The 108,225-nt window shown below is 43.2% G+C and overlaps 1 protein-coding gene and 1 long non-coding RNA gene across 3 annotated transcripts; both read left to right on the forward strand.

Moving 5' to 3' along the window:
• The first annotated feature begins 583 nt into the window (after positions 1-583).
• GOLGA5 (golgin A5) lies at positions 584-38,851 on the forward strand. Of its 2 annotated transcripts, none has more exons than XM_064375178.1 (13): positions 584-732; positions 3,320-3,896; positions 10,295-10,525; positions 12,204-12,423; positions 13,034-13,157; positions 14,342-14,545; positions 18,964-19,134; positions 21,425-21,553; positions 27,013-27,111; positions 32,479-32,704; positions 34,452-34,557; positions 36,291-36,354; positions 38,267-38,851. In XM_064375178.1, the coding sequence occupies exons 2-13, from the start codon at positions 3,350-3,352 to the stop codon at positions 38,345-38,347; spliced, it is 2,202 nt and encodes a 733-aa protein (XP_064231248.1). In that variant the 5' UTR covers positions 584-732; positions 3,320-3,349; the 3' UTR covers positions 38,348-38,851. The 2 variants fall into 2 exon arrangements, with proteins under 2 accessions (XP_064231248.1, XP_064231247.1); XM_064375177.1 differs by having other exon boundaries at positions 594-732; positions 12,183-12,423.
• A 7,486-nt stretch (positions 38,852-46,337) lies between these two features.
• Positions 46,338-65,990, forward strand: LOC105717781 (uncharacterized). The gene is made up of 4 exons (XR_001107595.2): positions 46,338-46,842; positions 47,088-47,189; positions 56,161-56,354; positions 65,905-65,990. It is a non-coding gene; the product is annotated as an uncharacterized LOC105717781 (long non-coding RNA).
• The last annotated feature ends 42,235 nt before the right edge of the window (positions 65,991-108,225 follow it).

The raw sequence follows: 108,225 nt of genomic DNA on the forward strand, positions 1-108,225 counted from the left end.
AGTACCTCTCCTGCCTCCAGTCACTTTTCTCTGTTTCTTGTCGTTACAGCTCTTGTAACGCTCTGAAATTGTCTTGTCCACTCACTGTTATGCAATATCTGTCTCTGCCACTAGAAAGTGCAACGAAATCAGGATCATGTTTTCTTATTTCCACCTTCTGCCGTGGGCCTCTGGCATCCTCATCCGTAAAATTAGGGGGAGATGGTGAGGAAAGCGAGAAACATGAAGTCTAGCCAGTTCACCGGGGTCTCACGCCCCTTCCAACTCAGGCCTTGCATTCCTTCCAGGCTGGGCACCGCCTTCGGTCACCCACATGGCCCGCAGTGAGGCCCCGCCCTTTGTGGGTGTGGCCTTCAATGTTGTGCCGGCCGCGTGCGGGCCGCCCAACGCGGAAGGTGAGTCGCGTCACACGCACGCAGGCCCAGCGCCGCGCCAGATTTCGCTACGGGCGGAAAAGGGGCGTGGCCATGCGCGAGGACCCCGTAGCTGCCGGCGCCACCGCCTGAGTTGCCTGCAGGTGGCTGTTCTCGGCTCCCTGCCATTCAGGCAGATCGAAAGCCACTCTGTTTTGGGGGCCTCGCGCCCGTTCCACGTCTCCCGGAAGCGGTAGCAGGGCCCTGGCGGGTAGGGTAGGAGGTCTACTCAGTTTGGGCACCCTCCGGGCCCGCTGCTGAGGGGGCGCGGCCCAGGACGGCGATTAGGCCGTGGGTACAGCTTCTCCGGAGTCCTCAGGTGAGGCGGAGGTGAGGGCCCACTGGACGAGACGGGGGTGTTAACGATCCTAGGAGCGGGTCTGCCGTCCCTTCAGCGGAGACCCTGGTCTGTCCGCCTTCTTTCGGGTCGCGCTCGTCTTCGCCCTGTTAGGGGCTGAGGAGGGTGGCTGGAGAGACCCCTTGGGCTTCAGCCAACGTTGTTTACTGCCCTCCTCTGTCTTCCTTCCACCCGACCCCTGCCTGGCCTGGCTGTTCTCGCACGGAACGAGATAGGTGGGGAGCGTAGTGGGGGTGTCTACTCTAACTGAGATCTACAGACTGACAGACCCCAGGGCTGTACCGACTAAGCCTGACCGACTGACCTCCGGTCTCATTCCCTCTGTGCTGACGCCTGGCCTTTGAAGCAGGCCCTGCCACCGCCCTCTGCACACCCATCCCCATCCCACGCACCCTCTCTGCCCCTGGGCAGTGCCGGGGGAATTGATGGCTTTGTGTCTCTGAAGTCCTTTGTGCCTGTGAGATGTTTTTGTCAGTGGGGCAAGTGCCCAGGGCCCATCTAAGTCTTTATTTAATTAGGTAATCAACATTCATTGCAACATTAACAGCAATTGCATGCTGTGTTTTAAAGCCCAATTAATTTTAAAATGGGAGGCAAGATATAAAGAATTAATGAGTGCGTGTTGATTTTTTATTACTATTTTTGTAGAGGCAGGGTCTTGCTACTTTGCTCAGGCTAGTCTCAAAATCCTGGCCTCAAGTGGTCCTCCCCACTTGGCCTCTCAATGTGTTGGGATTGCAGGCATGAGCCACAGCGCCTGGCCTATATGGTGTTCTCTATGTTACAGAGATTTCATCTCCATTTTCATTTGATTTTTTATAAACTCCGAAATACATAGGCATGTAATAGTCACATGTGTAAAGAAGGAGTTTTTTGAGTGTAAAGGATAAGTTTCTTGAGGTTTTTTTAGATTTTGAGCGATATGGTATAGGGAGGCAAGGGTTAAAACGTGGGTTTGGCTCTAGGCTGACTTAGACTTGAGTATCTGAGCTGCTGTCTAAACTCTGTGATCTTTCTAAACCCTTTCCACGTTTGTTTTGAAAAAAGGATGTTGCTGTTTACCACATAATGTGGCTGTGAAAATTATATATGATAAAAGATACATGGGTACCTGTGCACAGCCTCTGTCATATAAAAATTCCATTCAGCAGTATGTATGAGTGCTTACTGTGTGCTAGACTGTGGGAATTCATTGGTGAGCAAAATAGACATAGTCTCTATCTAGCCACTGCGCCCCTTGCCCCAGGAACAAGAGACATGTTAAAAAAAAATACGTAATTATAAAATATGAAGGGCTGTGAGGCAAAAGAATAGGGTATGTACAGATAATGATTGACCTAACTTAGGTGGAAAGGAGAACTCTGATGCAGATGACATTTGTGTGAAGACCAAGAACAAGAAAGTTAACCATGAAAGAGTTCTTGGCAAAAGGAACAGTGTGCATATTCTAGAAATGGTTGTGGACTTTTTATAGAGCTCTTCTGTATCTGTACCTTCATCATTACATTGATTTATTGCGGCACACAGTAAGTACTCAAATATATGTGTGGAATGAGTGGTTATGCAATGTTGTTTTTTATTCTGAACTAAATGTGCACATGGTAGATGTTGAGTATTTGAATTATTGAAGACATGCCTTAGACAAATTATATGCACATCTAAATTATATTTAATAGTACCACAGTTTAACATTAAAATAGCTTTTGTATTTAATGGAAAAGTTTTTTCAAGTTTTAGCACTTTAAAACAAACTTCAGTGAATTTTATTTTTATTTGGTTGTACTGGGATTTTGCCATATGGGTTATTTGCTGTTTGAATACTGTATTAATTTTGCTTTAACCAAGTACCACAGACTGACTGGCTGGGCCGACAGAAATTTATTTTCCCTCACTTCTGAAGGCTTGAAGTCCAAGATCAAGGTATTGTCAGAGTTGGTTTCTCCTGAGGCCTACTTCTTTTGCTTGTAGATGTCTGCCTTCTCCCTGTGTCTTTTCTGTATGCCTGTTTATGTTGAAATTTCCTCCTCTTTGAAGAACATGCCAGTTATATTTGATTAGGGCCCACCCTAATGATTCATTTCAGTTTTCCCTTTGGAGACCCCATCTTTAAAAACAGTCACATTTTGAGGTCTGGGGGTTAGGCCTTAAAGGAATTTGGAGGGATGCAATCAGCCCATAACAGATGCTTTTGTTACATTAAGATTGCCCTTCATGAAATAGTAATAATAAAAACAGAAGGACTGGTTGTAATAATGGTAATAGCAGCCACTAAAATGAGTGCTTATTATGTGCCAAGCATTTTGCAAAGTGTTTTTTATATATTATTTCATCATAAAACCATCTGTAAGGTAAGTACATTTCCCCCCCTCCCCCCCATTTTCTAGATAAGATTTCTCAGCCTCATTTAAGTAGTTTGCTTAAGGTTACTTAGGTAGGATTAGAAGGGTTAGGATTTCAACCCAGGACTACCTGACTCCAGAGTCTGGTCTTAACCATTTATTATACTCTGCCATTATGCCACACTGATCATTTTATGTCCTTTTTACAGGTTTGTCAATAGGATTATTCTGCTGCCATCATGTCTTGGTTTGTTGATCTTGCTGGAAAGGCAGAAGATCTTTTAAACCGAGTCGATCAAGGCGCCGCAACAGCTCTCAGTAGGAAAGACAATACCAGCAACATCATACATAGCAAAAATTCTGGCTATACTGACCTTCACCAGCAAAATACAGATTTGACATACGAGACTGGACCTAAAGCTACCTACATTTCATCAGCAGCTGATAACATTCGAAATCAAAAAGCCACCATCTTAGCTGGTACTGCAAATGTGAAAGTAGGATCTCGGACACCAGTGGAGGCCTCTCATCCTGTTGAAAATGCATCCGTTCCTAGGCCTTCATCCCAGTTTGTGCGAAGAAAAAAGTCAGAACCTGATGATGAGCTGCTGTTTGATTTTCTTAATAGTTCACAGAAGGAGCCTACCGGGAGGGTGGAAATCAAAAAGGAAAAAGGCAAGACACCTGTCTTTCAGAGTTCTCGGACATCAAGTGTCAGTTCTGTGAACCCCAGTGTAACCACCATCAAAACCACTGAAGAAAATTCTTTTGGGAGCCAAACCCACGGTAGTTAATCAGTCCTCTATTTCTTTTAGAGTTAAGCAAATTGAATATGTCATCATATGATCCGATGGTGTTTCTCATCCACTGTTATGGGATCTGTCCCCACTGGTATAAGGGCAGACAGTCTGCAAATGTGTGGGGTCAACAAGGGAGACATCATTGAGTACTGTTAGTCAGTAGACAGTTGTAGCAGGGACTTTTGAATGTTGTCTGCAGGGTAACTTTACCCACTCAGCATCTAATAAAGTATTTCAAATTTGATTCTCTAAGACATTTTAAGATTAAAAAAATTAAATTTTGTAATCTGAAAGAAAGCACGTAAGTTTGGATTGGGGATGATCCCACTTGATATCTTTTTGTTACTAGAATTATAAAAATGACAGCAGACTGTACTTCACATATTTTCTGAGTTGTGTTTTTTTGTGTGTGGTTTTCCCCCTACATCCTCCACAAATAAAGCTGAGAGACTGAACTTTGATCCAAGTTGAAGAGTGGAAGGCATTGACCTAGTAGTGAAGCAAGAGCTTAGAATTCTTGTTTTCAGTTGTTTAATTCCCTGTGAGATTACCTCTACAGGTACACCTTCTCACCTGTGAAATGAGATTAACATGGTAAATGTGGCTAATTCAAGTACCTACTAAGTGTTTTAAAATACCAATAGGCCGAGCATCGTGGCTCACACCTCTAATCCCGGTACTTTGGAACCCCAAGGCAGGCAGATCACTTGTGCCCAGGAGTTCGAGACCAGCCTGGACAACATAGCCAAAACCCCATCTCTACAAAAAATACAAAAAATTAGCCAGGCGCAGTGCTGCATGCCTGTAGTCTCAGCTACTTGGGAGGCTGAGGCGGGAGAATTGCTTGAGCCCAGGAGGTCGAGGTTGCAGTGAGCCAAGATCATACCACTTCACTCCAGCCTGGGTGACAGAATGAGACCCTGTCTCCAAAAATAAAAATTAAAAAAGGCAAGAAACATGATAGTAGGTGCTTGTAGGGTTTCTTTCGTTGGTTTGAGATAGGATCTCGCTCTGTTGCCCAGGCTGGAGTGCCGTGGAGCTATCACAGCTCGCAGTAGCCTTGACCTGGGCTCAAGTGATCCTCCTGCTTCAGCCTCCCAAGTAGCTGGAACTATAGGTGCACACCACTGTGCCCAGCTAATTTTTAAAACTTATTTTTAATAGAGACAGTGTCTGACTGTATTGCTCTAGCAGGTCTTGAGCTCAAATGATTCTTCCACAGCATTGAGATTATAGACATGAGCTACCATGACCCTACCACAGGGATTCTTTCTTTTTTTTTGAGGTGGTCTTACTGTTACCCAGGCTGAAGTACCCTGGCACAATCTCAGCTCACTGAAACCTCTACCTCCTGGGTTCAGGCTATTCTACCTCAGTCTCCTGAGTAACTGGGACTATAAGTGCACCACCATGGTTTGCTAATTTTTGTATGTTGTCTGGGAAGGCACTCAATTCATTTTTAAATTAACGACACAAGTGATTCTAAAGCCAGTTGTTCAGGGATCAATCTTTAACAGTGATCTATAGGAGTAATGGGTTTAATTGCATATACAATGCGACACAAGGGCCTTCACAAACAGGTCCCAACTTTGTTTGCTAGCTGCATTTTCTTCATCATTGTCCAGTTCACACTCATGTTTCCAAAACTTTCTTACAACGTTTTCTACTCACCTAACTCCTTAAAGAGTTTGTTTTCTCTGCATGGAATGCTGTTTCTAACTTATTTTTTTACCTGGCAAATTCCTGTTCATCTTTAAGACCCAGCTAAAAATACAGACCCTCTGTGAATCTTTTCTGAATACCTTACGCAATTAGTTACCTCCTCTTCATGCTTCCACAACTGTCCGACCATACTTCAACTGCTGCGTTTACTAGACCACATGTAAATTACCTGTTTACATGTCTACTTCACCCACTTCAGTCTGTCTTTCAGTCTGAATCACATTTTCTGGGGATGGAGCCAGGGCATCTGATTTTGTTGTTCTGTAGGTGGTTGTTAGCCAATAGTTGAAAGTGACTGCCATAGGCAGTGTGTTGCTAGTAGAGGTCTTTAAGTCGAGTAGGCATGGCTTATTTTTGTACTTTCAAAGAAAACAACTTGAATTTAATTATAAAGAATGGACCTAAAGGGAACCTAGTTGTCAGGGAAATGAATTAGAACAGGTTATAATACACAGGAGTTATAAAAATTGTTTCTCTTGGTTAGGACCTCTCAACCTTGAGATTATTGGTGTTTTGGGCCAAATAATTCATTAGTGTGGGAAGCTCTCCTGTTCTTTGTAGGATGTTTAGCAGCATCTCTGGCCTCTTAACCCTTTAGATGGTAGGAGCACCCTCAATTGTGACAACCAACAATGTCTCCACAAATTGCCAAATGTCCCTTGCAGGGCAAAATCACCCCAGGTTGAGAACCAATGTCCTGAGATGCCTAGAAATGTGTAGAAATATAATTGCTGAGCTGTAGGGTTTGACAGTGTTCAGCTACACTAGTAATGCTGAAGTGGCTTTCTGCAGAGGTTGTACCAATTTATATTCTAACCAGCTGTGGTTAAGAACTTCTTTTGCTCCACATTCTCACCAACATTTTTTTTTTTTTTGAGACGGAGTTTCACTCTTGTTACCCAGGCTGGAGTGCAATGGCGCGATGTCGGCTCACTGCAACCTCCGCCTCCTGGGTTCAGGCAATTCTCCTGCCTCAGCCTCCTGAGTAGCTGGGATTACAGGCACGCGCCACCATGCCCAGCTAATTTTTTGTCTTTTTAGTAGAGACGGGGTTTCACCATCTTGACCAGGATGGTCTTGATCTCTTGACCTCATGATCCACCCACCTTGGCCTCCCAAAGTGCTGGGATTACAGGCGTGAGCCACCGCGCCCGGCCTTTCACCAACATTTTTTATTTTCAATTTGACTTTTTATTTTTTGCTGATCAGGTTTGTTGTTGATACTCTTTATTTCCTTTATTACTCGTATGGTTGAAGATCTTTTCAGATATTTGACTGTTCAGGTTTCATCTTCTGGGAAGTATCTACTCAAGTCTTTTTTAATAAATTTTTTTCTGTTAGATTATTTGTCTTTTTTCTTGATTCATAGACATTGTTTACATATTCTAAATTCCAATTCTTTCTTTTCCTCCTCCAGTTTTACTTTGGTTTTCCGTTCCTCCCCTCTCTCTGTAGTATCTCAATGAATAGAAGTTCTTAATGTAGATGACCGATGGCTTGTGTTTGTTGTGTCTTGGAAAATCTTTCCTTACACTGAGGTCATGAAGATATTTTTTGTATTGTCTTCTATAGTGTGAGACAGGCATTCCATTCCATTTTTTTGCCATAGGGAAACTGGCTATTCTAGCTTCATTTATTGAAAAGAGTCTCTTGTCCTTACCAATTTGCAGTACCACCTCTCTTATATATCAAGTATTCATTAGTGTGTTTCTGGACCCTAATTCTATTTCATTGGTTTGTTTGTGTATCCTTGTGCCAGTGCCGCCCTGTTCTAATTAATGTAGTTTTATATGTCTTGATAACTGATAGGGCAGCTTCTTTCACCTTGTGGTCTTTCTTCAGAAATGCTGTGTCTGTTCTTGGACTTTCCACTCCCATATGCATTTTAGGATTTGCTTATCAAGTTTCACAAAATTTCTGTTGGTCTTTTTATTGGGAATTCATTGCTTCTATATAGACAGTTTGGTGAGAATCGGCACTTTTGCTATATTGAATTTTCTTATCCACTAATGGGGTATAATTTCAACATATTTTGTAATGTCTTTCATTAAGATTTTATTTTCTTCTCCATCAAGATCTTATATACTTTATGTTAGTTTTATTCCTAAGTGGTTTATATTTTTTGAAACAATTATATGTGGTATTTCTTAAAAATTTTTGCTGTGTTGCTGTTGTACTTCTTGTTGTTTTTTGTGTATACATACACAGCAATCTAGATAGCTCTTAATCTTCATGTTTTTCTGGACATAAATTTAGGTTTTCAACAGCACAGTTATCTGTGTATGAGGATAGTTTGTATCTTCCTAGCCCTTCTATCTTTTAAAAATTTTTTTCTTCATTGGCTAGGACTCAACAACCAAATTTGTATCTTGTTCTTTCTTTGTCTTTGTTTCATTAAGTATGATTTTACATTATGCTTTTCATAGATATTTTTTATTAGGTTAAGGAAATTTCTATAAATATCTAGTTTGAATTTTTATTATGTTGAATTTTAGCAATTTTTTTCTCTACCACTGGAGATAATAATATAGTTTTTCTTCTTTAATATTAATATAGTATACAAATCAATTGATTTTTTGAATTAATTTTTATTTTCATTTATTTATTTATTTATTTTGAGACAGGAGTCTCACACTGTCACCCAGGCTGAAGTGCAGTGGCATGATCTTGGCTCACTATAACCTCTGCCTCCCGGGATCACACGATTCTCCTGCCTCAGCCTCCCTAGTAGCTGGGATTACAGGTGTACATCACTGCACCTGGCTAATTTTTCATATTTTTAGTAGAGATGGGGTTTCATTATGTTGGCCAGACTGGTCTCGAACTTCTGACCTCATGATCCACCTGCCTTGGCCTCCCAAAGTGTTGGGATTACAGGCGTGAGCCACCGTGTCTGGCCAACAGTCCCATTTTAAAATCATGGGTTAGGTACCCCCCCTATTCCCTACCCCACTTGATTATTAGCTTTTTGTGGTTATTTTTTCTTTTAGGTAAAATGTACATATATTAAGATGCACAAAAATCTTATTTATGTGATGAATGGCTATGCCTGTGTAACCCATACCTTTACCATGATATAGATTTCTTTTGCCCCAGAAAGTTCCTCATGTTCCTTTTCAGTTAATCTCCCAACCCCATCTCTAGAAGCACTCATTGCTCTGATTTTTCTCTCCTTAGTTTTGCTTGTTCTAAAACTTCATATAAATTAATTATATAGTATGTATACTTTCTAATATGGCTTCTTTTACTGAACTGTTAGATTCATCCATGTTACTGTTCTTTTTTTTTATTCTGTTTTATTTTGTTACATAGCATTATATGGCTGTACCACAGTTTATCCATTCTCTTTTATGGACATTGAGTTTGTTTCCAGTTTTGGGTTATTGTGAATAAAACTGCTATACACATTTTTGTACTTGCTTTTTTGTGGCAAATGTTTTCATTTCTCTTGAAGAAATACTTAGGAGTGGAATTGCTGGGTGAAACGGTAGCTGCATGTTTAATTTCTTAAGAAATTATAAAACCTTTTTCCACAGTGGTTGTACCATGTTATAGTCCCACCAACAGTGAGAGGTCTAGTTGCTCTGCAGTCTCACCAGGATTTGGTGTTTTTCATTTTAGCCATTCTAGGGGGTGTCTATTGGTTCTCATTGTGATTTTAATTTGCGTTTCCTTGATAACTAAAGATGTTCAGAACTTTTTCATTTGATTATTGATGTTTGTTTATATAACCTTAGAAAGTATCTTTTACCCATGTATTTGTTGTTTTAGTCAGTTTTGTTATTTAGATAGTTCATTTTCATCACATAATATTTAGAGTAATTTAAAAGTATACTTGCATTATATTTAGTAACAAAAACAAGATTAATCTGAATTCATGAGCCTCTGTCTCTTTGGGTAAGACATTTTAGATTCCAGTTTGTTAAAACAAAAAAAAATTGCAGTGACCTGTTACTACTCTTCTTGCCTTGAAACCTACAGCTGTTCTGTTGTGCCTTCTCAATTTTTCAGTGTTTGAGACTTGTCCTGGTTATTTTTCCAAAAACATTTTGGAGACAAAAGGAAATCCAAAACTATTTACCTGAACCCAACCACTCAAGTGATCTCTGGTGTTCTCCCCAGAACTGTGTTGTACTCTCTGTTGCCATTCATTCAGTGTATCCAGACTTGAGGATCCTCAGAGGTCCATATGCTCCATTTATGAGAATGAAATGTCATCAGAGGGAAGCTATTAAGAATTTACTTTTTTTTGGCACCGCGTCTTGCTCTGTCACCCAAGCTGGAGTGCTGAGGCGCAATCTTGGCTCACTGCAACAACTTTGGCCTCCCAGGTTCAAGCAATTCTCCTGCCTCAGCCTCCTAAGTAGCTGGCACTACAGGTGCATGCCACCATGCCTGGCTAATTTTTGTATTTTTGGTAGAGATGGGGTTTCACCATGTTGGCTAGGCTGGTCTCAAACTCCTGACCTCAGGTGATCTGCCTGCCTCGGCTTCCCAAAGTGCTGGGATGACAGGCATGAGCCACCACACTGAGCTGAGAATTTGTTTACTTTTTATGGTATTTTAGCTATAGCAGTCAACTTGAGCATCCTACGAAAGCAAGTTATTAATGCATATGTGGTGAACATGCCAATGTAACAAAAACATGTTCTTTTTTAACAGAAGCTGCCAATAACTCAGATTCTAGTCATGAAGGTCAAGAGGAACCTTCAAAGGAAAATGCATCATCAAATGCTACCTGCACTGAGCACACCCCAGCACCTAATGATGATGGTGGTAAATCACATGAACTATCTAACCTTCGACTGGAGAATCAGCTGCTGAGGAATGAAGTTCAGTCTTTGAATCAAGAAATGGCCTCGTTACTGCAAAGATCCAAAGAAACGCAAGAAGGTAGAAGCTTATTTAAATTGTACAGGATTAGGAATTTAACTTTTAAAAAACTTTAAACTATTAGCAGTATTTACATTTAAACTGTGAGAAATTGGATGAGACTTGTAAAATGATATTTTCATAGAAATACAGGGCCCAGATTTGGAAATGGGATCAGTCATCCTCCCACCAACCCAAAACGTAGGAGTATTGGATTCTTTGGTTATTCTTTAAGAACCATGACATTTAAGAACTGAGAGGAACAAACAGTAGTAGTAGTCTAGTTCATTCATTTATTCTGAACTTTCAAGGGAAACTGTTCCATTAAACAAAATAGTAGACACTAATAGGGTTGCAGTATTGCTGCTCTAGGGCGCATAAAATGTAGATGGAATTCAGTACAGTGCTCTTGAGAAATGTGCAGTGAGGTGGCCCTGGAGTAGAAAACCTCAGGTTCCTCAGAAATAGATAATTAAGAAGGAAATAATCTCATTACTGAGGTGGCGACTGAGAAAAGTGTGAATGTTATTGTGACTGTGGCTGAGAAGAAAATAAGAAATTGCTGCCTTGGTTTCTGGGGCTAATTAGAAAGGAGTTGGGGGATGGTGGGAAAAGTTTTGCCAAGCTATGGATAGAAGCTCAGAAGAGAGGAATAGGTAGATAGTTTAAGACTCACTAGTCAGGCTGACTTTAGAAAAAGTTTTGCTTTACCCAGACTAATTTAGACATAGAAATAGAGCTGTCTGACCAGGCACAGTGTCTCATGCCTGTAATCCCAGCACTTTGGAAGGCTGAGATTGGAAAGTTGGTTGAGGTCAGGAGTTCATTAACAGCATGGGCAACAGAGTGAGACCCCCTTGCCGCAAAAAACAATTTTTTTTTTTAATTAGCTGGGTGGTGGTATGCACCTGTAGTCTGAGCTACTTTGGAGACTGCGGTGGGCGGATTGCTTGAGCCCAGGAGTTGGAAGTTGTAGTGAGTCATGGGTCATGATCATGCTATTGCACTCCAGCCTAGGCAACAGAGTGAGGCTCTCTCTCTCTCTCTCTCTCTCTCTTTTTTCGTTAAAAAAGGTCTGTCTCACTGAAAAAAAAAAAGCTTTGAGATCCTATAAAGTTTGATTCAGTATTTTAAAAAAGTTTTTGGTGACTAAACTGCAATTGCATATGGTATGTGAAGGTGTGGAAATGCCATTGGATTCTGAAATAGAGTACTACTTTGCTCTTTTTGCATTGATTTCTTAGGTCAAAAGAATAACATCTTTTTGTAACATAATTGAAAGAAATAGATTCTTTTCTGTGTTTATCTTTAGGTTTTGTTTTGTTTGTTTTGTTCTTACTGGGGTATCCCTTTGATTTGGATTTGCATTCCTTCCCCTATTACTAACAGAACTTTCCAAAATATACTCTGCTATCTATTAATACTAGTTTTGGCTCCCAGATGCTTTATGATATACAAACAGCATTGTAGAAGAGCAGCCAGCTTGATGCCCCTTTATAATCTATTAACTGTAATCTAAGTGTGAATATTGGCCTTGAAAAATGGATGACCCACTGGGGCAAAGAAAATTGAAGATATGTGTAAGCTCCTAATTTTGGCAATAAGGAAAGTACTAATGGCACTCATAGTAGAAACTATATGTGCTCCGAGAAAAATGTGTTTGGTTTTGCTTGTATAGAGAAATTTAAATTTTTTATAGAATTAAACAAAGCAAGAGCAAGAGTTGAAAAGTGGAATGCCGACCATTCAAAGAGTGATCGAATAACTCGAGAACTTCGAGCCCAAGTCGATGACCTGACTGAAGCTGTGGCTGCAAAGGATTCCCAGCTGGCTGTACTGAAAGTGAGACTCCAGGAAGCTGACCAGCTGCTGAGTACTCGCACAGAAGCATTAGAAGCCTTACAGAGTGAAAAATCACGGTACGTGAGTCTATGAATAATGAAAAAAATGAGATAGAATGATTCTCTTTTTCCAGTGCAAATAATGGTAAACATTGTAGTGTATCTATCGTCTTATGAAACTTAGCTTTCTTGGAAATTTGCAAGAGGGACTATTTCTTTTGGTAGTGTTAGAAATGTGTATGATCAAAATGGATTCATTGTTGAACCTTGAGATGCATTGTTAGCAAATTCTGAATTTATATTGTCATAAATCTTATTTTATTTTATTTTTATTTATTTATTTTATTTTTAATTTTTTTGTTTTAGAGACGGGGTTTCACCATGTTGGCCAGGCTGGTCTTGAGCTCCTGACTTCAGGTGATCTGCCCGTCTTGGCCTCCCAAAGTGCTGGGATTATAGGCATGAGCCACCGTGCCTGGCCATTTTTTATTATACAATGTGTACTTATATTTGGATGCCTAAAAATATTAGATTACATTTCATTAGAAAGGAAAGACTTGCCTAAGAATGTTTCAGTCACATCATCTTTTTTGTGCTTGACTAACAAGGTGATGCTCCAAAAATTATTCTGCCTTATCACTTGTACACTATAGACATGAGTTTTTTCACATGATGCATTTTCCTTTAGAATAATACAGGATCAAAGTGAAGGTAATAGCCTGCAGAATCAAGCTCTGCAAACTCTTCAGGAGAGACTGCATGAAGCTGATGCCACTCTGAAGAGAGAGCAGGAGAGTTATAAACAGATGCAGGTTAGAATGGGTGATAATGGATTCCTATTGTTATTTGGACAAGGAAGAAATGACTTTATGCTGTTTCATAGCACATTTACTCTTTCATACAATTCTGTAATACATTTCTGAAAATTCTGTTTCTGTGACAAAAATCAGATATTTGAAAATTTAGCTTGATCCTTGCTAAGTTTATTTAATTTTATGTGTTGAGAGACAATTAATATAGTTAATATGCATGGGAGGTATACATCTTTCACTTAATTTTTGCAACAATCATTGCCATTATTTGATTAAATGCTAATGTTTGGGGGATCGTATTTTATCGTTTTTATTAATTTAAGCTTTTTCTGATTCCAGATTAATCTGGCTCATTTATTTCAAGAGAAAATTATATGTAATATGTAAAGAGTTTTACTTTCAGATGAATTTTTGTGTCTAGTTCAGTCCCAGGCCTGTCTACACATGGGAATCACCTGTGTGGTACCGCCTGGTCTCCATACGCAGATAGTCACATTCCATTGTATGAGGTAGGGCCTAGGTATTGGCACTTTGGTTTTACAAGATTCACAGGTGTGTTTAATGAGCAGTCAGGGTTGCAAACCACTGGTCTGGGCTAGGTTTTCAACAGGTGAAAGTAGTTCAGTCCTGAAAGTAAATATCAGGTAGTGTGTGTTTCTTAATTTTAATGATATATTTTATCTAACACAGTATATCCAAAGTAGTAATCATTTCAACATATAGTCAAATTAAAAGTTATTAATGAGATATTTTACATTTTTTTTTGATACTGATTATTTAAAATGTGGTGTAATTTACACTTATTTATCTACTTATTAAATTGGAAGCAGTTGATCAGCTAGTATCAGAGCAGACCTAGTATCCAAGTGACCATATTCACCTGGGAAATTTCTTAACAGATTCCCAAGCCCATCTTGAAAATTCCAATTTAGTAAGCTTGGGAAAGGCCTTGGATGGCTGTATTTTTAACAAACTTCCTAGTTGATTTTGATGCATTGCCATGTTTGGGAGCCACAACCTTTGATTTCCTATTCTTTAGCTCCTAACAAATTAAGAATTTTTTCCCCTCCCTGTTATGTTGTTGGGCTTAGCTAATAAATCCCATAAGATATCTGAATGGATGGTTGTAAAATATGTTTCAAAGCTCAATGATATAATAATTATGACATAAAAATTTGTCACAGAGTGAGTTTGCTGCACGCCTTAATAAAGTGGAAGTGGAACGTCAGAATTTAGCAGAAGCAATTACTCTGGCAGAAAGAAAATATTTAGATGAGAAGAAGAGAGTTGATGAACTGCAGCAGCAAGTCAAGCTATATAAGTTGAACTTGGAGTCCTCTAAGCAGGAATTAATTGACTACAAGCAAAAAGCTACTAGAATACTCCAGGTAAGCATGAAATGGACACTTTTGGATGTTAAGATGAGCGAGTTAACTGAAAGACGCTTTGAGACCTGTAGATACTGTGTGAGATGCTTTGTTCATGTTTGGCTGGTTGGCTAGCTTTAGGTGTCTTGCTCTACTTGAGAAATTTGATTAAAAGGATACAGTGTCTCTTGTTCCTACCAATTTTTTTTTTTTTAAATTCCTTCTCCCACTGTCTAGTTCAGGTCTTCAACCTGTCACCTTACTCACTGTGATGATATTAGTGCTTGTTGTTGAGCAGCTGTTTATTCTTCCTTGTTAATCTCCTATTGAATTTTTGCAGCAACTGCTTTAGGACTCATCCAGTTCTCAGAATTGCTTCATCCAGCTCTTCTTTCCCTCCTTCAGATCTAAGGCAACCTTACCCTCTACTTAGAAGACCTGCAGTCATCTAATGTCGTTTTCAAGTTCTCTTTCCTTTGCCCCTCATTTCAGAGGGAAAACATGTCCTTTCATTTTGTTTCTAGGATCATTTCCCTGCCTGTGCACTGATTCCATCTCCTTCCACCTCATGTAAGCCCTTTATCTATTCCCTTGCTTCCTATGTGTGCCTCTCTCTGCTGCTGCCACCTTCTGGCTCAGCTTATTCAAGAGCACATGGTTACTTAGTGGAAAAATGAAGACTAGATCCCAGACTCCTAAGAGAAAAACAGTCTCTTTTAGCTTTGCACCCACTTTGCATGGACTTAGCAGAATTGTTGTATATATGCCATCTTCATTTCTGTAGACTTTGTTAACTTTATCTCCTTCTTTTCCTACTACATGTCTGACATTTCTTCTCAAAAGTATTTAATGACCAAAATAAATATTCTCTGTTCTTTTTTTAGTCTCCATACCTTTTATTTTGGTACAACATTTGGCCCCGTTAACTCTCCCACTTTCTTGGAACTCCTGCCTTCTATGCTGTTCACATCTTCTTGGCTCTCTTTTTGTCCTCTTCTACTGCTGTTTCTGTCTCCCTTAGGCCTTCTTCCCAATCTCCAAAGAGTCAGAGTCCTCCTAAGCTCTGTTGTGAACCCTCTTTCATTGCCTTTTCTTACCTTGCATTGCCATATGCTCACTCTGCTTCCAGTAGCCACCTGCATATGACTTCAAGCATGTTTCCAACCCTGACCTCCTGACTTCAATGTCCTACTGTGGAGGCATGGGGTATTCAGCTCCCAGACCAGCTTCTCTCTCATTCTCCTGTTTTGGTCAGTGTTACTGCCATCTGGCAGTAAAGCTTGAAACCTCATTTTTGACTTTACCTTTTTCCTTTAGTCTCAAACTCCTAATGGCTATGAATACCTTTTTCTAATGCTACTTCTATGGATTATCATATTCATCTCCTCCCCAAACCCTTCTTCCTAAGTACTTTTTTATATCACCCTAATTTGTTAATTTGTTGAAAAGTTACTTATTGAGCACCTAACTACTCACTAGGCACTGAGGATACAAAGCTCAAAAGATGTGTCCTCTTCCTTTAAGAAAACATTGATTTTAATGGAAAGAAGCTGAGGTAATTGATATGATAAAGTTATTGGTGCAGTACAATGGAAACTGGAGAGAAGAATCTCTTAAAACTTGCCTGGGGCTGTCACTGCACTGAGGAGATGTGGTATAAAGAGAAACTTGAAAGATGAATAGGAAGACTCATGATAGGGAAGAGATTTCCTGTGCCAGAGCAAGGGGGCTGGAGAGAACATGGCGTCTCTAAGGGACTGCAGCTAGTTCTCTATTGCTGCAGCATAAGTATTCAGAGATGGGAGGCAAAAGACTCATAAAGCTCAATGACAGGCAGAAGCCATGATCAGGTTTGAGTGTTGGAACTGTGGCAGCTTGATGAAAAGGTTCGGGGAGATTTGGACCTCTGTCTTGTTCATCGTTGTACCCTAGCACGGTGCCTGGTACTCAGTAAATTACTGAATGCATGGAAGTGATAAGGGGTGGCATAGTGACATCAGTGGCATGTAGATGGTGAAGAGGTGATTATAAGAAATAATGAGGACCTGATCAAAATTTGTGGCAGTGAGGATGACAGGCAGGGGACAGCTAAGAGATATGTCGGAGGTAGAATATATATGATATGTGGAGATTTAATTGGAAGGATGGGAAAAAGGCAAATGGAATCTAGGATGACTCCAGGTTTTTGGTTTGAGTGTATGAATGATGTTTCCTTGTGTTAATAAAAGGAGAAACAGGAAAGAGCAGGTTAGGATTAAAAGAGAGTATGAGAAATTATGATGAGTATGCAAAATTGATGCGACATTGAGGTGAAAATGTTAGAAAGGTAATTAGAAGTAAGTTGGGAGTGTAGGTAAGGTTAGCCAAGAGCGATGTGTAGCCTAAGTGGGAGAAAGGCTGAGGTCTAAAAACAGTCTTAAATATATCAGCAGTTACAAGTTGAGCAAAGGGAGATCACCTGCAACAGAAAAAGCACTGAGAAGGTGAGGGGTCAGAGATTAGAGAGAACCAGGAGGAGACTGATGCCATCCAGTAAAGCCAAGCAGGGGGAGAGTTTCAAGTGGGGCATGATTGCCAGCTACGGCAGGCGGCTCTGATGTGACGAGTACCGAGCTGAGTTCTCAGATTTGGCAACTAGGACAGGGGACCTCTCAACGGAGAGTTCCAGGGTGGCTGGGAGCTGGAGACATGAAGGCAGCATGTTTGACCATGGTCATGAGGACAGTACCTAGGTGGGGGAATGAGGTTGGGAGGTTTCTGAGTTTTTTATTTAATAAAATCTTAAAGTGTTATAAATGATCATGTTTATCATAGAAAATTTGAAGACTACAAAAAAAGTTTGAAGAAGGAAATGGAAATAACCCATAATCCTACTCTCCAGAAAAGGAAAAATTATTTTTGATGGAGGAGAATGACCTTATAATATTTGAATTTAAGGTGAAAGCTGTTGGTCCTTATTGTTCCTAGTCTAGAATTAGGACTTTATAAACTGGTCCTTGCACGTCAAATCTCTTCTTCCATCTCCTCTTTTATCCTAGGGGTCAGAAAACGTTTATAGGGTCAAACAGTAAATATTGTAGGCTATGTGGGCTACCTGTAGTCTCCATCACATATTCTTTGTTTTTATTTTTTATGATCCTTTTAAAATGTTAAAAAAAACATTTAGCTTACAGGCTGCACAAAAACAGGCCCATGGACCATCGTTTGTGAGCACCTTCTTCATAGCCCTGCAAGGTTAGCCTTCTAAAACGCTTCTCTGGTTATGTCACTCCTCTATCTACTTTCCTGTAATTTGTTTTAGCCTGTCAAATATTAACACAGTTAGCCTGGGATCTGGAGCCCCTCCAAATTGGTCTTAAAATACTATCTGAGCTGCATCTCACAATATTTTCTTATAGACTTTCTGTGCTTTTGCATTTTTATGCTTTGCCCTCTGTTTTTCTCTGCACTTAAAAAAAGGTCTACCCATATTTCCAGGCTTAGAGTTAAAGCCTCCTTTTATCCAGAAGTGGTTTTTCCTCTCAGAACTCTGCAAGTAATCCCACCATATCCCTCTCTCCACTTGTGTTTATTGCCTTCTGCTGGATACTTGTAACTTCTCTTTTAATTTGTAAGGCAGAGGGTACTGTCTGAGAGAGAGACATTATCTTTATTGCACAGAACACCTAGCACCATGCCAAATAAATACTTGTTGAGTAGAATGTGATGGAAAATAAAAAGTACGAGAAGAAAATGTGAGAAAAATCTTGTTTGGCCGGGTGTGGTGGCTCACTCCTATGATCCCAGCACTTTGGGAGGCTGAGATAGGAGGATTGCTGGAGGCCAGGAGTTCAAGACCTGCCTGGGAAATATAGCAAGATCTTGTCTCAAATAAATAAATAAAAATTAAAAAAATTTTTTTTTCTTTTGAGACAGAGTCTCGCTCTGTTGCCCAGGCTGGAATGCAGTGGCACTATTTCAGTTTACTGCAAACTCTGTCTCCCAGGTTCAGGCAATTCTCCTGCCTCAGCCTCCCAAATTTCTGGGATTACAGGCATGCACCACCATGCCCAGCTAGTTTTTGTAATTTTAGTAGAGACGGGGATTCACCGTCTTGGGTAGGCTGGTCTCAAACTCATGATCTTAGGTGATCCGCCCACCTCAGCCTCCCAAAGTGCTGGGATGACAGGCGTAAGTCACCACGACCAACCGGAAAAAAAAAAAATCTTATTTATAACAAGTTTTCAACTTTACCATGATTGTGGGGGCTAAAATCCAAGGACATCATACAACAAGGCTCTATTTCGTTTTTTTATCCTTATGAATTTAAGAAAACCTGTGGACTTTTTGATGGAGATAATGGAATGTTTCTATAGTAGGTTATTTTCTGAATGGTAGATATTCAGTATACAAACTAATTTCTACTTTGCTTAAGCATATTTCTTTTTTTTTTATAATAGTCTAAGGAAAAATTGATTAACAGCTTGAAGGAAGGCTCTGGTTTTGAAGGCCTAGATAGCAGCACTGCCAATAGCATGGAGCTGGAAGAACTTAGGCATGAGAAAGAGATGCAGAGGGAGGAAATACAGAAGCTGATGGGTCAGATACATCAGCTCAGATCCGAATTACAGGTAAGATTCATCATGGTTCAGCTTAGTAGACAACATTTACCCTCAGATGTTACCAGTTCGAGAGGCGATGGATTCTGTATTTTAGAGAAGCAGCGTTACTAACGCAATAGGTTTTGTTTGTTTGTTTGTTTTTGTATTTTAAGGAGACAGGATCTTGCTCTGTCTCCCAGCCTAGAGTGGTATGATCATAGCTTACTGCAGCCTCAAACTCCTGGGCTCAAGCAATCTTCCCTTCTCAGGCTCCCAAGTATGTGGGACTACAGGCACACTCCATCATGCCCAGCTAATTTTTTTATTTTTAGAGACAGGGTATCCCTATGTTGTCCAAGCTGGTCCCAAACTTCTGGCCTCAAGTGATCCTCTCTCCTCAGCCTCCCAGAGTGCTGGAATTGTAGGGCTATTGCAGCCCATGCTGGGCTAAAGCAGTAGGTTTTTCTTTTTTCTTTTTGAGATGGAGTCTTGCTCTGTTGCCCAGGCTAGAGTGCAGTGGCATGATCTTGGCTGACTGCAGCCTCTGTTCCACCTCCCAGGTTCTAGCAATTCTCTTGCCTCAGCCTCCTGAGTAGCTGGGATTACAGGCAAGTGCCACCATGCCCGGTTACTTTTTGTATTCTTAGTAGAGACAGGGTTTCACCATGTTGGCCAGACAGGTCTTGAACTCCTGACCTGAAGTGATCCACCCGCCTCAGCCTCCCAAGTACTAGGATTAGAGGCATGAGCCACCATGCCTGACCAGGTTTCTAATCCATAAGTTGACCATAAAATTATGGGGATAAGAAACAGATTCATTCATTCAAAAAATAGTTACCAAGTGCCTGCTGTGTGCCTTGGTTTGGAGTTAGAACAGAATCTTCATAATTATAAATCTTATTCTAGTGGTTAAAAGCAAACCAGATTTGAGCTTATATGTGAAGCTGAGATGTTTTCTGATATGAGTATGGGCTCAGGGATGGTCTTCTAATTATAGTTTTGTCTCTACTTTTATAATTTATAGTTTATGTATAATTACTGTATTTAATCTAAAAGTAAAAATGGGTCATTTATTTTGCTTAAACTTGGAGGTCTTTGACATAAATATCGTAGGAAGGAATCTCTGAGGGTGAGAGAAGATAAAGTGCAGCATAATGATCCTCCTTTTCTTAAAAGAAAGAAACTTTTTGTAAAGAATGTTCATGGATGCATTAACTCGGCATATTGTGAGACTTGTGAACTACAGAAGAAAGCATGGAAGTTGTGAGAATAGGACACCTTGTCTAGAGCATAGACTTGAATAGCAGACAGACCTGGATAGGTTCCATCTTTGGTACTCAGCAGATGCTCTTTGCATAAGACACTTCATCTTGCGGAGCTTTAGTTTTCTCATCTATAGAATGTAGGTAAACAAAGGTTCTACTGACAGTAAAGGAAAACATGTAAAGAGTGTAGCATTGTTTCTGACATGTAATAGACCCTCAATAAATAATAGCTGCTGTTATTTCTGGGTTTATTGTTATTCGTTAAGGTAGGGTTTTGTTTTTTTTTTTAATCTGTGAATTTGAATTCCAAAGAATTTGGTCCTGCGAACCTAGAAATTGGGTAGATGCTAAACTTACTCTTATCTGTTCCATGTCTTTTTGGTGAGATTATGAAAAATATTTGTTTTATTTAATAGCTCAGCATCATTAATGACATTGACCTATTTTCTTACTCTTGTAAAAATTTATGTAATATATAATAAGTATTAGGTCTAACAAAATGGAAGAATTGTAAATAATTACAGTAGCTATTGTTTACTGCAGCAGCTGTAGCCCCCAGTTCATTCCACTCACTGTTAGCCATAGTAGACAATGAAGGTGTCAGGTTGTATACTCCCTATAGGCTAAAAGCATGTCTTACTCATCTTTATTCCTCAGTGCTTCCTGAGCCCAGTTCACAGCACATAGTAATTGCACGGTAGGCAGATAGTGGTGGCTCACACCTGTAATCCCAGCACTGTAGGAGGATTGTTTGAGGCCAGGAGTTTGTGACCAGCCTAGGCAATAAAGCAATACCCCATCTCTTAAAAAAAAAATTAAATTAAATTAAGCCAGGCCTGGTGACATGTGCTTATAGTCTCACTACTCGGGAGGCTGAGGTGGGAGGATCTCTTGAGCCCAGGAGTTTGAGGCTGCCGTGAACCATGATTGTGCCACTGCATTCCAGCCTGGGTGACAGTGAGACTCCGACTTTTTAAAAAAAAAATAATAATTGCTCAATAAATGTTGAACTGAATATTAATTATTGCTTTTACATGTAAGCTTTTTCTCTTTAGGATATGGAGGCACAGCAAGTTAATGAAGCAGAATCAGCAAGAGAACAGTTACAAGAACTGCATGACCAAATAGCTGGGCAGAAAGCATCTAAACAAGAACTAGAGACAGAACTGGAGCGACTGAAGCAGGTCAGGATTTTAGACTGAGGGCTACTGAAACTGTGTCCTCTAGTGGTCATATGAGGAGACCTCCCAGGAAAACAGCTTAGTGAAATCTTAGAGTATAGGCTCAGGGTTACCCCGCAGGTTCCTCCTGCTTTCCCATCCCATCCTCCTTGATTTTTGTTTTTTATTATTTTTTTAAACTTTATTTTTTTTTTTACTCTATTTTAAGTTCTGGGGTACATGTACAGATCATGCAGGATTGTTACATAGGTATACACATGCCATGGCGGTTTGCTGCATCCATCCCCCCATCATCTACATTAGAATCTACATTAGATATTTCTCCTAATGTTATCCCTCCCCAATCCCCCGACCCCCTGACAGGCCCTGGTGTGTGGTGTTCCCCTCCCTGTGTCCATGTGTTCTCATTGTTCAACACTCACTTATGAGTGAGAACATGTGGTGTTGGTTTTCTGTTCTTGTGTCAGTTTGCTGAGAATAATGGTTTCCAGCCTCATCCATTTCCCTGCAAAGGACATGAACTCATCCTTTTTTATGGTTGCATAGTATTCCATGGTGTATATGTGCCATATTTTCTTTTTCCAGTCTATCATTGATGGGCATTTGGGTTGGTTCCAAGTCTTTGCTATTGTAAACAGTGCCACAATGAACATGCATGTGCATGTGTCTTTATAATAGAATGATTTATAATTCTTTGGGTATATATGCAGTAATGGGATTACTGGGTCAAATGATATTTCTATTTCTGAATCCTTCAGGAATTACCACACTGTCTTCCACAACAGTTGAACTAATTTACACTCCCACCAACAGTGTAAAAGCATTTCTATTTCTCCACATCCTCTCTAGCATCTCTTGTCTCCAGATTTTTTAATGATTGCCATTCTAACTGGCATGAGATAGTATCTCAGTGTGGTTTTGATTTGCATTTCTCTAATGACCAGTGATGATGAGCTTTTTTTCATATGTTTGCTGGCTGTGTGTCTTCTTTTAAAAAGTGTCTATTCATATCCTTTGCCCACTTTTTGATGGGGTTGTTTTTTTCTTGTAAATTTGTTTAAATTCTTTGTAGATTCTGAATATTAGCCCTTTGTCAGATGGGTAGATTGCAAAATTTTTTTCCCATTCTGTTGGTTGCCGGTTCACTTTAATGATAGTGTCTTTTGCTGTGCCAAAACTCTTAAGTTTAATTAGATCCCATTTGTCTATTTTGGTTTTCGTTGCCATTGCTTTTGGTGTTTTAGTCATGAAGTCCTTGCCTACGCCTGTGTCCTGAATGGTATTGCCCAGGTTTTCTTCTAGGGTTTTTATAGTGTTAGGTCTTATGTTTAAATCTTTAATCCATCTGGAGTTAATTTTTGTATAAGGTGTAAGGAAGAGGTCCAGTTTCAGCTTTCTGCATATGGCTAGCCAGTTTTCCTAACACCATTTATTAAATAGGGGATCCTTTCCCGATTGTTTGTTTTTGTTAGGTTTGTCAAAGATCAGATGGTTGTAGATGGGTGGTGTTAATTCTGAGGCCTCTGTTCTGTTCTTTTGGTCCATATCTCTGTTTTGGTATCAGTACCTGCTGTTTTGATTACTGTAGCCTTGTTTTTTAACAGATGAAAATTGGAGACACAGAATGGTGATTTGACTTGCCTAATATTGTACAACTAATTAAAGATGGAATAGAACCAAGGATTCCTGTTTCTGAGCCCAGAATGCTTTCTATTACCCTGTCTGTATTTTGTTATATCTCCTAGTATAGAAAACTTAAAAACAAATATTCATCAGTTGGTTTTCATAGTTTATTGCATTTTTGCTTTCTAGGAACGACAGTAAATATTAATAAAAATACAGATACAATATTAGTGCCATGTTAACGGCTCTTTCTTCTTGAGACAAAAGGCTTATTACAGACTCTTCTTACAAATCATGTTTAAAATTAGATTTCGTTGTTCAATTAGCAGTTGTATTCTCCCAAACCAAATTATTTTACTTTAATGTACTCATATAATAATTTCAATATTAACACAAACATAGCCACATTTTCAGAATGAGATTCTATATCTAACGTTAATAACATCACCAGTTTACTGACAACATTGTTATAGGCATTTAGTACATATTATTTCATACTCACAAGTAAATCACTATTATTCTCTTTTATTTTACAAAGGAGAAAACTATTCTTATAATTTACTGTTAGCATTTCCATCTTTGTGTATTTAAATTCTTTAAAGATGTTTTTCATTAGGATTTATTACTTCTGAAACTGGTTCTCTTCTCAGAGAAATTTTTTTTTAATTATGAAAATTATACTTCCAATCTGTTTCCTGAGTACTCAGAGAAAAACTCACCAAGTAGCCACCTGCAGGGTATGTCATGGGCTGTTTTAGATAATTTAGTTATGAGGTTAGCTGTCCTTTCAGAAATTGCATTTTAACTTATTCAAGGCACTATTATATATTGAAAGGCAACAATTTAATGTTCTTAATGGTTAATGAGATAATTTTCATTTTATTATGGCAGATGGTTTTACCGAACCTCTTCCCAGTGCCCTTTTTAAAATGAGGGAGTTAAGTAGAAGAAAATGGAGCTTAATGTAGCTATGGCTATTTATTTAGTAATCAGATGTTCCAGATGGAAAGCATTTAATCTTGCAATTGAAGAGTCCTTTAGTGCTTATTAATTAAGTAATATCAACCTTCAGTTTTGTACTAGCCTAGAGCTTAAATCAGACAAACCTTGTAAAGTGTGATTCTCCTACCCTAATTGCCTTTCTCATGATCTCTCTTTTCACCTATCTTGATTTGTTTCCCTTTGTGAGATGAACAACTTGAGCTAAATATCTAACGGAGTCTCTAGCAGTGTGCTGCCATATCACCTTTACTTTTTCAGACAGCTTTGGAACTGCTGCTTTACTCTTTTACTGTCTTCACAGTTAAGCATAAAGCTTTTGGAAGTACTTAATAACTCCATCTTCTCTATTCTACATTGTATTTCAGTGATTTGGACACATTTTTGGATTGGCATGTGCTTTACTCTTAGATTCTAAGCTGATTCTGGGTGATCCATTGTACAAACGAACAATGCATTAGTACAGTTGTTAATGAGTTTGGAAGTTTTAACCTTTTTGGGGAGATTAGCCTTTTTTCTGTAATATAAATTACAAATAATTTTTCCCAGTTTGTCATTTGTCTTTTAGTTTGAAGGGTTTTCATTTTGTTTTGTTGCTATGCAGAAGTTGATTTTATTTTTTATTTTTTTGAGACGGAGTCTCGCTCTGTTGCCCAGGCTGGAGTACAGTGGTGTAATCTTGGCTCACTGCAACCTTTACCTCCTGAGTTCAAGCGATTCTCCTGCCTCAGCCTCCCAAGTAGCTGGGATTACAGACATTCACCACTACGCCCAGCTAATTTTTGTATTTTTAGTAGAGACCAGGTTTCACCATGTTGGCCAGGCTAGTCTTGAACTCCTGACCTCAGGTGATCTGCCCGTCTCGGCCTCCCAAAGTGCTGGGATTACATGAGTGAGTGACCTCGCCTGGCCAGAAGTTGATTTTTATGTAGTCAACTTTATCATTCTTTTCTACCAAGGTTTCTGGATTTTCAGTCATGGCGTTCTTTCTGAAATTATAAAGAAATTTGCCCTTGTAGTTTTCTTCTAGTACTTTTTTGGATTCATTTTGTATATAAATCTTTACTTTATTAGGAGTTTACTCTGATGTGTAAGGTGAGCTACAGATCCAATTTAATTTTCTTCCATATGGCTACTTAGTGTCCTAGTATCATTTTTAAAAAATAGTTTATCTTTTCTTTATTGATTTGAGATGCCACCTCATGTCCTAAAATTTTCAAGGTATCTAAATCTGTTTCTGGACTTTTGTTCTCTCCCATTAGTCAGTTTGTCTGTTTATTCGTCAGTACTACATTGCTTTTAATTTCTGAGATTTTATGTGTTTTAATGTCTTTATGACCCATTCTCCTTTTCAGAGTTTCTGCATTTTCTTCTTTTTCCTTTTTTTTTGAGCCAGGGTCTCACTCTGTCATCCAGGCTGGAATGCAGTGGTGTAATCACAGCTCTCTGCAGCTGCCTCGACCTCCTTAGGCTCAGGTAATCCTCCCACCTCAACCTCCTGAGTAGCTGGGATTACAGGCATACACCACCAAGCCTGGCTAATTATTTTATATTTTGTAGAGATGAGGTCTCACTATGTTGCTGTGGCTGGTCTTGAACTCCTGGGCTCAAGCAATTCACCCACTTCAGCCTCCCCAAGTTCTAGAATTACAGATATGAGCTACCGTGCCTAGCCTGGCTTTTCTTTCTTACAGTTTTCCATATGAATAGTAGGATTACCTTATGTAATTAAAAAAAAAACAGCTTTTGTTTTTATTGAGATCATGTCCAACTTATGAGCTAATTAGAGGAGAATTGACATCTTTATGATGTTGTATTCCTAAGAATATGGTATGACATTTTGTATGTTCCAGTATTTTTTGTACCCTTTAGAAATGTTTTAAAGTATTCTTTATATGTGTTTTACACATCTGTTAAATTTATTTGTTTTTGTTGCTATTATTTATTGGGGCCTTTTTCTCATATCTCTAACTGCTTTATATAAAACTATTGATTTTTGGCTGGGCACAGTGGCCCATGCCTGTAATCCCAGCACTTTGGGAGGCCGAGGCGGGCGGATCACAAGGTCAGGAGTTGGAGACCATCCTGGCCAACATGGTGAAACCCCATCTCTACTAAAAATACAAAAAAAATTAGTTGGGTGTGGTGGTGCATGCCTGTAGTCCCAGCTACTCGGGAGGCTGAGGCAGGAGAATTGCTTAAACCCAGGAGGCAGACATTGCAGTGAGTCGAGATCATGCCACTGCACTACTGCCTGGGTGACAGTGCAAAACTCCATTTCAAAAATTTATATATTTATAAAATAATATATAAAAATTAAATTTTATATATTATTTTATATTCTGCCACCTTACTGAATTATTGTTTTTCTTTGTCTCATGTACTTTGCCTATTTTTTAAATGTTCCTGGTTTGTGGTTTTAGTCTATTTTATGAACATTATATTGTTATTAATCTTTATCACATATTTTATATTTTTTCCAGTTTGTTGTCATTATTATTAATGTTATATACCCAAGATTCTTGAAGAGATGACCATTCTTCCTCATTACTATAAGATAAACTTTTTTTGTTTTCTGATTATTTACACTGCTAATAATTATTTATTATGGGCCTTTGTTTACAATATATGCTAAAGTGCTAACTTTTCATCAGACCCATCCAAGTCTGTTCATCTATTCACTCAGTTATATACTCATTATATAATACACTCAGTTAAACACTCAGTTATACACTCAACACATACTGATTGTCTGCTATGTGCCCGGCATGGTTTTTGTTGCTGAGGATGGATAGGGAACACTTATTTAGCTTTTGTTTTATTTGTGCCTTACTTTGTAGGAGTTCCACTATATAGAAGAAGATCTTTATCGAACAAAGAATACATTGCAAAGCAGAATTAAAGATCGAGAAGAAGAAATTCAAAAACTCAGGAATCAGGTCTGAATCACTATTCACAACTTGTGAGAAGATGCCACTGAAAAGCTACATTTTTTTAAAAAAAGGATGCAGTAAGACCTTTCCCATGTTTTCACCTGAATTCTGTTGTAACAGTGGTGACATAAGTTACTTTCAACCTGGTGTAGAAATTTCATCTAATGCCATTTGAGTCTACATTTCCTCTGTTCTATAATTTGCTTCTTATAGAAGTATCTTGTAGCCAAAGTCACCAAGTAGATGAGAATTACTCTGAAATTTCAGACCTTTTGACATCAGTGTGGTTGCACCGATTGCCAGTTTTATAATTGTGGTTTCATTTTCCTAAGAAAAATCTAATGACAGGTCTTCCTGTTAATGATTGATGAGTCTTTCATAAAGTCACCCAGATCTTTTTTTAACCTTGCAAGTGTAAAACATACAGAAAATAATGACACTCATGTGCCTACCACCCAGATTTATCAAAGCCTTTATCATTAACTGATAGATTCATGCATTCACGTTACCTGTAATTGTAGTTGTCCGTTCCTTCCTTATATTTAGATGATTGACTTAATAGACAACTAATCATTTGAATAATTTACATAAAGATTTATTCTTTTTTTTAGTTAATGACTTAGTTTGAACTATGAAAAGTCAATTTTTTTGACTTTTCAGTCAAAAAAATTATAAAAAAGCCAAAAAAAACTTTTTGAAACTTATGAAAAGTCAACTTTTCATAAGTTTCAAAAAGTTTTTTTGGCTTTTTTATAAGTTTCGAAAAACTTAAAATGGTTTTTTAAGTTTCCAGACTTGGAAACCAGTAGTCCATAATTTTAAATGTTTTGAAATATTTTGTCTTAATTTTTATAAGAATTGAGAACAGCTTACTGATTTGAGCATTCCCTTCTCCTTCCCTTGCCTATTCGTGAAATACTTATAAATGGTAACATGATGTGCTAGCAGAAACTCAAAGAAAAGAAGGAGCAAAAACCACCAATTGGTTTAATCCTTAAACATTTCTATACTTACTAATTATTTATTGAGTACCTACTGTGTCTGAAGTATTGTACTATTTTTGTTAATCAAAACTTAGACCAGGTGAGGTAGTTCATGCTTGAAATCCCAGCACTTTGGGAGATTGAGGCAGGAAGACCTCTTGAACTCAGAAGTTTGAGACCAGCCTGGGCAATATAGTGAGACCTTACAAAAAATTAGTCAGCCATGGTGGCACACACCTGCAGTCCCAGCTACTCAGAGGCTGATGTGGGAAGGATCACTTGAGCCTGGGAGGTTAAGGCTGCAGTGAGCCATGAGTGCACCACTATACTCCAGCTTGAGTGACAGAGTAAGACCCTGTCTTAAAAAAAAAAAAAAAACCATAGGGTGGCTCTCGACTGTAGTCCTAACTACTTGGGAGGCTGAGGCAGGGAGGGAAATCATTTGTGATCAGGAATTCAAGACCAGCCTGGGCAACATAGCGAGACCCTCATCTCTAAAAAAATTTTTTTTAATTAGCTGGGCATGGTGGCACGTACCTGTAAGTCCCAGCCACTTTGGAGGCTAAGACATGAGGATTACTTGAGCCCAGGAGTTAAGGCTGCAATGAGCTATGATCACCCCACTGTACTGTAGCCTGGGCAACAGAGAGAGACATTGTTTCTTAAAAAGAAAGAATTAACCATAGGAGGAATTCTCTTCAAGGTTTTTCATCAAATTAGAAGAGAGCAAAACCTTTGTCCCATAGAATTAAGTTGACTTGTACAATTTGAAAAGAGATCAGCATCTTAATAAATTGCCAAAAAAAGAAATCACACAATTAGAGTTAAGATTGATTCCAGATGGACAATAAATAATTATGTTTATCTTACTACTTTTGGGTTTTCTCCATGTAGGTTAAAAAAAATAGGTTGCCAGTTTGAGTATTTTTTTTATTTTTCATACCTGTAATCCCAGCACTTTGGAAGGCCAAGGTGGGCAGATCACTTGAGGCCAGGAATTCAAGACCAGCCAGGCCAACGTAGCAAAACCCTGTTTCTATTGAAAATACAAAAAAATGAGCTGGGCATGGTGGTGCGCACCTGTAATCCCAGCTACTTGTGAGGCTGAGGCAGGAGAATCACAGCCTGGGTCACAGAGCCAAACTCTGTCTCAGAAAAAAAAAGAAAGAAAGAAAATTGTTGCATGGGAGTAGATGAAAACATACAGAGAAAAAAATGAACCTTTATTCTTATCCCCTAATGAGACTTGTAAAGTTAGCAAAAATTAATTTGGGATGAAGCTAAGCCTAAGCTATAAAGCTTCTATGAGAAAGTATTGGAGAATCTTTTTGCAGTTTTGAGGACGACAGATTTCTTAGAAAAGACACAAAAAGCACTAACTGTAGAAGAAAATGATAAGTTGCTATTCATCGAAATTAAAATTTTCTTCTCATCAAAAGATATCATTACAAAAATGAAAACAGGTAAGCCACAGACTGGGAGATAATATTTACTTGTCTCTCTCTCTCTATATATCTGATAAAGGATTTATAACCAGGATAAGAACTCTTTTTAAATTTTTTTTTTTTTTGAGACGGAGTTTCACTCCTGTTACCCAGGCTGGAGTGCAATGGTGCGATCTCGGCTCACCGGAACCTCTGCCTCCGGGGTTCAAGCAATTCTCCTGCCTCAGCCTCCCGAGTAGCTGGGACCACAGGCGTGCACCACCATACCCAGCTAATTTTTTGTATTTTTAGTAGAGATGGGGTTTCACCATGTTGACCAGGATGGTCTTGATCTCTTGACCTCATGATCCACCCACCTCAGCCTCCCAAAGTGCTGAGATTACAGGCGTGAGCCACCACGCCCGGCCAAGAACTCTTAATAATAAGATGTATAGCCATTTCTTTTAAATAGGTAAAGACTTGAATAGACCCTTCCAAAAAAAAGATAAAAGCACACCTTATTTTATTGCACTTCTCTTTATTGCAGTTTGCAGATATTGCATTTTTAACAAATTGAAAGTTTGTGGCAACCCTGCATCAATCAAGTCTATCCACACCATTTTTCCAACAGCATGTGCTCACTTCATGTCTGTGTCACATTTTGATAATTCTCACAATATTTCAGATTTTTTATTATATCTGTTGTGGTGATCTGTGATCAGTGACTTTTTATGTAACTATTGTAATTGCTTTTGGGGCACCACGAATTGCACCCATGTAAGACAGTGAACTTAATCCATAAATGTGTGTGTTTTGACAGCTCCATCAACTGGCCATTCCCACATCTCTCTCCCTCTCCTCAGGCTTCCTATTCTTTGAGACACAGCAATGTTGAATTAGGCAAGTAATAAACCTACAGTGACCTCTAAGTGTTCAAGTAAAAGGAAGAGTCACATGTCTCTCACATTAAGTCAAAAGCTAGAAATGATTAAGCTTAGTGAGGAAGGCATGTCAAAAGGCAAGATAGGCTGAAAACTAGGCCTGTTACACCAGTCAGCCAAGTTTTAAATGCAAAGGAAAAGTTCTTGGAGGAAATTAAAAGTGCTGCTCTAGTGAACACACGAATGATAAGAAAGCCAAACAGCCTTATTGCTGACAAGGAGAAACTTTGTGGTATGGAAAGATCAAACCAGCTACAACATTGCTTTAAGCCAAAGCCTAATCTGGATCAAGGCCCTAACTCTCTTCAATTCTGTGAAGGCTGAGAGAGTTGAGGAAGCTGGAAAAGAGAAATTTGAAGCTAGCAGAGGTTGGGTTTATGAGGTATAAGGAAAGAAGCCATCTCCCAAATGTAAAAGTGCAAAGTGAAGCAGCAATGAAGAAACTGCTGCAAGTTATCTGGAAGATCTAGCTAAGATCATTGATGAAAATGGCCCCACCAGCCAGGCGTGGTGGCCCACACCTGTAATCCCAGCACTTTGGGAGGACAACACAGACAGATTACGAAGTCCAGAGATTGAGACCATCCTAGCCAACATGGTGAAACTCTGTCTCTACTAAAAATACAAAAATTAGCTGGGTGTGGTGGCGTGCACCTGTAATCCCAGCTACTCGGGAGGCTGAGGCAGGAGAACTGCTTGAAGCAGGGAAGCGGAGGTTGCAGTGAGCCGAGATCACTGCATTCCAGCCTGGCGACAGAGTGAGACTTGGTATCAAAAAAAAAAAAAAAAAGAAAGAAAGAAAGAAAGAAAATGGCTGCACTAAGCAACAGGTTTTTATGTAGATGAAACAGCCTTCTATTAGAAGAAAATGTTATCTAGGACTTTCATACCTGGTGAGGAGAAGTCAGTGCCTGGATTCAAGCTTCAAAAGACAGACTGACTCTCTTGTTAGGGGCTAATGCTGCTGGTGACTTTAAGTTAAAGCCAGTGCTTGTTTACAATTCTGAAAATCCTAAGAGCCTTAAGGATGATGCTAAATCTGTGCTGCCTGTGTTTTGTAAAGGGAACAGCAAAGCCTGGATGACAGCACATCTGTTCATAGCATGGTTTACTGAGTGTTTTAAGCTCACTGTTGAGACCTGCTGCTCAGAATAAAAGATTCGTTTTAAAATGTTACTACTTATTGACAATACTCCTGGTCACCCAAGAGCTCTAATAGAGCTATACAAGGAGATTAATATTGTTTTCATACCTGCTGATACAATATCCATTTGACAGCCCAAGGTATAATTTTGACTTTCAAATCTCAATTAAATTAATTAATTATTTTTATTTTTTGAGGCAGAGTCTCCTTCTGTTGCCCAGGCTGAAGTATAGTGGCCTGATCTCAGCTCACTGCAACATCTGCCTCCTGGGTTCAAGCAATTTAATATCACTTAATACCATGTGCAACAGGTGCTGTTACCTTCACTTACAGATGAGGAAACAGATTCAGAGAGGTGTAGCAATTTATCCAAAGTCAAATGTCAAGTAGCTTGAAAATTACAGAGCAGAGATGAAAACCTCAGGCTGTGATCTTTGCACTGCAGTGTAACTGTTGAATTATGGAGGCTTTTGAATCCCTGCTGAAAAGTGTGGACTGTGTCCTCTAAACGCATGCTTTGAAATATTTTCACCATGATGCCTCAGTGAGAAATACAGTTTACATCATGTCTCAATACTCACATGCACTTACATGTACAAAACCAAAACAGGAGTTTCATAAAATTGTACCCTCACATACTATGTGTTATATAAATATCAGAATATGTCCCATTCTATTCTATCTTTTCAATGCTGATTTTGACCTACCAAATTGATTTTGTGAACCCACTGTTTTTAAAAATCACTTCTGTAGACATTGAGTCAGTATATTTTGAGAAATCAATTAATGCCACAATTTACCTATGAAAATATAGTAGTATGATTTCTGTATTATATGACTTTCGTTTTATGTAATAATTTTGTGAACACTTTCTCTTTCAGCTTACCAATAAAACTTTAAGCAATAGCAGTCAGTCTGAGTTAGAAAATCGACTTCATCAGCTAACAGAGACTCTCATCCAGAAGCAGACCATGCTGGAGAGCCTCAGCACAGAAAAGAACTCACTAGTCTTTCAACTGGAGCGCCTTGAGCAGCAGATGAACTCTGCCTCTGGAAATAGTAGTAATGGGTCTTCGATTAATATGTCTGGAATTGACAATGGTGAAGGTAACTAACCAAAAAAAGGAATCTCAAAAGAACATTTCATTCAAACATAGTTTTGAAAAATTACAGAAAGATCATTTTTATTTGAAAGAAACTTCATCCAATGAAGGACTCAGTTTTTTGATATGAGTCCTGGGCCATGTACTATTTGGTATTGTCATTAGTGAACCGGATAATGGTATTCCTCACTGGTATTAGACTTGGGGAAAATAGTCTGAGGACTGATAATCATATTGAAATGTGTAAGATACTTAAGATAATGCTGGCAAGGTGAGAAGTTCAGTACAGAGGAACTTTCAGGACACTTGAAGCAATATTTGCTTTAATAATCTTCCAGCAAATAGGAGTATTAGAGCTAATACATAGTTCACATAATTGTATCTGTGCACTATCATTTTAATAAAGAAATGTATAGATTCCCAACATACATAATAAAAAATAATTGTAAGATAGTATAAACATCAACAGGTCAGATTTTTAATCTTAGAACTTCATAAAGTCTACAAATTGTCACTCAGCAAATTTCTGTTCTTTGGCTTTAAATTATTTCTTTTAATAAAAAAATGTTTAAGACATACTGGGTGCCAGGTATGGGGATGGCATTGTAATTTAAATAGGGTGGTCAAGGAAGACCTCATTGAAAAGTATAACCTATATTGAAAAGTCCCAGAGAAGGTTAGATAGTGAACAATGAGGAGGCATAGAAGAAAAGTGTTCCAGGCAGAAAGAAGAGCAGGCACAAAGGCCCTGAGGCAGGCATGTTCCTGGCATGTTTCAGGAACAGCAAGAAGGCCAGGGCCTGTGGAGTAGACTAAGTGAAAAAGACACTTGTGTAAGATGAATCCAGAGAGCTTGGAGTAGGCTGTTGAGGCCTGTATGGGGACTTTTACTCTGAATGAGGTAGGAAGCCACTGAAGGATCTTGAGACAGGGGACTGATCTGACTTGCATTTTAATAGGCTGCCTGTAACTGCTGTATCAAGAATAGACTGCAAAGGGCTAAAAGTGGAAGCAGGGAGACAGGGTGAGAGGGGGCCAGAGGTGGGTGGGTAACCATTGCATTAAACATGTGAGAGATGGTGGTCTAGAACTGAGTGGGATTGTGAGGGTAGACTGAGAATTTATTTTAAAGGTGAGCTGACAGAATATGCTGGCAGATTGAATATGGAGTTTGCGAGAAAGGAGTCAAGGATTTTGGCCTGAGCAGATGGAAAGATTGGAATTGTGACGTCCTGGAGACAAGGCAATGGCAGCTGACACAGGTTGACAGCGAAGGCAAGAACTCAGAATTGTAGTGTTAGATAGGCTTTGGGGTGCCCATTAGACATCCAGATGGAAGCGAATAGGCAGTTGGATGAATCTGGCAGGGGATGAAGCCTCTGGGCTGGAATACAAGTTTGGGAGTCCTCAGCTTCATAGAAAGGCCACCTGCCTCACTCTTCCTCACACAGGAACAGAGAGCCCATTAATATCGACTCTTGTCAATGCGCAGTATTTGTAAACTTCTTAATTATTGCTAAAATCATTTTCTTAGGTTAAAATTTTTTCTTGTTATGGATATGGACATTTGAACATTTAGGTAATCAAATTTACCTGTCCTTTTTTTAATGGTTTTATCTACTTTGGGGTGATGCTGAGAAAGTTGGCCTTGAGAATTTCTTCCACATGTAATACAATGTATTTCCAATTATAATTGTCTTAGAAAGTTAATTTTTGTGTCACGACATTAATTTATTTTCTTATTTAAACAGGCACTCGTCTGCGAAATGTTCCTGTTCTTTTTAATGACACAGACACTAATCTGGCAGGAATGTACGGAAAAGTTCGCAAAGCTGCTAGCTCAATTGATCAGTTTAGGTAAGCAGCGCCAGGAGGGATGAGTGATGGGCCATCAGCTGTTTTCACATTTGCCAGGGTTTCAGTCATAGTGAGTCCCATCAGACAGAGTCTGTATTGAAAGTGACTTACTTCTTCCATGATACTTTACACTTATATACACTTTTCTTTATTTTACAGTTATCTTACACTTTCATAAAGTGACTTACTCTTTTCATGGTCTTTCAATGTCATGAAATTACTTCAGGAGATCTACCATTGCTGACATTGTATTGATGATTAACCCTGACAGTATCTCTTCTTTCTATAATACATTCTGTTTTTAGAAACTTCATTAAATTTTGTTAAGAAAGCTTCTACTTCAGATAAAAGTATCCATTTGAATGTTTATCCCAGAACTCATGTGATTAGAATAAAAGATGCTACTATATATAACTAAACAGTACTCATTTTATTGTATATTTTATATGCATATTACATAAATAACAAAATTTATTATGTGTATATGTAAATTTTTTATATTAGCAGACATCTGCCTTATCAAGAAAATATTTTAATAGTTATGTATAGCCTTGGTAAGGTTCTTGTCTAGATAACCTATACCCTTTTTCTTTGTAGTGTTTATAATGAAAAGTTTTAATGAATTGTGACATAATAATCTTTGTACCTTTTGTGTCAGAATTGAGCCATTGGTTAAAGTAAGAAGAATGATATACCAAGGTTACTGAAGCCTCAAAACTAGGATGCCATAGGCATTATCTCCAAATTAAGCACATCTAGTTCAACTATTCATTTATTCAACATACATAGTTGTTAGAGAACCTACGTGTAAGACATTGTGCTAGTGGCAATGAAAGAAGCAGAAAGGCTTATTTGCTTCTGCAGGTATCTGTCTTGATAGGAAAAAAATGTTGCAGAGGCATAGTAGGTCTGGACATCATATTGTTTCCACACTATTTATTCAAATGCATGAGTTTTTATAGCTTTGTACCTTTTAGAAGCACGTATCTATACAAAAGCTTCCAGATTTGCTATTTGCAGGTTAATACCAACCAGAATCTTTTTTTCCCACATTCACATAGTTGACAACCACCTTATCTTTCGTAACTTCTTTAATTTCGTTAAAAAAAATATTTAGGCCACTGGCTCATGCCTGTAATCCCAGCATTTTGGGAGGCTGAGGCGAGCAGATTGCCTGAGGTCAGGAGTTTGAGAGCAGCCTGGCTAATATGGAGAAATCCCATCTCTACTAAAAATACAAAACAATTAGCCGGGTGTGGTGGTGGCATGCCTGTAATCCCAGCTACTTGGGAGGCTGAGGCTGGAGAATCTCTTGAACCCAGGAGGCAGAGGTTGCAGTCAGTGGAGATTGCGCCATTGCACTCCAGCCTGGGCAACAAGAGCAAAACTTCCATCTCAAATAAAAAATTAAAATTAAAAAAATAAAAAAGATTTACAGAGGGATCAAGTTTGCCTCCTACATTGTGGTGATAGAATGAAGAGAAATACCTCTGCTGAAGCTTAACAGCCAAGCCCCAAATAATGATAAAAGCATTTGTTTACCTCTATGACATTTCTATATTATTATTTCAAGTAGTCGTTTAGCAGTCTACTATAAAAATCGTTTTTCTGTGGTAACCACATAAATAGTTTAAGTGAGTGAAATTTATCAGCATCATTAGATATTACCACAGGAAGATTTGTTTTGAATGTGACTCTCTTCTCCTGTCTTCCCTTCACCTATGTCTGCACAGTATTCGTCTGGGAATTTTCCTCCGAAGATACCCCATAGCACGAGTTTTTGTAATTATCTATATGGTAAGTAAACTTGTTTGAAAAAACAGTGCTGCACTTGATTTTTAACTAGGTTTTTTTGGCTGCTGATCTTATCGACGTTTTAGCAATAAATTTTTTTTTTTCTGAAACAGGGTCTGGCTCTTTTGCCCAGGTTGGAGTGCAGTGGTGTGATCTTGGCTCACTGCAACCTCTGCCTTCTGGGCTCAAGCCATCCTTCCACCTTTGCCTTCCAAGTAGCTGGGACTATAGGCACATGCCACCATGCCCAGCTATTTGTATTTTTTGTAGAGATGGGCTTTCACCATGTTGCCTAGGCTGGTCTCAAACTCCTGGGCTCAAGTGATCCTCCTACCTTAGCCTCCCAAGATACTGGGATTACAGGCGTGTACTACTGAACCCAGCCGGCAGTCAATTTTGAAAGAGAGAACTCATTTTTAGTAATTAAGTTGGTAGATTATAAATTGATAATTCATTATGTCTAGAATATAAATTCCTCAAACGCTTTTCCTACAAATCAAATTAACTTAAATGCAGTCTAATAATTACCTCCATTTTAAAGCCCTTCTAATGATAAAAGCAATTTCAATACAAAACAATTTTTTATCTTGATGTTGTAAAGTTGCTTTAATTATTTTTATGTGTTTTGCTTTATTTTCTAAAAGAGTCTCAAGGTTGATTTACTTTCTCCCTGATTTCTTAGCTCTAGTAAAATGGTTACAGTAGTTTGGGATGCCATTTCGCTTGTACTGTGTGCCTAAGAAGGCTACTAACTATTTGGAGTAGGTATGTCTAAAAGTAGTTGGGTTGAATTAAGATGGGCTGTTTTCTTTAAAAAGAAATTTCTCTATGATCCACTAGAGGGAAGAGTTATTACTTCAAATAACAAGATTTTGTGCTTTTTTTTTTTTTCTTTCTGAGACTGAGTTTCACTCTGTCACCCAGGCTGGAGTGCAGTGGCACAATCTTGGCTCACTATAATCTCCGTCTCCCAGGTTCAAGCAATTCTCCCGCCTCAGCCTCCCAAGTAGCTGAGGCTACAGGCACGCACCACTGCGCCCAATGAATTTTTGTATTTTTAGTAGAGATTTGTATTTTTAGTAGGGTTTTCACTATGCTGGCCAAGCTGGTCTCGAACTCCTGACCTCAAGTGATCTGCCCACCTCAGCCTCCCAAAGTGCTGGTATTACAGGCCTGAGCCACTGTGCCTGGCTTAATAACAAGTTTTTAAGAAGGAAAGAGTAGGGAGAACAACAACAAAAAAATATTGAATGGCATCAGAAAGCATTCAGAATATGCCCTGGAGGGGCTGATTTGCTAGGTGTTAGTGATTACGAGTAACATGGGCACTGTCTGTCATGAGATAGTGCCCATGAGATGTGACTTCTGGCACACTACAAAGTGGTGAGGCACTTAGTGATAGAATCTCATATCATTTCAGTACTACCATGAGGGAATTAAATTTGTTACTGGGGATCGTGTTCTGGGCCCTGCGTCAGCCTCTGAAACCTGACACGTTATTCTTGTCTAGAATATTTTCCCATCTCTTCTTCACCAAACATTGGTTAAACTCCCTTTCAAAATACTAACCATAACTCTGTTCTAAAAATGTTTTCTAACCAACCTCATGTATATCTAACAGTTTTAATCACTTTGCATTGTAATCACCTGATTGATTATTTTGCTTACACGTGCATATTATGAATCTGTTGAAGTTGAGGGCTTACTCCTCTCAACTGAATTATGTAGGAGTAGCGACTCTGTATTACCCTCCATTGCACTAAGCTCATCTAGTTGTTTCTTTCTTTCCTTCCTTCATGTGCCCCATAAGGGATACAGAGGCAGATAAGACACAGTGCCTGCCCTTAGTGTACAGTGGGCCATTGGTAAAGATTGGTTTATTGGCTAATCCACAAATTACTTTTTCTTTGTCTAGGCTTTGCTTCACCTCTGGGTCATGATTGTTCTATTGACTTATACACCAGAAATGCACCACGACCAACCATACGGCAAATGAACCAAGCCCCGTTGTTGCAGTGATTGGTTGTCTTTTTCTAGACTTGGGATCTGCAAGAAGGCCAAGTGCCTAACATTTCTGAGAACAGTGCACAGGATTACTTTATCACTACAGCTTTTAACTTTTTAAGTTATTATACAACTGTTCTGCTACCTAAATCTTCCTATTTCATTTAAATGGTAAGAGTTTCTAAAACAATAATTTAACAAGCTCAGCTCTGCTTTTTCTGAGTTCAGTGGTCCTAATATATACGTAGAGAAAGATGCTGGGTTGTTCACCTCTGTACAGACCATCTGTATATTAGGTGACATTGATTATGGGTTATAATCAGGGAAATTAATTGTATTTAGTGACAAAAATAAAACATTTTCTTTTTTGATAATTCAGTCTGCTTTTGGATTTTCATATATTTAACTTTGCAAAGAAGATTTACTTTTTACCTGTTATAGGCCTGATTGGTGTAAATCTTTTTATAAGTATATAAATAAAAGAAAAATGTGCATTTTTCTTTTCTAAAATAATGGTTTTTCATCCCCATTAAACAAGACTTTTCCAGATGGACTTTAGTGAGTAGAGCCAGACAGAAAGCAGCTGAAGTCACTTGTGAGTAATTCTTAGTGTTTGCCAGTTCTTCCCAATGGATGCTCCAGTCTTCCCCTTTCCATCCCCCTGTGCTGTCTTCCTGGGATTCTTATTCACTCACTCATTGCCTTCCTCCTCCCTTTTTCCTTTTCTCCAGCCTATACATTGGATTAGCTCATGATACCCATAACTCCTGCTTGTAGCATTTAGGAATCAAATCTGCCTTAGCAACCTATGCTTTTATGAGGTACTCTTGTGCAGAGATATTCTTCGAAATGAGACATTTTCTTTGAAAATGTATTGTCCGTTTTACTTTTGGTCCAATGTATTGTCTGTGTTGACTTTCCTTTCATCTACATCTCTGAATCCCTTTTTTTCTTTTTAAAGAGACAGGGTCTTAGTCTGTCACCCAGGCTGAAGGTCAGTGGCACAATCATAGCTAGCTGCAGCCTTGAACTCTTGGACTCAAGTGATCCTCCTGCTTTAGCCTTCCAAGTAGCTGGGATTACACTCAGCAAAGAGCAGTTTTAAATTTTGAGGTGCCCAGTTTGTCAGTTTTTAAATTATCTTGTTGATACTTTGTGTTTCTATCAAAGAAACCTTTGCCTAACTCAAGGTTACAGAGATTTTCTCCTATCATTTCATCTAGAAATTTTATACTTTTAGGTTTTCCATTTAAGTCTACGATCCATGTTGAGTTAAATTTTATATCTATACATCCTCCAACTTGATTTAAACTTTCTCTTTTTTTTTAATTTTTAGAGATGGGGTCTTACTTTGGCACCCAGGCCAGAGTGCAGGGGTACCATCATAGCTCACTGCAGCCGCAAACTCCTGGACTTAGGCAGCCCTTCCACCTCAGCCTCACAAGGAGCTGTGACTACAGGCATGCACACCACGCCTGGCTAATCTATCTTTCTTTCTTTTTCTCTCTTTCTTTCTTTCTTCTCTTTCTCTCTTTGTTTTTCTTCTTTTCTTTCTTTCCTTCTCTCTCTCTCTCTTTTTTTTTTGAGACAGAGTCTCAGTATGTTGCCCAGATTGGTCTCAAACTCCTGGCTTCAAGAAGTCCTCCCACCTCGGCCTCCTAAAGTGTGTTGATTACAAGCATAAGCCACTGCGCCTGGCCCTACATGTCTGAATTCTTAGGTTGTTCTGTCACCCAGCTACTCTCTTCATATATAATTAATATATGGGGAGCTTGGGCTGTGCAAGGTTGTAGTCCTTCCTTTCAGGGGGAGCATCTTGGAAGCAGTCTGCATGGTGCCTCACTGAAAGCCTGACTGAAGTATCTGTTCTTTAAATGTGTCTCCATCATGACTTTAATTCTCACAGAAGCCCTATAAATCCTTCAGAAGTTCTGGTACATTATTAGATGTGTATGTTTCTTATTTTTCATCAGAAAATGAAGTTTTAAATTCATTTTAGGTGTGTGGGGGCTTTTTTTTCCAACTTGGCATGGATGAAAAAGGCAGAAAGCTCCCCTTAATATAAAAGCAGATGTTGGAGTTGGAGGTAGAGGCACAGGACTAAGTCTGTCTAGGACTTACGGCACAGTCTTCCTCAGCTGTGATAGCCCATCGCTATCTAAGCTGTTAAGTCATGGCTGCTCTCAAACAGAATAAAGTAATAGTCTTGTGAATACATCTTATTTTATTTTATTTTTGAGACAGAGTCTCACACTGTTATCCAGACTGGAGTGCAGTGGCGCCATCTCAGCTCACTGCACCTTCCGCCTCCTGGGTTCAAGCGATTCTCATGTCTCAGCTTCCTCAGTAGCTGGGATTACAGTCACGTGCCACCACACCCAGCTAATTTTTGTATTTCTAGTAGAGCTGGGGTTTCACCATGTTGGCCAGGCTCGTCTCGAACTCCTGGCCTCAGGTGATCCGCCCACCTCGGCCTCTAAAAGTGTTGGGATTACAGAAGAGAGTCAGCACGCCTGGCCTTGTTAATATATCTTAAAGCTGTTCCCCACCTCTTCTAATTTGGAAATACTTCTGGAAAATGATTAAAACCAGGTTACAAACTTAAAACAGAAACCAGCACATGCTCCATCCTCATGTATTGCCAGACTTCCCGTCTCTGTGGATGTCCTCCTGGCTTTTGTTGAGATGTCTCTGGGTCCTTTGTTCAGTCTTTACACATTCTTGGCTTTGAAAATAGTTTGACAATGGGCTTCCGGGATTGTTTTTCTGCAGTTACTTAAATATTTAATTGGGTTTCAGTTTCAGGAAATCTTGACTGCTGACAAACTAGGCTGTTTTTTAAACTGCTACCATTCATTCACTTATCCTCAGATGACACAAAACTTTCTTGACCTAATTAAAGGGGTTGCATGAGAGCAGAGTTTTTTCCTTCTCAAATCAATGTATTTATTTAAAGACATTGTAAATATGCATGCATATATTTACACATATATTATCAGAGCTCTTGTACTGCTTTTTATTTATAGGTGTCAATTGGAAAATAAGATTATTTTAAAATTTCCCTTTGTCTAGACTTTGTGCTTACTGAAAAATACCATTTTTGGTCAGGCGTGCTGGCTTACACCTATAATCCTAGCACTTTGGAAGGCTGAGGTGGGAGGATCAGTTGAGCTCAGGAATTTTAAACCAGCTTGGGTAACAGAGTAAGACCTTGTCTATATTTTTTAAAAAATAAAAAGAAAATGCAATATTTATTGCTATGGAACAGAAACTTCAAAGAAATAGCATGGATTGTATTAAGATATGGTGGAAATAGGCTTTCCCTGTTAGCTCTGTAAATGAGGGAGTAGAATGGGCGGGGCAGTTCAGCTTTATCTGAAGAAGACTAAGAGCCGTCTCACCCTGTGGGGCAGGGAGGTGGGAGCCACTTCAATATGTCTTGCTGGACTCCTGCTGCCTGCTGCAAGAGGCCAGCCGAGTGTTGGGAAAGGCCAGTGTGGGCATCTTGGTCTGGTAGGAAGAAGAAGGAAAGAACTGGTAAAGCCTAAAGACCTGAGGGACTTTAGGCTCTAATTGGCCAGAAAAAAGAAATACCTGAGAAAGGTGTCTTAGTGGCTGTTCTGCACACATGGAGACTGATACTTTATTCCTTTTCTTCCCTGAATGAGAAGAATATGAATGAAACGATTCTGAACTTCCATACTTTTTTTGCGGGGGTGGGGAGGAGGGAGGAAGGAGTCTCATTCTGTTACCCAGGCTGGAGTGCAGTGGCGGGATCTCAGCTCACTACAACCTCTGCCTCCCAGGTTCAAGCAATTCTCCCTGCCTCACCCTCCCAAATACCTGGGATTATAGGTGTCCACCACCACACCCAGCTAATTTTTGTATTTTTTTAGTAGAGACAGGGTTTCACCGTGTTGGCCAGGCTAGTCTCAAACTCCTGACCTCAGGTGATCCGCCCACCTCCCAAAGTGCTGGGATTACAGGCGTGAGCCACTGCACCCAACCCTAAACTTCCATACTTCTAATCAGCGATCTGCTTTCCAGACACAATAAAAACACCTCAAAGTAAGTAAAACTCTTTCGTAAGCACACTTGAGCGTCAAACGTGCTACATATAGAAGGCTTATTTATAGAAGATGTCTCAAGGAAAAAAGTGGATAGTGAAATAATTTTGTTTTAAACCACTCTAAGGCTGCAAAGTAATTTGCATTATGAGGACCCTTTGTACTGGCCACTTCTAGGAACTGGGGATAGAGTAGTCAACAAAGTCCATGCCCCTGCAGAGCTTTCACTGAAGTGGGAAAGACAGACTCTAGACATACACATAACACATCACTCAGTATTAAGTGAGTGAAGAAAAATAAAATGGAGTGAAGGTATAGAGTAAGTTGGGGAGTAGCCAGCGAGTTTCTCTCTGTGGAAGTGGCAGGGCCTGAGTGAGGTGCTGGGCCATGCGAAATACAGGGTGGGCTTTCTAGGGAGTGGGTTCCACGAGGCACAAAGCCTCTGAATGGGCGCGTGCTTAGTGTGTTTGAGAACTAGACTGGCAGGAAGGCCAGAGTCGCTGCAAGGGGACAAGTGGAGCCAATCCTTAGGGACTAGTAGGCCAACGTTAGGACTTTGTATTAACAATCGCTTTGTCTTTCTGTTTGGTAACCCCCTCTGCCCCTGAACCACTACCTTCTTTAAACAGAGAAAACCTTTAAAAAGCTATGTTTGGGTTCGGACGCTGTGGCTCACGCCTGTAATCCCAGCACTTTGGGAGGCTGAGGTGGGCGGATCGTGAGGTCAGGCATTCAAGACCAGCCTGGCCACTATGGTGAAAACCTGTCTCTACTAAAAATACAAAAAACAGCTGGGCGTGGTGATGGGCACCTGTAATCCCAGCTACTCGGGAGGTTGAGGCAGGAGAATCATTTGAACCTGGGAGGCAGAGGTTGCAGTGAGCCGAGATCACACCATTGCACTCCAGCTTGGGCAACAGGGCGAGACCCATCTAAAAAAAAAAATCTACGTTTGGGCATCTACAGACTGAAGTTGCTCCACATGCAAAGGCTGAAGAGTAATAATTCATTCTGTGGAGGTGAGAACAGGGTATACCTGAGGAGGTACTTTGCTACGTACTAAGAACACCAAATCAGTGAAGTTATAGATTCCCCAAAAACTTTTGGTCTCCACCTTTGCAGTCAACTCATTTTGTTCAAGTCAGGGACAAACCAAAAAATGAAATCAAGAGTAGAGCCCTTCATGTCTGAAGGCAAATATCTTCCATCCTTTCACCAACCTTAGCATGACTCACTGCCTGGCATCACCACTTTCATGCTGCCAGAACTCATCAGCTGAAATGTCTTTTGATCCCTTGAGGGGAATGGCATTACTTTTTTAGCCACTGTTGTATCCCCAGTGCCTAAAACAGTGTCTGGCACATAATTGGTCTGCTCTTGACGTTCATTGAACTTCACTGACTGAATCAGGCAAAGCATTAAGCTCAGGCATGAGCCTTTACAGCTTCCTAGACCTTCACTCAGCATCTACTATACAGCTCATCTGGTTTCTAAAACCGTAGCAAAGAAGAGAAATTGTAACTGGCCAGGTACGTTGACAATTGTGTGGATTTAGATTGAGCAGCTTCTCAGGGCTTCCCCCAAAATGGGAAAAGCCATAAGAATTAACAGCAAAATATGACCCGAAGATATTGCTGGCCATAGATGTTCATAGTTGTGTTAGTCTGTTTTGGCTGCTATAACAAAATAACATAGACTGAGTGACTTATAAACAACACAGGTTTACTTCTCACAGTTCTGGAGACTGGGAAGTCCAAGATGAAGGCATCAGCAGATTTGGTGTCTACTGAGGGTCCCCTTCCTCACAGACAGTCTTCTTACTATAACCGTACATGGCAGAAGGGATGAGGGATCTCCCCGGGGCCTCTTTTATGGGCACTTATACCATTCATAATCCATCCTCAGGAGCTAAACATTTCCAAAGGCACCACCGCCAAATAAACTTAACTACTAGCAATTTGCTTTAATTCATAAATATGGCACAAGTCACGAATCAAAGAATTAATTACAACTTATGTAATCAGGACTAGAACACGTATTCTCAACATAGGTAGTGTCACCCCCAAAGGGGTTAAATTTCCTAGGAGGGCAAAGATACCTTACTGTTTTTATATATAAAGACCCCAGATAGGCATGTAGTATGTAACAGTATATCTGTGGTATTAGGATTGTGTGCATGAGCGGGGCACAGTGGCTCATGCCTATAATCTCACAGCTTTGGGAGGCCAGGACCAGCAGATCGATTGAGCTCAGGAGTTCACAACCAGCCTGTGCAGCATGGTGAAACCTCATCTTTACAGAAAATATGAAAGTAAGCCGGTGGTGGTGGCATGCATCTGTAGTCCCAGCTACTCAGTAGGCTGAGGTGGGAGGATTACTTGAGCCTCGGAACTTGAGGCTGTAGTGAGCTATGATCATGCCACTGCACTCCAGCCTGGACAACAGAGCAAAACCACCCTGTCTCAAAAAAATAAAAAAAAAGATTGTATGGGGGTAGTAATAAGGAAAAAAATGTTGAGAAACACTGGGCTAGAATGATAAGGCAGAGACCTATTTCCTGCCCTCATGGTGCTTACATTCTAACAAATGAAACTGGTTTTTTATTTTTAAATTGACACAGAACAGACGTATTTTTGGGGTACATGTGATAATACATTTATATAATTTGTAAAGATTAAATTAGTGTCATTGGGATATCCATCACTTTAATTATTTGTCTTTATGCTAGAAATATTCTAAATATTTTCTTCTAGCCATTTTAAAATGTAAAATAGATTACTGTGAACTATAGTCGCCCTATGGATTTATCAAACAGTGGGTCTTATTCCATCAACTGTGTATGTGTACCCACTAATTGGCCTCTCTTTATTCCTTCCTCCCCACCACTTTTCCTGGTCTCTGGTAACTACCAGTCCACTCTCCATCTTTATTTTTCTTTGTTTTTGTTTTTGAGACAGTCTTGCTCTTTTGCCAGGCACCAGGCTGGAGTGCAGTGGTGCGATCTGGGCTCATTGCAACCTCTGCCTCCTGGCTTCAAGCAATTCTCCTACCTCAGGCTCCCGAATAGCTGGGACTACAGGCATGTGCCATCATGCCCAGCTAATTTTTGTATTTTAGTAGAGATGGGGTTTCACTGTGTTGGCCTGGGTGGTCTTGATCTCTTGACCTCATGATCCACCGGCCTCGGCCTCCCAAAGTGCTGGGATTACAGGCATGAGCCACCACGCCCAGCCAAGAGATCCAAGGTTTTTACCTCCCACATGAGTCAGTACATGCAATATTTATCTTTCTGTACTTGGTTTATCTCACTTAACATAATGACCTCCAGTTGCATCCATGTTGCTACAAATAACAGAATTTCATTCTTTTTATGGCTGAGTAATATTCCATTGTATGTATATGCCACATTTTCTTTATCCTTTCATCCATAAATAATAGGCATTTAGGTTGATTCTATATTTTGGCTATTGTGAAGAAGAAACCAGTTTTAAAGTCATGCATGACCTGGCCTTCACTGCCCCATGAGTTTCAAGCCACTCCCCACATCTCATTCCACCCACAGCTCTTGACCACTGTGCTAGTCTGTTACTGTTCTGATTATTCACTGCCTCTTCCTGTGGGAGGATTTGACTTTCTGTCCCACTGATGTCAGCCTTGGCCACATGACCTGACTTGCTTTGACTCACCAGCCAGATACTAGTAGTGAAATATTAGTGGAAGAGACATGTTCCCTTCCTCATCAGAAGCTTTAAGAGTCATCTGTGGCTTTGACACCTAACTCATTTCCTCCTCCATGAGTTTAGCATGTCCCAGATAGGGGCTGTCCTTTAGCCTAGGCCCTGCAACAAAGCGTCATGGAGCAGAGCCAAACATGATGTATGTCCACAGTGGACATGTGGCTTGAATGAAAAGTAAATCTTTGCTTTTATGGGTTCCTGAAATTTAGGAGGAATAGCTAGCAATAGCTGACTAGTGTGTCCACCAGTGCATTAGCCAAGCTTTCTCCCTGCCTCCAGACCTACCCTACTTGGCTCTTGTCCCCTCCTGATGTCAGCATAGATGCAACTTTGTGAAATCAGAACTCCTTCTTTCCCTGCAAAAAGAAAAAAATACTAGCCTAGGTGTTAGTAGGCAGAATAATGCTCCCCACAAAGACGGCTGTGCCCTCATCACTGAAACCTATAAATATGTCATCTTATAGGGCAAAGTGGGTGTTGCACATATGGTTAAGGGTCACAAAATATGGAGATTATCCTGAATTACCCCACAGGGATCCTTAAAAGGTGGAAAAGGAAGCAGAAGAATCAGAGATGAGACAACGGAAGCAGAGATTGCAGCAATGCTGTTCTTGGCTTTGAAGGTAGAGGAAGGAAGGGGCTCTGAGCCACAGACTGCAGGAGGCCTCTAGAAGCTGAAAAAGGTGAGGAAACAGATTCTCCCCTAAAGCCTTCACAAAGAAATGCAGTCCTGCTGACACTTTGATTTTAGCCCAGTGAGACCTGCTCCAGACTTCTGATCTCTAGAAATGCAAGAGAATAAATTGGTGTTGTTTTAAGCCTCTAAGCTTGTGGTAATTTGTTACAGCAGCCATAGAATATGGGCGTGGCATCCCTCCCTGGCGAGGAGCTCCCAGAGCACCCTCATCACAGTCCTTGTGCTTCACAGGGTTGCGTCTTCACTTTCCACCCTGCCAGCTGGACTCCAAGCTTGACCTTTCTGCACTACCACAGTTGTCTCTTCAGAGCCCAGAATAGTGCAAGGAACTTAGTAAGTACTCAGTGCAGGTTTGTGGAATGAACAATATTCAAAACCATAACTAACTTAGAGCTGAATGCTACTATTTTCTGACTTGATGGCTTAAGTAGCTGTGGTCCTGGGAAGCCACTTAACATCTCTGACCTTCAATTTCCTTGTTGTTAAAAGTGGAGAAATTGCTACCATCACAAAGAATTCCCCCAGAGGTAAAAAGAGCATTTTCTAAGTTGTAAAGTGCATTCAAATTTGAGTTTGTTGGGTGGATGTTTATAAAGTCGAATGAAGCTGAGATAGTGAAAAAACGGCCCTGCTAGACAACCATATTTCCAACACAGTATAAACAATACTCAGAACAAGACATTGACAAGGCCAGTCTTGGAGCACAAAAATTACTAAACACTCCCTTCTTCTAACAAGCAATATTCCTTTCTGAACAGCTGCTGCTGCTTTGCCAATACCAACTCAAGTCCCGATTTTAACTCTTCTAGATAACAATGAGTGAGGTACTCAGTCACCAAATTGCCCCTGCTTCTTGACAACATCCATCCCAGAACTAGCCCCCATTACTTTATCTCCCACACAACGTTCCAACACAAGCCAAAGCCCTTTAAGAAGCCCCTGTCAGCAGGGCTCAGCAGCTAACACCTATATCCCAGCTCTTTGGGAGGCAGAGGTGGGAGGATCACTTGAGTCCAGGAGTTCAAGACCAGCCTACACAATATGGTGAGACCATGTCTCTACAAAAAATTTAAAAATTAGCCAAGTGTGGTGGTGCATACCTGTAGTCTTAGCTACTTGGGAGGCTGAGGTGGTAGGACTGCTAGAGCCCAGGAGTTCGAGATTATAGTGACCTGTGGTCACACCACTGCACTCCAACCTGGGCAACAGAGGGAGACCCTATCTCTTAAAAAAAAAAAAAAAAAGCCCCTATCATCTCCCGCTACTGAGATGTGCTGGGGTACACAGTCTCCCTTGCTGCAGCAAGTCTAATAAAACCTACTTTCGGTAGTTTTGTTTTGCTTATTTGACTACAAGTGTGGTCTTTAGTCAGCTCTGATAGAAGCTCCTCATATTCAGTTCTATAATTTTACAGACAGACAGATCCAAAGACCCATCAAGGTCCTCCAATTAGCAGTAGAAATGAGATCAAGCATATGTTTTGTTTGTTTTCACATAGCCTCGGGTTTGGCCTATTTGGTTACTGAATATGCCAGTGTATCAGATTTGTCTGGCACAGAATCTTCTACTTTTCATCTTGACTAGAACCTTCCAGTAGCTTTTAGGCCAGGAGAAAACCTGCCATATTTTTTCACATAATGCTTAGTTCTGGGACGAAGCCAGATACATTCTGATGAGAGTTAATTGTTCTTTATCAGTATGAGAGGAAGCAGGTGTGGGTTTCCCACTGACATCTGATTTATTTCTTTGAGCTCTTGGAACAGACACTTCATCAGCCACCCAAGCAGGAAACTGCCTTTCTGCAGAAGGTAAACAAGAGGGTTTTCTTTATTCTCAGCCATAAAATTGGACCTAAAAACCATTTCAAATCACTTGGAGTTTTTTTTCTTCTGATTATTTGAATTACATTCCTTAATTGTGGGAAATACAGAAAAGAAGAAAATATTCACCCATAGACCCAACACCCCAGACTAATACGTTGTCCCACTTGGCCTGTTTCCTTCCAGCCTTTTTTTTTTTTTTTTTTTTCCAATTTTGAATGCGTATGTAGGTAGGAAAGTGTGGAATTAGGAGAGAAGCTTTTAGTAGAGGCCATACTCTATATACGAGTTTCATTTTCAATTGCATTTTAAAATTACATAACACATGAATACGTGCTCACCGTAAAGATCCCAAACAATGCCATATGCAGAGCAGAAAGTTCTAGTGCTTTTCAGCACTGCACCTTCTTCATTTTCCAGTGATAACTTCTGTTAAATTAGGAAGAACTGGAATAAATACACACGGTACTTTAGGGTTACTTAGTACTCATAAGTATTCAGTAAGTAAGTGTTTAGCACTGGGTAAGGGCAGGTGTGGCAGTTGGTAAATGGATTCTTCCCATCCCATCAGTGGCAAACAGACCCTTACCTGACCTCCAGTGATCTCCTGCCTCCTGGCCGTGCCTTCATATAATTCTTTCCTTGTGAGTGCAGGTGGGACCTGTGACTTGCTTCTAACCAATAGAATATGGCAAATGTGAGGGAATGTCACTCCTGAGATTAGGTTACGTTCTACGGAAAAGTGATAGGCTGTCAGGCTCATGGTTATATTATTTTATAGGGAATTCCATCTTAGCTGGCGGGATCCTCCTCTTGGCTTGATGAAGTGAGCAACCCTGAGGGGAGCCCATGTGGCAAGAGACTACAGGCAGCGTCTAGGGCCTTAGGCAGCCTCCAGCTGACAGCCAGCAAAAAGCCAGGCCCTCAGTAATACAAGTGCAGGGAAAGGAATTCTGTCAGCAAGCTGAATGAACGTGGAAGCACATGCTTCCCCAGCGGAGACTCCAGACCAGACCACAGCCCTGGCTGACATCTTGATTGTGGCCTTGTGAAACCAAGAACAAGGGACTTAGCTGAACTATGCCCAGATGCCTCACCCACAGCAATAGTGAGACAATAAGTGTGTGTTGTTTTAAGCAAAGCTGCCAAAATTGTGGTACTTTGTTATGCAGAGGGAGGAAACTACTCTAGCTTTTCTGTGCATTTCCATCCTGGAGTGCTCAGGACTCCTCAGGTTTTAAGCAGGAAATAACACAACTGACACTGGCAGGGAAATCCAGTTTCACCTAATTTCGGGTATGTTCACATTCAGTGGCTCAAACACTGTAAGCTTTCTCCTCTTAGCTCTTTGTTGTGTCAGCTTAATTCACAGGCAGCTAGTTCTCAAAGATGACCACATCATTTAATTCACATCCAGTCAGATTGGCAGCCTCAGGGAAAAAGAATGCTGCCTTTTCCCAGTACATCCAGCAAAAAGCCCCTGGCTTGGTGTCTGTTGGCTCTGGTTGGACTAACTTAAGACATGTGCCCACCAGTCCCTGGGAACAGGTGGATGTGGTTCATATGCTCCATCCAGACCTCATGAGCCAAAAGGAGGAGAGCTGAGCACTAAAAGAAAATAAGGATGGTCCCAGGTGGAGAAGATGGAACAGAAGCCGAATTAAAACAGCAGCCATCCAGACCATGGATATGTATATTCATATTGCAGACAATGGAATATGGAATTGCATATTCATTTGGATCCATATCCATGTATCAATTGTTGACATAACAATATAACAGTATTACAGTAAATACCTCCTATAAACTTTGCAGCATGTTTATGAAAATAAACATGATGGCCAGGTGGGGCAACTCAGGCCTACAATCCCAGCACTTTGGGAGACCAAGGCAGGTGGATCACTTGAGCTCAGGAATTCAAGACCAGCCTGGGCAACATGACGAAACCCTGTCTCTAGAAAAAAAAGTGGTGGCACTCACCTGCAGTACCAGCTACTCAGGAGGCTCAGTTGGGAGGATTGTTTGAGACTGGGAGGCAGAAGTTGCAATGAGCTGGGATTGTGCCACTGCACTCCATCTTGGGAGGAGCAAAACTGTCTCAAAAGAAAAAAAATGGCAGACAAGTTGAAAAGATAACACAATGAATATCCATACACCCCACATTTTGCCCCAGTTGTTCTTTTTTTTTTTTTTTCTGACTAACTTAAGTTGAATTATAGACGTCATGACACTTTATCCCAGGATATTCCAACTTGGACCTAAGAATAAAAGTAGCCTCCTATATAGCAATAAAATCACTAGCACATCCAATAAATCTAACATTGTGCAATGATATTATATATGGTCCATATTTAAATTTTTCTAACAATTCAAAAAATGTTTTTGTAAAGCTATTTTTAATTTCCTTTCTGATCCAAGATCCAACCCACAATTGAATTGGATTATCATTCTCTTCAGTCTACTTTATCTAGAACAGCTCTCTTTCTTCCCTTTTTTGGTCCTTCATATGTTGATATTTTGAAGAGTATGAGCCAGTCATAACATAAGAATTTATTTCTTTGTGATTAGATTCAAGTTCAACACTTTTGGAAAGAATACTATATAGGTGATGCTGAATCACTGCATCACTTCAAGAGGCAGGCAATGTCAGTGATGCTAACTTTGATCACTTGGTTAAAATGGTTTCTTCTAGTTCTCTCCATTATAAAAGTGTATTCTTTGTCAATAAATGTGTGAAACCTTGAGACCTTGCAAATTTCCTATTCCCTAACAAACGTTCAGCAATTTTAGAATGCATTGGTGATCCTTGTCTAAATTATATTTAGATGCAAAATGGTGATTTTCTAATTCTATCATCAGTCCTTCTATTGTTAGTTGGCTATTTTCTGTCTCTCTACTCCCCCTTTTAAAAAATACTATTACTACCTACTTACAGATTGTTTTTTAAAAACTAAATATGTAAAATCATTATCCTCATTATGTATATTTTTTGGCAGGGGGGCAGGGTCTTGCTCTGTTGCCCAGGCTGCAGTGCAGTGGTATGATAATGGCTCACTGCAGCCTCAACTTCCTGGGCCCAAGCAATCCTCCCACCCCAACTGAGCTGGGACCACAGGCGTGCACCCCACACCCAGCTAATATTTTTGTAGAGATGGGGTCTCCCTATGTTGCCCATGCTGGTCTTGAACTCCTGGGCTCAAGTAATCCTTCCACCTCAGCATCCCAAAGTATTGGGGTTATAGATGCGAGCCACCATGCTGGCCATTGTTGATATTTCAATTGTCCCGGATTTGGCCCATGGGAGTCCCTTCAACCTGTGGCCTGACCTCTCCCCATTAGTTTTCAAGCACTTCTTTGCTTTCTTCACTTTGCTTCTTTGCATGCCAAGATGTTCCAGTCTAATCTAGTTCTTCCCTGCCCTGGACCTGGAATCAGCCATTTCTGCAGAAAACTGTGGTTCCTTTTAGCAGAGAATGGTATTTAGAATCCAAGGACCTCGCTTTAGGATCTTCCATACAATTTTTTTTTTTTTTTTGGTGAGCCATATTCATTCATTTATTCATTTACTCATTCAATAAAAACACAATATGCTACAATAGTTCAAAAAAGTGTTTTCAACAACCTAAGCTTAGATTAAAAAAAAGAAAAAAGGCCAAGTGTGTTCGCTCACACCTGTAACCCCAGCACCTTGGGAGGCGGAGGCAGGCAGATCATGAGGTCAGGAATTCAAGACCAGCCTGGCCAACACGGTGAAATCCTGTCTCTACTAAGATACTAAAAATTAGCCAGGTGTGGTGGCATACACCTGCAATTCCAGCTACTCGGGTGGCTGAGGCAGGAGAATCGCCTGAGCCCAAGAGGCGGAGGTTGCAGTGAGCCAAGATGGTGCCACTGCACTCCAGCCTGGGCGACAGGGCTGGCTGTTTTTTGAGACTGTCTCAAAAAAAAAAAAAAAAAATGCTGGCCGGGAGTTCGAGACCAGACTTACCAACATGGAGAAACCCTGTTTCTACTAAAAATACAAAATTAGCCGGGGTGGTAGCGCATGCCCGCAATCCCAGCCACTCCAGAGGCTGAGGCAGGAGAATCGCCCTAACTTGGGAAGCGGAGGTTGTGGTGAGCTGAGATCCTGCCATTGCACTCCAGCCTAGGCAACAAGAGCAAAACTTCATCTCAAAAAAAGAAAAGAAAAGAAAAATTCTTGCTCTTGTTAGGGTTAGGTTTGAATTGTTGAAAATGACAGGGTAGTGAAGGAAAAATATGTGCTAATTAAATGGCAAGCCTAATAACCAGGGCAAATATTTCTGATTTTGAAGCATGTGTTTCAACAGAGCAGCCAGAGAAAGTTATGTCAAATGTCTTGAGAGAAAAGCAGGACATGGAATGTCAAATACAAGGATCTAAAAACAGTAGTAGTGCATTATACTCACTGCCTTGGGACGGTGATGGAAATCAGGGACAATAAGAAACACATTTATTTAATTGGGCAGCTAAAAACCTAAGAAAGTCACTGTCAAGTAAATTTATATGTGTGTGTGCTTTTATTTATTTGTATAATAATAATTATTATTATTGAGACAGAGTTTCGCCCTGTTGCCCAGGCTGGAGCGCAGTGGTGCAATCTCAACTCTCGGCTCACGAATCTTATTTGTCTCAAATAAAAATAAATAAAATAAATCTCAACTCTCAGGTTGCAATCTCTGCAATCTCAGCAACCTCCGCCTCCCAAGCCCAAGTGATCCTCCCGCCTCAGCCTCCCCAGTGGCCGGGACTACGGACGAGCGCCACCAGGCCCAGCTTGTGATCCACCCTTCTCGGTTTCCCAAAGTGCTGGGATTACAGGCGCGAGCCACCATGCCCGGCCATATTATTATTTTTTAATGAGACGGGGGTCTCACCATGTCTCGCAGGCTGGTCACGAACCCCCAAGCTCAAGAAATCCTCCCGCCTCGGCCTCCCAAAGTGCCATTTATATTTTATATACGCTCAAGGACCATAGGGCAGATACAGCACAGGTGTTGAAAAGTCAGCTTTGAGTTAAGCCTGTTGGAGATGTAGCAATAACAGGCAGAAACACAGAAAGATGGGGCTTAGGGCTGGATGCAGTGGCTCACGCCTGTAATCCCAGCACTTTGGGAGGCCAAGGCGGGCGGATCACCTGAGACCAGGAGTTGAGATCAGCCTGGGCAACATAGCAAAACCCCGTCCGTACCAAAAATATAAAAGTGGCAGGGCGCGCACCTGTAGTCCCAGATACACTGGAGGCCGAGGTGGGAGGATCGCTTGATCCCAGAGGGCAGAGTTTACAGTGGGCCCAGATCACGCCACTGTACTCCAGCCTGGGTGACAGAGCGAGACCCCGTCCCCCCCCCAAAAAAAAAGAAGAAAGAAAGAAAGAAAAGGGAGCGGTGTAGGACAGAAGGAACTGAAGCTCACCCCAGGAAGGCTTACAGAGAGAGGCTCTGGCGATGATCCCTTCCGTACAATTTTTAAGGCTGCTAACCACCATTTTACTTATTTATTATTAGTATTTTTTTGAGACACAGTCTCCTTCTATCACCCAGGCTGTAATGCAATGCTGTGATCTTGGCTCACTGCAACCTCCACCTCCTGGGTTCAAATGATTCTCCTGCCTCAGTCTCCCAAGTAGCTGGGACTAAGGGCGCACACCACCACACTCAGCTAATTTTGTATTTTTAGTAGAGACAGGGTTTCACCATGTTGGCCAGACTGGTCTCAAACTTCTGACCTCAAGTGATCTGCTCACCTCAGCCTCCCAAAGTGCTGGGATTACAGGTGTGAGCCACTGCACCCAGTCAAGAATGGCATTTAGAATCCAAGGACCTCACTTTAGAATCTTCCAGACAATTTTTAAGGTTGCTAACCACCATTTTAAGTTGCTTCATAATATTTCCATGAAGTGGCTGGAGTACAGCTTCACTATTTTAGTCATAATGGGTTTTCTGAAGGGTAAGAATCTTTTACTCTTCAAAATAATACTATGATAAAAGGCTGTGTCATAAAAAAATTTTTTTTTTATTGAGAATGAATGCCTTAGGATACATCCTCGAATAACTGGGTTAAAGAGTGGAGACACTTTTGAGACTCTTTGCAAATCACCTAGTTGCCCTCCAGAAAGATTGTGATGATTTGCCCACCCACCAGAAGTGAATCAGATTCTTAATGCACTCTCACCAGCAGTAGCATTATAATTAAAAAACAGGGGGAAAAAAAGGAGGGGGAAGGGGCACCTCTGCAAATCCATAGAGAGCTTGGTTCTCCTTAGAGAATATTCATGTCTTTGATTAATGGCTCAGTTGAATATCATCAGGCAGAACATTTTTCATGTTGATAATTTGAGCGCGTTTTATATAATCAGGTTATTTTATAATGGGAAGACTCAGTGAAAGAAGAACTAAGCGAATATTATTGATGTTCTCCTAATGTATGGTTAATATGCACAGCATGATCTGGGAGCAGGAGGACTCAGTTGAGACAACATGGTCACTCCGAGGCATGGACTGTCCCATGGCAGACACACCGCTGGAGTCATCACCAGCAAATGAGGCTCGAGGGTCCAAAGCCCCACCACCCTCCAATCAGTGCCTGCTGCAGCCTCTTCTCTCAGGACCCAGGGGCTCTCAGGGGAACAGGTAGTACCCCTACCCGTGGCAAAACAGCCACAGGGGAGAACCGGACCAAGGCAAGACTTAAGCCCCCAGTTCCTGTTCCATAGTTGCATAAGCCACAGGTGGTGGGACCCCATCCCCCTACCTCAGCCCAAGTATGTCATTCTGAGGGTTAACATGGCTGCCGGGAGGAACAGCATTCAACCTGGGTTTTGAAAGGGAGAAATATTTCAAATAGATGGGGTTGAAATGCAAATGAGAGCATTCTATGAAGAGAAAGCAATACCTCAGCGTTCTCATGCTGGCCTCACCCAAGCACCCCAACTTCTCATGCCACACCCACCCACCTACATGTCACATACACTTGCAAAATATCTTCCTCACTCATTCTGTCTTATCCTAACTCAGTCACCACCATCACCACCCCCAAACCCTTTCTGGCTACACACCTGTTCCATGCCCACCATCCTCCCCAACTTTGTTCATTCATTCATTATCCAAAAGTGTCCTGTAAGCCAACCATCTACTAGGTGCGTGCCAAGCATGTACTAGACACAAGGACTACAGTCACGCATCTGTTGCTTCCCTGCAGGGAGCTCATAGCTAAAGGGAGGAGGCAAATTAAATAACAGATAAATGTACAATTTCCAATGCCATGGATTGCAATGCCTGATGGAATGGAAAAGTAAAGGCTACAATGAGAAACCACGGTGGGCTCCACTAACCCAGGCAGGTAGCCCTCCACCCCACTCCCATCACCCACATTGGAGGGGTTTCCTTGGCTGTAGCTCTCACCACTTGGGCACTCTTTGAGGGCAGGAACTACATCATGATCATCTTTGTGTCCCCTTGCAGGGTGCCTGGCTTCTGGTCCTTCCATCACACGAATGGTGACAGAGGCCAGCAGGGACACACATCCAGGGCATAGTGATGAATGGAGCTCAATGAACTCAGCTTTAAGAGGCAGCAACACTGTCCCTGCTGACCACCACCAGCTGGGTACCAGGGGACGAACCCTCTCAACACCAAGAGCTTCAACCTCTGCACTGGTGAGAAGTGGAACCTTTCTGAATTCTGGGACATGAACATTTCTGGGAACGTTCACCTTTTGTCCCTGTATACGATAGAGGTTCTGTGGCCTGACAGGGATGAACTTCAAGTGTGCAGAATCCTGCTCTGATATAGTTTGGTCTCAGGCTCCACAGGAAATTTGAAATCAGCCATTTTAGGTAAAGATCGCCTTTTGCATGGCTTCCAAGCCAGTTGAGATTCCTTCCTAGGGAAACTGGAAAAAACATATAGGAAGCATTTTGTAGTTGCTTAAAACAACACAAAAAACACCAAGGCTGGAGTTGCTGGGGGTCATGGAAACTCAGCTGGGGCCCAATAGACCCTAAAGGAAATAGAAGATGCCTACTCCAGCCCAGAAGGGTCACTGAACTCTGCAGCCCGGGAGCTGGGTGCAAAGTTCAGATCCCTCTCCCTGACTTCCTCTACACAGCCTGCAGCTCCAGGGCAGTCTCTGTATTAGTCCATTTTCATGCTGCTGATAAAGACATACCCAAGACTGGGAAGAAAAACAGGTTTAATGGACTTACAGTTCCACATAGCTTAGGAGGCTTCACAATCACGGTGGAAGGCAAGGAGGAGCAAGTCACATCTTACATGGATGGCAGCAGGCAAAGAGAGAGAACTTGTGCCGGGGAATTCCTCTTTATGAAACCATCAGATCTCATGAGATTTATTCACTATCATGAGAACAGCGCAGGAAAGACTTTCCCCCATGATTCGATTACCTCCCACTGGGTCCCTCCCACAACAGGTGGGAATTGTGGGAGTTACATTTCAAGCTGAGATTTGAGTGGGGGCACAGCGAAACCATATCAGTCTCCTTCACCAAGAGCACCTGGCCAGGGCCCCTTCTACCCAGAACTGTCTACAGCCCTCCTGCTTCATGCTGTGCCAAGGTTGCTCAGGCCTTCATCTCCCCCACTCCCACCCCACTCCACACCCTGCCTTGGCTCACTCCAGGCCATGTTTAGTTCCTGAAAGGCCACTGATGTCTCCACTGCTGAGTATGCCAAGGCATCTGGGCAGGGAGGGAGCTTCATATTGTCATACAGACCTGGGCTCTGACTGTGCTGGAGGCCTGGACATGTCACTCAACAGTGCTGACCCTATCTGTGTAAGACAAAGATGCCTGGGTCACAGGGCACTGGAGGCTTAGAGGGGAGGATAATGAAGCAATTCTGTGTGAGGGGCATCACATGTAGTCTCCTGTGGAAAACCACCCTTTCTCCTCACCCCTCGCAGAACTTGGTCTCACTCTTACAGTACTTAGGATCATAATAATCACTATAGCTTTTGTTTTTTGAACAAATGCAAGTTACCTAGCCTCTCAGAGCCTCCATTTCCTCATGTTAAATGTGGTTAATGATGTCCATTGCTTTGGGTAAGGTTATAAGGGTTTAAATGAGATGATGTGTGTGTTGTGCAGGGCTTGGTGTATAACAACAATAACTGTAACATAAATAAAATAGTTACTGGTATTATAGGAATATATAGTATACTAATGAGTATGCACTTAGTAAGTTCTGTGAGGCAATGTTCTAAGTGTTTGCTGTGATTCATAATTTAGCCTCACTACTGTCTGGAAGGAAATATAATTATTATCCCTTGTTTATACATGAAGAAACCACAGATGGTAAGCAGTGAGTGTGGCTGCATCTGGCTCAGCCCTGTGGAGTCTTCAGTGGGAGGGCCTGCACTTTCCCCTCCATTGGCCCCACCCCCTGCCTTCATGCACACGTGATGCCATGTAACAGGTGTGCTTTCATCCAGCAACTATTTATTGAGCACCCGTTATTTGCCAGGCATTATTCTTGGTGCTAGAGATACGTCTTAGCTCAGGGTGCTATAACAAAATACCATAAATGGGGTGGCTTAACCATTTATTTCTTACGTTTTCAGGGGCTGGGAAGTCCAAGATCAAGATACTGGCAGATTCAGTGTCTGGTGAGGGCCTTCTTGCTGACTTGTAGATAGCTGCCTTCTGTGGTATCCTCACATGGCCGAGATGGAGCAAGAGCTCTGTTGTCTCTTCCTCTTCATATAAGGACACTAATAGCATCATGGGGGCTCCACCCTCATGATTTCACCTAAACCTAATTACCTTCCAAAGGCCCCACCTCCAAATGCCGTTACGTTGGGGATTAGGACTTCAGCATATGAATTTGGGGAGGACACAAACATTCAGTTTATAGCAGGATATGAACATGAAGAGATGTTTAGGAAATTTAAAAGTCTATTAAAAAATGGTCAAAAAATGAACCTGGAAACCATCATTCTCAGCAAACTGACACAAGAACACAAAATCAAACATCACATGTTCTCACTCATAGACGGGTGTTGAACAATGGGAACACATGGACACAGGGAGGGGAGCACTATACACTGGGGTCTATTGGGGGGGAGTGAGGGGGACAGCGGAGGGTGGGGAGTTGGGGAGAGATAGCATGGGGAGAAATGCCACATATAGGTGAAGGGGAGGAAGGCAGCAAATCACACTGCCACGTATGCACCTATGCAACAATCTTGCATGTTTTTCACATGTACCCAAAAACCTAAAATGCAAAAAAAAAAAAAATGGTCAAAAAAAAGGGAAAGAATCAGATGGAACTTCTGGAGACTAAAAGTATAATAATTGAAATGGCATACTTAGTGGAAAAAGAAGCAGGCATCCAAGAGAGGAAAACCATATGTGCATCTCTGTTAATACGTTAAAAAGCAAGATCATTCGTTAAAAATGCAGGCAAGTTAAAGTTAAATTGTATTTTTCAAAGACATATCAGGGTGAAGGCTGCTCTTTTTTTTTCTTTTCCTTTTTCTTTTGAGATGGAGTCTTGCTCTGTTGCCCAGGCTGCAGTGCAGTGGCACGATCTTGGCTCACTGCAACCTCCGCCTCCTGAGTTCAAACAATTCTCCTGCCTCAGCCTCCTGAGTAGCTAGGATTACAGGCACGTACCACCATGCCCAGCTAATTTTTGTACTTTTAGTAGAGATGGGGTTTCACCATGTTGGTCAGGCTGGTCTCGAACTCCTAACCTCGTGATCCGCCGGCCTTGGCCTCACAAAGTGCTGGGATTACAGACGTGAGCCACCGTGCCTGGCTGGCTAGTCTTAATTTGCTTTTGTAACATTAAACAGTGGTTTTGACTCTCTTCCTTTCCATGTGCTGATCAGTAAGCAATCATTGATAGAGAATATTGGACACAGCAGAGGACTAGCTCACCAATGTGAGAGCACACAATGCCACAATTTTTGGATAAATGATTGTTGAGTATCAAGTTTCCCAGTAATGGGCCAGCTAATTTGACCAAGCCTCCATGGAAAGTCTTTGATTACATGCAATCCCACTGTAGGTTTAATACTACAATAGTTTCAAAGTAGCAAATAAATGTAAACAATCATTTAAGATATTTGCAATAGCTGAAATATGATATAAGAATATCTGTGACTTCCATTGATAACAAATTCACAGGCATCAAATTGTGGTTTGTTGTCTACATTCACAATTACATAAAATGCTAAATTTTATTTTATTTTTATTTTTTAAGGAGGAGTCTCATTCTTTCACCTAGGCTGGAGTGAAGTGGTGCAATCTCGGCTCACTGCAACTCCACGCCCCCATGGTTCAAGCACTTCACCTGCCTCAGCCTCCGGAGTAGCTGGGATTGCAGGTTCCCGCCACCACAACCTGGCTAATTTTTGCATTTCTGGTAGAGACAGGGCTTCACCATATTGGCCAGAGTGGTCTCAAACTCCTGATCTCAGATGATCCACCCGCCTTGTCCTCCCAAAGTGCTAGGATTACAGGTGTGAACCACCAGGCCTGGCCAATGCTAAATTTTAGAGAGTAAAGAAAGAAACAATGTAATTTTTCCCTCATTTAAGTTAATTGTCTCCCTAAATTCTATTTATGGGCTTCTCAGGGAGGCAACAGCAGACCCTAGGTTGAAAATCCCTGCATTAGTTGGAAGGCGCCTAGGTCCCTCGGCACCCCCTGCTCGAAAGACAGTTTCGTAGTTGGCCACCTGGTGATCACACAATGAGCTTTTATTCTACTAAGCCATTGAGATTTGGAAGTTGTTTGTTATAGCAGCTAGGATTACTTATTTTAAGTAACACAGAAATCAAGCTTTAGATTTAAGAAGTCCAATGTATAAAAAGAAATTCACACATAGACAAATCATAATGAAATTGCACAAAAACAGAAAGAATTAGTTTCGGTTGGTTGGTTTGTTTTTAGTGAGAGGGTCTTTCTCTGTCACCCAGGCTGGAGTGCAGTGGTACAATCATAGCTCACTGCAGCCTCATACTCCTGGGCTCAAGCAATCCTCCCACACCAGCCTCCCAAGTAGCTAGGACTACGGGCTTGTGCTACCATGCTGGCTAATTTTTTTAATTTTATTTTTGTGGATACGGAGTCTTGCTTTGCTGCCCAGGCTGCTATTAAGCTCCTGGCCTCAAGCGATTCTTCTGCCTTGGCTTCCCAAAGCGCTGAGATTACAGGTGTGAGCCATAACACCTGGAAGAGAAAATCTTTATAGCAGCCAAGCTGGAAAACAAGATTGCTTTAAATGAGACTAACAGCTGACTTCTCATGAGCAATAATGGAAGCCAGAGGACAGGGCATGATTACCTTCAATGTCTGAGCAAACATAAACTGTCAGCTTAGAATTCCACATTCAGCAGAAGTTCTTTTAAGAATAAGAATGAAATAAAGACATTTTCAGACAAAAAAAAAAAAATTGGCTGTTTGAAGTGAGTTATACCAGATTCTGGGAGAATAAGAAGGATAATTCCTGTGACCTGCCTTCAGGTTGCTCTGGGCTGTCTACTTTTGCGCCAGCCTGAGCAGTAGGGAATGTGAAATGTGAACCATAATGTGCCCCATCACTATTCTTGCCTGAGAATAAGTTACATAAACAGTGATATAGTTAGCTACTGCTATGTAACAAAATCCCTCCAAACTCAGTGATGTAAAACAACAGTATTGCTCATGAGTCAATAGGACAGTCTGTTCATCTGGACTAGGCTCGGCTGATCTTAGCTGGGCTTACCCATGGTCTACAGTTAGCTAGCAGGTCTGCTGGACGCTGACTGGTCTAAGTCGCCTTACTCATATCTGAGTAGGCTGGCCATTGGCTGGAGTGATGGGGGCAGCTGGGCTATGTGCCTCCCCCGATCCAGCAGGCTAGCTTGAGCTTATTCACGTGGGTGTAGCAGGGCTCCAAGGGAGTGAGGAAAATTGCAAGACCAGGCTTGGAACTGGCACATTGTCACTTCCGTTTTATTCTGTTGGTCAAAGAATAAGGCCAGCCCAGCTTCAAGAGGTCAGGAAACAGACTCTACCTCTGAATGGAAGAAGCCAAAAAGTCATCTTACAAAAAGGCGGGGAGGGGAATCATGAATCAGTGGGGCCATTTTCCCCCCACATTTATCAAAGTGACTTTGAAATAAAGGCCACAAGCTAGTGTGTTGCAGCTCTAGAGGAAGAAATCCTGGGGAAATTATAAAAAGTCCCAGGTGCCACACCCTATAAATATATCATTTCATCTTTGTGACCACCCAGACAGTTAGGTGCCATTGGTGAGGAGAGCAAGTAACCTGACTGAGGTCTCCTTGATAAAGCGAGGTCAATGATAAAGCCAGGACTTGAACCAGGTAGTCTAACATCAGGGCCAATCTCTCACCCACCTACTCCGTTGCCTTCCTGACAATGACACTGAGAGTGTGAATCTGGGTGTGTGGCTGTGTGTACGTCACAGTCTTTCTAGGCTTCAGATACTTCAGTGTTTTGTTTTCTTAACAAACACGTGAGACTAAGATGTAATAATTCTTGTTAGTGCTTTGGTTGGGTCTGCAGCTCTGCCAATTACTTGGCAAGTCACTGGGTCTCTGAGTTTTCCTCATCGGTAAAGCGGAGACACATCTCCCACAGTGGTTGCAAGGATTTGATGAAATGACGTATTTGACAATGCCTCGTTCTTCCCAGCATACAGCAGGCACTGGCATCTGTTCTCTGGTATCTCCTTCTATTCACTGGGAAAATCCCAGGGGCTGGAGCAGCTTTGTCAGGCCACGTGATGAGAAGAGGGCATCTTTGCAAGCTCTGTTTCCTCAGTCATCCTACATGGAATGTTATTTCTGTCAAAGCGTAATTAAATCCTGGAGCAGCGAGCACAGATAACGAATAGTGAGCCTTGGTTAATGTCTACAACTGTGGAAGAGCCTAGTCACGGGAAATTAGTATTTATTGTGTAATTAGGATGCTCAGTTGGCAGGAAGAGGCTGAGTAGGTTGCCTGTCTGGGGAAGCAGATGGAGGGCTGGGTCTCCCCTGGGCACAGCAGGCCACACGTGGGCAGGACAGGGGCAGGAGTCCCAGGGTCAGGGGTGTAGCTCAACTCCCTCTGTGCATGGAGGCTACACCCACAGCCCCATTCCTTCTGCCAGCAGGTTTTCAGCTCAGGGGGTCAACATCAGAAATTGGAGTGGGCTTATCTGAACTTTGAGTTACAGTGAAACGGAAAGATGAATTATTTAAACTTTTTTTTGGTGGGGGGAGGGGATGGAGTTTTGCTCTTGTCATCTAGGCTGGAGTGCAATGGCGTGATCTCGGCTCCCTGCAACCTCCGACTCCTGAGTTTAAGCATTTCTCCTACTTCAGCCTCCCGAGAAGCTGAGATTACAGGTGCCTGCCACCATGCCCACCTAATTTTTTTTTGTATTTTTAGTAGAGACAGGGTTTCACCATGTTGGGCAGGCTGGTCTCAAACTCCAGACTTCAGGTGATCAACCCACCTTGGCCTCCCAAAGTGCTGGGATTACAGGCGTGAGCCTGGCCAAATTATTTAAACTTTTACATTGTATTTATTTATATTCTGAATAGGTAATGCATTCACATGATTCTAACATCAAAATGTATAAAAGGACAGGCCAGGTGAGTGGCTCATGCCTGTAATCCCAGCACTTTGGGAGGCAGGTGGATTACTTGAGGCCAGGAGTTTGAGACCAGCCTGGATAGCATGGTAAAACCCCATCTCTAGTAAAAATATAAAAATTAGCCAGGGATAGTGACATACGTCTGTAGTCTCAGCTACTCAGGAGGCTAAGGCAGGAGAATCACTTGAACCCGGAGGTGGAGGTTGAAGTGAACTGAGATCGCACCACTGCACTCTAGCCTGGGCGATGGAGTGAGACTCAGTTTCAAAAAACAAGAAGTTTAAAAAGACAAACCGAAAATCTTCCTCCCACCCTGACCTCCATTAGGCTTATACAAGCAAATCCAAATATATATTCTCTCTCCAGCTTTTTAAAAAATACAAATGTCAACAAACACATGTTTTGAACTTTTTTTTCTTTAACCAAAAAGCTTCCCTTTAGGGTAGTGACACTACTCTCTATGATACTGTAATGGTGGATACACATTTGTCCAAACCCACAGAAAATGTGACACCAAGAGTAAACCCTAATGTAAACTATGCACTTTGGGGCCAGGTGCAGTGGCTCACACCTGTAATTCCAGCATTTTGGGAGGTCGAGGCAGGAGAATCACTTGCGCCCAGGAGTTTGAGACCACTCTAGCCACATTTCTGTCTCTAGAAAAAATTTTAAAAATTAGCTGGGTGTGGTGGCACATACCTACACATACCTGAGTAGTTACAGCTCCTTAGGAGGCTGAGGCTGGAGGATCCCTTGAGCCCAGGAGATAGAGGCTGCAGTGAGCTGTGAACTATGGACTCTGGGTGATTACGATGCATCAGTTGCGGTTCATCAATTGTCATAAATGCACCACTCTGGTGGGTGATGTTGATGATGGGGGACGCTGTGCATGGGTCAGGGCAGGGGGTATATAGGAACTCTTTGTACCTTTCTCTCAATTTTGCTCTGAACCTAAAACTGCACTAAAAAATAGAGTCTATTTTTTAAGATTTAAGTTTCCTTATTTTTAAAAAATAGCTGCATGGAATTCCACTGGACAGATGTGTCTCATTTTCTTTAACCAGTCACCTACTAGCAGACATTAAGGTTGTTTCCAGTCTTCAGCTATTACAAGCAATATCCAAGGAATAATGCTGAATGAACGATGAATAACACAGGTCATTTTGCGTGGGTGTGTGTGGTCCTTTATGCTTGTATTAGTCAGGGAACAGGCCACATTCTGTAACAAAAAGACCATGTAGCAGCACAGCAAGCCAAGGCTGGCAGGACAGGCCACTATCCTGAATTCTGCTTACAGGAAGGAGAGAGAAAGTCCAGGGAAAATAAGACTTTTATTTTATTTTATTTTTGAGATGGAGTTTTGCTCTTGTTGCCCAGGCTGGAGTGCAATGGCACGATCTCAGCTCACTGTGACCTCTACCTCCCTAGTTCAAGAGATTCTACTGCCTCAGCCTCCCAGGTAGCTGGAATTACAGGCATCCACCACCATGCCCAGCTAATTTTTTATATTTTTAGTAGAGACGGAGTTTCGCTATGTTGGTCAGGCTGGTTTTGAACTCCTGACCCCAGGTGATCCACCCACCTCAGCCTCCCAGAGTGCTGGAATTACAAGTGTGAGCCACTGTGCCCAGTCCAAACAAGACCTTTAAATAGCCAAGGGCAGAGCTGGTGTCGATCACTTCTGTCCCTGTTCTGCTGGTGAGAACACAGTGTCATGGCCACAGCTGGCTTTTGGGAAAGGCCCTCACCAGCTGGGAGCATGCCCAGGAAGAAGGGAAGAGCAAGGCCAGGGACAGTGGCTCACGCCTGCCATCCCAATACTTTGGGAGGTCAAGGCAGGAGGATTGCTTGAGGCCAGGAGTTTGAGACCAGCCTGGCCAATATGGCAAACCCCATCTCTACTAAAAATACAAAAATTAGCTGGGTGTGGTAGTAGGCGCCTATAATTCCAACTACTGAGGCTGAGAATCACTTGAACCCTGGAGTCGGAGGTTGCAGTGAACTGAGATCACACCACTGCACTCCAGCCTGGACAACAGAGCAAGACCCTGTCTCAAAAAATAAAAAAAGAAAAGAAAAGAATGAATCTTGGTAAAATTTGTTTGATAGGCAAAAATGTATTGAAACATGGGTCCAAAGTCAAAAAGTCATAAAGGTTGGGAATCACTGACCAGATGATCCCTTCTAGCTCTGAAAAAAAATCCTCCCACCCCCATGCAAAAAAGAACATGAAAATAACAAGTATTAGGGAAAATGTGGAGAAATTGGAACCCTTGTGCACTGTTAGTGGGATTGCAAAATGGTGCAATCCTATGGAAAATAGTATAAAGTTTCTTTTTAAAAAAATTAAAAATAGAACTACCATGTGATCCAGCTGCTATAGTGTGAATGTAAATTTCATGTTGAAACTCAGTCCCCACTGTGTTGGTATTAAGAGATGAGGCCTTCTGGGGAGTTATAAAGTCATGGGGGCAGAGCCCTCATGAATGGGGTTAATGCCCTTATAAAAAAGGCTCCAGGGAACTGCTGGGCCCTTCCATGTGAGAAAGCAGCATTTATGCCTTTTTCTTCTCTTCCACATGTGATAATGCAGCAAGAATGCACCATCTTGGAAGCAGAGAGTAGTCCTCACTGGACACCAAACCTGCCGGCACCTTGCATTTGGACTTCCCAGCCTCCAGAGCTGTGAGTAAATAAATGTCTGTCGTAAATAAATGTCTGTCATTTATAAATTACCTAGTCTTAGGTATTTTGTTATAGCAGTGCAAATGGACTAACACATCAGCAATCTCAATTCTGGGTATATATTTTAAAAAATTGAAAGCAGGGACTCTAGCAGATAGTGTACACTCTTGTGCATAGCAGCATTATTTACAATAATCAAGAGGTAGATGGCTGGGCATGGTTGCTCATGCCTGTAATCCCAGCATTTCGGGGGGCCAAGGCAGGTGGATCACTTGAGGCCAGGAGTTCAAGACTAGCCTGGCCAACTTGGTGAAACCCCATCTCTACTAAAAATACAAAACTCAGCTGCATGTGGTGGCATGCCTGTAATACCAGCTACTTGGGAGGCTGAGGCAGGAGAATCGCTTGATCCCAGGAGGCAGAGGTTGCAGTGAGCCAAGATTGTGCCACTATACTCCAGCCTGAGAGAGAGCAAAAGACTCTGTCTTTAAAAAAAAAAAAAAGGGAGGTAGAAACACACATGTCCACTGATGGATGAATGGATAGACAAAATGTGGTATATATATATACAGTGGAATTGTCTTAGTTCATTCAGATTGCTAGAACAAAATACCTTAGACTACGTGCCTTATAAACAACAGAAGTTTATTTATCACAGTTTTGGGGGCTGGGAAGTCCAAGATCAAGGTGCCAGCAGATTTAGTGTCTGATGATGGTCCACTTCCTAGTTCATAGATTGCATCTTCCTGCTGTATCCTCACACATTGGAAGGCATGAGGAGTCTCTCTTGGGTTGTTTAATAAAGGGCACTATCCCACTCACGAGGGCTCTGCCCCCATGTCCTAATCACCTCCCAAGGGCTCCATTTCCTGATACCACAACATTCATGATCAGGTGTCAACATATGAATTTTTGTTTGGCAGAGGCGGGGTGTACAAAAATATTCAGACCACAGCAGAAATATTATTCAGCCTTTAAAAGCAAAGAAATCCTGTCACATGCTTCAACATGGACGAACGTTGAGGATATTATGCTAAATGAAAAAAGCCAGTCACAAAATAACAAACACCAAATAGAAGCCAATCTGATTCCACTTATATGAGGTACCTAGAATAGTCAAATGCATAGAAACAGAAAGTAGAATGGTGATTGCCAGGGCTGGGGCAGTGGGGGAAAAGAGGAGCTGCTGTTTTAATGGATATGGAATTTCAGTTTTGCGAGATGAAAAAGTTCTGGAGATCTGTTTCACAACAATGTAAATATACTTAACACTACTGAACTGTACCCTTAAAAGTGGTTTACGGTGGTAACTTTTATGTTGTGTGTTTTCCACCACAATAAAAAATGCATTAAAAAAGAAAGAAATCTTGGAGATGGCTTAAAACGTTCACACTCTCTGTCTCAGCAACTCCACTTCCTAGCAAGTGGATGGAGCAGGGGGAGCCATACAACTAGTTAAGGACCAAGAGCTCAGGATAAACTTACTTATATTAGCGAGAAATTGAAAACAGCCCCAAAGTCCAGAAACAGAGGCATGATTAAGAAATTGTGATATCCCCACTCAAGGGAAATCACTGCAGACATTTATAAGAATGCACAAGAAAAAATGCTTATAAAGAATTTACAATGTGAAGGGAGTTCAAGTGATAATTAGTGAAGAAAGAGGAATCAGAAATTTTCTGTACCATGTGATTATAGGTACAAGTCAAGCCAAAATGATTCCACACATTCATGCATACACATGTGTGCATGCACACACACACACAATGGAAGGAAATATAGCAGAATATTAACAGCATGATCTTTAAGAGGTAGAGTGGCAGAGGATTGGTTTTTTTTCTTTCTTTCTTGGATTTTCTCGGTCTCTAAAAATTAACATAATTTTTTGTTTTTGAGATGGAGTTTCACTGTTATTGTCCAGGCTGGAGTGCAATGGTGTGATCTTGGCTCACCGCAACTTCTGCCTCCTGGGTCTAAGCAATTCTCCTGCCTCAGCCTCCTTAGTAGCTGGGATTACAGGTGTGCACCACGACGCACAGCTAATTTTGTGTTTTTAGTAGAGACAGGGTTTCTCAATGTTGGTCAGGCTGGTCTTGAACTCCCGATCTCAGGTGATCTGCCCACCTCAGCCTCCCAAAGTGCTGGGATTACAGGTGTGAGCCACCGCACCTAGCCAACATAATTCTTTATCATGAAAAATTTCTCATTTTTAAATAAACAAATTGTGGTGTATCCAGATGACAAAATATTATTGAACGCTAAAAAGAAATTGTATTAGTTCGTTCTTATGCTGCTAATAAAGACATAAATGAGACTGGTTAATTTATAAAGGAAAGAGGTTTAATGAACTCACAGTTCCACATGGCTGGGGAGGCCTCACAATCATGGCAAAAGACGAAGGAAGAGCAAAGGGACTTCTTGCATCGTGGCAGGCAAAAGAGCGTGTGCAGGGGAACTACCCTTTATAAAACCATCAGATCTTGTGAGACTTATTCACTACCCCAAGAACAGCATGGAAAAACCCATCCCCATGATTCGATTACCTCCACCTGGCCCCACCCTTGACATGTGGGGGTTATTACAATTCAAGGTGAGATTTGTGTGGAGACACAGCTAAACCATATCAGAAATGTTCCTATCAGGCCATAAAGCAACATGAAGGAGTCTTAAGTGCATATTGCTAAGTGAAAGAAACCAAACTGAGGCCTGGCGCACTGGCTCACTCCTGTAATCCCAGCACTTTGGGAGGCTGAAGTGGGTGGATCACCTGAGGTCAGGAGTTCAAGACCAGCCTGACCAACATGGTGAAACCCCATTTCTATTAAATAAAAAAAATTAGCTGAGCGTGGTGGTGCAGGTCTGTCATCCCAGCTCTTCAGGAGACTGAGGCAAGAGATCTTTTGAATCCAGGTGGCAGAGGTTGCAGTGAGCCAAGATCACACCACTGTAGTCCAGCCTGGGTGACAGAGTGAGACTCTGTCTCAAAATAATAATAATAATAATAATAATAATAATAAAGCCAATCTAGACAGGCTGCAGATTGTATGATTCCAACTCTGTGACATTCTGGAAAGGGTAAAGCTAGGGAGACAATAAAAAGACTAGGTTGCCACAGGTTTGAGCAGGGGGAAGGAGGAATAAATAGGATTTTTAAGACAGTGAAACTACTCTGTATGACACTGTAATGGTGGCTACCAGTCATTATACGTGTGCCCAAACTCGCAGAATGTACTCCCAGAGTGAAGCCTGTGGGAACTTATGGTTTAATGGGTACGGAGTTTCAGTTTGGGAGCTGGATGGTGGTGATGGTTGCACAACAGTACGAATGCACTTAATGTCACTGAATGGTACAATTAAAAATGGTTAAAATGGCAAAAATCTATGTTGTGTATATTTTGCCATGATTAAAAGAAGAGCAAGAAATCGGTAAACTATGGGCTTTAAGTAATAATTATGTACCAATATTGGCTTGTCAACTGTAGCATTATATAACACAAATGCGAGACGTTAACAAGGGAAGTGGGTGGTTAGTGGGTATCTGTGAACTCAGTACTTTCCACTCAACTTTTATGTAAACCTAAAAATTGCCCCAAACATAAAGTCTATTTTTTAAATACTCATTTTGGTTTTCATTCAAAACAAGCCCTGGGTTGTGTCTACAACCATCCTGTGATGAGCATTCCATAGGCTGTCTGTCTTCCCGGAGGATCTGGCCCCGCTCTTGCACTGGATCATTCTCTGGGTCAGAGAAGTGACAGTTCTGGGCCAGGACTGGAGAGCAGCTGTTTATCATCCTGGCAGGAAACTGCACTCTCCAGGAGCACTCACAGGACAGGGACACTTGTGAGTCTCACCTCCTGGGCAGGTAGGTTCTCAGGTGGTTGGGATCAGGCAGTGTCACAGCAGGGTGGGGGAGGGGTTCTTGGCTATCCGGCATGGGAATGGGGACAGAGATATAAGGAAAACCTGCCACAGCACCCCACAACTGCGCAGCCCCACTGGGGTTTCAGCCTCATGACATTAGCCACCAGGTCTGTCAAATGGAGACAATAATAATTTCCTCCCTATCCCTGCCACATCCATGTCTGCTTGGAGGGGAGGGGCTGATGGCACAGGCCCTGTCCTGGGTGCTCCAGGGGAGAAAGCAGAGGCTAAGGAGAGAGCCAATGACTTGCTTAAGGTCACTGTCCCTTTGGCCCCAGGGTGACTGGGCTTTTGGAATACTGATGCACTTGGAGAATTGGCTGGAGTAATTTCCAGTGGTCTATGGTGACCTTGAACCCTATGCCAGAGAAATCCTGTACCCAAGGGAGCTGAGATTAAGGCTACTTTCCTGATTTGTATTTATTGTTTTAAATAATTTACAACTGTTTTAAGTAATTGCATTTATTGCTTTAAATAATTCACGATTGCCTTAAATAATTTCATTTGTTGTTTTAAATAATTCACTGCAAAATGGATCAGTGTTCTGTGTAGGACAGTTAGAGCTTAGATATGGACACAAGAAAATTAAGATCACTTGCATTTACACCTTTCAGAAATACAGCTCTGAACCTTTTGAAGTATGTTCTCTGGTCCTATTTTCAATGGCTCTTTGCTCATTGATTAAACAACACTTACTAGCATCCCCTGGGTATCAGGCACCGTCCTAGGCTCTGGGAATACGATAATGAATAAGACTTGGTTCCTGACCTCGAGGAGCTTACAATGGACCCCACCACCACACACACACACATGCATACACACACTCACTCACTCACTCACAGAGTTGGTTTGGTTTTGACTGGGACTGAACACAATGTCTTGGAACCTTTTTTCCCCTGCTGAATGTATTATGAACACTTTCCCATGTGATTAAATATTCTTTCACAATATCGTTTAAATGGTTAAACAGTGTTTCATTCTCTGAACCTACCATTTATTTCACTTTCTATTCTGGAACAGTCAGTGCTTTGGTGAAAATCTTTGTGGCTGGATCTGTGAACACATCTATGATTTGTTCTCTCTCTCTTTCCCACCCCTCAATTTTGTTATTGTGGTAAAATACACATAACATAAAATTTACCGTCTTAACCATTTTAACTGTACACATTTCACTGGTATTAAATACCAGTGTTTATAATGTTGTACATCCATCACCAGAACTCTTTGTCTTGTAAAACTGAAACTCTATACCCATGAAACAGCAACTCCCATTCCCCTCTCCCCAGCCCCAGCAGCCACATTCTACTTTCCATCGCTATGAATTTGACCACTTTGGATATCTCGTGTAAGTGGAATGAATCGTACTGCATTTGTCCTTCTGCAACAGGCAATGAATGATGTCCTCAAGCTTCATCCATGTTGTACCACGTCAGAATTTCCTTCCTTCTAAGACTGAACTATATTCTACTGTATATATAGACCATATTTTCTTTTTCCACTGTATACTTATTTCTCCAGGCTGAATATCTGGAAGCAGAATTACTGAGTCAAAAGCTTTGCTGTTCATTGCCTAATTCTCTTCCAGCACACAGGTGCCAATTTCCTCTGCTTCTACTCCAAAGACAAGAGTTTTCATTTCCCTGCACTTCTGCCAGCGCCTAGCACTATAAGCTTTTTAAAAACATTTTGATATAATTTCAAATTTACAGAAAGATTGCAAGAGGAGAACAAAGACCACCCCTGTTACCTAGATTCGCCAAGTGCTAACATTAGCCCCATTTGCTTTCCTCCTCCTTCTCCTTCCATCTCAACCCCATCCATCCTCCTTCTTTTTCTTTCTGGACCATTTAAGGTGAGTTGCAAACATCACAATGCTTTATCCCTAGTTATTTCTGTGTGCATTTCCCAGCAACCTCTTACATAACCACTGTACATTATAAAAATCAGTAAATTTAACATTGATGTGATGATGTGATGATGTGATTATTGCTATTTTCTTTTTTCTTTTCTTTCTTTCTTTTGAGACAGAGTCTCACTCTGTCCCCCAGGCTGGGGTGCAGTGGCACAATCTTGGCTCACTGCAACCTCCACCTCCCAGGTTCAAGCGATTCTTCTGCCTCAATCTCCTGAGTAAATGGGATTACAGGAACCCACCAACTCACCCACCTAAATTTGTATTTTTAGTAGAGATGGGGTTTTCACCATGTTAATACCAGCACTTTGGGAGGCCTAGCTGGGCTGATCATTTGAGGTCAGGAGTTACTATTATTTTCTAATCCACAATCCATATTCAAATTTTACCAAATTTCCAATAATGCCCTCTCTACTTACCCCCGACCCCAATCCGAATGCAGAATCCCACATTGCATTTAGGTGTTATATCTTCCCAGACCCTTTTCATCTGGAGCATTATGCATTTTTAATGCGTTTGTCAATTTTAAAGGCACAAATGTGTCCCGTTGTTGTTTTCATTTATTTTATTTCTGGCAAAGCTGAATATTTCTTCTGGTGTGAATTGCTCACTTGTATATTTCCTTTAGTGCATTGCCCAGTGGTGTCCTTTGACCCTGCTTCTCTCCTGGGTTTATACCAGCACCAGCACTTTGGTCACCAGACATGACCTTCAGCAAGCAGCCCTTGTCCTGGAGAAAGCGATGATCTGTTGTCCCTGGATCCTCCCGGTCCTGTCCCCCTGAATCAGCCACTTGGCTGGGATTTTGAAATAGTACAGTTGTCTGGTCTGAGCAAGGACGCCCCGTCTGTCCTTCCAAACTCCAGGGAGTACAGAGAGTTATTCCTGTTTGGGTTCGACATTTCCTGTGGGATCTGACCCGCCGCCAACCCCGGTTTTGTTTCCAAGAGGCCACCTGCTGAGTGTCAGCAGCGGTCAGTGGCCTCCTAAGTTGCCATTGATCAACGTCTGCTCCAGCGGGTTCCTGGCATCCGAGGCCTGGTCTGTGTCCCTGGAGAAGGGATTGTGGTGGAATGGAAAGCTCCCAGGGCACACTGCGCCCCCCACCCCCCAGCTCAGGATGCAGACGGGCTTCACCTGCTGAACCTGGATAAGCTCCTGCGTGGAGCAGAGCTTGTTTCCTCTGCAAAGATGGAAAATGCCGAGGTTCACAGACACTAAGACAACAACAGGGGGAGAGTCCTGCCGAGGCCACCAGGACACCGTGCTGTCTTGTTGCTTACCATTGTTATTTTGTATGTAAATTTTTATTAAATCAGTTATCACTCTTTTGTGCAGTCATAGAAAAAAATATAAGCAAAATAAATGTCAATATTCTGGGTTTAGCTCTTCTGCATCACAGTTTTTCCATGTATTAACTTTTTTTAATGAAGGAAAATGTAAATACATAAAACGAGAGAGAAAATAGGATGATGAGCCTCTAGGTGATCCTCATCGTACGTGGTCTCATCCAATCCCCCATTACTACACTCCCTCCGGATAATTATGGGACAAACTTGAGACATCATCGACTTTCCTCTGTAGACGCCTCAATTTGTGTGTTGTCTGCAGAAGATAACAATCCCTTTGTTTTGAACATCATCTTAATATTGAATTGCACCTAAAAAATAACAATGACTTGATAGTAGCATGGAAATATCTAGTCAATGTATCTAGATATCTAGTCAATATCTAGTCAGTGGCTGCATTTTTCTATAGTTGCTTTGTTCAAATCATCCCAACAAGGCTTATATTTGGATTTGTTTGGCACGTACTATGGTGGAAGTATGTCCTCCAAATTCATATGTTGAATTCATAATTTCCAGTGTGATAGTATTTATTTATATTTATTTTATTGCTCTGTCACCCAGGCTAGAGTATAGTGGTGCAATCATGGCTCACTGCAACCTCAACTTCCTGAGCTCAAGTGATCCTCCCACCTCAGCCCCCAAGTACCTGGGATCACAGGCAAGTACCACCATACCTAGCTAACATTTAAAATTTTATTTTTATTTTTGTACAGACAGAAGTCTCGCTGTGTTGCCCAGGCCAGTCTTGAGCTCCTTGTTTTAAGCCATTCACCTGCCTCAGCCTCCCAAAGTGCTGGAATTGTGGTTGTGAGCCACCATGCCCAGCCCCAGTGTGATAGTATTTGAAAATGGAGCCCTTAGGAGGCAGTTAAGTCGTGAGGGCTCTGCTTTCATGAATGGGATTAATGACCTCATTAAAAGGCTGGAGGGAACTGATGTTCATTCTTTTTACTCTTCCAACATCTGCCTGTGAGGACATAGTCTTTGTCCTCTCTGCAGGAAGAGGCAAGAAGGTGCCGTTTGGAAACAGACAGCAGCCCTCACCAGACATCAAACCTGCCAGTGCCTGGATCTGGGACTTCCCAGCCTCCAGAACTGCAGAAAATAAATTTCGGTTGTTTACAATGTACCTAATCTCAGGTATTTTGTTATTGCAATTCACATGGTCTGAGACAGCATGTCTCTTAATCTCTGTTAATCTATTTGTTATCCTTCCCTCACTTCTGTGCAATACATTTGTGGATGAAACTGGGCCATTTGTCCTGTAGAGTTCTTTGCATTTTGCTGTTTGCATTTGTTTTATAGTGTCCTTTAGTCTTCCTTGTCCCTTGTGTTTCCTGCAAACTGCTAGTCAGACTGAGAGCTGTTTTGACAACCCAAAGAGAAAGTGTGCCGGGGAGAGGAGACTGTCAGTAAGTGTGAATTTCCTTTAAAGAGCGTTTGGAAAAGAATTAGGAACACTAAGGATGGGAATCAACAGACCAGCTCTGTTACTGGCCCGTGAATATGCCATTTGGGGTGGAACAGTGGTTTTTTTGTTTTGTTTTTAGAGATGGAGTTTCGCTCTTGTCACCCAGGCTGGAGTGCAATGGCATGATCTCAGCTCACTGCAACCTCCACCTCCCAGGTTCAAGTAATTCTCCTGCCCGAGTAGCTGGGATTATAGGCGCCTGCCACCACGCTCAGCTAATTTAAAAAATATTTTTAGTAGAGACAGGGTTTCGCCATGTTGGCCAGGTTGGTCTCGAACACCTGATCTCAGGTGATCCACCTGCCTCAGCCTCCCAAAGTGCTGGGATTACAGGCATGAGCCACCATGCCCGGCCTGAACACAGTGTTTTTGTCTGTTACATGGGGAAGGGAGTAAGGGAGATGGACCATGAGGTCTCCAGGCTCTTCTATGGGGCTGCTTTCTGGAATCAGTGAGTAATATGGCCTCCAGGGGAGTCTCTGCTTAGCAGCAATAAACTCAGCCCAGTCTCTCCAACCCAATAACCGAAGACAACTGGTCTACCCAGTACCAGGGAGCCCCAGCTCCCTGCACAGCCACTGTTGGACTCTTAACAGGGCACTCAGGAATGGGCTTGGGAAGCCCACCTGGGTTGCAGATTTCCCAGTAAGGTTTAGATCCACCTGCTTCCTGGTCATATGGACTGGAACATTTGTTCCCAGGGCCCCAGTGAATGCTGGTTCCCTTCTTTGATAACTCCAGAGATGGCAGTAGCAGAGCTCCCTGTAAGCAATTCACAGCGTTTCTTTTTTCTTCTCTTTCCTTTTCTTCATTCCTTCTCGCCCTCACATCTCCGCTTCTCTCTCTTGAGTAATCAATTCTGTCATTTTTCAGTGCACTAGGGGGAGCTGCTATTTAACAAACCTGCAGGGACGTTTCAGCAGTTTGATGAGCCACCTTCGGGTTTTGCCCCATGGGTCACAGCAGAGTTGCATAAAGCAGGGGCCACCTCCACCCCCAACACAAATACGGGGGTCAGGAGACCTGGATTCGAGTAGTCTCTGCCCTCACCAGCTGCGGGAGGCTCCTTTCCCTCCTCTGGCCTGGTATCCTCAGGGGCTGTTCGTCCAGTGGTTAGGTGCGTGGTTCTAAATCCTGACCCTGCCACTCGTCTGCTGTGAAAACATGGACAAATAGCCCAACTTCTCTGAGTCTTCCCATAAGTAAAATAAGGCAGACAGCCCTCACCTCACTCTGCACAGAGCCCAGAGCACAGTAAAACCCTCCATCATACCATAAAGGCTAAGAGAAGGTCGGCCTTATTTTAAGATGAAGGGTGGGGCTGGCACAGGGTGGTGAAGAACAGCAAAGAGGCGAACACGCCTGGAGCCTGGCCCTGACTTTGGAGCCAGCAGAGGGGAACCAGGCTGTGTGGCTGTGGTCTGTGCATCACTCCGGGCCATGGCAAAGGGGCCCTGGAGCTTTCCCTGGTGTAGGAGGGAAGGGGACCCAGGTGGCCTCCATCAAGGCTGCAGGGAAGCATCTCCCCGCTTCAGGCCTCTGATGTGGCTGGAACCTGCTGGGCCCAGGGTTGAGGCAGCCTGGAAGAAGGAGGACTCATCTCCTGCTTCTGCGTCTTCCCACAATTCCCACCAGCTCAGCACCAGCGTCTGGAGCCTTGGGAGCCACTGGTTTCTGGGGCTGGGCTTGGGAGATCCTCGCCCTGCATCAGGGGTGACTCAGAAAAGCAGTTGGTGGGCAGGGAGGGTACTCATCTCTGTACGATAGGAATAGACACTTCACATAAAGAGAAGCTGAAACATGAACAAGTTAAAGAGATGGAGAATATGAAGGAAAAATTCAGAGGCCTGGGGTTAAAATGAGAAGGATAAAATACAGGAATAAAAGAAAGTTAATACTGGAAGAAGTAATAGCTGGGAATTTTCCTTGTACTAGGGAAAATTCCCAGCATGATTTATAGAGGAAGGATATAAAACCTGAAGTTGAAGAAGCACAATGAGCCTCGAATAGGATAAAAATAAATGATTCCATAATTAGACACAGTTTAGAGAAACTTTACAACCCTAAAGTAGAAGAGATCTTAAAGACTCAGAAGAGACAAATTGTCTACAAAGGAACAACAAACTCTCAACCTACAGCAATGGAATCCAGAGGATAATGGAATAATATGCTAATAAGATTTTAAAGTGCTGGGAGACATAGCTACCAGCAAACATATGCATCAATTCAAAAATGAGGGTGACATTGGGAGGCCAAGGTGGGTGGATCACCTAAGGTCAGGAGTTCGAGACCAGCCTGGCCAACATGGTGAAACCCCATCTCCACTAAAAATACAAAAATTAGCCAGGCGTGGTGGTGAGCATCTGTAATCCCAGCTACTTGGGAGGCTGAAGTAGGAGAATCTTTGAGCCTGGAAGGCGGAGGTTGCAGTGAACTGAGATCTTGTCATTGCACTCCAACCTGGACAACAGAGCAAGACCCCATCACAAAAAAATAAATGAGGGTGATATAAAGGCTGAGAGAGTCACCATCACTAACCCATGTTAAGCACTGCTAAAGAATGCACTAGAGAAAAAAAGAAAACCCGATCACAAGGAAGAAATTAGTTATTCAAAGAAATCTTGATCAAATAAACTGGTAAACATGGATAAATTTAAATAAATATTCACGATGGGAAACCACAATCATAAATATGATCAATTTGAAGAAATTTAAACATAAAAACTCTTTGACAATAACATATGAGACAAGAAAATAGAATTGAAGTCAAAACACTTTGTTTTTTGCATTTTTTTCTTTTTCTTCTTCTTTTTTTTTTTTTTAACTGTACTTTAGGTTCTGGGGTACATGTGCAGATCATGCAGGATTATTGCATTGGTACATACATGGCAAGGTGGTTTGCTGCCTCCATTCCCCCATCACCTATATCTGGCATTTCTCCCCATGTTATCCCTTCCCAAAACACTTTAAGGTCTTTTTATTATTTGAGATGAAAAAGAAATCTTGGTTAACCTTAGGGTTTATTAAATCAAATGTGTTAACATTTTAAGAGTAACCACTAATGAAGAAAATTAGAATGTATAACTTTATACTGGTAGAGCAACAAAGAGGAATTAAGAAAACCTGATCAATTCAATATACAACATTAAAGAAGGAAAAAGATGAAATAGCCAGGTAAATGGAAAATCTAAAATAGAGTTAGATATAAATCCAAACTATGACTAATCACAATAAAAGTAACTGAACTTTGTAAGAAATGTTTCAGAAAAGTCTACTGTCAGCCAGACATGGTGGCTCACATATGTAATCCCAGCACTTTGGGAAGCTGAGGCTGATGGACTGCTTGAGGCCAGAAGTTCAAGACCAGCCTGGGCAATATAGCAAGACCTTGTCTCTACAAAAAATTTAAAAATTAGCCCTGTGTGATGGTTCACACCCATAGTCCCAGCTACATGGGATGCTGAGTGGGGAGGATCGCTTCAGCTCAGGAGGTCAAGGCTGCAGTAAGCCACGGTTGTGCCACAGCACTCCAGTCTGGGTGACAGAGCAAGACCCTGCGCCCCCACCAAAAAAAGGAATGAATGAATGAAAAGCAAAATCTACTGTCTACTGATAATAAGAAGTTTGGTTTTTCTTAACCGCACAAATTCAGACCCTTACTCCAAAATATTTGTCATTTGTCATGAGTATTATTTTTTATTTTTTACTATTAAAAGTGCTTTTGCCGTCTTCCAATAGTCAGGCGTGAGTATCCCTATTATACAGAGGGGAAAATCAAGACTCAGATACATTACATCATGTTGTGCTATGTCGTAATGTAATGTACGTGTCATGTGCATAAAATGTACATATCACGTACAGACATCTCGGGAGCCTCAGCTGGTGTGTGGTAGAGCTAGGATTTCAGCCCAAGTCTCCTGACTCTGAGTACAGTGCTCTTGAAAGCCCTACATGTGTGCGTTTTTGGTTTTGTTTTTTTTGCTTTGGCTCTGTTCAAGTGTCTCCATAGAGTCCCTTACAGCTGCAAACCATCCATTAGAGTCTGCTTCAGTGATGCCACTGTGGCCATTTGTCTGTTTAATCCCACACACCACTACTACCTCATCCTAATTATTGTCTTTTGATATTTTCATATTAGGTAATGCTCATTTCTTTTTTTCAACTTTTTTTTTTAAGGCAGGATCTCACTGCGTCACCCAGGCTGGAGTGCAGTGGTGCAATCACGGCTCACTGCAGCCTCAAACTCCTGGGCTGAAACGATCCTCCCATGTCGGCCTCCTGAGTAGCTGGGACTTCAGGAATGTGCCACCATGCCTGGTTTTTCCAACTTATAAAAACTATATTTTTTTCTTTATTTAAAAGATAAAATTAAAGGTAAATATTTTACATTTAAAAGCAAAGAACTTTACAGCTATTTCATTTCATTTGCGCAGTATTCACATTTTCTCTTGTGTCCTTCAGTCAACATTTTCCAATCATCTGTTCCCCAGAGATTCTACAGTATCTTTCTAAAGAGGTCTCCTCCCTCAGAGATTCGCTGGACTTGTAAGTTACACTATCTTCAGATAAGGTTACTGTGTCTATTCCCTTCTGAGAGCTATAACTTTTCTGATTGTTTTATGTCTTTTTTAGTGACCAGAACCTCCAAAACACAATCTAATGATCGTGACTGTGGCAGACCCTGTGAACTGCCTAACCTAACCTCCACCTCCCTTTCTTAATTACAGAGCCCCCGTTTTCAGCGGAGACACTGCGACTCAGCACTCCTTGCAGGTCTTCTGCAGGAGGCTTGTAGCCACTCACTGACCGGTGCAGGAATATGAATGCCCAACAGGTCCCTTGGAGTCCAGAAAAATTATGAACTGGGTGCGATGGCTAACACCTGTAATCCCAGCACTTTGGGAGGCCGAAGCAGGCAGATTGCTTGAGCCCAGGAGTTTGAATCCAGCCTGGGCAACGTGATCAAAACCCATCACTACAAAAAACACAAAAATTAGCTGAGTGTAGTGGCAGGTGCCTGTAGTCAGCTACTAAGAAGGCTGAGGTGGAAGGATAGCAGGAGTCCAGAGGTTGAGGCTGCAGCGAGCCATGATCACACCACCGCACCCCAGCTCCGGTGATAGGGTGAGACTCTGTCTCCAGGAAAACAAAACCAAACCTGAGATCTAATTTCCTCCCCACAGCTCTCCATGGGGTCAGGCTGAGTCTGGGACTTGGGCTGAGATCCCACGCTTGCTCGGCCTCTCCCCTTTGCCTGCCCTGTTTTCCCCAGCCCCTTCCTGACATCTCCACTGGCACAGCACTTCTTAATCAATCACTCACCCAGGAATCACCAGGTCAGTGTTTGGTGTAAATGAGCCTGACCTAAGAAAACCTTTGTGAGGAGATGAGTCTGAAACCGAGACCTAAAGTGTGAGAAGTGGCCAGTCATGGGGTGAGCCATGGAGGGGCAGGCTGAGGAGTTGGATTCTGGAGAAGAGTGTGAAGAATGGGGATCTGGACAGAGAAAAGGGCACGTGCAAAGGTCCTGTGGTAGAAAGGAGCTTGCTAAGTTTGAGGCTGAAAGTGCGTGTTTTGTTTTAGAAATGGTGAGGGCTTTTGAGTGGGAAGGAAGGCAGATGAGGGTTGAAGTGTGAAGGGCTTCGAATGCAGCCCATTTTACCTGCAGGTAGTGGGAAGCTGTGGGAAGATTCTGAGCCAAGGAGAAACAGAACACAGCAGCAGCAATGATGATGTCCTGTTCTGTGCACCCAGGGAGCTGAGTTCTAGAGTAAATCTCACAGAAAGGCAGCCCTGGAGCCTCCCTGGTCACTGCCATCCCTTGGGGCTCTGGGAAGTGCTCTGCTGCCCTGGGGGGTGATGGGAGCCACTGGGGTTTTCAGCAGGGGAGAGGCTTGGCCAGATCAGCTCTTTAGAAAGACCTGTAGGCGGAAACGCAGCCTACAGATAGAGGACATCAAGATAGGGACAGCGAGATGGTAGGGGCAGGATAGGGGTAGCAATCGTTTTGGCACAAAGTCATACGGGCCTGACCTTGGTGACTGTGGGCAGAGAGGGTAGCAAATTGCTGAGCAATTCGGAGATAAAATGGAAGACTCAGGGGGCTGGGTAGTATAATGAATTTTAATTACACAAGTAATAAGCGAAAATGAGGTAATTAAAAAATGATACAATTGACTCAAAGGCGAAGGCTCAGGAATAAGACATTCTTGGAATGGCAAGGAAGTCCTCCTCTCTGAGAGGCCGTTTCAGCGTCCGCCAGCTGAAGGTGTGCCTACATCCATACAATTGTTGGGAGAAAAATATGGGGAGCGTGGAACTCATCATGTTCCCTCTCTCTCAGGTCTTCAAGCTGAAAGGGCTGAGCCAGGAAGGCGTGTTGTCATTTCCATCATTCTGCAAACCCAGTTGCTGTGGGCCCGGAAGCCTTGTGTTTGGAAGAACCATGCTTTCCAGGTAAGCAGAGAGTGGGGAGCCAATCACAGTCAGAGGCATTAAGTGGTTTCTGAACGGCTGCAGTGTGATTAAATTACCCACTTAACCAAAATGCTTTCTATTGCCTTGATCAAATGCAATTGCAAGGAGATAAAGGGGCTTAATGTGTAAAGCATGGCTGGCCTGCAGGACTAATGAATTAACTGTTCCCTCACCTGTAAGGTCTCCTTCCTGCTGGTACCCAGCTGGCTCGCAGGTCCCCTCTCCTGCCTGCCTATTCCCTGAGCCGAAAGCATTTGTATCATGGAGATCATGGCACCAGGAGGATGGCCAGCATGAGCTCCTCATTGCATGCAGCTCTGGTCTGGCATTTCCCCGCCTTAACATCTTCTCCCAACAGCTGACAGTGGTCAGGCGATTCTCTAGGGAAAAAGGCAGCATGGTGGGGGGCGGGGAGAAGAATATCACACAAAGCTTAGGCTCCGGGGCCAGCTCCCACTCTAGTTAATCCTAGTCCTTCCTAGCATGGGGCCTCAGGCAAGCAACTTAGTCACAAACAGAGCTCCAGGACCTGCGCATTTGTGCGCACCAAGAGCCTCGCTGGGTACTTTCCCACGTTATCTCTTCGCACTTGTTCAAGCTCCCCTCAGCTCTGGGAGAATGGATGTCTTATTGACCTCTGTGTTACCAGCTGTGAGTCCAGGGCCTGGCGCACAACAGACTCGCAGGAAATGAGCTGTGCAAGATGATGGGTACGGGGGAAAATGAATAGTTGGGAAAATGATTAGGTGGAAAAAAATGGATAAATGAAGAAATGCAGGATTAATAGATGAGTAGAAGGATGGATGAAGTGATGAATGCATAGAGGAACTGACAGGAAGGGATGAAGAGTGAAGAACAAAAGGATGAATAGCTCATGGACAGAAGGATGAATGGTGGAAAGATGGATGGCAGGAAGAACAAAAGGATAGATGAATGGATAAGTAGATGGATGGAGGGAAGGGTAGACAGATGCATAGGAGGATGAATGATATTTGGATGGATGGATGGATGGATGGAGAATGACAGGATGGATGGATGGCTGGAAAGATGGATACCTACAGATTCTGCTCCCCACACAGAAGTAGCGGTCTGAGAGGTCAGCCCAGTTTTTTTTTGTCTAAAGCCATCCAGCACATGCCTGAAAGTGACCCAGTTGTCCTGAACTTAAGTCTCTCTCATGCCCATCTTACGATCATGGATTAGACTAGGTGATCTCTAAGGTATTCATATCAGTTCCTGTCCAGTGAGACATTAATTCTCACTAGAGGGAGAATGATAATAGTTAACATTGTATCCAGTTTTATAGTTTGAGAAAATATACACAGCATCATTTCACGTGAGCCCCAAACAACCTCGTGAGAATTGCAGGACAGTGGTATTATTATCGTCCCCATTCCACAGACAGCATTGCATGGCATTTAGAACATGTACACTGGAGTCAGGCGCCTCTGATGAGCTCCCTAAACCTCTCTGGGCTTCTGCTTCATCATCCAAAACATGGGTATAGCAATACTTGCATGTAGGATACATGAGGATTCATAAGACCGTTCATTCACACATCCACATAGGAGTCTACCACATGCTGTGCACTGCTCTGGGCACTGAAGGTGCAGCAGGAAGAAAAACTCATAACGCCAGCCCTCATGGAGCTAATAGTCTAACAGAGGAGACAGTGATGTATAAATACGCGGGAAGCTCTAAAGAGTGACAGCTGGTGATGTGTTCTGGAGAACAGTGAGGCAGAGAGGGCCTTACCTGGAAGGTGCCATTCAAGACCAGACCTGAAGGAGGTGAAGGAATGAGCCAGTTGTGTGTCTGGGACATTGCATTCCAGGAAGAAGGCGTGAGAAATGCAAGTTCTGTGATGCAGAAGCAGAGCTGGCATGTTTGAGGAGTGCTGTGACTGCAGCAGGGGAAGAAGACTGGAGACGAAGTCAGAGGAAGTAAGGCAGGGGAAGGAGATCCTGCAGGGCCGTGAGGGCCACTGTGAGGCCCTCAGATTCCACAGTGAGTGAGACAAGAAGCCATGAGACTGTTTTAGCACAGAGAGGGGACATGATCTGAATTAAGTTTTTAAAGGACCACTCTGGTGGTTGGGTTGAGAAGAGACTGTAGGGGTGGAGGACAACAGCAGAATGAACTGTTAGCAGGCAAGAGCCGGGTGGCTTGAATCAGAGTGGTAGCCATGGGGGTGGAGAGAAGTGGGTGGATTCTGAATACATTTTGAAGGTAGAGCCATGGGGATACTGAGGAGTTGGATGTGGGTGAGGAGTTGGATGTGGGTGGGAGAGAAAGAAGTCAAGGACAGCTCCATGGCCTTTGGCCTGAGTGCCTGGAAGGATGGAATTGCTGATTCTTCAGATGGGGACAGTTGCGAGAGGATCACATTTTGAGGGGAAGGTAAGGCATTTGCCACGAAATAAATGGAATCATTAAGGGAGTTATAACAGATAGGGGAGTCCTAGGTCTGAGGTTGGGGAGATATGGAGGAGCCAGCTACGGAAAGTGAGAGGGAGCTACCACTAGGGTAGAAGGAAAGCCAAGAGGGTAAGTTTCCTGGAAGCCAGGAGAAGAATGTGTTTCCAAAAAAAGGGGGTGTGTCAAATGTTGCCAAGGTCAAGGAAGCTGATGATTGAGACCGGCCACTAGATTTAGCAAAGTAGAGGTCATTGGCAACTTCCTTCAGCCCAGTTTTGGTGGAGTAGTAAAAGCCTGATTGGAGGGGGTACAAGAGAGCATGGGAGAAGAGGAAACAGACTAGTATGGTGGACGACTCTTGTGGGGGTCTTCGTTATAAAGAAAGATGATGCAGAATCAAGGGAGTTTCTTGCTTTGTTTTTTTAGATGGGAGAAATTACACATTCTTATATTGAAGGGAAGAATGCAATCCATCCATCCATCCGTGCATCCATCCATCCATCCATGCATCCAACCATTCATCCATCCATCCATCCATCCGCCCCACCCATTCACTCAAACATTCATCTATCCATCCTACCAGCACTTCCTGGGCACCCCTGTGAGCAGGCCCTGCGCTTGGAGCTGGGGTGAATAAGCCATCTGCCTCACAGAATTCACAAGCTGAGAGTGAAACAAAGACAAATCAACATTAGTAACGGCAAAGTGTGATGAGTGCTGTGGTCAAGGGGTGTGCAAAGGATTACGGGAGCACAGAGGATACAGTGTTGGAGAAACTAAGAAGGCTTCACCATGGAGGCTGAGCTTTGGGTCTTAAAGAAGAGTTTGTTTTGTAGACAGGAGAGGGGTGGCATTGCAGAGAGATAAATGCTTATGCGAAGGCAAAGACGCATGGAACTGGGGAGGGCTTAGCCTGGAACCAGGTTCAGAAGGTCTTCTATTCCTTCCTTCAGGCATAAGGAAGCCCATGGAAAATCTCAGGCAAGAGAGTGATCGGGGGCATCCTGGAGGATGGGCTCAGGCGTGGGCATGGTCAGGCTCTAGGTTGTAGCTGAAGTCATGAGCGTGAATGAGAATACCCAGAAGGAAGGTGTAGAGTGTGCGGCCGAGAGGGAGCCTGCAGGACACCAGCCTGGAAAGAGACAGTGAGGAGAGGAGCAGTCAAAAGAGGTGGACCCCTCCACTGCCTCCAACTCTGGCCCATGCCCTGCCTCCCGCTCCGTATCAGTGAACTGGCTCAACCTTCCCGCTTACAGAACAGCATGCAGAGTGTGTTGCTGTTTTCATTGAATAAGATGTGCTTGTTACTTAAAAACATTCTGCAAGGGTACACACGGCAAAACATAAACGGTGATTTTCACTGGGGAAGGGGGTTGCAAATTTCAATTGTCTATCTTTCTGTACCATTTAATTTTTAAAATAAAGCAAGCACGTATTACTTTTTCAGTCTGCAAAAACAATTTCTAGAAGGCATCTGGCCCAGCCTCAGCCACTGCAGGACATCCCTCCCCAGCACCCAGCTTCAGCCTGGACTCTCCAGGAACTGGAGAGAACTCCCTAGTTGGAAGCGTTCTGATTGCCCTTTCAGGGGAAGTCTCAGCCTCCCTTCCTCCTCCTACTCCTCTGCTTAACCCCAGCCTGGCCCTGGCTGCCTGTGATGGTTTCAACATATGACCTGAAAAGTCATATGTTGAAACCTAATCATCGGTGTGATGGTGTCAAGAGGTAGGGTCTGTGGGGGTCATGGGGGAAGAGGGATTAGTGCCCTTATAAGAGAGGCCCCAGAGAGCTTCCTTGCCCCTTCCACCATGGGAGAACATGGATGGCCATCTATGAACCAAAAGCAGGTCCTCACAAGACACTGAATCTGCTGGTACCTTGATCTTGGACTTTTCAGCCCCTAGAACTATGAGAAATAAATGTGAGTTGTTTATGCCACCCAGTCTAAGGCATTCTGTTATATCAACCCAAATGGACTAAGGCGCTATCCATGCAGTCTCAGCTTCCACTGGGCCCTTGAGAGGCTGTTCCTCTGGCCCTCAGAGTTGGGATTCTCTATTAAAAAAAAAATGACATTATTGTTTTTGCAGACTGAAAAAGTAACACACGCTTTCTTTATTTTAAAAATTAAATAGTAGAGAAAGATAGACAATTGAAATTTGCAACCCCCTTCCCCAGTGAAAATCACCGTTTATGTTTTGCCGTGTGTACCCTTGCAGAATGTTTTTAAGTAACACGCACATCTTGTCAAATAAAACAGCAACGCACTCTGCATGCTGTTCTGTAACCTGCTTGTATCTTTCACTTACTTGATGAGAATGTTCCCATCAGTACACTCAGACCTCTATTATTATTTTATCAGCTGCAGAATATTCTGTTGTAAGAAAGCGCCTCCCTTTAATCACACCCCTCTGATAGACATTGTGGTTCAGCACCCCCCACAGAAGCTTTTCCTATTATACATAGTGCTCTGCATGGATCCTTGCTCATAAATCTTTGAGCAATAAAATCGGACTGCTTAAACTTGTGGGTTATTGTGGCCCCCTGGCTCACGTCATAAAGGAAATTGATTTTTATTTTCAAAGTCAATGGTGAGTAAATGAACAATGGTTGCCAGGCAGCCTGTGAGCAGGGTTTGGGTAGAGACTAAAGCAAACAGCGGCCTCCACCCGCCACCCCAGGAACCTACAGCCTCTCAGGCCTCGTGCTTCTAGGTAATGAACTTCCCACCACAGCTTCATGAGACAGAGCGCCCCAGTTTCCTCCAGCCCAAACTCCTGCACCCACCACTCAGAGAAATGGAAGTCAAGGACTCAGCAGTCCAAGGCAGCCCTTCTGAAGCAACTTCAGTGGCTCAGCAAATGTTTGTTGAGAACCTCCTACGTGCCCAGCTGTGTCGGGGTGGGACTGTAGAACTGCGCATCCAGGTCAGCACCGAATCTCAGGCACTCTGGAAGGTTAGGGTTAGGAGTCTGGGGATGATATCCTGTAGCGTCTGTAGTGTAAATCAGCAGTTTTCAATGTATTTACTGTTTATGTTTCTGCCTCTGGTTACCCTGATGGTCAGGACCCACTACCATCAGTAAGAGGACATCAAAAGGGCAGGTGTGGGGGTGAACAGGAAGATCAGGATCTCTGAAGGGGCAGGTGTTTGATAAAAGCCCCTTTCTTGTCCCAACACCCTGGGACTCCTGGCGCCCCGGAGGAGGGCCATGCCTTCAGCGCTCGCCTTAGACCAGGAGGAGCCACGGAAGGATTTTCAGGAGAGGAGGAGCAGAGGGAATTCTACAATTCAGCACCTCTCCTCCACACAGTGGAAGGATTGATGGGAAGTTGATTGGCAGGGGAGTTGCCCTGGTTTCCATCAGGAAAAGAAATCCTATGGCCTGTATAAGCTCCAGGCATTGTGTGGGAAAGAGCAGAGAGAACCAAAACCTCCCAGAGGGAGTGGACAGCACCCAGTGAAAGGGGGGACACTGAGGGAGGGGACAAGGATGCTCCTGCAGCCCCAGGGGAAGGAAGCCCGTCACCAGAGCCAGGTTCCAATCCTGCCTCAGCTACTACATCCCTCCCTGCCCTTCTTCTCATGAGCACAAAGCTTAACAATCATAGTCACACAAAAGTCACCCTCAGTCTCAGGTGTGGGCTGGGACTTTACACATTTTCTCATTCAACACTGACACCACCTTTGCAAAGATGACGACAGTGAGAGAGTCCAGCATGGCTGATGCCATCTTGCTTCCAGCCTCACAGGCTGGCTGTCCTCACTCATTCCTGAACATGGGCCAAGCAAACCAGGGGAGGAACTTAGTTTGTAGTCTAATTTTGAAGAAAGGATGATAATAGTCCCTCCTTAAAACTAACCCCTAAAACCACCTTTGTAAAACCAATGAAAGGCTACTAGATTAGAATTGTGGGAAGGACCTGACTTCTGCTAAAACGTAGTCATATTTAGATGATAACCAGTCATTTTTCAACATTACTATTGTGGAACCTCAGACTGGTCTTTTGAGATGTTTTTCAGACTTTTGCATTATGGCAACATACTGACTCCACCTGGACTCATGATTCATGACTCAACCAGTCTACCCAAAAGCTGACTCAGAGCATAAGGACCATTTTCCACACTCCCAGGATTTCATCTCCAACCAATCAGCATCCCCCATTCCCTGCCCCTGCCCACCAAACTATTGTTTAAAAACCTTAGCCCCGAGCTTTTGGGGAGATTTATTTAAGTAATACACTCCTGTATTCCACTTAGCGGGTTCTGCATTTATTAAACCCTTTCTCTACTGCCATACCACTGTCTCAGTAAATTAGCTCTATCTGTGCAGTGGGCAAGAAGAAGAACCTGTTTGGTGGTTACAACACTAGTGACAGGCATTGTTAAACAAAACAATGGACTATGCCCCTGCACTAGGCCCAAAAAGATCAGACAAAATAAAAATGGAGTCACTCATGCTAAATGTCACATACTCAAACTTTAAGGAAGCAGATAAATCCTAAGACAGACCTTTTTTTTCCTGGAAATTTCCATCTACCAGAGTCAGCCTAATAAGAAAGTTCCCTCTTCTTTGACCTTTATGAGAATGTAACCTGACATTACTGAATCAGCTTCTCTTCTACTATTCTGTTTCCTTATTCCCACCTTACAAAGCCCACTGCTCTGCTTTGCCTAGTGAAAGCACTCATTATATTTTGTAGAGTACAGGCAGCCTTGATTCATGAATTACAAAAAAAAGACAATTAGATCTATCATGAAGTTTGTTGTAATTTAATCTTTTGACAGCACTATTGATATGGTTTGGATGTTTGTATCCTCCAAATCTCATACTGAAATGTAATCTCCAGTGTTGAAGGTGGAGCCAGTAGGAGGGGTATGGGTCATAGGAGCAGATCCTTCATGAATGGCTTGGTGCCCTCCCCCTACTGGAATGAGTAGTTCTTACTCTTATTATTCATGCAAGAGTTGGTTGTTTAGAAGAGGCCTGGCATCTCTCTTGCTCTCTTTCTCACTATGTGACACGCTGGCTCCCCTCCCCTTCTTCCATGATTAGATGCTTCCTGAAGCCCTCACTAGAGGCAGATTCTGGCATCATGTTTCTGGTGCCATGCTCGTACAGTCTACGGAACCATGAGCCAAATAAACCTCTTTCCTTTAGAAATGTACCCAGCCTCAGGCATTCCTTTATAGCAACACAAAATAGACAAACACAACTATTATTGCCTCTATTTTACAGATGTGGAAACTGAGAATCAGGACATTTTGTTGTCTTAGCCAAGGAAAAATAGCAAGAATTGCGGTGGAAATTTGAGGCCATCTGGTCCAGTGTCTGTTCTCTTTCCTACACCACTTTTTAAAAATGAGATTTTAAATATTGGCCCTAGTTCCTGTATACTTTCCTCTGGGAGTAGCTGTGTTAGGAAGAGGAGCTTTGGCCCATGTCCTGCCACTTATGGGGAACTTCAGGCCTGCCTCTTTGGCCCACAGCCTGTCACCCTGTCAGAGAAGGAAACCAGAGTTCACCAAAGTTACAGTAATACCCGCCAGATGGCCAAAGACAGAGTGGATGAGAGCCCATTTCATGATGTCCAGCTTAGACTGGTGGGCTGGAGGCTGTTCTCAGGGTCCTATTAGCCCTGCAGCTCTGGGGGAGAAGTTGAGGCAGCTGCCCACAGAGGTGGGAGAGACAGCCAGATGGGGCTGGCTCATGCAGACAAGGGTGGGTGAGCCTTTCTCTCCAGGATGACGGGGGTATTAGGAAGGTTCCCAAGTCACCATTACCAGGTAGCCTAGAGTCTGCATCCACCAAGATGTCCCCAGTCATCCTCACCTCCTGGTATTCATGCCCTGGTTCAGTCCTTACCCACACTGAATAGGGCTGACCTTTGTGACCAAAACAATGTTATGGAAATGATGGTAAATGACTTCTGAGGCCAGATCATAAGAGACATTACAGTTTTCAGCTGGCACTCTTTTGGATTATTCTCTCTGAGGGAAGCCAGCCACCATGTCAGGAGGATGCTCAAGCAGCCAGTGGAGACACCCATAAAGTAGGGAACTGAAGCCTCCTACCAACAGCCAGCACAAATTAATTTTTGAAGACAGGATCTCACTCTGTCTCCCAGACAGAGTGTAGTGGTGCAGTCATGGCTCACTGCATCCTCAACCTCCCAAGCTCAAGAGATCCTCCCTCCTCAGCCTCCTAAGTAGCTGGGACCACAGGCGTATGCCACCATGACCAGCTGAAATCTAAGAAAATTTTTATTTGTAGATACAGGGTCTCCCTGTGTTTCCCAGGCTGGAGCACCAATTTTTCATTTGTGTGAGTGAGCTACCCTGCAAGTGGATCCTCCAGCCCCAGTTGAACCTTCAGATGACTGCAACCCTGGCCCACACCTTGACTGTGTTAACCTAAATAACAGATCTAGAGAGGTTCTCTTTAAGAAAAGATGTTTGTATGGAACTACATCATTGCAATGGGAATATGTGTGCCACAGTAAATTATGTACATATTCAGGGAGGTAAAGGAAGACAGGTTTTTAAAGGAAAAAATGAGGAAGATTACATCATTGTCTTGAAATAATTATCCTTGGCTACAAAAACCAGTAACAAGGGTGATGCCAGTTCAAGCGTGGACAGGCATTTGCTGGGCAGATGTCCTTGCAGAGGTATTTTTTGTGTAAGGTTGTAATGGCTTCTGCACAAGGTTGTGGATTGTGTAGTCTTTTTCATGATCAGGCATACAAGTGTGAGAAGGCTCTATTCATCACCTTTCCTGGCTCTATTTGTCAAGGTTTTCTTAGCATTAGTGACTCCATTTTGATTCTTACAACTTTCACAACTACAACCACTTGACCGCTACCTCATGATTCCCGAGCCAGAACCACCCAGCGAAGCCACTTCTGGAGCCCTAACCCTCAGAAACTGTGTCATCATAAACATTGAGAGTTGTCTTAAGCCACTAAGTTTTGAGGTGCAGTTGTCCCCCATTATATGAGGTTTCACTTACTGTGGTTTTAGTGACTTTTGGTCAACTGCAGTCCAAAAATTTTAAATTGAAAATTTTATAAATAAATAAATATGTGTTTTAAATTATTTGCCATTCTAAGTAGCGTGATAAAACCTTGTCATTCCATCCTACCCGGGATGTGAATTTTGTCCAGCATATCTACCCATTGGTCACTTAATAGCCATCTTGGTTATCAGATTGAAAAACACAGTATATATGGGGTTTGGTACTAGCCACAGTTTTAGACATTCACAGGGCAGGGGAGGGCCTTGGCACATATCCCTTACGGGCAAGGGGGCACTGCTGTAATTAGTTACACAATAATAGATGACTAATGCTAACAGGACATACCCAGAGAAACTAGCATGGCTTGAGCACTATAAAGGTCTGGGTGATTCTGGAAAAAGAATACACAGACAGATGGATAGATGATAGATAGATAGATAGATAGATAGATAGATAGAAGATAGATAGATAGATAGATAGATAGATAGATAGATCTCTTTCTGTTGTTCAGGCTGAAGTGCAGTGGTGCAGTCATAGCTCACTGCAGCCTCGAACTCCTGGGCTCGAGTGATCTTCCCACCTCAGTGTTCTGAGTAGCTGGGTGTGCACCATTACGCTCAGCTGATTTTTTTATTTTGTAGAGATGGGGTCTTGCTGTGTTGTCCAGGCTGGTCTTGAACTCCTGAGCTCAAGTGATACTCCCACCTAGACCTTCCAAAGTAGTGGAATTACAGGTGAGGACCACCATGCCTGGCTGGAAAAATCTTTAAAATAAAGTTTTCACATTAGGACCCAAGAGTGACATCCAAGAGACATTAGCCTTGGGACATATGTTAGTGAGCATTCTTTGATTTACAAAGGATGGAAACTTACATGAGCTTAAACAAATTTTTTAAAATGTAAGAGAGGTCTTATCCTATAAGTAGATGATGTGACTTGAAGGAGGGGTAGAGTTGCCATCAAGCAAGGTGGGTTTTGGGTTTACCCAATTTCAGGCTCCCTGGCGTACAAGGGCATGAGTGAGGGGTGTGGACCCAGGGTAAGGGCTGCGTCACCAGGGCTCCAGCCTCCAGCAGACTCAGGACTGTGAACAGGAACGTGGGCGTCAGAAACACACCTCAGGGTCAGGAGGGCAGAAGGACACAAGTCACACCTGTGACTCCTCCATGGGTCCCTGAAACCCCAGTGCCCTTGAGCTTCTGTTCTTCCCCTCCATTCTCCCCAGCCCGCCCTCCCCCTTTCTCATTAACACCTTTCCAGTGCAGCTCCTGCATGCTGGTCACCTCCCCGTCGCCCTTGGTCCCAGGCCCTGACCCTCACCACGGCCAATTCTGCTTCCATCTGCTCCAGGCCTGGCACTGCCCTTCGGGACTGCAGCCACAGGCAGCGCCATCCACTTTACCACCTGAGCCTTCATCCAACCTTCACCCCTTACCCCTCTCTACCCCAAGCCACCCCCTAACAAACCCCCAAATCTTCATTCCCACAACCTCCACCCTACTCTCAGCCATTACCCCTTTCCCCTAGATGACAGAAACCACCCTCAGCTGGTCTCCCTGCTGCCTGTTTTACCTTCCCCTTTTCTATCCACTCCTGCAATGTTTGCCCAAGTCATCTGCCTAAAACAGACGTCTCTGGGATACTAATCCCGCTCGCCACCCTGAGCTCCCAAGACTGCAGGCACCTCCTTTATGCTGCGGGCTCTGACCCTGAACACGATCCTGCTTTGGGCTTCAGGCTCTGGCTTTGTGCAAGGAACCAGGATGTTGGGGGGGTGGGTGCAGGGGCAGTGCAAATCATTGACTAAACAAAAAAGGTCTGAAGCAAATGGCAAAATGTGAACCTGGACTCTTTTCTGTATTTATGAACAATATCATGCTTTTAAAATACGTTCTCTAAATGTATGGGAGGGAGGCACAGTCTTATGTAGTAGGTGCTGGTATTGTCCTCACTTTACAATAGGGAAGCTGAGGCACAGAGAGGTAAAGTTACTTGACCAGGGTCACACAGCTGATCTAACGCAGAGACAAGATTCAGACTCCAGCAGCCTGGATCCTCTGTGGACCCTGTGGGTGTGTCCTGCAGTCAGGTGGGTGAGGCGGGCACAGCATCAGTCAACTAGGAGGGATGCAGGCAGGCTGTGGGTGGGGAGTGGGGCTGCCATGGAGGGGAGGAGGTTAGGGAGGAAACTCACATCTGTGGAGCTCTGACGTGTTCCAAGCACTGGACTGGACTCTCTATCTATTTCACCTCATTTAATCTTTGCAACAACTCTAGAAAGTGTTATTGGCCACATTTTTACACATGTAGAAAGTGAAAGCTCAGGGAGGTCATGTGACTTGCCTAGTGTCACACAGCTGTGAAGGATGGAGGATCCAAGCCCCATGTCTGCCGGACCCCACAGCCTCTCAGCTCTGGCATGCTGAGTCCCTGCAGGCTCAGCTGGAGGGTCTTGGGCTCAGGACCAGGTCTCCAGGCCACTGGAGGGGGGCAAGTGAGGACTTAATTAGCCTGATCCATGGTGGACTTTCCCCTCCCTTGTGTTGGGGGATAGACTTCTAGTAATGCAACCTGAGATGACCCCGGCTTTGGGGTTTCATCTTCCCAATTGTAGAATCAATCCAATCCTGGCTCACCTCTAGGCCAAAGCAGGACAGCCCCGTGCCAGCCCTACTTCTGTACCACACTTAAAACTAACTTGCGATTGCAGTGAGTCCCAGTTCATGCCCTGCCCCCACCGGGCCAACATAAGAATTTCTACCACTCAACAGCTCACAGCTCCTGGTGCTGGATGATGGGTGTGTGGCAGGGTGGGGGCCCTTTTCCCTTTGTGGGGAGAGTTTCCATCTGTTCCTCAGCTCAGCTCAGCAACTACCCACCTCCAGCCTCCCCAGCTAATTAATCACCTACTTTCTGTCAGTTCCATTGCGATTTGCTGGAGCCACCACCCTGAGCGGCAGGAAGTCTCACTCGGACTCCAATTAGCTGAGGAAGTGGCTGACTCCGGGAGGCGGAGCGGGGCATGGGGCAGAGGAGGGAGGGATGAACAGAGCTGTTGAGGGGTGCAGAGAAAATTCAGTGACCTCCCTGGAACTTCCATCCTTTGGAAGCCACAGAGGACTAGTTCAGTCATTCAATAAGTGTTAAGTGAGCACCTACTGTACCCATACCCCTATTTTTGCCATATTAGTAATAAGACAGACGAGGTCCCCATCCTGGCCTCATGGGGCTGATGCTCTAGACAAATAAATAGAAAATACTCTGCTCTTTAGTGATAACTGCTATGATGAAAAGTGATGTCTAAGCCACCTTCCCAGTCAGAGCCTCATGGAGGTTTGAAGCCGCCTCTCATGTCCCCATCTGATTTTTCTCCTGCGGTCAAAAGCCCCCTACCTCCCCTCCCCACTCCTCATGTGGCACGGCCTTTATGATGGCTCATCGCCTGCTGAGCACAGTGCTGGTCTGCCCTCCAATGTTTGGTTTTCTTATTCTACAGAAAAGGAAACTGAGTCACATGGGAGGTGAAAGATGGAGCTGGGGTTAGAGACTGGGCCCTGGTGCCACGTTCTTCATTCTGTTGGGAGTTGCTTTCCTGTCCCAGGAGGGCATGAGATCAGGAGGCCAAGGGGAAGTTGTGCCTCTGGTTGATCCATGAAGAACCATGCAGGTTGCTGGTGGCTCACACACTCTGGACACACAGGCCATCTCCACAGAATATGTGCCTCTTCCTGCTGTTCCCATCCAGAGTGTGAGCGTTTGTGGAGTAGCTGGGAGTCAGGGAGGAGGGCCCCTGCCATTTCACATTTGGACATAGTTGTCTGGGATTAGAGGAATTCAAGTGCTCAGGAGTCTGGAGGTGAAATGTTCTCATCTTGGCGTCACTGGTCACCCAGCCCAGCCCTCATCCTCTCAGTGCATCCTCTTCTGGGTGGGAGTCCCCAGCACAAAGCGGACAAGAGAAGAGCCGTTGGCTAAGCAGGACACAGTGGGAGCGGCCACACTGCCTCACTTCTAAACACGGGTGTATTCATCTGTTTTCATGCTGCTGATAAAGTCATACCTGAGACTGGGTAATTTATAAGGAAAAAGCAGTTTCATGGACTCACAGTTCCAGGTGGCTGGGGAGGCCTCACCATCATGGTGGAAGACAAAAGGCACGTCTTACATGGTGGCAGGTAAGAGAGAATGAGAGCCAAGTGAAAGGGGTTTCCCCTTATGAAACCATCAGATCTCGTGAGACTTACTCACTACCACGAGAACAGCACAGAAGAAACTACCCCCATGATTTAATTATCTCCAACCGGGTCCCTCCTGCAACATATGAGAATTATGGGAGCTATAATTCAAGATGAGATTTGGGTGGGGATACAGCCAAATCTTACCAACAGGGCAACAAACCGAGGCCTCTTTCAGTGGCCAGGGCCACCTGGGTTGAGAGGAAATGCCTGGGTTCCAGGCAGGCTCCACTGTCAGCTCTTTTGGGGCTTTGTTTGTGGATCAGTCAGGATAAGCGAGGTGATTCTGCAGTAACAAGTAAGACCATCCTTATCTCAGGCTCAAAACAGCAAGAGTTTATTTCTCACTCATTTTTTAAAAATGCTTTGCTGGTGTGGGCAACTCCAGGGTCACTGTCCTCTATAAAGTGGCTCAACAATCCAGCTACTTCCATCTCCTAGCACCTCCATCTCAATGCACTGCTTCAGGGCTGCCAGTGCAGGTGAAGGAGCAGGGAGCACACACAGGGGCTTCTAACTGCATTCATCTGGAAGTGACACGCATCACTTCTGCTCATATTTCATTGGCCAAAGAAAGTCATGTGGTCACCCTTAATTCAGGTGAGCAAGCTGGTATCATCAGAGGATGACAATGTATGTCTAAAATTGTTGGTGAGTGACTAGGAATGGTGGCTCACACCTGTAATTTCATCACTTTGGGAGGCCAAGCCTAGAGGATTGTTTGAGGCCAGGAGTTTGAGACCTGCCTGGGCAATATAGCAAGACCCCATGTCTACATAAAATTTAAAAATTAGCTGGGCATGGTGGTTCATGTCTGTAGTCCCAGCTACTTGGGTGGCTAGGGCAGGCGATCACTTGAGGCTGGGAGGTCAAGGCTACAGTGAACCACGACTGCATGATTGTACCACTGCACTCCAGCCTGGAAAACAGACTCCAATACAAAAGTAAAAAAGAAAAAAAAAGGCGAGATGCAGTGGCTCATGCCTGCAACCCCAGCACTTTGGGAGGCTGAGGCAGATGGATCGCTTGAGACCGGGAGTTCAAGACCAGCCTGGGCAGCACAGCAAAACCCCATCTCTCCAAAAAAAAGAAAATACAAAAATCAGCTTGACATGGTGGTACACACCTGTGTTCCTGGCTACTGAGGAGGCTGAGGCAGGAAGAGCACTTGAGCCTAGGAGGTTGAGGCAGCAGTGAGCCGAGATCATGCCACTGCATTCCAGCCTGGGTGTCAGACCAGGAAGGAGAGAAAGAAAGCCGTGTCTCAAAAAAGGAAAAAAAAAAAATGCAAATTATTGATGAGCACTAGAAATGCCAACCATAGTTCCTAAATCTGCAAAATAGTCAAGATAATATCTACCATCATTTCTTTTCTTTTCTGTTTTTTTTTTGAGATAGTCTCACTGGAGTGCAGTGGCGTGATCTTGGTTCACTGCAACCTCTGCCTCCCAGGTTCAAGTCATTCTCCTGCCTCAGTCTTCCGAGTAGCTGGGACTACAGGTGTGCGCCACCACGCCTGGCTAATTTTTGTATTTATAGTAGAGACCAGGTTTTACCATGTTGGCCAGTCTGGTCTCAAACTCCTGACTTCAGGTGATCTGCCTGCCTCGGCCATCCAAAGTACTGGGATTACAGGCGTGAGCCACCATGCCTGGCCTAATTTCCTCACTCATTCATTCATTTATGCATTCAACTCATGAATCTTGAGTATGTAAGATGCTGTAGATTTGGAACTCAGGTCTCCTGACTCCTCAGCCAGAGCTTCCCTCCCCCTCCCCTTCCCCCATCCCCTCCCCTCCCCTTCCCCCATCCCCTCCCCTCCCCCTCCCTTCTGCAAGCCTGGCTCACATTTTGGTCTTAGCTTGGGCTCCTCCTAAAGCAGAGCCTGAGACAAGGACTCAGGTGCAGGGAATTGACATGGAATCCACGCCAGGAAGCCAGAGTGAAGGCACAGGAGAGTGAGACCGGGAAGGAGACAGAGCCACTCAGCGTGCATTATTGAGCTGGCTACCGACGTGGGTAGGTGGGGCTTGATTCCACTGGGGACCCTGTGAGGAAATGTGTAAAATGTACCTCAGAATTGTCTTGAATGATGACGAGGCTGGGGTGTGTACCCACCACTGTCCCCCAAACACCATGCTTTTCTGGGGAAAGATCTCAAGTAGAGAAGCTGAGAGACACAGTCAAGCTTTAAGTTGGGAGACCACGAGCAAGCACGAGGATGGGCCGCCAGGGACACAGCTGATGTCAGTGGGGGGCTGAGGGGACGAGGCTCAGAGCAGCAGAGTCTACTACAGATGCCAAAGGAGAAGCAACCCTGTCACGAAGCCATGCGGAAACCCGACCAAACCCGGCACTGGCCAATCAAGGGCGGCGCGCCACTCAGGACAGCTGCCGCGCTATTTTCTTCCAACCTCCTTTCCCGATTTGGAAGGAGGTAACTCCTCCGCATGAAAACAATAAGAGAAAACAACAGAACTTGGGGACCAATTGATTCAGGCGTGGGAACAGGATGGCAGGCAGCCACAGGTGCCCGAGAGGGAGGCTTCTTGCCAGCTCAGGCACAGGCTGTTCAGAAGTCAGGAAAATGTAAGTGGGACATTCAAGGACACAGAAATATGTCTGTTAGGACACGTTCTGTGATCGGCATGCTAGGAATCCCAGGAGATAGAGGACACCGCCCCTGCCTCTCTGAGAACCTTTTCCACAGCAAGAGACAGAGCAGTGCAGGCAGAAGAGTCAGCACTGGAAGCAGAGATCTCAGGTTCAAGTCTCGATGCCACTCATCACACAGAATATTGTGTGTGAAGCTTACAGCTGGGAGGCGCAGTGACGATGCCCGTCATCTGACCTTCAGCAGCCAGCGCGAGCCTCCATGTCCCACGGTGCAGACGAGGCACCTGAGATCAGAGGGTGAGTCACCTACTCCACATCTTGCCTCCCAAACCATCAGACCTCAGACTTGAACCAGGCCTCTCTGAGTCTTAGCTCAAAGGTCCTCTGATCTCGTGTTTCTAGAATAAACCCAATGACGGCTTTCTGGGTGGGGACACCCGCAGGAAGACCTGTGCCCTCCCTCCCTGACTTCCTGAGCAGGTGAGGGACAGGACACACAGGAAGGAGGGGTGACCATGTGACTGGGCTGCATTTCTGGCAGGTGAAATCACTCCTAGGGTGTCAGAAAGAGGCAGGGAGTAAGGGCCAGAGCACAGGAGTCCCAGGCTGTGGACTCTAGTCCAAATTCCGCTCGTCCTCAGACTGGTCTTGGTTTTCTCATCAAGGTGATTGGTAGGGTGCCTTCAGGGTCAAAGATCTGATGGCCACAAGCTCTGAGAGGTCCATGAGGGCTGAAGGGGCAGCAAGGCCTCCCTGGGGAGCTGGCCTTAGGGTACAGAGGGGAGGGAGAAGGGAAGGCAACCCTATCCCCAGGGCTCTAGTGACACTGTAACAAGTGAGTACAGACCCCCCAGATTTCAGCGCTGAGGACCCTCTGGTTTGTTCCCTAACTCCCAGGACCTCTGGATGAGAAGTGGGCTTCCATTGTGCTCTGTCTGGCTCAGATCCCTGCGACATTCTTGCTGGACTCAGGGCCTGACTTCCACTTGGTCATGTATGAGGGCTGAGGTGTGTTCAGGTGTGGGAAGAGGCCAGAGGGGAAGGGGAGTTACATGTTCCTTCACGACGTTTCTCAGAGACCTCCTCCTGTCCTGAGGCTACTGGGTGTGTTGGGGTGGATCGAAGTGCTCCCCAGCCCCCAACTCTGAGGATTTAATTTAGGTAGGCCTTGTCACAGAGCCAGCCTGTGGGCCTGGGCCAGTGGGCACGTGCTTATTTTCATGGCAGCCTTATATAAAAAAAGCACAAGGATGTAAAAGCTTGATCAGAGACCAGCAAGAGGAAGAAGGGGCTTGGAACCGGGGAGGAAAGTCTTAACTCTCAGATCCAGCTGTATTTGGATCACCAGAAATCAGATGGTGACAGATATTGTTCCAATATTATTTTTGAGTGGGCAAAATCCTTAACCTTTTTCTACCTCAGTTTCCTCGTCCTGTGCAGGAGATAATAACAGTGCCTCCCTCAAAGGGCTGTTGCATGGTGAATGAATAATACCTGTGCAGCGCTCAGAATAGTGCCTGGCACCTAAGAAATTCTCTATCATTGGGCTGCGCGCAGTGACTCACGCCTGTAATCCCAGCAGTTTGGGAGGCTGAGGCAGGCAGATCACTTGAGGTTGGCAGTTCGAGACCAGCCTGGCCAACACGGTGAAACCCCGTCTCTACTAAAAGTACAAAAATTAGCCAGGTGTGGTAGTGGGCACCTGTAGTCCCAGCTGCTCAGGAGGCTGAGGCAGGAGAATCGCTTGAACCCGGGAGGCAGAGGTTGCAGTGAGCAGAGATCACGCCACTGCACTCTAGCATGGGTGACAGAGCAAGACTCCATCTCAAAAAAAAAAAAGAAAGAAATTCTCAATGTGAGTAATTTTTTGGTTATTGTTGTTATGATTATTACCATTACTTTTTTCGTTCAAGTACAAGGCCTTGTAGGTGCTTGGTTAGTGTTGAATGGATGATTGAAATAAATGTAACTGAATAAAAGGTTAGAAGTAGACAACATCACAGATGGAAATAAACACTCGATTTGCTCTAATTAGTTATGATCTGGTATCTATGGAAACTGCTAAATACTGAGACTCAAAATAGATAGCTTTTCTATGCACAGAATGAACCAGGTACATCTGTGGTCTCTGCACTTTGTATCCCACAAAGTAGGTGGGTTCTTCACCCACCTCGTTCATCTCTGTCCACCAGACAGTAAATTCTTTGAGAGCAGGGCCCGTGGCTAATGGGCATTCAGAAACCAAGTATCTGGTTGTCGGTATGCAGCAGGTGCTCATTCATATTTGTTGAATGAGTGAAGGAATGAATGAATGTTGTCTGATTGACTCAGGAAATGGTAGAACTGAGCCTTCAGGTACAGTTATTTAAGTAGTAAAGAGCCTGAGCTTTGGGGCCAATCAAATCCAGGAGGAAATACTGGCTCAGCCACTCCCTAGCTTCGCGAACTTAGGCAAGCTGTTTAGTTTCTTCAGGCCTCGGTTTTAACATCTATGAACTGGGCCTAATAATGTTTACTTGTTACAGATCAAATGGTCCAATGTGCATCAATGTCCATTTCCCCCTTGGAAGGAAGCCACACCATCTTCACTGTAGATGTATAGATTCATGCTTTCTTTGCAAGGCACTAGGTGTGCTCCCAGGAGCCTCCCAGAACTTATCAGCATGCCCTGAGCTGAGGAACGGGGTGTCCCTGCCACCTGAAGATATAATCTCCCCTTCAGTTTTTGTAGGAGAACACAAACTAGAAGGACAAGCAAGGAGAGGGCAAGTCCCCTCTTGTTTCAAGGGATTTGGAACCACCCGCGGCATAAGTAGTAATGAAAGAGTTCTTTGTAAACTGTAGAGTGATCTGCACACATGAGGGATCATAGGATGGCTTGAGTAACAAGGAGTTGTAGAGAGAACTTGGAGCCCTGCTAGGGAAAGCATCCCAACTAGTGGGGACAGGACTCAGAAACGCAGACCCCAGAAAACTGGTGGGGAATTTCAGCCACAAGACAGGGACTTGGGAGTCAGGCCACCTGGGTTCAAGGCCTCTGTCTGCTTTCTGTGACCTTGGATGAGTGACTTACTCTTGTGAGGCTTCAGTGTTCTTGTTGAGGAAGTTGGGGGACAGTGAATACTTCACGGGGCTGTTGTGGGGATTGACAGAGATAGAGCCTGTGAAGTGCTCTGTCCAGCACTGGGCTACAGGAAGTACTCAGCAAACGTGGCTGCCCCATTTCTCTACATTCTCCCTCTCCCATCCACTTTCTAGGGTCAAGGCCTCCTGCCTCAGCTCATCCCTTCTCTGGTTTGCAGAGTCTAAAGAGAACATAAACTAGAAGGACAAGCAAGGGGAGGGCAAGTGGGGTTGACCGAACCTTACATGGCAGGGTGGCATGGGACAGGGACCGTTGTTATTCCCGTTTCACAGGGGTGGTCACTGAGACCCCAATGGCACCAGGATGCATACCCAGGTCTGTCCACACGCAAAGCCTGTGTTCATTCAGTTCTTCCAGGATCCCACACCAGCTCTGACTCCAAATGCTATGTGGGACCCTGGAGCTGGGGAGGAACACATGGGCGGGCAGAAACCCAGTGTTTCTGGGGCCCCGTGTGGCACCCCCACCTCCTACCACTCATCCCCTCTACCTCCCACTCTGACCCCTTGCCCAGGAGAACTCTTCTGGGCTGGGTGGCCTTGCCCACCTCTCAAGGACCCTGGGAAAGGGGCAGGAATCCCCAGCTTGGCCTGAGTCCTTCTCTGCCATAGGCAGCAGGTTGTTAGATAATTGCCTTTGTCCCTTATCTCATTCTCACTCTTTATTACTTCCCCGGGGAGATACTGTAACCACAGCCTCTCTGCAAATGAAACCAGCCTCCTGGCTGCAAACACAGGCGAGGGACCATGACTGGGGGAGGAGTGTGAACTGAAGGGGAGATTATATCTTCAGGTGGCAGGGACACTCTGTTCCTCAGCTCAGGGCATGCTGATAGGTGCTTGGAGTCTCCTGGGAGCACACCCAGTGCCTTGCAAAGAAAGCGCTGGATCCAGAAAAGAATGCATGAATCCGGCCATGGGCCCTGCCCAGACTAGCACATAACCCCTCTGGGTTCCAGGTTCTGCATAGGTCAGGTGAGGACAGTGATGCTCTCCCATGATGACCAAACCAGCGTGAAACTGAAAAGCATCGACTATTTTGCCTCTATTCTCGTGGCAGCCTCTGTTTTAAAAAAAGCTTTATTGACATACATTTGCACATGTTTAAAGTGTGCAATTTAGTAAGTTTTAACATATGTATACACCTGTGAAGCCATCACCACAATCAAAACAGTGAACGCACCCCTCACCTCCCAAAACTTCCTCTTGGACCTTTGCAATCACTCCCTTCCTCCACGTTCCTCCCTCTCCATCCCCAGGCAACCATGAACCTGCTTTCAGCCACTGCAGATTCATTTGCATGTCCTAGAATTTTATATAAATGGAATTATCCAGAATGTATTATTTCTGCCTGGCTTCTATTTTGAGATACATCCGAGTCGTTGCGTATATCAATAGTTCGTTTATTTTTATTGCTAAGTAGTATCCCATTATATGGATATACCACAACTTGTTTATTCATTTATCTGTTGATAGATATTCGGGTTGTTTCCATTTTTGGGGTACTACAGATAAAGCTTCCATGAATATTCATGTACAAGTATCCAAGCGCTTTTATTTCTCTTGGGTAAGTACCTAGGAGTGGAATGGCTGAGTCATTTGGGAGGTATATGTTTCATTTTTAAAGAAACTGACAAATTGTTTTCCAAAGTGATTGTAGCATTTCACATTTCCACCAGCAGTGTGAGAGAGTTCTGCCTGGCGTGGGAGCTCAGGCCTGTAATCCCAGCATTTAGGAAGGCCCAGGTGGGAAGATCACTTGAGCCCAGGGTTTGAGACCAGCCTGCAAAATATAAGGAGATCCCATCTCTATAAAAACTTTAAAAATTAGCCAGGCATGGTGGCACATGCCTGTGGTCCCAGCTACTCAGGAGGCTGAGGCAGGAAGTTGAGCCCCGGAGGTGGAGGTTGCAGTGAGCCACGATCATGACACTGCATTCCAACCTGGGCAACAGAGCAAGACCTTGTCTACAAAAAAAAAAACAAAAAACAAAAAACAGTTCACATCTTCACAAATACTTGATACAATCAGTCTTTTAAATTGTAGACATACTAAGAGGTATGTAGTAGCATCTTGTTTTCTTTTTCTTTCTTCTTTTTTTTTTTATAAGATGGGGTTTCACTGTGATGGCCAGGCTGGTCTTAAACTCCTGATCTCAGGTGATCCACCCACCTTGGCCTCCCAAAGTGCTAGGATTACAGGCATGAGCCACTGCGCCCGGTCAGTAGCATCTTGTTTTAACATGCGTTTCCCTAATAACTAATGATGTTAAACATCTTTTCATGTGCTTATTTGTGTGACAGTTTTTTTGTTTTGTTTTGTTTTTTTAAGTTTTAACTCTGTAAGTAATACATACTTGCTTCAGAAAATACCACTGGGGGCTAGGCGCAGTGGCTTAGTTCTGTGATCCTAGCACTTTGGGAGGCTGAGGCGGGCAGATCACCTGAGGTCAGGAATTCGCAGCTTTGTCAACATAGTGAAACCCCGTTTCTACAAAAAATACAAAAAATTAGCCGGGCATAGTGGCGCCTGCCTGTAATCCCAGATACTCAGGAGGCTGAGGCAGGAGAATCGCTTGAACCAGGGATGCAGAGGTTGCAGTGAGCCGAGATCGCGCCATTGCACTCCAGCTTGGGCAACAAGAGCAAAACTCTGTCTCAAAAAAAAAAAGAAAGAAAGAAAAGAAAAGAAAATGCCACTGGGGCTGGGCATGGTGGCTCGCACCTGTAACCCCACACTTTGGGAGGCTGAGGCAGAAGGACTGCTTGAGCCCAGAAGTTCAAGACCAACCTACACAACACAGAAAGACTTCATCTCTAAAAAAAATATTAATTAATTAAATAGAAAAGAAAATACCAGTAGCCATAAAGAAAAGAATTTTAACACCCATAAACCCACCACTTTAAACAACTATTGCTAACATCATATATGTCTTCAGACATTTTTTCATGTATGTATGTCCATGGGAAGTTGTACCATACATGTTTTCTTCATTTATATATCATGAATATTTTACCATGTTATCACATTTCTTTTTGTTTTGTTTTGATTTGTGAGATGGAATCTCAAAACTCTGTCACCCAAGCTGGAGTGCAGTGGGGTGATCCTGGCTCACTGCAACCTCTGCCTCCTGGGTTCATATGATTCTCCTGCCCAAGCCTCCCAAGTAGCTGGGATTACATGTGTGAGCCATTGTGTCCAGCCATGTTGCTACTTTTCTAAAGCATCAGTCCAGATGGCTGTATAATAACTCCATTGTGTATGTAAATCAGCTGATCCCCAGTAGATGGATATCTGGAAGTTTTCCATTTGAGGGCTTTCATAAACAATGCCACAAGAAACTTTTATTTTATTATTTTGGGGACAGAATCTCTGTCACCCAAGGCTGGAATGCAGTGGCATGAACTCGGCTCACTGCAACCTCTGCCTCCTGGGTTAAAGTGATTCTCATGCCTTGGCCTCCCAAGTAGCTGAGAAGACAGGTGCATGCCACTACACCCAGCTAATTTTTTTGTATTTTTAGTAGTGATGGGGTTTTGCCATGTTGCCCACACTGGTCTCGAACTCCTGAACTCAGGCAATCCACCTGGCCTCAGCCTTCCAAAGTGTTAGGATTACAGGTGTGAGCCACCACGCCCTGCCCGAACACCTTTATATTCCCATATTTGCATCCTTGATGAATGTCTTGGTTAAAGGGCATGCACATTTTAAGACTTTTAAATTAATATTGCCAACATATTTTGTCACTTTTAAAATCTGAGTGTTTTAGCCTGGGTTAGTGATATCAACACATTAACCACTCCCTCTCTTACATCACATGAACAAGCCAAAACTTTTCATTAATTCATTAATTCATTCAGTCAGTCAATCCACCTTCCATATCATCATTACCATCCTTTTCATCTTCCTCCTTTCCTCTTTCCCCAAGGCCCTGGCCAAGAGAGAGCCTGCCTTCCTTGGAAGCAATCTCACTAGCTGGCTCAGAGCCCTCTGAAGTCTCCCCCAGGCACTAGAGAGCAAGTCCTCTGAGAAGAGGGGCCCTGCCTGTGTTGTTTATCATCGCATCTCCAACACCAAACACTGGGCCTGGCACATAGTGAGTGCTCAAATGGTTACACATGAATGAATGAATGAAATAGCAAATGGTCATTGAACTGAACTGAGTATTAATTCTCCCAAGTTAGTAATGGGGGGGGGGCTTCTGCCTGTGAGACCCACTCTTATCACAGAAGGACATCCCAAAACACTTGTTCCTCTGCACCCAATTCCAACTGGCAGATGAGAAAACTGAGGCCCAAAAAGTTTAAGAACTGTGCTCAAGGTTACACAGTGAGCTCTGCTCTGAGAAGCACCTGGGTCCCCAGGCCCATTTCCCAGACAAGGTTTTCTTTCTTAGGAGGTGAGGTTGGGCTTAGAGCTCCCTGGAGTGTTTTGTTTGTTGGTTCATTTTTTTTGAGATGGAGTCTTGCTCTGTTGCCCAGGCTGGAGTGCAGTGGTGCAATCTTGGCTCACTGCAACCTCCACCTCCCGGGTTCAAGCAAGTCTCCTGCCTCAGCCTCCCAGGTAGCTGAAACTGCAGGCATGCACCATGACACCTGGCTAATTTTTGTATTTTTAGTAGAGAAGGGGTTTCACCATGTTGGCCAGGATGGTCTCGAACTCCTAACCTCAAGTAATCCGCCTATGGCATGAGCCACCACATCCAGCCCCTCTGGAGTTTTCCGTATGCATCTTTTGTTCTTCCTTTCTACTATCAGTGAGGCTATGAGAGATGCAAGGTGACCTCCTGAGGACCTTTCTGCCCAGTGATTCCAGGACAAATGCACTTGAGGCTCAGCTCTCCACTTTTGTAAAAATTCTCTGGCCTCTCAATATCATTGTTCTGTGCCCACTCTGGCATTTATTATTTATTAGCACTCAATGCCTCAGGAATAAGATCTTTCACTGGGATCTCAAGGTGAGGTAGCTGTGATGCCTGGGGATGTCCAGGCTTAAGCTAGGGCTGCATCTAACCACTGGCCCTGAACCACTTGTTCTGGAGCTGGGAGCCAAGAGGGCTGATGGGGAAGGGAGGCTATGCATTCTTCTGAGCCCCTTCATTAGGGATATGACAGCAGCTGGAGACCTCTGAGATCCTCCACGCTGGGAAGGCTCCCAGGTTCTGAGGCCAATTCAGTAGGCTTTGCTGTCCTCAAAACCTCCTGTTCAGGCACAGACCTACTCCAGAATGTGTAGACACCAACCTATTACTTACATTTGGGACCAAGTGCTTTTTATCATGTGACTTCCACCAGGAAAACTGGGATATGGGTAAGGTCACTGCTACATGAGAGATGAGGAATGGGTGTTTTGGATGTCCTTCTGTGATGGGAGCAGGTCTCACAGGCTGAAGCCTTCCCCTTATTACTAGCAATTGAAGTAAGGCCATCCATGAAAAACTGCCTTTGAGCTTGATGCAGGGAATGACCTAGATTTTCTTGTTTATTTTAAAGAGCTTGGGAGGAAAGGCTTGTAGAGATGTGGGAGATAGGGCCATTGAATCACAAGCCACCATTTCGGCAAGAAAGGGATCTCTGAGATAATCAGGTCCAAGTCTTCTGCACCATCACTCCCACCATTATACTTTTTTTTTTTTTTTGAGATAGAGTCTTGAGTCTTGCTCTGTTGCCCAGACTGGAATGCAGTGGTGAGATCACAACTCACTGAAGCCTCCACTTCCTGGGATTAATTGATCCTCCTGCTTAAGCCTTCTCAGTAGCTGGGGCAACAAGCATGTGCCATCATGCCTAGATATTTTTTTCTATTTTTTTTAGAGATGAGAATCTCACTATGTTGCCCAGGCTGGTCTTGAACTACTGGGCTCAAGGGATCCTCCGCGTTGGCCTCCCAAAGTTCTGGGATCACAGCCAGGAGTCACTGTGCCCAGTCACTGCCATAATTTTAAAAAGAGAAAATTGAGGCACATTTAGGTGAATTGGCCTGTCCAAGTTCATCCAGTCAGTAAGATTAGAGCTAATACGATATCTATGAAACGATGTAAAAAGGTGGGAATGCACTCCTTCATGGAGCAAATTGGGTCTTAAAATCATAAAAATATCACGAGGGACATGATGGAGGAGACACGTGACTCCTCCACCTCCAGTTCTCAGAGGTGAAAAATGTCTATTGGAAATATGATAAAGCTCCATGAACTTTTGAGAAATAAAGCCATGATTCTAATTAATCTGTAATTATCTGGAATTTTGAAAAGTTTAAACAGCTAGAAAAAAAAAGTAAGATGTTAAAACTATAACCCCTGGGAGTTGTTAGATAAAAGAGTCCCCAGCCAGTGCCCAGGTTTCCTCCGCAGACGTGGTGGTTCAGGACCACGGACAGCAGCCCGCGAGCCTTGAGCACTGCGTTCCGCCTACACCGGAGCAAACCCACAGAGCATCGCTTGACCTACTCATCTTTACATGAAGAACCAGCATGAGTACTATTCTCAGGGTGACACACAGACAGGGGATCCAGAAAGGACCCCCCGCCATCCCCATCAAACATCTCCCAACCAGTCTCCTACCTTGTGAAAAATCCCATTGTCCTCATATTTGGGTTAAGCTATTTTTCACCTCCATGAAAAAAAAAATAGGTCATACTCCTATGGATGTAGGGTCCAGGATGGTTTGAAGCAATGTCCTTCCCCTAAAAAGACTTGAAATCTAGTTGGGCAGATAAAAGATCTGCCTAAGGGCCAGGCGCAGTGGCTCATGCCTGTAATCCTAACATTTTGGGAGGCCAAGACAGGCAGATCACTTGAGCTTAGGAATTTGTGACCAGTCTGGGCAACATGATGAAACCCTATCTCTACAAAAAACACAAAAATAAACCGAGTGTGGTGGTGCATACCCGTAGCTCCAGCTACTCTGGAGGCTGACGTGGAAGATGGCTTGAACCCAGAAGGTGGAGGTTGCAGTGAGCCAAGATCACGCCACTGCACTGCAGCCTAGGTGACAGAGCCAGACTCTGTCTCAAAAAAGAAAACAAAAAGATTTGCACACAAAGTAATCTACACAAAGAGCAACGCAGTATTTGGCAAGAGCCAAGTAGTGGTGCTGATGATAGTAAGTGCTAAAAGACCTCAGTAGACAGTGATCTCCTGAGGTGGAAGGCATGGAGTGGAATTGAGCTGAGCCTTAATGTTTGAGGAAGATGAATAAGCAAGAGAAGAAGGCATTCCTGGGCAGGGTACATGTGGAAAGGGATGGAAACAGAAACATCCATGTCACACACATATGCCACAGGGGTAGGGGGACTCCCTTAGACTGGTGCAGCTGAGGCTGCATTGCTGATGAGGGAATGAGAATGGGATAACATGAGAGAAAGCCAAAGAAATATGAGGGGATTATTCTGAGGGTGTAAATCCCTAGTTTTTCTGGAAGATAAAAGTGACTTTGTGCCATTGCCCCACCTGCATGGATCCCCCGATATAGCAGAGAAAATGACTGAGAATGCCTGACATGTGGCAACTCCTGTTGGGAGTGAGTTGGGGGAGGTGGGGGGTGCTAAGCTTTGATCACAGAATGAAGTCCTTATCAGGGAATTCAGACACAGAAGGAAGATAAGTCTTCTTGGGCAGGTGGGTGAAGATGAAGACACCAGGTCAGTGCCTGGACTTAAGTGCGTC

Source organism: Aotus nancymaae, unplaced genomic scaffold (genome assembly GCF_030222135.1).
Source record: "Aotus nancymaae isolate 86718 unplaced genomic scaffold, 86718_ANA_hifiasm-v0.15.2.pri h1tg000011l, whole genome shotgun sequence".
Taxonomy (NCBI): Eukaryota; Metazoa; Chordata; class Mammalia; order Primates; family Aotidae; genus Aotus; species Aotus nancymaae.

Excerpts from the sequence above, each read along its gene's own strand:
- GOLGA5 (XM_064375177.1), top strand. The coding sequence starts at position 3,350 with ATGTCTTGGTTTGTTGATCTTGCTGGAAAGGCAGAAGATCTTTTAAAC. Across the intron at positions 10,526-12,182 it reads ATCCAAAGAAACGCAAGAAG|AGAAATTTAAATTTTTTATA; the intron begins GTAGAAGCTTAT and ends TTGCTTGTATAG. Across the intron at positions 34,558-36,290 it reads AGCTCAATTGATCAGTTTAG|TATTCGTCTGGGAATTTTCC; the intron begins GTAAGCAGCGCC and ends ATGTCTGCACAG.